The sequence below is a fragment of the Schistocerca serialis genome, chromosome 1 (assembly GCF_023864345.2).
Source record: "Schistocerca serialis cubense isolate TAMUIC-IGC-003099 chromosome 1, iqSchSeri2.2, whole genome shotgun sequence".
In the NCBI taxonomy this organism is placed as follows: domain Eukaryota; kingdom Metazoa; phylum Arthropoda; class Insecta; order Orthoptera; family Acrididae; genus Schistocerca; species Schistocerca serialis.
In genome coordinates this window covers 374,903,368-375,027,048 of record NC_064638.1, presented here as the reverse complement: position 1 = coordinate 375,027,048, position 123,681 = coordinate 374,903,368, and the positions used below count along the sequence as shown (strand labels likewise).

Genomic DNA, 123,681 nt, shown 5'->3' with positions numbered 1-123,681 from the left:
GTTCCTTGCAGTTGCAGCATGTCATATGTTGGTCAGACGGAGCATTAAACATAAGCGGCAAACACGCTGACAAAATCTGGGCAAATACGTCATTGTAGAACACTGTGTTGGCACCAGTCACCCTATGGACATAACAACACGTAGATTCTGGCATGAATTTCCAGCTATTGGAATGGCCTTATTAAGGAACCTCTTCAAGTTAAATTAGAAGGTAACCTTATAAATAGAGGTGGTGGTTTTTGTTTAAATTGTGCAGGGAATCTTGCTCTCTCCTTTGTCATGAAACAGAGGAAAAGATTTTATGTTACGTCACCCATTGATTATTAATTTCGCTATCGACAAATTTTGACGTCGGTCATCTTTGGTTTATGATGGCGCTATTATTTACAGTTTGCGCGCGGGCCTGTGTTTGTTTGTTTGTCTTTGTGTGTGTGCCTTATCTTTCCGGAGTTTCTCCGAAAACCGAAATTTTAAATTTCTTTCCACACCGCTCATTTGCTGCCGTTTTGCCTTGAAAACGGCAGGTGTGCTCCTGTCGAAATATCAGCGGTTGTCGACGACGTCACCCGGCTGCATCCCGTGAGTTATTTGAGCATTAAGCTGATGAGCCAAACCGTTATGACCACAGTGTTTTTGCAGGTTTGTGCAAGTATGTGGTTATAGGTGTCTACGCACATTTCATGTCATTCACGTAAATAACGGGCCACTGATTTGCGCACACGGTGACGCGTCCGATAACGACACATGTGCGTCGCATAGGATTTACATCAAGCGAATATGGTCGCCGGGACAACAACGCGATTTCACTGTAACGCTCTTGAAACCACTGTGGCACAGCCCTGATTCCGAGACACGGTCAATTATACTGCTGAATGATGACATCTCCGTCGGGGAAGAGATCAAGCGCGAAAGGATGTAGATGGTTCGCAGCTGTCAGCATGTCTTCGATTACTGCTGCAGGTTCCATGAAGTGCAAGAGAATGTCTCCCACAGCATAATACCGCTCCCACCAGCCTGCGGCCGCGACGCGCTGCACGTGTCGAGCTGCCGTTCACCTCGATGACCCGGTTTGTAGGCACGACCAGCGACCTATTGTTTCGTAGGTGAATCGCCCGAAGAGTCGACACGTTTCCATTGATCGACGGTCGAATCCCGACTTCCTCGTGCCCACTGAAATCGTAACTTACGATGTCGTTGAGTTAAAATATGAACACATAGGAGTGGTCTGCTACGGAGCTCCATGTTCAACAACGTACGAAGAACGGTGTGCTCCGAAACACTTGTGCGTGCACCATGGTTGTGCTCTTTCGGCATAGATGCCACCGATCACCATCTGTCCTACGTTACCAGGCAGACAGACCTCCGAACCCCACGTTCTGTGAAGAGTCGTGGACATCCATGCAGCGCCTAGTGGTAGTTTCACTGTCCTCCTTCCGCTTTCCGTCGATGCTCACGACAGTAGCACGTGCACATTTGAGTAGCTTCGTGGATTTGGACGTACTCGTTCACAGGCTCTGCGTAATAATAATCAGTCCTTTGTCAAAGTCGCTTATCTCATTTTCCCATTTGCAGCCCACATGTGGTCCGCTTACATACTTTTGTCACCACGTCACGTGCCTGCAGTGGGCAGTGGTCGTAATGTTTTGGCTAAGCATCAGTGTTTATAAGCCCGTTGAAACGCAGGTCTTATATAGTTCACAAAACTACTTTCATTTTCTCGATCTTTTCGCTCTCCACTACCATGACCGATAAATGAACGATTGAATCTTTCCGTCTGAGCTTAAGTATCTATTATTTTATTGCAATGCTTGTTTCTCCCTACGTAACTGGGAGTCAACGAAACAATTTCACATTCGGAGCAGCAAGCTGGTGATTGAAATTTAGGAGGAGGAGGAGGAGATGAGTGTTTAACGTCCCGTCGACAACGAGGTCATTAGAGACGGAGCGCAAGCTCGGGTGAGGGAAGGATGGGGAAGGAAATCGGCCGTGCCCTTTCAAAGGAACCATCCCGGCATTTGCCTGAAGCGATTTAGGGAAATCACGGAAAACCTAAATCAGGATGGCCGGAGACGGGATTGATCCGTCGTCCTCCCGAATGCGAGTCCAGTGTGCTAACCACTGCGCCACCTCGCTCGGTTTGAAATTTAGTGAATAGGCCTCGCGGGATCGAAAAATGCCTTTGTTTTAATAATTGCCACCTCAACTCGCTTATCATATCCATGACTTTCCCCTATTTCGAAATAACAGAAAAAGAGTTGCTCTTTTTTTAACTTTTTAGACGTCCTCAGTCGATCCAATCTGTAAGTATTTCGTACCATGCAGCATTACTCCAGAGGAGGACGGACAGGAAAGTATAGGTAATCTCTTTAGTAGATTTGTTGCACCTTCTAAGTTAACCTCAACATGTTTCTAATATAACGAATATAACTAATATTTAACTACATTACATTTCAGTGGAGACTACGACTCGTATTGTCAAACCCTAAACAATGAAGAGTGGGAGATTCTCCACGTTATTACTAAAAAATTCCGTTAAATTTCAATTACACGACGAAACATACAAATTTATAGGTTGTTGATTCCACTAACTATGTAATGTAATGAAGCCAGTGGCACATTACGAATCCTACGATACCAGTGGATATCAGCATCTCCGTTTACATAAACGAGAACTTATATTTAAAAAACTGTATCCATAAAAAAACTGTTATTTCATGCCTAACTTTTCATATAACATCTATTTAAAATAATGTTGAAATTTTAACACAAAATTTTGTAAATTCAGTTCTATTAACTCTGATGAATATGTACCACCAACTGCCTCTGACAAAGATGTAAACACTTTGCTTTGTGTAGTATCTCCGTTCATCTTCGTTGTGTAGCGACTTGACGGGAAGTGGGTGTAAATGAAAACAGTGGTTTTATGGGGCTGCAGAAGGCACATGTGTTATTTGTTTCATTTGTTAAAATTGTGCCGACATAATGTGTGAAATGTTGCAGAATACGAACGTTTAAAATTTCAGCTACTTTACTTCATTTAGTTTCGGACATTGTCTCGGCTCCAAAGGAGACAATGAAGGCAACATCGAGATTATCAGCTAAGTAAAACTTCGTGTTTTCACTTGTGGATATGACCTTCGATGCAGCTTACTTCAAAACAATGATTAACGTTAGGTTTGAGGGCAAGTTATTTAATACATAGCAGTCAAGACACACATTACACCATTTGTCATCTTCTTCTCTTCTTTAAATGCAGGCGTGAATTAAAGATTCCTACCCACCACCATTTACATATTACATGAACAGGAATTATTCTCTGGAATAAAAGGAGTTGTCAAGGAGAAACGTTTCAGCTTGTTTTAAAATTTTGCTTTTCTGTTTGTAAAACATTTTATATCATTGGGTAAGTGATCAAAAATTTTGGTGGCTCCATTACACATCTCTTTTTCTGCTAAAGAGAGTCTTAATGTGGGGGAAATAACGTAATTTTTTCTTCTGGTGTTCTAATTATGTGTATCATTGTTCCTTTTCAACTGTAGTGGGTTATTTACGGGAATAGTTACAGTGTGAACCAGTACTCAGACTGCCCAACTCTCAAACAGATTTCTACAGGATGTTTGTGGGAGAGCACCACATATTCTTATAGCATAGTTTTGACCAATGAAGACTTTCTTCCTCAAAGATGACGTATCTCAGAACATTTTTCCCCATGTCATTATTTAATGAAAATATGTAAAATACAAGGTATATCGAAAAGATTCATACGATTTAGCACGTCTATGTTTATGAAACTAATAATCATATATAATGAAATTAGTTTTTTGATGCACGGGAAACTCAAAAAGTTTTGTTCATATCTATTCATAGGTGTTCAACATACCCCCTTGAGACGCTCTGTATGTGTCAGTGAGGTATTCAAATTGTTCCGACACTGCAGCAAGCATGTCTTGAGTTACAGCTTCCACAGCTGCTGTTACGCGATGTCTAATTTCATTCATTGTTGTTGGTAATGGAGGCACATAAACAGAGTCTTTTATAAACCCCCATATGAAATAATCACACAGAGTCAGGTCAAGTGACCCTGGAGGCCAGTACATCTACATCTAAATCTACATCTACATTTATACTCCGCAAGCCACCCAACGGTGTGTGGCGGAGGGCACTCTACGTGCCACTGTCATTACCTCCCTTTTCTGTTCCAGTCGCGTATGGTTCGTGGGAAGAACGACTGTCTGAAAGCCTCCGTGCGCGCTCGAATCTCTCTAATTTTACATTCGTGATCTCCTCGGATGGTATAAGTAGGGAAAAGCAATATATTCGATACCTCATCCAGAAACGCACCCTCTCGAAACCTGGCGAGCAAGCTACACCGCGATGCAGAGCGCCTCTCTTGCAGAGTCTGCCACTTGAGTTTGCTAAACATCTCCGTAACGCTATCACGGTTACCAAATAACCCTGTGACGAAACGCGCCGCTCTTCTTTGGATCTTCTCTATATCTTCCGTCAATCCGATCTGGCACGGATCCCACACTGATGAGCAATACTCAACTATAGGTTGAACGAGTGTTTTGTAAGCCACCTCCTTTGTTGATGGACTACATTTTCTAAGGACTCTCCCAATGAATCTCAACCTGGCACCCGCCTTACCAACAATTAATTTTATATGATCATTCCACCTCAAATCGTTCCGCACGCATACTCCCACATATTTTACAGAAGTAACTGCTACCAGTGTTTGTTCCGCTATCATATAATACTACAGTAACGGACCCTTCTTTCTATGTATTCGCAATGCATTACATTTGTCTATGTTAAGGGTCAGTTGCCACTCCCTGCACCAAGTGCCTATCCGCTGCAGATCTTCCTGCATTTCGCTACAATTTTCTAATGCTGCAACTTCTCTGTATACAACAGCATCATCCGCGAAAAGCCGCATGGAACCTCCGACACTATCTACTAGGTCATTTATATATATTGTGAAAAGTAATGGTCCCATAACACTCCCCTGTGGCACGCCAGAGGTTACTTTAACGTCTGTAGACGTCTCTCCATTGATAACAACATGCTGTGTTCTGTTTGCTAAAAATTCTTCAATCCAGCCACACAGCTGGTCTGATATTCCGTTGGCTCTTACTTTGTTTATCAGGCGACAGTGCGGAACTGTATCGAACGCCTTCCGGAAGTCAAGGAAAATAGCATCTACCTGGGAGCCTGTATCTAATATTTTCTGGGTCTCATGAACAAATAAAGCGAGTTGCGTCTCACACGATCGCTGTTTCCGGAATCCATGTTGATTCCTACATAGTAGATTCTGGGTTTCCAAAAACGACATGATACTCGATTAATGTAAGGCTGAAGCATTTGGTCCAGTGTGACCGATCCATCGTTCAGTAATCCTTTGATTGAAACATTCCCGCACTTCCAGATGCCAGTGTGGCGGTGTCCCATCCTGTTGGTAAATGAAGTCGTTTGAATCAGTCTCCAACTGTTGGAAAAGAAAATTCTCGAGAATACCGAGATATGTCCTTCCTGTAACAGTATTCCCGCGAAAGAAAAATGGACCATACACATTTTCCTGTGAAACTCACAAAACACATTAAACTTTGAAGAGTCCGTCTCATACTGTGCAAATTCATGGAGTTGTTCCGTACGCCATATTCTCACATTATGACGGTTCACCTTTCCATTTGAATGGACTGTTGCCTCGTCACTAAACACTAAGCGTGGCATTCTCCATCTTGCCAAGAACGAAACTGCAGGACACCACACGTTGTTGTTTTTGACCTTCACGAAGAGCTTACAGTAGCTGAATTTTGCGTGGTTTCATGTGTAAACGTCGACGAAACACACGCCAGACGGACGTCGGGGGCATGTTGAGCTGTCGAGCTGCACGGCGAACGGATTTCTTCGGACTCCTTGTGAAAGTATGGCGGATGCGTTCGACGTCCGTGTAAGACACTAGGGGACGGCCCCACGTTTTGCCTTTACACAAACAACCTGTTTCTCGGAATTGTTCATGCCATAGTCTAATGCTCTGTACTGTAGCAGGATCCACATCATAGGTAGTACGAAAGTTACGCTGAACAGTTATTACTGACACGCAGTGCGCAAAACGTAGAGCACAAAACAATCTCTATTGTCCCAACCCAATTTTTACTGGAACTGAAATGGGCGCACACTGCTGCTACCTAGCGGGAATCATGTAAAATTCGTGAGTTTGCTCTTTCCAATAGCACGTTGTTCAGGCATATATATCAAATAACACAACAGTTATGAGTTTTTAAAATCGGATGATTATTTTTGATAAAGCCTGTATGTCAACTAAGTGATTTGTCTCTTCTCAAGATTTGCAGTGATCGCAAATGTAAATATGGCTGCACTAAGTTGATGTAATAGTACTGAAATATGCATCCTACAATTTATATTGTCATCAATGTGTAAACCTAAAAACTTTGAAGTTTCCGCCCTATCTATTATTTCCTCTCCATGTTTTATACTTATCATTGGCTTAATACCTCTAAATGTGCGGAACTAAGTTTTTTGTGCCTTTTTAAAAGTGAGAGAGACCTTCACAGAAAACGAGTGAATGACACTCTTAAGAACATTGTTTACCATTTCTTCTGTTGCTATATGGTTGATTGGGTTGAGAACAATTCTAGTGTCATCCGAAAAAAAGGCAATGGCAAACCACCTCCATTAGGACCTCGCCTAATCGGCGTTGCGGGTCTGGAGAGCATCGTCCCCTACGCTCCTCGGAGTATGGGATCTCCTCCTCCTTCTCCTCCTCCTCCTCATCATCATCATCATATGTCCGCCCCGATAGCTGAGTGGTCAGCGTGACGGATTGCCATCCTACGGGACCGGGTTCGATTCCCGATTGGGTCGGGGATTTTCTCCGCTGAGGGACTGGGTGTTGTGTTGTCTTCATCATCATTTCATCCCCATATGGCGCGCAGGTCGCCCAATGTGGCGTCGAATGTAATAAGACCTGCACCAAGGCGGCCGGACATGCCCCGCAAGGGGCCTCCCGGCAAATGACGCCAAACGCTCATTTCCGTTTTCCATGACCAGACGGCCGCCGTAGCCGAGCGGTTCTAGCCGCTTCAGTCCCGAACCGCGCGACTGCTAAGGTCGCAGGTTAGAATCCAGCCTCGGGCATGGATGTGTATGATGTCCTTAGGTTAGTTAGGTTTAAGTAGTTTTAAGTTCTAAGGGACTGATGACCTCGTATGTTAAGTCCCATAGTGCTCAGAGTCATTTTCGATAACCATCATATTACACGAAAGGATGTTTACATATATGAGGAACAATATTGGACCTGAGACTGGGCCTTGTGGATCACTGTAAGTGATATATCCACAGTAAGAAGAAATTCCGCTGCTTACATTGTTTGAATTATTAAGCACAACTTTTTGCGTTCCTTTGATTAGATATGACATTATTCTTTGTTTGACTATCCAATTTATCCCAAAAAAACCTCAGTTTACGTATGAGGATATTGTGGTTCACAAAGTCAAATACGTAGATAGTGCGAGACCTTCCCCTTTTATTGAGCTTCTGCTATCTGATCTGACCGGTTTAATTCCAGTTGCAGATCTCTCCTAAGGGTCCAGTGTTAATTAGTGAAGTTACACAATGCATTTTGGATAATTCGATCTGGTGTAAGATGCCCTGAGCTTTGTGTCCTGTGTGGGGCCTCTTTGAATCTTCTGTAGCCTTTACTATGATATGAGATTTATTTGCCATGAAATAAAAGTTATATAATAAAATACGGAGAATTTATTTCATAAGCAACGTTGAAGTTTGTAAGTATTGTACATTTATCAATCTGAATCCCAGTTTCCATTGACAATCGTCACCGCTGGTTGGCGTGCTCCAGAGATAAGTAAGAAAGTTAGTCAGGATATAACATGATCCTATCATACTTATATAAGCTCAAAGCCGTATGGTAGGTATGAAGTGATTGCATGACAAGAAATTGACGATGAATGAGGATACCCCTCTCCAAATTGATTTCTTTAGCGCCGGTTCCTGCTCAGAATGTGAAACTCAGGATGAATGGCAGTGTACGTTCTTCCTACCACCGTGGAAAAAGAAAACGAGAAAATAGTTTCCTCCCATTTAACGTCGGCTGGGAGAGCCGCCTACTTGGTAGTAACGATACCGACGGTGGGGTTTATTGGTCAGCTTTATAAAGATGTTATCACCATCTACAGCCTGTACACCTGTAACCGAGAACAGCTTTTCCGTGAATTCTGTCACATCACTGGCATGTTTGTCTCGTACAACTGCGGATGCTCTTCACGAGGGCCAGCCCAGCCACGGCATGCCACACTTCACGCGTGCTGTGTGTGGGGGCCACGTGTTGACCAAAGACCTGGCCTATCACTTGGCTTTGCTGCGACCTTCTCGGAAAAACCCAAAACAGCGCACCATTCCCTTTAGCTTTCTGGTGCGGCATATTTCGATCGGCACAACTCTCTTCAGCTCTGCAGAACCATGGTGTCATCACTGTTTACCCCCCGCTATTTGTTCGTGGTATGAAGGACGTTCACAGTTCCAGTGGCTGTTTGAATAGGAAGAGGCAGTCTAGTGATGTACCGTCACACTCCTTTAAAATGAACGGCAATGACAGAAGAGAGGGATCAGATTTCTCAATTCTCACAAGGGACAGGTACTGCATACGTGCTCTGAAATGACACTACAGTACCAGGCAGCAAGAATTTAAAGATTTAATTGACAATGAAAGGCCAAAAAGTTACAATGATCGACAGACGGAGTTCATTATTCTGCACATCAAGAAGCACTTTGCACTCAATTGGTAGGCGTGGAGCATGCGAGGAAATTGGAACGGTGCATGTGACTTCAGAAATTTTACTATTCATACCACCACTGTCATTTGCAACAGTTTTCAGTGGAACGAAACGAAGAGTATGGAGACTTTATATATTACTGAAAAGTATGTTGATTAAGCCAAGTGACGTGCCCGGAACGATTTTTCGATTTAAAACCTGCTTTTGTGGAATTTATGAAGGAAGAAGGGCTGCAGGAACGACAATTAGAGTATCTGGAATGGATTGCGCACTTCTCATTTTAAATAGACTTGACAGCACACTGCCCACATTACGACATTGCAAGGTCACTTCTTTCTGATTTGACGGTGATGCACTGAAAAAGGAAGTCCCGTTGTACAAGGGACACTTCCTGACGAGGACAGTCCACTTCTCTAAGCTCACTGACATTAAAGAGAACGTGAGGTCTGAATAATTCATTGTGGCCATGAAAGAATTAAAAGAATAGTTTTACAAAGGCTTTGAGGACATTTTCAATCTTCCATCTGTTTTCGAGACTGTTTGCCATTCCAGTTGAAAGCGCTCCTGTACATGTGCAAATGTAACTCACTGATCTGTAAGGTAATTCCAGTTTTAATGACAGATCTTTTTATGTTAAAACAGTACAGGATCATTGTTTTCCTCAGGGAGGGTCCATAATGAGATTGTAAAATTGCTACAATATTTCCATCTATATGTATCTGTGAAAGACCTTTTTTCGATTTTAAAACTAAATACACTGTGGAGCCATTGAAACTGGTACACCTGCCTAATATCGTTTAGGGCCCCCGCGAGTGCCGCAACACGACGTGGCATGGACTCGACTAATGTCTGAGGCACTGCTGGAGTGAACTGACACCATGAAACCTGCAGGGCTGTCCATATATCCGTAAGAGTACGAGGGGGTGGAAATCTTTCCTGAGCAGCAAGTTGCAAGGTGTCCCAGATATGCTCAATAATGTTCATGTCTGGGGAGTTTGGTGGCCAGCGGAAGTGTGTAAACTCGGAAGAGTGTTCCTGGAGACATTCTGTAGCAATTCTGGACGTGTGGGGGTGTCGCATTGTCCTATTGGAAGCCCGTCGGAATGCACAATGGACATGAATGGATGCATCAGACAGGTTGCATAAGTACGTGCTACCTGTCACAGTCTAATCTAGACGTATCACGGGTCCCATATCACTGCAACTGCACACGCCCCACACCATTACAGAGCCTCCACCAGCGTGAACAGTCCCCTGCTGACATGCACGGTCCATGGAATCATGAGGTTTTCTTCATACCCGTACACGTCCTTTCACTCGATACAATTTGAGAGGAGACTCGTCTGACAACGCTACAAGTTTCTAGTCATCAACAGTCCAGTGTCAGTGTTGATGGGCCCAGGCGAGGCGTAAAGCTGTGTGTCGTGCAGTCATCAAGGGCACACGAGTGGGCCTTCGGCTCCGAGAGCCCCTAGCCATGGTGTTTCGTTGAATGGTTCGCATGCCGACATTTGTTGATGGCAGAGCACTTAAATCTGCAGCAATTTGCAGAAGGATTACACTTCTGTGACGTTGAACGGTTCTCTTCAATTGTCGTTGGCCCCGTCCTTGAAGTATCTTTTTTCGGCCGCAGCGATGTCAGAGATTTTATGTTTTACCGGATTCCTGATATTCACGGTACACTTTTGAAACGGTCACACGGGAAGATCCCCACTTCATCGCTACGTCGGACATGCTGTGTTCCATAGCCCGTGCGCCAACTATAATACCACGTTCAAACTCACTTAAATCTTGATAATGTGCCATTGTAGCAGCAGTAACCGATCTAACAACTGCGCCAGACACTTGTCTTATATAGGCGTTGCCGACCACAGCACCGTACTCTACCTGTTTACATATCTCTGCATTTGAATACGGATGCCTATACCACTTCCTTTCGCGCTTCAGTATAAGTCACATTTACATGTAAACTTGAGTGCGAAACTCTGTGAAATTTTCTTTGTCCACCCGTGCGCCACCAGTTTGTACCAAATAATAGCTATGTTTTGTCATCAGTGCTTCAAAGATAATTAAATAATACTGAAATTTGTTTTGTTTGTGGACTATGCTGTTGAGAAATGTGAAATGCAAAACAAAGCCGTATGCAGTGCGACTGCGCCGGCATTTAAAAGCGGCACGTTCGCAGTTTTCCCCTGTTCCCCTTCCTCACGCTCACACAGAGCGGCGTGGCGGTGGGGGATAGGTGCCAATCAGGCTGAGCGCTTTGTAACTTCGGCCCCGACATGGCCTGTGAGCCAAAATCTTAGCTGCCCTTTCTCTACACTGTCCGCAGACCAGCCTGACGGAAATAGTGGAGGCGCTGCAATTTTGCCACCGCAAGTGTCCCATCACATTGTCCTTGGCTGGGAGGAACTGAGGTCTGACGCCTAGCCATTTTACTCCAAAAATCCCGGTCTGCTGCTTTTTCCCAGCTGTCAGTTCACAGCATAGCTATGAAAAATGTATCGTTGCTTGAATCCCAAGGGAGCAGCCTCTGTGGTGGGGCTTCTCTGACTCGTTCTTGTATGTCCTGGATGGGCCTGCGTCCGCGTTTTACACATCTAGATATAGAATCCCAATAAAGGAAGAGCAAGCCTCAGCAATCAGTGTCACATCCAAACTCGTGATTCTAAGTGCGTTTGTCAGCATCTATCTGTCATTAGCATATTACTCCGTTCTGTCTCTGATCAAGGTTGAGAAGCGGCTAGCTTGAAAGGATAGCCACCGCTTAATACGTTAGAGAAAATTTAGATGATAATCGTACGCTCAAGTGTAATTTTATATACACGTATGTTGAAAGGCAGAGAAAGCTAGTGACATTGTGGCCTCTCCTATACAATTTAGGACAGTCTATGGGCCTCACATCATCTCTATACCCGAGAACTAGCTTATGTAGTCTCATGCTGGAATCAGTCTGGCGACCAGTGGAATCTAGGAGAGTGCACTTCCTGTTGTAATGCACATGTTATGTGAATTTTTGAAGTTTCATAACTTCTCTTTCTTTTTTTTCAATATTGTGTTATTATTTTATCACGTAAATGTGGCCGTGTGGTCTGCATCTCTGAGAAAGCATCACAGGAGCTGTCGAGTGGCTCACCATCCTACAATGTAATACAGGTGACTAGTCTGATGATCAGAAACTTTTAAATACAATCAACTAACCGTCGGTTATTTCTGGTTTGGAAAAGGCAAGTCCTGTGGCATGGTGATGTTAAACGTGTAACCTGGATTTTTCCGTGCATCTTGTTTTTCCAAGGTGTATCGACTTTTCCATTAAATTTCGGCCATATACCCTTTGCTGTCTTCCGAAAGGGTTGGCAGATTGATGCTGCAGCGCTCTGATCCATTATTTTAAAGACGAGAACTGCATCACCTCGCTTGAGGCTTGTTGACTGGCATATTTTCTAATAAATGAAAAGCACCAGTTTGCTTTTGTTCCACAGTATTACTTTTATTGTGTTAGCCGGACATATTTTCTATCCAACTTCTGATGAATTACATTCAGTGTGAATACTTCATGTGGATTTGATAAAATTGAGGGGCTATTCGTTTGTAACATACCTATATCTACATATACATCCATACTCTGCGAACTACTGCGAAGTGCATGCAGAGGGTACGTCCCGTTCTACCATTTGTTATGGCTTCTTCCCATTCCATCACGTACAAGACGTAGGAGTAATACTTATTTAATGCTTCTGTGCGTATTGTAATCAATCTAATCTTGTTCTTGCAACCATTACTGGAGCGACATGCAGGGGGTTGTAGTATAACGGGCAGTCAGACGAAAATGAGGCAAATGAAAAAAAGTGAGTGAACTGTTTATAATTTTAAAAGTAATCACTATAACCGTTAATACATTTAACCCGCTATGAGAGAGGACGGTTAGTGCCTTCATGGAAAAATATTTGTGGTTGTGTACGGAACGACGATTGTACCCAGGTTTGCATATCTTCGTGCGAAGCAAATCTGTGATCATAAATGTCTTTCTTCAGGTCTCTGAAAATATGGAAATCGTATGAGGAGGAGAGATCGGGACTTAACGAAGAATGTATAGCGGTTTCCCAGCGACTCCTATGCAGCGTACTTGAAATAACCTTGGCAACATGTGAGTGAATACGCCACGAAATTAACTCCTTTCCTAACTCATACTTGAATAGTTTGCGCAGTGAATGGTCCCGTGTGACTGGAAACGGTCAAAGGTCACGCCCGATCGAGTGTACGTAATTATATCGTCAGGATCGTAAAGCACCTACCAAAGCCACCGTCACAGGCTTTACGAGTCCAGTAGCTGCAGCGAAGGTGCAAAGAGAAATTTTTTTGAGCATTATATCAGAGGTCAAGCATGCATGATGATAATTCAGGGTATGTATAATTTAATAGATCATTTTCTTCATTACAGTTTAGGATTTTTAGTTAATAACGTTTATAAATTTGAGTAATTACATATTATAGACTAGAGATTTTTAATGATTAGCGCATTGCATTTTAATAACTCTTATCACAGTTTAGAGCAGAACTTAACATGCACTGGATCACTTTCGGTATTAAAGATCAGAGTATTCACATATTAGGTTACAATTCAAATAAAATTTTAAATAACTTTCGCATATTTGCTATACGTTCGAAGTGTCGACTCACTTGTGCAATTTATTTCAATAGAACACAGCACCTGAAACTTGTTCGTTAAGGGGGTGGGTGTAACACCCCGGATTTTCCCTTTTCCATGCCCTTCCTGTACAGCGCCTCTAGACTTACCATTGGCGTGCCACTCACAGTCAAGTGAACAGCTAGTGATCTGTCCCGTATTTTCTGGAAATGAGACAGTATCCACGGGAGTGCACAGCATCTTAGGTACTTTTGATATCTCTTGTACATGGCTCTAGGCACCCCGTCCCACACATCCGTTCGCAACAGCTTCATGTCGCTTGTCAACAGCAAGGGAGATTTCCAGCGTCTTACGAACAGCAACTAACTCACCCCATTCCCGAGAACAACATTCGCAGTGGAGCTGCATTATGGTTACTGCAATGTTTTCCTGGGTAATAAACAAAGACTTTAAAGCTTCTGACTCTTTTAATGTCAGTTACCTTTAATAACTTCAGCTACAACGCCAAACAAAGCGATTTTATGATTTAGAAAGAGAAAAATTTGCGATAAAATTTACTGATTCTCCGAAGCTAGTCGGAACTTTGTCACTAGAAATTTATTGACATTATGCTCACTGACACTCGTGTAACTCGTAAACAGCAGAATTTAACGACAAACGCAGGCAGTATGCACTGCTATCGAAAGGGGGGAGTTATTGGAGCACAATACAGCTGATGCAATATGTGCGTAACACACAATTGCTCTGGTACATTTGACTTCAAAAGAGGGGTGTTACGTCTGGCTCGTAAACTCTCGATTACTTCGTTAGAACTATTGGTTAGAAAACGTTTGACGTAAGTCCCTTCACTGCAGTTAAGAGGGAATGGCTTTGGAGGAAGATCTTGTGACACGACGAATATAAAGAGATCAGAGCTGGCTGGTTTAGGTCGAGCAAGGCATTTGGTTCATTCAGCAATACACTTCTCAATAAAATGCCAGCAGCCACAAAAAGTTTAACGAACAATAAAGTTCAGGTTGAGAGTAGTCTGAAGGATTTATTGGTGGCCAACTCCTCCTACTTCACTGAAGAATTTCATAGCAGAACCGACTGATGTGTGTATATTTTAATAATATCACATAATGTGAATATTGCGTACAATCTGACTTCTGCACAACGCGGTCATTTCTTTTACTTTTTTGTTTGATGACATGAGGCTACAAAAGCCTAAGAATTATCACATGCACGTAAGTGTATTGAACAGTTAATATTTGGTGACAAGTTTTATAACCTTTTTAGTATAAATACGCCTTTTTTACCATTCACATCCTCAAGACCAATTTCATTTGGGATCTGTGGAAGATATATTAGTCTATTTGTTCTTATTTTGTAAATGTTTATTGTGGTATTCTTGTTTTCTGACATGTTCCACATACCAGAGGATTTCCTCACTATGGATCAAGTGGATCGAAAAGTACGTCTGATCTAACTTAATTTGTACGCCATATCGAGCAGGCCAGTCAACGTGGCACTCACAGGTACGATGTGTCGTTCTCTGCACCAACTGCAGAGTTACCTACATTTACATACGTGCAGTGCAAACCACGGTACTTAAAGCGATCACAGTGCGCCATTTGAAAGAGGAGAGAGCGACGGTTCTACTGGTACAGAGACAGACTATGAAAGTGATGTGTGTAATTAATTATAGAGCCCAGAAGGTTTGTGTGACGGATTTTCGCTAAATATTTAGTAAAAAATTTAATTACGTGCTCACAAAATAGGTCGACCCATCAGATTAAACCGCTAATCGGTAAATATCGATTGAGATACTTACGTGCGTGATTACATGATTAATCTATGAGAGGCAATTTAATCGGACATGTAATTAAAGTCAGCTTCATTAATAAACCAAAACAGATACTTTATGCGCATGGCAGGACGTATTACCAAAGATGTACACGGTTTTGCACACAACACTAAGACTATCAGTTTTAGATGTTTAACTGTCAGATTTAATTAAATAATTAGAATTTTGTTTAGCTTCGCCAGTAGTTTATATATCGTTAAAGATATGCGAATTTCGATTGCAGTAGCGAAAATAGCAGTTCATTTCCTGGAAGATAAATGGGCATCACGTGCATGTATAATAATTATTCCAGGCACAGTGTGCAAAGACTGAAAATTGAAATATGTTATCACTGTAATTCGATTTATGAGCTAACTGCTTAACATATTATTAAGTTTAATATGTCATTTTAATCAGGTTCTTAGCGCGCTTCTGATAATGCATCTATACTGGATTTCCGTATAAAAATATCTAAATAAGACTGTTGGTTTCTCTGAGACTTTAAATGTTGTGAATTCTTCAAATTTACTGAGATAAGGAAATCAATGCTAGGAATTTTATCTGTTACCCCGTGACTTTTTTCACCCGTGGTAGTGTTCATTGACGGCAAAAATTCCGAGTTGCGTCGTCGTTGGGAATCCACGTTAAACTGTGCTCTATAAATGGCCGGCTAATTCAGTTCAGAAGTCGGAGGAAGGCAACGGCGTACCATCTTCAACAGGACCTTGTCTATTAAAGAACCATAGTGTTCGAAACAATCTTCGGATTGATGACCGCTTCGCTTACTTAAGGCGACTGAACTTGTAAAAGACGGCGGCCATTTTGCTTCTGGCGCAGTTCACGCAGTTGAACAGGCAGAACCTGTGCTGCTCTGAGCGATGATTTAGCCACGTGCGTTGAAGAGCTTTCTCGATGCGACGGTCGTGACACATAAATATTGCGTGTGGTGGTTCAGTGGTCAAACACATCGAATAATTCGTCGGAGCTTCGGCGGAATTTGTAATTTTCGTGTGTTGAGCTGATTAGGACTAGAGTAATCTCGTAATAGATTATGCTTATACATTACGGGTATTTTAGAACCGTAACTGTATGTTGAATGTAAATAAGTTATACAGAACTGCAACCAGTCACTTTTTTGAATAATTATGTTTTATTTCATGAATCGGTTTTCGAACCTTTTCAGGCTCATCTTCAGATGGTTTCAGGAAGTCACATCATTACTGGTGGTAGCATAATGCTAGGTGCTGGCCTATACTGTCGCAAGCCAGCAGCCAGCATTATGCTACCACCAGTAATGATGTGACTTCCTGAAACCATCTGAAGATGAGCCTGAAAAGGTTCGAAAACCGATTCATGAAATAAAACATAATTATTCAAAAAAGTGACTGGTTGCAGTTCTGTATAACTTATTTACAATCTCGTAATAATTTGACCCTAATTCAGTCTATTTAGTGGGGACTCTGATTATTTTAGCGGTGGTCGACAATTACAATCGTTTTATCCAGTGCCTGATGTATTTACATTTATAGTGTATATTGTTGATCTGAACATCAAACAATTTTGAACCGTGAATACACGCCGTGTTGTTGGTCATTTTAAATATATAGTGAGTTTACAAACCACTAATTGGTTTATTTATTGTGATTTATACAAGGGGCGATCAGAAAGTTTCGTTTGAGGGCATTGCTGCACCATATATGCAACGTAGCGCGACCCAGATGCCGGTATACAAACACCGACGTGAGGCAAGTGATTAGCCTGGCATTCGCGTCTTCCCGACTTCGGTGCGGAAAATGCGGAAACCTGAACAGTGACGAATTTATCACCAAATGCGTCCAAACAGAACCAACGTCCTAATATTCTTTTGTTGGCTGCCGAAGCACATACACCGGTAGACATCCATCGGAGAATGGAGAACGTGTATATAGAGCAGCGTATCTGTCGAAAACGACCGTTGTGGAATGGTGCTGGTGCTTCATGATAACGCAGGCCCCCATAAGGTAAATACCGTAAAGCAGAAGTTACGCCAACTCGAACGGGAGATACTGGAGCACCCGCTCTACGGCACTGACCTCTCCCCATGCGATTATCATGCTTTCGGTCGCTTAAAAAAGTCTTAAAGCTCGATGAATCCTGCAGGGCGACGATGTACAGCAGGCAGTTACGGACGTCTTCACGCACTAGGATACAGTGTTTTACCAAACGATTAATTTGAACCTACTGCGTCGGCGGATAATTGCGTCAATGCTCACGCTGATTTTGCCTGACTGGCATATTTATTTTGCACTATAAGGTCTTCCAACGGAAACTTTTTGATCGCCTCTTGTACATCATCAATTATTTTTATTTAAGAGAGAGAGAGAGTCAGGTACTGTTACAGCATCCTCTATGTAATCGAGGACAGGGACAATTAGTTCAAAATGTTCAAATGTGTGTGAAATCTTATGGCACTTAACTGCTAAGGTCATCAGTCCCTAAGCTTACACACTACTTAACCTAAATTATCCTAAGGACAAACACACACACCCATGCCCGTGGGGGGACTCGAACCTCCGCCAGGACCAGCCGCACAGTCCACGACTGCAGCGCCAAAGACCACTCGGCTAATCCTGCGCGGCGACAATTAGTTAAATAAAACTGTACAGGCCCAATTTGTAGAACGTATAAATGTGGTTTACAACAGTTGATGTACTAAAAAACATGTTATTCACGCCATTAGTTACCTTTCGAAAACTCTCAAAAATATATCTTTAGTAACATAGGTATGCACTGAAAATAAACAGAATACTATAGTTAAAATTTGTAGAAAGCTCAGATGTAGCTTACAACTACGAATAAAGTACTAACTTTGCACGAAACTCATGAAAGTTCGACAATACGCAATATTATCACGACTCAAACAAATTTTTATCCACATTCCTTGAAAACTAATAGCTACGAATATCACGTTTAGTTTTTATGTACAATATAAAAATCTAGAACTCTGATGGGAATTGGATATTCATAGTCTCACTGGTACACAACGAAAAAACTAAAGCTGGCTTGTATATGTAAATAAACTCACAGAGTGCACAGATTGTATACTTGCTTGTATAAGTGGTAACTGTTACAGTAGCATACCAAATATGAACGCTGTATAGTCACTGATATGAAACTTCCTGGCAGATTAAAACTGTGTGCCCGACCGCGACTCGAACTCGGGACCTTTGTCTTTCGCGGGCAAGTGCTCTACCAACTGAGCTACCGAAGCACGACTCAGGCCCGGTACTCACAGCTTTACTTCTGCCAGTACCTCGTCTCCTACCTTCCAAACTTTACAGAAGCTCTCCTGGGAACCTTGCAGAACATTCTGGAAACATCCCCCAGGCTGTGGCTAAGCCATGTCTCCGCAATATCCTTTCTTTCAGGAGTGCTAGTTCTGCAAGGTTCGCAGGAGAGCTTCTGTAAAGTTTGGAAGGTAGGAGACGAGGTACTGGCAGAAGTAAAGCTGTGAGTACCGGGCGTGAGTCGTGCTTCGGTAGCTCAGTTGGTAGAGCACTTGCCCGCGAAAGGCAAAGGTCCCGAGTTCGAGTCTCGGTCGGGCACACAGTTTTAATCTGCCAGGAAGTTTCATATCAGCGCACGCTCCGCTGCAGAGTGAAAATCTCATTCTGGCTGTATAGTCAGTTTACAACACTTATTACAGAGAAAATCGTGGTTCACTATTAACAAAGTACGTCTTCCGCTTCATACGATATTGCAGTGCCTGTGTTATTCCGAATAAGATGCACAGTTTTTTTTTTTTTTCGTCATTCCATTCTACAGCTGATGTTTACCCATATTCGTAATTGCGAATACATTTAATGTCTTTCGTTTGAGGTGGCCAACAATGCAGAGAATCCGTAGACAGTGCACAACTTGGGCCAATGAGTTGATCGCTTCCTACAAAATATGTCCCTCCACCGGTTTAAACTTCCTGCTCGAGGACACTCTTTCACTAAAACACCGCGTCAAATAGTTTCTTAATTACGCCAGCAGTCTTAGCTTCTCTGTGTTCAAAGGTAATATATGGCATATTTCAATACAATTTGCAGCGCATTAGCACCGCATATGAATTAATGCGGTACGTGGTTCGATTATTGAGTTCCACAGTGGCGTAAGACATACGGTATTATGAAGCACTGAAAGTAAACTATCAAGGGACGAGCAAAAGATTATTGAAACCAATCATGTTTAAAAAAATCAAATGCACTGAGCACATGTTACTGGTTCTGACATTCCAACGCAACCAGTAGTACGGCACGGTGGTGTACTTCGTACTCCCACTTTGAACAAAACACAAGTTTGTTCATAAGTACCTCCAGGGTCCACATATCAGTGGACATAACATCTCTCCAGCTTTAAATTCCTAATATGTGCCTTGAGGTAGTTACACAAGGAGCAGGTTTGTCAGAACATGTAGACAAATCACCCGCTCCATATCGAATGAGTTCACACCTGCAGATAGACAACCCAACGAACAGATTTCCAAAGGAGCCTGCTGTCTCTCCCTCCCCGGCAATTCGTGTCTGCGACTTCAGTGAACTGCACACACTTATTGACGCTTGATGCGTCACAAATGACGCCTAGTAGCACTAGTAGCGCAAGATGAAAACTTCGAGAGGTTCACTACCCACTGATTTGTGTCAATTTTTTGTATGTCAGTGAAAACGAGACAGATGGAAAAAAGTAAGTAAAATGTTCATTATTTCGAAACTAATCGCCATAATTGTTAATACTTTCATCCAACTGTGAGACAAGACGGTCAGTGCCTTCATGGAAAAATGGTAGCGGTTGCATACGGAACCGTAATTGTACCCAGGCGTGGGCCTCTTCGTCCGAAGTAAATTGACGACCACGATGTCTTCCTTCAGGGCTCCAAAAATATGGAAATCACGTGGAGGGAGATCAAGACTTTGTGGAGGACGCGTATGGGCTTCCCGACGAAACTTTTGCAACGTAGTCGAATCAACCTTGGCAACACGCTGGCCTCCTTGAAGAAAAACATTTGTGGTCGTCGATTTGCTTCGAACGAAAAGTTGCACGCCTGGATACAGTAATGGTTCTATAGGCAACCACAAACATTTGACCAGCAAGGCACTGACCATCTTGTCTCACAGTGGGATTAATGTATTACTTTTGAAATAATAAACAGTTTACAGAATTTTCATCCATCTGTCTCGTTTTCATATGACTGTCCCTTGTAGTTTTCGCACAGTCACTCTTCTGAAACGCTGGAGGTACTTATTAATACTATGATGATGAGGTCTGATACACCTTGACTGAGCGTAGGGGACGATGCGGGGGACTCGCACCGCTGTACTAGGCAAGGTCCTAGCGGAGGTGGTTTGCCATTGCCTTCCTCCGACCGTAATGGGGGTGAATAACCCTGCATTATTATAGCAGTTATTGTGAAGCAGCGTCGTCACGTTTAAAAGTTTCCAATACTTGGCGTCGCACATTTATACAAGATTCTTGTCGAAATATGTATAATGTACCTCAGTGCCATTTCATAAAAGTTGAAAGTGCTCTTGCCCTGTAGTAGATGTGCCTTCGCCTTTTGTTTGCATATACTTTTTTCACTCCTTGTTCCAGAAAGAGCTTTACGAAGTGTGTATCATTAATTATGTAACTCTACTTTGTGTTTGATCTACAGATATTTGGCTATTATGAAGCAAACCATATTTCTGTGACAGAGGGTGACTGAAAATTTAATGACACACAGTGTGTCATAATATGCGGTATCATATTTAGACTTAATCGGGAATTCAACAGAGTTTTGTGTTTTATTGATACACATATATATCAATTATTTTACAATTTTAATCTTTAGCGCGAAGAAATACTGTACACAACACACTTATTTACACGCTAGTGGAGAGAAGTTTTAGTGTCCCGGCACGCACAATGGGGAACTTTTCACCGGTGCACACGCCATTGTAATCGTCAAGGGACAGATCGGAGAACGCGATGCCGCCCAGGCTTTTCTTCCTGGCGTAGGACGCCTTGTACTCGGCAGAGTGCTGGTTCTCGTAGCCGACCCAGAGGCCGGAGACTTCTCTGGTAGGCAACCGGAAACCGTAGGAACCCAGGCGGTCCGTCGGATCCGTGACGCGGCGCAGTGTTGTTCTGTAGGCAGCATTGGCGTCGTTTGGCAGCAGCGTGCAGACCGTCTGGTAGGCGAGAAGTCCGGAAATGTTGGCTATGCTACCAGCGACTCCAGGACCGTCGGCGTCGATCGGTGGAACGCCCGTGAGTCTGCTATCTTTCGTCAGTTTCCAAGTGCGGGCGAACGTTGGTATGCCGAGGATGATCTTCCTGGCTGTAAACAGAAGAAAACAGGAATGCGAATTTCCGGTGGGGTGCAGACCGAAATATCCGCTAAAAGCGACCACTCTTTGACCATAGTTAGGAGAAACACTTCAGACAACAGGAACTATTCTCAATATTCGATCTTTTTTGGTCTCCGTTGACTGGGCTATTACGCCACAAGCATAATCGACTATTTCGTTAACATTATTAATCTAAACGTGCCCACGTGGATAATAAAAGAAAAACGAGTTTTGTAAACATTAACCTCAAACTAATATTGCTGGCAGTTCGATCCGAACTTAATCCTTACAAGCGCATAAGTTTCGTAGTCCGAAGGCCATGCGAATACAAAGAAGTAATTGTTTTTTTATGCTGTTCTTTTTAATTTAGTGAGTGACATACCACAGCCAGTCAATTGAATACCAAGAAAGGTCGATATGGGAAATAATTAGTGCAGTCACAAATTTTTGTATGGCGGTAGGAGGGAGTGCCATGAACAATATACTAAAACCCCTGACCAGTGGGGGCTGAGTGTGGGAGTGGGGGTGCATTTGAAGTTCAATTTTGCACTTTTTTCTTGAATAATTCGAATAATTCGAAAATCTATCCCGGTGTACAATTTAACTACATTAAATTTCCTACGAAAAAGGCCCCCCCCCCCATTTTTTTTATCGCATAAAACGACAGCTGCAGTGGCAGCAGAATCAGCCTCTATATATAAAGCAGTGTGTGTGTGCGTGTGTGTGTGTGTGTGTGTGTGTGTGTGTGTGTGTGTGTGTGTGTGTGTGTGTGTATCTGGAATCTTCTCCCAAACACTTGGATCAATATCAAACAAATTTGGCACAGAAACAGCAGGCCTCAAGAATATGAGCACTGTGGTATTCATAACCACCTAGCTACACTAGGAGCAGAGATACAGGCAAAAAGTAGTTCTCCAGTACTGGTGTATAAGATACTCTGCACAACAAGCACGTCGCGTGGGAACAGTAGGGGGCAGCCTACATGTGAGGGGCAAGAAAAGGTTTCCCAGGTCCCAACATGTTGGCTGCCCTGCATGACTGGCCTGTTATATTTGTGCAGTACTGCTGTATCAACCTGCTTTGCATGGTGGCCTGTACGTGAAATGATTTTCAATTGAACTGTATTGCAAGGGCTACGGCATCTGTTGAGCACGGCTGGGAAAGATTGAGATGGATTGATTAGGGGATGGACACAGAGAGGGAAGGAAGAAAGGGACAGAGAGAGGGGAGGAAGGAGAGGTGGATAACGTAAACGGAAGGTGTAGGTGTGTAAGGGGCAGGTGGAAAAGAAAGAGGGGGAGGCAGAAATGGAAAGAGAGGGGGAGGAGGATAAGGTCAGATGGAGGGGGAAGGAAGATATGGTAGGAGAGAGGAGTTCGCGAAAATGGACAAAGAGAGAGACAGGAGGAGATGGAGAGACAGAGAGAGTAGGCAAAAGGAGATAGGTAGAGGTGAGAGGATTAGGTGGACAGATAGATGGAGGAAGTGGTGGACACTGAGAGATGGATTAGGAGGTGTTCGATATATGTGTCGAATCCATAAATGAGCCAAATGGAAGGGAAAGGCTAGTAAAATAAATAAATGTGACTGACATCAGAAACAACTACTTCACACAGTCACGGTACCTAAACTTAGCTAACGTGGGTATAAATAATTCTCTAGGTACTGTGAAGTTTCTCTTCAAATCGAAGTCCCTATGGTTTCTGTGTAGTGCTTAGTTAATTCCCTGCGTACTTCACTGGGAAAGTTTCTGAAGAAAGAATGGACGAAATAAGGATTGAGGTTTAATGTGCAGTCGAGAACAATGTGAAATGGATGAGGGATTTCAATCTCAGTCTTCCCGAATGCGAATTCATTGTGTAGCCTCCCTTGGTGATGTTGCCTCATACATATAATCAGGCGTCTGTAATATTATGTTCTGTACAACACTGTTGGTCATTAAACTTGCAACATCCTGAAGGCAGCATGCAATAAACTTCAAATTGTAGGAAGCGACTACGTGCTTGAATATACGAATGATTACCATTTTAAGGCAACTGCACAGAGCAGGTAGGCGTAACGCCAGATACATATTGTCTGCAAGAAAAGATTACGCAGTAAGTTTCTCATTCAGAAACCGCATTTGAATGTTGGTTTCTCGTGAGAAGATCATGTTATGTCTAGTATTAGAAGGAGAAACGCCTACTAACATATGACGGAATTCGACATTGGCAGGGTCGTGGCCCATCGGAACTGTGGTTTATCACTCAGCGACATTGCTGCTGCTCGTGCTGGTCGCAATCCCACCACTGTTAATACGAATATGGAACCAACGGTTTCAGGAGAGCCACACTGAACGCCATACAGCATATCAACGGCTACATGCGATTAGCGCCCTGGAGGACAGATATCGTTCACTAGGCCGTGCAGGACAACACAGCCACGTCATATACTTTTAGTTAGTCAGGAAATGGCCTTGTTTGCTGCAAGGCATTGGTACGGACGTTGCGGTAACAATTGGAGCACCACGGTCCAGCGGCACGGCGACCTTTGATGCAGCTTCTCTTCATAACGTGGTAGCAGAGAGGCGCACCAATAGTGGTGCTCCCAGGGACGTCATTGGACGCAGGAGCGCTGCCACGTCTTCTCACACGATTGCTAGTTCAGCATACCTCATCGCGTCGGATGTGGACCTCTGTGGAGGCTTCGAGGAGACTGCACGTTGCCGGATTGCATTCGTCATCGTCACGAGTCAACAACTGGCGGGGTATTGAAGCTGACACTGGGTACACGACAAGAACACCTCTGTTTATCAGAGCAGCCGTTACATTTATGACGTTATAAATGCGGTTCTTTGGTTCAAATGGCTCTGAGCACTATGGGACTCAACTGGGACCCTAGAACTTAGAACTAGTTAAACCTAACTAACCTAAGGACATCACAAACATCCATGCCCGAGGCAGGATTCGAATGCGGTTCTTTGTCCTTTTCTTTTTCGAGATCGCTGTGGCGTTATAATCTACAAACTAATGCAAGGCGTGTTGTCTGACGTACCTCGATACATTTGGTATTCGACACTTGCTCTGGGCACTTCAATCTCCAGACCTGTCATCCACTTATAACACATCGTCATGGATGCCAAAATCTACCGTATCACCAGTAGCCACCTTCAGCGTTTGATGAAATCTCTTCAGCATAGAATGATGTACCCTTATCTGTCACCCATTCTCAGTCCGCCTCGATGTCCAGCGGGATTACAGTCGTGTCTGCCAGAGGTGCCAGCTCTGTGTATTACATCTATCCTGCGTCACCAACAAATTTAATCATATGTTCTTCCCACTATACTTCCTAGTGCTGTAATTTTAACTGCCGGCGGTGTAGATATTGCGTAACACAAACGATAAACTTGACAATTTTAGCAACATAATACCATGGAAGTCTGAACAGCCAGTAGTACTAGACCAAGCGGAAGATCAGCTGCTGCCAGTCGGGAACTGTAAACGTTTCAACTCTTGTTACTTTGGCAGCAAGACAGCAATCTCGACACTCTTGTATACAACTGCGAGCGAGTTTAGCAGAAAATGATTAGAAGGGTGGAGACCGAGCTGACTTCGTCACCCTCGTAACGTTATGCTCAAGAGCCAATACTGACCATGTGGGGTGCTACCTCGGACCACATATGCACCGATCTTAATATTAATAGGCAACCCCCATTAACTAATATGTTATGAGCCCCCAATAGACTACCTACAGTAAGGGTGCAATAGGTTTGCAGCTGACCTCGAAGCACTAATCGTTAAAGGCCGGCATCATTCAGAACACTTTGTGTTGCCTGTTCTCTGTTTTAGACAATTACCTCGGTCACCGACCCCAGGATTGTGATACTGTAATTGCCCGACGAAGCATTGTTGTGTTGTCCTTGTGACCTGATGATTAATTGACTAACGACAGTAGCTGTACTTCTCTTCAAATGCGTTATTCAAAATAATATACGATCACAAATGTTTACTAAATGTTTTGAATGCCATTTCTCTCCTACTCATTGCATTGTATTACAAAAGCCTTAATTTTATTTCGTATTCCTTACCACTAAAGATGTACTTGTTTCTATAAGGCGTGTTCCTGAATGCATGTTACATCCGTGTCAAAATTTATACCACAGAAGCTAACCTGTACGAGTCGCGCATGCCTGTGATTTTTCAGTACTAGAAGACAAACAATAAAACATTCGCCCCTCTCACATCCCTTAACGCCGCCATAGCCGCGCTACTTACCTCTCTAAGCAACAAATTTCTTTTAGCTCACTGTCGACTTCGGCAACGCCAGTTAAATTTAAGCACATCTTAAAATATTACTATCTCTGTAAGGACTTTTTTTCTGAGCAAGGAGCTCTTCACGATCGTTGAAATAAACTGAAGTGCCTTCCTCGCTTCTGTCTGTACGTACGGCGTATTCTCAGAAATTGCAGTAGGGATTTTGATCCGCTTTTGGCATTGATTCACGAGAAAGAATCCCATATATAATTTATAATTATTTTGTAGAAACTGGCTGAACTACGACGAATTAAATTCTGCCACCCCTGCAAAAAGAGTTTCTATGCCATCCAGCGGTGCAGCTGCCGCAGCTCCTGACTACAGAGAAGCTTCAACAGAATCCGAGTCAGGACTGCAGGTGCAGCGCGTGCCTGACAACCGAAATGTCGCTGGATCGAATCCTGCCCGGACCACGGACTTCTGTCTCTGTTTTTAATCTAGCAGACACCTCTCAATGATGGTGGAGATCCGCCAGAAACGAAATGTGTTCCAGATTCCGCTTTCAGCTGTAGTTCTCCTTTTTCTGATTGGATAACTGTGAAGGGGGATGCAAATCGCCGAAGTGAGGTCCGGTTGAAGTACTTACACCTGGACGTTGAGTCACAGGATATTATTACTATTATTATTACCGAAAACTATACATATATAAATACATTCTCCCCTTATACATGTTATAAATTAAAGACTCCACCCAGTTTTTCTGTCTGTATATGTATGGCTTGGGCTACTAGTTGCTATATGCATCTCTTGTCTTCTATATATACAGGGATATTCAAATAGAAGGAACAGATTACGAACATTTATTGCTTCCAAACTACAAAACATAGAAACGCAATTCCAATGCTCCTGGAAAGAGAAAAGTTCAAATTTGTATGCATTCAATGTGAGCACCACGTGTTACCACATTTCCTGCACATCAAAAGCAGCTGGCCTCTCGTTATCGAATTCACAGCTTCAACAACGCGATGTCGCAGATCTGGGAGGCCAGCGCCGATAAAGTTCATCTTCTGCTTCACCTCTTCCAATCCAAGGCCCTGGAATGATATCATTCAGGTAACGACGAACGTACTTAGAGATGAGCAGAACATGAACTTCATCGACCCAGGTCTCTATACCTCAAACCTTGTGACTTTTATCTGTGGGGTCACGTAAAAAAGACCTCGTTTTTATTCCCCCTATACCTCACACTCTGCGACAACGCATTATTGAATCTATGAATTAAATAACGAGAGGCCAGCTGCTTTGGGTGTGGCAGGAAATGAGCCATCATTTTGATATTTGTCGTTTAACACATGGTGCTTAAATTGAATGCATAAAAATTTGAACTTTCCTCGTTCAAGGAGCGTTGGAATTGCGTTTCTATCACTTGCAGTTTGGAAGCAATAAATGTTTTATATCTGTTTCTTCTTTTTGAATAGCCCTGCAGATAAAATTAGCTTTCCTTGTCGCTGCTATCGGGGTGTGCGACCTACTCTCAGGAGCGACTGTAGGTATGTTGAGAATCGCGGCGGACTGACGCGACCGCCCCGCCGACAAGTGAGTGGGCGAGTGGCCGCGGAGGTACGGTGCGTTTCAGGCACGGCTCGCATTGTTAGCGGGTTCCGGTCGGGCAGTCGGCTCACGCATTTAAATCTACACTTACGTCTACATACCGCCGTGAGGTGCATGGCAGCAGGTACGTCCCATTGTACCAGTTATTAGTGTTTCTTCCTGTTCCATTCACGTGTAGAGCACGGGAAGAATGATTGAATGGCTCTGTGCATGCAGTAATTAAATCTTATTGTTGTGACTTGGCAAGACAGCCAAGTCACTATGAGAGGAAGCCGAAAGGCACGCGTTTAAGCTCACGCAGGTTGACGTGAGGTCTGGAACAGTTAAAGGAGTTACACTAGCAAGAAAAGTACGTAGCTGCTGGAATACTTAACTTTAATCCATAATTGGTGAACATCGGTCAGATGGTACATGCATCACAAGATAAATAGCAAATGATAATGGCGCCGTGCTAGGTCGCAGCAAATGACGTAGCTGAAGGCTATGCTAACTATCGTCTCGGCAAATGAGAGCGTAATTTGTCAGTGAACCATCGCTAGCAAAGTCGGCTGTACAACTGGGGCGAGTGCTAGGAAGTCTCTCTAGACCTGCCGTGTGGCGGCGCTCGGTCTGCAATCACTGACAGTGGCGACACGCGTGTCCGACGTATACTACCGGACCGCGGCCGATTTAAAGGCTACCACCTAGCAAGTGTGGTGTCTGGCGGTGACACCGCACTTATCCTCACGGTCCCTATGTTAGCTATGCTTACGAGCCGGTTTTTGGAACTTTGTTAATAGAATTCCTGGAGATTGTTTATATCTATCTTCAAGAGTCTTCCAGTACGGCTCCTTGAGTGTCTCTGCAACAAACCCCCGTCGATTAAAGAAACCTGTGGCCAGTCTTGCTGCCCTTCTCTGTGTACGTTCAATATCCCCTGTTAGGCCTATCTGGTACGGGTCCCACACACTGGAGCAATATTCTAGAACTGGGCGCATTAATGTCGTGTGACTAGGGTCTCCCGTCGGGTAGACCGTTCGCCAGGTGCAAGTCTTTCGATTTGACGCCACTTCGGCGGCTTGCGCGTCGATGGGCATGAAATGATGATGATTAGGACAACACAACACCCAGTCCCTGAGCGGAGAAAATCTCCGACACACCCTGGAATCGATCGTGGGACCTTAGGATTGACATTCTGCCGCGCTGACCACACAGCTACCGGGGGCGGACGTCGCATGAATGATTTGTAGGCAATCTCCTTTACAGATTGATGTACTTCCCCGGTATTCTACCAATAAATTGTAGTCTACCACCTGCTTTACCCACGACTGCCTCTTTGTGATCACTCCATTTCATATCCCCTCAAAGTCCTACACCAAGATACTTTCATGAGTTTGCCGATTCCACAGTGAGGCCGAGCGGTTCTAGGCGCTTCAGTCTGGAACCGCGCTGCTGTTACGGTCGCAGGTTCGAATCCTGCCTCGGGCATGGATGTGTGTGATGTCCTTATGTTAGTTAGGTTTAAGTAGTTCTAAGTTCTAGGGGACTGATGACCTCACATGTTAAGTCCCATATTGCTCAGAGCCATTTGAACCACAGTGAGTCATTGATGTTATTGCCATGGGATACCATATTTTTTCGTTTTTTGAAATACAACGTGTTATACACACGTCAAAAACAGTTTTGCATCACCTCGGTTCCGAGAGTTCCGGAACATGTACAGAAAATTGGAATAGAGATCAACATAATCATCATTTCCGCCCTTTTTATTGCTCATGAAAACCACACATTGCATGTTGTACCTCCATACAAGGAGAACTTCAAAGGTGGTAGTCCAGATTGCTGTACACACCGGTACCTCTAATACCCAGTAATACGTCCTGTTGCATTGATGCAGGCCTGTATTCGTCCTGGCATACTGTCCACCAGTTCATCAAGGCACTGTTGGTTCAGATTGTTCCACTTCTCAACGGCGATTCGCTGTAGATCCCTCAGAGTGGTTGGTGGGACACGTCGCCCACAAAAAGCCCTTTTCAGTCTATCCCAGTCATGTTAGATAGGGTTCATGTCTGTAGAACATGGTGACCACTCTAATCCAGCGATGTCGTTACGCTGTAGGAAGTCATTCACGAGATGTGCACGATGGGGGAGCGAAATGTCATCCATGAAGATGAATGCCTCGCCAGTATGCTGCCGATATGGTTGCACTAGCGGTCGGAGGATGGCATTCACGTATCGTACAGTCGTTACGGTGCCTTCCATGACCACCTCGTCACCCCAAAACAGTAGGGAACCTCCACCTTGCTGCACTCGTCGGACAGTGTGTCTAAGGCGTCCAGCCTGACCGGGTTGCCTCCAAACATGTCTCCAACGGTTGTCTGGTTGAAAATATATGCGGCAGTCATTGGTGAAGAGAACGTGATGTCAATCCTGAGCGGTCCGTTCGGCAAGTCGTTGGGCCCCATATGTACCGCGCTGCCTGGTGTCTTGGTTGGAAATATGGACCTCGCCATGGACGTCGGGAGTGAAGTTGCACATCATGCAGCTTGTTGCGCACAGTTTGAGTGGTAACACCGTGAAAAAGTCCGAGTTATTTGACGAGGCCGGCCGAAGTGGCCGTGCGGTTAAAGGCGCTGCAGTCTGGAACCGCAAGACCGCTACGGTCGCAGGTTCGAATCCTGCCTCGGGCATGGATGTTTGTGATGTCCTTAGGTTAATTAGGTTTAACTAGTTCTAAGTTCTAGGGGACTAATGACCTCAGCAGTTGAGTCCCATAGTGCTCAGAGCCATTTTTTTTTTATTTGACGAGAAAAATAATTTTCGATGTTATTTGGCACTTAGCAAGAAAAAAGATATAAAGGATAAAGCAAAAAGACGCTGTTTACTGCGTTATGGATATCGTTTGATGCGTTTGCACTTTGCAAGTATACATTTCCTCCAGCAAATAAATGAATGTCACTGTGTTCTGAAATGTCTGGTTGACAGTTTTCCTATTCTTTCAGTTCTCAGGCGTGTAAAAAATTTATCAGCCTACATTCGACAAGAGCTTCCACTATGAATTCTGAGATGGACATCGATAAACTTTATTATCATTGCTTGTTCAACTATTTTGTTACTATATTTGGATATTTTTGTAGAAAGGATAGTCCCTCATAACTTCACTTTCACCTTTAGGGTGCCAAACTGGGCAGCAGACAGCTCTCACAACACGTGCTATTTTGGCGCTGATGTCTAAACGAAAATGACCATTCAAGACAAAAAAATGGTTCAAATGGCTCTGAGCACTATGGGACTTAACATCTGTGGTCATCAGTCCCCTAGAACTTAGAACTACTTAAACCTAACTAACCTAAGGACAGCACACACATCCATGCCCGAGGCAGGATTCGAACCTGCGACCGTAGCAGTCTCGCGGTTCCGGACTGAGTGCCTAGAACCGCGAGACCACCGCGGCCGGCCATTCAAGACAGACAGGACTCAGAAGGAGAGGTTCCCAGTAATGAGGTTGACTTCTTTTTGAAACCATCTATTCGGTGATCCCAGGTATCACACCCTTGTCGGCCATCGTTTGGGGTAATTAAAATAAAAAGAATTTTGTGTGACGCTCAGTAGCATTTGAAGAAGGATAATTGGATTGACTTGTTGGATGGTGCAAAGGATAGGATAAGGCTTTCACTTGTAGAAAGTTGTGGCTTCGAATCTTGTCAATTATTTTAAATTTTATTCTTAAATTTTTATTGAAATGACTTTGATCATTGTGTTTAGTCAATTAATTGGTTTAAAAATAATTTTTATTTTCTATTCCTTTGTTACATCATTTTAATCATAACTACAATTTCATTTGCTCTCATTTTTCTTCCAATCATTCTTTTTCTGTTTGAAATCTTTGTTCATGTTAATTTAATTAATTGTGTGTATTAATTTTAATTTAATTACTTTCTGTTTATAATTTTATTTTCTCGCCCATGTTACTGTACTCATTATTTCGATTCCGCATTTTGCTTGAATTTGTTTTGTTTATAATCTCTTCTTTCATTTAAATCTTCATCTGCAATATTTCGTCCATAGCTCAATAGGAATTTAGGTTACGTTTTTAAATGTCTGTATGTTTATTATTAAAAAAGTTGCACATCTTCTAACAATACATTTTTGAGACCATTGCACAGTAAATATACATCTATTATTTCATCTTTTGTTTTGTAACCGCTAGCTCAGCCATTTCAAATATTAAATTATTGTAATTAATAAATATAATTAAATTCACATTCACAAAAATTCCTAGTGGAAAAAGAGTGTTATAAAGAAAAAATGAGCACAAATGAAAAAGTTCATACGATGATTAAAATGGTGTGACAAACGAAAAGAAATAAATATTTACATTTAAGCCAATTAACTGAATAGAAATAACGATCAAAGTCGTTTCTGTAAAGGTTTGAAAATAATAAGAATTATAGCACCTGGAAAGATTCGAACCCACAACCCTTTGCACGTGTAGGCCGTTCCCTATCCATTACACTACTTTTTGTCTTCCACAAAACCAGTAACAAAAGTGACTAGCTTACAATGAAATGATATAAACAAAGTGACAGCTAATTGCAGTCATCAAGTACAGCATTCATAGAATGAGGAATTATATTCAGTCCTTAACAGAAGCACATGGAAACAAATTTAACAGCGTCCTCCATTCGAGAGGCATCTTCACTGTCACCTTCAACTGGTGACATTTTAGCAATCAGATTTTCTTCTTCTGCAGCCATTCGGTATTCAAGATGTTCATCACTCCCAAATTGTTAAAAATGTAGCTTGTGTTTTTCCATCAGCTAGATCGCTGCAGTATTTTTGCCTGAGGGTAGTAGCTTTCTTCTGGTCTGTAGGAAATGTTAGTCGGTATATTGTTCGCGGAAGTTCTTGTTAGTTGAGCAGTTTTCTCCCTGATCCACCTAGAGTTGGTAATCCAATCTCCAGACCTGTACCGATGAGGCTCAGTGTCAACAAGATTGCATTTACTGCAGAGGTTTGTGTCACTTAAATCGATGGCAAAGAGAGACTCATTAGTGCTGATGATGTTACTGACTACCTTGAACCACGCTGTTCTCACGTCAGACGGGAGAATGTTACTACTGATGTTTTTCCAGACCGCATTCCCTGCTGTTCCGGCGTATTTAGTTTCCATGTTATTTTTCCTTTCGTCTTTCCTTCTTTCTTCTAAAATCGCCTTTGCTGTAATGTTTTTGGATTTGAAAATCTTTTTGCTGAAGTAGATTCGTTCAAGATAAAATTCAATAATATATTTCAGTTTAAAGCCTATTTTTTTGTATATTGATCGGCGGTTCTACACTTTCCGGTCTGACAAGACCGTATAGTTTTGCTGTGATGGATTCTGGGTTGTTGCACATTATGCTCGATGTTCGTTTGACGTATCTGATATCGGTTAATCCCATTTCTTCACAACTTGGGTCCGAAACAGTTCCCCTACCCGTAAGAAATTTGCTATGGTGGACGTGATCGATTCGCCATCAATGACGGGACGGGGAGTAATCATGCTATGTAGCAGGCCTTGGACAAGATATACGTGTTGGCAAACTGTATTCTGTGGTGGCCGGCCGAAGTGGCCGTGCGGTTAAAGGCGCTGCAGTCTGGAACCGCAAGACCGCTACGGTCGCAGGTTCGAATCCTGCCTCGGGCATGGATGTTTGTGATGTCCTTAGGTTAGTTAGGTTTAACTAGTTCTAAGTTCTAGGGGACTAATGACCTCAGCAGTTGAGTCCCATAGTGCTCAGAGCCATTTGAACCATTTTGTATTCTGTGGAACTGGTCTGTGCTACGTTGACAATCTTCGATCAATGCTCCCTTGATTTTCCTTACTACGTCCCGCCAATTTATTGTTGTCATTTTTAAAAGGGAAGTTGTCAATGTTATTCTAAGAGCCTTGTCTTCACTAACACGGTTCGCCCACTCAATGCGCAAGTTAGAAACATATTCAGAAATTGAATTTTATTTTCATTTAACCTGGCATATGATGCGTAACAATATTTTGCAAGTGTCATCTCTAGTTGTAGCACATCTACGTCGTCTCTGATGAGTCCTCTTAGGCACCTAGCACAGTCTTTGTTCCTTGAACGGTAATGCCTGTCAGTCTATGATGTTGCTATCTCAGGAAAGGTTCCAGCGATATAACGAACAGCAGCATTGGTAAGGGGCATCCTTGGATAACGCTTCTTTTTATTTCAGTTTGTTTTGTCAGTTATCAATTACCGGAAATTTGAGCAGTAACACCCTTCGCCATGGTTTCTGGCGGTAAGTCCATTCGTCACATAGTCTCTATCAGGTATGCGTGATTAATTTGATCAAACGATTTATGGAAGTCTATGAAAAGCAGCGTACATTTTATCTTACTCGTATGTGTTAGCTCAATGACATCTCGGTACAAAGCCGCAGTTGGTAAAGTCGTTCTTCTAAAAGCGCAGGTCTGCTGTTGGCCTATGATGTCAGTGGTGCTTGGTATAAGGCGCTTATTACTCGAGTTACAATTTTATAATAAGAATTTAAAAGCGAGATCGACCGTTGGTTATTTATTTGTTTACTTTGCAACCTCTGTACGTAACCAATCAAAACAATAGTACTTTCTTTTTTAATGGTAGTTAGAGTCACATAGAATTTCTTTTTTTTTTTTTTTTTTCTTCATTTACTCGCAAGCGAGAGCCCACCGGGATGAACGGCTGCAAGGTGAGATAATTGGGGATCCTAACCTATATCAGCGTATAGATGGTTTCAAAAAGTCAGTCCCTCGGCTGGGAACGTCTCCTTGTCAGTACAGGAAAAAAACGCTAAGGGCGCTGCAGCAGACTCCCCTTGTCTCGAGTAGTCAACTGAGACAAGAAAAGCGGTCGTGTAAAAGGGGATTTAAATTCGAGTGTCACGCGAGTCTGACGGCCTACCGTGCCGGTGGGCCAGGATCAGCATTCAGCACTCCATCACGGCTGGATAATACGGGCAGTGATCTGGGAGGGATTGAGTACTCCCCGAAACGGCTTGTGAATCAACACACACGTCGCGGTCACCACCATCTATAAGCTGAACTACCTACAGGGCGTGCCTACCTCGCCAGCGGGCGGATGACTGCCGCGCCAGGGTGTGATCGACTTCCGCTCAGAGCTGATCCAGCGTCCTCGGTTGGATTCAGCGGGTTCCTTTATGGATTGCGTAGACCCCAAGCGTCGTAAAAGAACACGGCAACGACCTGTATCATGAGTAATAAGTGGAGTAGTCTTCAGTACTGTTTTATTGCTCCTAACGATGACACCCATGTCCTCGGTCTGCATCCTGACAAAACAGCAGAGGTTTCCAGCCCGGCTGCGGGCGACCCCTACAGTATTCCAGGCGGTAGATTGTCTGCCAGGACAGTTCATGGTAGTTGCGCTGGACCACCAGAGAATCGAGAGCTTAGAACATCAAGTAAGGAAACTTCATAGAAGTCCTTCCAAGAGGCTTCCTCTAACAGTCTCCCAGGAACACTGAATATCAACACACTCCAGAAAATTGTCAAACTGAAACAAATAAAAATATGTGCAGAAAAGATGGCACATCTTATTGTTGGCATTGCAGAAATTTGACATTCAGAAGTAAAGGCAATGGGATTGGAAGGATATAAAATTTATAAACGGCAACTGGACATAAAAATAAATAAAAAACAACAATGTTCGGAACTACAATTTCGGTCGAACAATATCTGACAGAATTAATTAAAAATTTTATATCTCCGTCCCAACGAATCTCGCAGTTTGATTTACTCACTTTCATCAATACACACGCGTTCATCAAAACTGACAACAATTTTCCTCAAATTAAAGTGATCGTCATCTGTGTAGAGGATAGGAACAGTGCCTCTCTGTTGCTAGCTCCATAACTGGCGAGATCTTGGAAGTCCGGTAATGGGGCTGCAACAAATACTGAGAACACTGAAAAAGAAGAACCCGCTTGCTTTGAGAGGGTCTTGCATGTCGTATGAGCGTCACGTAAATCCTTGTAAATGGGCGGTGACGTGCATCAGCTCGCAGCAAGCAGCTGGCAAAGTCCCAATATGCCCCGCCTCTCGTGAAGTAGCTCACACGCGAATCGTGCAGACGAGGAACATGCAGTGACAAATTGCGACACTTACTGAGACTGGCAAAACATTCTAAAAATGGTTCAAATGGCTCTGAGCACTATGGGACTTAACATCTTAGGTCATCAGTCCCCTAGAACTTAGAACTACTTAAACCTAACTAACCTAAGGACATCACACAACACCCAGCCATCACGAGGCAGAGAAAATCCCTGACCCCGCCGGGAATCGAACCCGGGAACCCGGGCGTGGGAAGCGAGAACGCTACCGCACGACCACGAGATGCGGGCGCAAAACATTCTGTTCTCGCTTACAGTAACTTATAAGAGGGTAGCCCGGTAAGTTGTGACCTATTGCTCATTCCCTCCGTACTGATCCTATGTGAGGTTTCTATCTGAGGTTGAGTGGTTCCCTCGAAATCTCATATCTGTGTTGTGTCAGTCCCAATCCAAACAAGTTGTTATTGTTCTCTGTGACTGTTTACACTGAACTATGTGATACAAAGTTGCGCTGTTTCTGAGGTCAGAGATGTTATTGGATTTTTGAATTCTTAGAAGTTGACCTCTGCAGAAATTTACTGCCAATTAAAGAATTGTAAGAAATATTCAGTCTAGGAAGACTTTCGAAGCGGTAGCAGAGTAGCTGTTTCGATACATGCCCAATGGTCTCGATCGGTTATTATAATATTATAATATTCTATTTAGCTAGTGTGTTCAGAGCGTCTACCGTACTTCTAAGTGAGAAATATTGGAAACGACCAGAAATAAGTGAATATCGGCCCGGAGCCATACCCCGTCTTCCAACTTCTATCGAAACAACCACTCCCGTGTGCCACTGCGCTAAACTCTTCTTAGAGTAAACAATTAATATGGTGGTACTGTATTGACAGAATGAATTCTGGAATTGTGCTCTGAAACACTGAATAATGAACGAACAAACATGCATGACGAAACTTGAAACAGGCGTCTGAACCTCATCACAGGTGATATGAAGACACAAGTACCCACCTCCCTATCCGAGGTCAATAAAGCACATCTGTGTAGATTCCATCGATCCTGAGGTGGCTGATACGAATCATGGTAGTGGGAGAAATTTTCACGACGAGCACTTGGCCGGTAAGGGAATGGCACGGCGCGTTTAAGGAAAGTCGCGAATATTGCTGGTCTTCTACCGACTCATTTTCGCTTTTAAAACGCTCACACCACTTATAAGCAGTCTTCAGAGTTAGAGCTTTATAGCTATACACCAATTTCAACATTTCTTGAATTCCTTTGTCACATTATTGCAACTTGCGCCAGAACTTCATGTTCACTCGTTGTTTGAAAGCCATGATGCACGCCAGATACGGTAAACAAAGCCTCACTGTAGCGTCTCTGGACGCTGACTGACAAAATAAGGACGTGTTCCAGCTTGACGCTGCCTCTCTCAAATGACCAGATTATTAGATAAATTATATCGAATAGTGGTAGCGTCAGCAGTTGCTGCTAAAATAATAATTGGTCGTATTTTTTGATCTATCTTCGTAAAATAGTCGGAACTATTATAAATAACCTTCAACGTGCAGATGATATCGTCCTGATGGTATAAAGCGAAGAAGAGCAAAAGATCCTCTTACTAAACGTGAAAGAAGAAAGTGCAAAAGCTGGTCTAACGTTGAATATCAAGAAAATGAAAATTATGGCAACTACACCTATCACTTCATGGCATATAGGATTAGAACCAATGCAGGTAGCTTCTACACTCCTGGAAATTGAAATAAGAACACCGTGAATTCATTGTCCCAGGAAGGGGAAACTTTATTGACACATTCCTGGGGTCAGATACATCACATGATCACACTGACAGAACCACAGGCACATAGACACAGGCAACAGAGCATGCACAATGTCGGCACTAGTACAGTGTATATCCACCTTTCGCAGCAATTCAGGCTGCTATTCTCCCATGGAGACGATCGTAGAGATGCTGGATGTAGTCCTGTGGAACGGCTTGCCATGCCATTTCCACCTGGCGCCTCAGTTGGACCAGCGTTCGTGCTGGACGTGCAGACCGCGTGAGACGACGCTTCATCCAGTCCCAAACATGCTCAATGGGGGACAGATCCGGAGATCTTGCTGACCAGGGTAGTTGACTTACACCTTCTAGAGCACGTTGGGTGGCACGGGATACATGCGGACGTGCATTGTCCTGTTGGAACAGCAAGTTCCCTTGCCGGTCTAGGAATGGTAGAACGATGGGTTCGATGACGGTTTGGATGTACCGTGCACTATTCAGTGTCCCCTCGACGATCACCAGTGGTGTATGGCCAGTGTAGGAGATCGCTCCCCACACCATGATGCCGGGTGTTGGCCCTGTGTGCCTCGGTCGTATGCAGTCCTGATTGTGGCGCTCATCTGCATGGCGCCAAACACGCATACGACCATCATTGGCACCAAGGCAGAAGCGACTCTCATCGCTGAAGACGACACGTCTCCATTCGTCCCTCCATTCACGCCTGTCGCGACACCACTGGTGGCGGGCTGCACGATGTTGGGGCGTGAGCGGAAGACGGCCTAACGGTGTGCGGGACCGTAGCCCAGCTTCATGGAGACGGTTGCGAATGGTCCTCGCCGATACCCCAGGAGCAACAGTGTCCCTAATTTGCTGGGAAGTGGCGGTGCGGTCCCCTACGGCACTGCGTAGGATCCTACGGTCTTGGCGTGCATCCGTGCGTCGCTGCGGTCCGGTCCCAGGTCGACGGGCACGTGCACCTTCCGCCGACCACTGGCGACAACATCGATGTACTGTGGAGACCTCATGCCCCACGTGTTGAGCAATTCGGCGGTACGTCCACCCGGCCTCCCGCATGCCCACTATACGCCCTCGCTCAAAGTCCGTCAACTGCACATACGGTTCACGTCCACACTGTCGCGGCATGCTACCAGTGTTAAAGACTGCGATGGAGCTCCGTATTCCACGGCAAACTGGCTGACACTGACGGCGGCGGTGCACAAATGCTGCACAGCTAGCGCCATTCGACGGCCAACACCGCGGTTCCTGGTGTGTCCGCTGTGCCGTGCGTGTGATCATTGCTTGTACAGCCCCCTCGCAGTGTCCGGATCAAGTATGGTGGGTCTGACACACCGGTGTCAATGTGTTCTTTTTTCCATTTCCAGGAGTGTATATTCTATTTTCTCGGCGCTCAGATTTCGCTGATACTGACTGCAGCCACAATATCAAGAGACGATTATTACTTGGTAGAAAGGCAATGTCCAGCCTTGCCAATCTTTTAAGGAATAGAGACAGAACTTTATCAACTAAGGTATGTACAGTAAAGGCTATGGCCTCTTCTATTGTGATGAATGGATGTGAGACCTGCACCATAAGAATGGTTAAACGACGTAGAATAGATGCCTGGAACGAAAAGCAAACAAGTAGGTCAGTATTAAAAGGAAAAAAGAAAAGTAATTGATTACAACCTGTAAAGTCCGCATGAGAAATTGGAGGGTAGAAGAAATTGGGATACTTTAGGTCAAGGTGTCATGGAGAATTGGAATTGACTAAATAATTTGAAAGAGAGAGAGAGAGGGAGAGAGAGAGAGAGAGAGAGAGAGAGAGAGAGAGAGAGAGAGAGACAGAGGCAGAGGCAGAGGCAGAGGGCTATATATGCTGGTACACCGGGCTGCACACCGCGCACATCATGCATGTACCCATTACAGTCACTTGCACTGAACGGACACAGTTCATAATTTTAGATACAGTTTATATGGAATTATAATGTTTCCTGTGCCTTGATTGTAAACACTGTCTGCTTCGCTTTCATTTACACTGAGGTGATAAAAGAGATAGGATAGCTCCTAATACCGTGTCGGACCTACTTTTTCCCGGCGCAGCGCAGCAGTTCGGCATGGCATGGACTCGACAAGTCGTTGAAATTCCCCTGCAGACAAACTGAGTATGATGCCCCTGTAGCTATCCATAATTGTGTGCACGAACTGACCTCTCGATTATGTGCCATAAAATTTCGATGGGATTCATGTCGGGAGATGAGGATGACCAGATCATTCACTCAGATTGTCCGGAATGTTCTTCAAACCAACCGCAAACATTTGTGGCCTGGGGACATGAGATCATTGTTTGGAAACATGAAGTCCATGAATGGCGGCAAATGGTTTCCACGTAGCCGAACATAACCATTTACAGTCAACTATTGGTTCAGCTGGACCAGAGGACGCAGTCCATTCCATGTAAACACAGCCCACACCATTATGGAGCCATCAACTACTTGCTCAGTGACTTGTTGACAAGTTGGGTCGTTGGCTTCGTGGGGTCTGCGCCTCACTCGAACCCTACCATCAGCTCATACCAGCTAAAATCGAGACTCATCTGACCAGGCCACGGTTTTCCAGTCGTCAAGAGTCCAATCAATGTGGTCACTAGCAAAGGAGAGGCGCTGCAGGTGATGTCGTGCTATTAGCAAATACACTCGCTTCGGTCGTCTGCTGCCATATCCCATTAACACCAAATTCCGACTGCCCTGACGGATACGTTTGCCGTACGCCCCACATTGATTTCTGAGGTTATTTCACGCAGTTTTGCTTGTCTATTAGCACTGACATTTCTCGGTCTCTCGGTTGTTAAGTGATGGCCGTCGACCACTGCTTTGCCCGTAGTGAGAGGCAATGCCTGAGATTTGCTATTCTCAGCACAAGTTTGACATTGTGGATCTCGGAATATTGAAATCCTTAACGATTTGCGAAATTGATGTCCCATGATCTAGCTTCAGCTACCATTCTGCATTCAAAGGCTTTTAATTCCCGTCGTGAGGGCATAATCACGTCGGGAACCTTTTTACGTGAATCACTTTCTACAAATGACAGCTCTCCAATGCATTGCCATTTTATACCTTGCATACGCGATACTACTACTATCTGTTTACATACATGATTATCACCTCAGTATAATGTTATTGCTGTTAACAATTTCAGTGCCAGCTGCTGTGGTCGAGCGGTTCTAGGCGCTTCAGTCCGGAACCACGAGACTACTACGGTCGCAGGTTCGAATCCTGCCTCGGACATGGATGTGTGTGATGTCCTTTGGTTAGTTAGGCTTACTTAGTTCTAAGTCTAGGGGACTGATGACCTCAGATGTTAAGTCACATACGCCGGCCGAAGTGACCTTGCGGTTCTAGGCGCTGCAGTCTGGAACCGCGAGACCGCTACGGTCGCAGGTTCGAATCCTGCCTCGGGCATGGATGTGTGTGATGTCCTTAAGTTAGTTAGGTTTAAGTAGTTCTAAGATCTAGGGGACTAATGACCTCAGAAGTTGAGTCCCATAGTACTCAGAGCCATTTTTGTTAAGTCACATACTGCTTAGAGCCATTTGAACGATTTTTTTTTAAAAGTTTCAGTCACTAACTCTACCTCGGCCAATGTTTGAACAGCGACGTCGTGGGCTTCGAGGGGATACCAAATGTTGTAAGACACACGCTGAGCAGAAATCTAGCTCTGCATACTGTAAATTTATTTGAATTCATTTTCGTATAACAATTTGCGGATAACTACCTACGTATAAAATTTTAATTGTACTTTTGCAGTTATCAGGCGGGCTAAAAATGTGGTTCGCTTTTAGCTGACAGTGCTGTAATAGCTGACCCTTCCGATAGCGACTCATAGCACCATTCAGAGTTTCATCTGACTACTACATTACTTTTCCAAAAAGAATTGTGGTTTATTTTCAGGCAAGTATTTTATTTTTCAGTGCTTGTTACCTGATCCACAGACTAAACTCTTTAACATTGCTTTTCATATCGCTTCCACAGTGGTGAAATGAAACGGAATAAAATTTTTAAAATGATTTACATATTCTGCTAGTATATCAATAACAACATTTTCAATTTGGATTGTGTTTTGTCTAGGAGAATCATTATTTTGTTTTTAGCAAGTGTTTCACATTGTAGTCAGTACATATTTCGTCATCTCATGTGTTTGTGTTTGTAATTCATTGCACCGTTTTAAAAATACCTGCAAACTACTTTTTCTCGAATTTAGGACGTGACATAATTTCTGAATGGAGGAAAAAATAGACGAACAACCTGGTCTCCAATCCTAAGGCCAACTACAAATGGCAATAGCAATTTTGCATTGCGTCTCTTCTGTTGCCCAGATATATTACTGGAAAGTGTTGAGAAAAATATAATTTTTCGAAGGAAATTTGGGAACTTTCGGGTCAACAAGCGGCAAACGTGAATGAAGAAACCTGCAATACTTCGCGAAAAGCTTTCTAGAATATTACAAACCTGGTATTTATGACAGTATCGAGGAATATACATCAGCCGGCTACTAATTGCCTGGTCGGACTTCGAGGATAAAGTACCTACGTTAATAACAGCCCACACGGTCATTATTTGTACGCCACTGTGTGATCGTAATTCATAATAAGTGCCCAACGCGTTATTTGTTGACTACATACCGGAAAAAGCGGATAGGTTTCCGTTGACCTGATTCCAAGGCTTCCTCCTCGAAATGTTCGGTATGTATTTTGGCGCCAGCTGGTGAAAATGGACTCCCCATGACTACTCCAGCTGGTGATGACAGACTCCCTGTGACTACTCCAGCTGATGATAATGATCTCCCGTGACTACTCCTTCCGGCTGTTCGTACTAGCCATCGTCGGAAAGAAATTATGTCGACGACAGATAGGCCTAAAAAGGTTGGTCGTCTCTATGTCAAATCACTGGCCAGTAAGTCCCCAGGATTCTTATAAAAGCACTCTGGTGAAAAGAGAGACAACGTAAAAGCTCACGAGCATGTCCGGATAATTAAGGTTAAAGTTGTTAAGGCTTCCAACACAATCCATGGTGATGTGAATAATTCCCTACGAAAGGGCTAGTCAAATAATTCAGGTATTTCACGAGTGAGAACGCTGGGGCATCAATGGTGCTAAAATGGTACATAAGAACACCTTATCTTGTGCACCTCGGAAGTCCATAAAGTCTCGGCGAAACTGGTGGACTTCTTAACAGCTTCGTCTGAGTAGCCGGTTTCTTTAATAAGCGGTACAACTTTTGGCTAAAATGGCTCTGAGCACTATGGGACTCAACTGCTGTGGTCATAAGTCCCCTAGAACTTAGAACTACTTAAACCTAACTAAACTAAGGACAGCACACAACACCCAGCCATCACGAGGCAGAGAAAATCCCTGACCCCGCCGGGAATCGAACCCGGGAACCCGGGCGTGGGTACAACTTTTCTTTACTTGCTCTTGGTATGATCAGTGTCAATCTCCCGGTGTGTACTTTCTTCTGGCAGATCCCCGATATTTTCAGTGTAATTCTGATGAGTTGCATTGCCCTTGTCGACTGGTAAGACCACAATATGTGGATCTTTTGTTAGTTCACGTGTGGCTGCCCTTTCCCTGTTAGGGACGTCCACTTTAGTAGGTTTTGTTTGCTTAAGAGCACGACCATTTTCGCGACGTATTTCTTCAGCTGATCAGGTGGAAGTAGTGTAGGCGGCTGTTCCGCTGCGCTGATGGTGTCCGTGATAGGTGCAATTTTAGGAATGAGTGCAAAACTGCGTCATTTCATGAGAACTGAAACCGCTTCCTTATCCAGTTGCATGGCTGTGAGATTGATGATAATTTTGCAGAGAGCATCAGAAGGATTTCCTTCAGATACACGATCAAATTTCCTTTATGAGGAGACAGTTGTGCCCATGACACACCATAAATCCGTTCTCACTCCACAAATTGAACTGGTTGGACAGCTGTAGATGTAATTTGAAAAATTCTTTGTTAGACAAGGCACCAGCGGGTAACGCATACTCCTTCCCGTACCATGGCTAGGCTGGGAAGTTTACTAATTTTTCTGCGTGCCCCGGAGTGGATGTAATGCCTTACTTTGGCGAAGTTCAGCAACGCACATTCTTAACGGTATCTCAAAAGGAATGCAAAGCCACTTAGCAAACGATTTCTCCGGCGGCACAAATCATCAAGTCTTTTCATGCTGTGGCACAACTCCTCCCCATAGTGATGCGAGATGTGATTCTTCAGCTTATCCTGGCATAAATAACGACGAAGTAGTTCATGGTTGTACGGCCGGATGTAATTTTCCAACGGACACAAAATTTCGAAAAATAACCAGTTTATCATTATCAGGTGAACTGATAAACTAATTGTTTAAGAGCCGGTGCGGTGCTTTAATCTCTTTCCCCTCTTCTCTCCCCCTCCCTCTGAACTGTCTGTACGCAGTCTGCGCTCAGTATTTACTCCCACCATCTCGCTATTGGGAAGTTGATTCATCTTCGGTTCGAGGCCCGGGACGCATGCCGGTGACACCTCAGGTGTTTCCCTGCTTTCCCTTGAAGTCAGTTAATTGTGGGATACCGGCTTTCTGTTACTAATCAGATTAAATGCGTGTTCCCGTGCTCTACTAAGGATGTAATCACTGTCACGACTGATCAGCGATTCCTTTACTCGAATGTTGGTGGTCTATTTAATGGCACAGTACCAGAAGTTAGACGTCAGTCTTAGGACCATAGGATGGATGTAATCTATCCTGCGTATTTGCGATCATACACTCCTGGAAATGGAAAAAAGAACACATTGACACCGGTGTGTCAGACCCACCATACTTGCTCCGGACACTGCGAGAGGGCTGTACAAGCAATGATCACACGCACGGCACAGCGAACACACCAGGAACCGCGGTGTTGGCCGTCGAATGGCGCTAGCTGCGCAGCATTTGTGCACCGCCGCCGTCAGTGTCAGCCAGTTTGCCGTGGCATACGGAGCTCCATCGCAGTCTTTAACACTGGTAGCATGCCGCGACAGCATGGGCGTGAACCGTATGTGCAGTTGACGGACTTTGAGCGAGGGCGTATAGTGGGCATGCGGGAGGCCGGGTGGACGTACCGCCGAATTGCTCAACACGTGGGGCGTGAGGTCTCCACAGTACATCGATGTTGTCGCCAGTGGTCGGCGGAAGGTGCACGTGCCCGTCGACCTGGGACCGGACCGCAGCGACGCACGGATGCACGCCAAGACCGTAGGATCCTACGCAGTGCCGTAGGGGACCGCACCACCACTTCCCAGCAAATTAGGGACACTGTTGCTCCTGGGGTATCGGCGAGGACCATTCGCAACCGTCTCCACGAAGCTGGGCTACGGTCCCGCACACCGTTAGGCCGTCTTCCGCTCACGCCCCAACATCGTGCAGCCCGGCTCCAGTGGTGTCGCGACAGGCGTGAATGGAGGGACGAATGGAGACGTGTCGTCTTCAGCGATGAGAGTCGCTTCTGCCTTGGTGCCAGTGATGGTCGTATGCGTGTTTGGCGCCGTGCAGGTGAGCGCCACAATCAGGACTGCATACGACCAAGGCACACAGGGCCAACACCCGGCATCATGGTGTGGGGAGTGATCTCCTACACTGGCCGTACACCACTGGTGATCGTCGAGGGGCACTGAATAGTGCACGGTACATCCAAACCGTCATCGAACCCATCGTTCTACCATTCCTAGACCGGCAAGGGAACTTGCTGTTCCAACAGGACAATGCACGTCCGCATGTATCCCGTGCCACCCAACGTGCTCTAGAAGGTGTACGTCAACTACCCTGGCCAGCAAGATCTCCGGATCTGTCCCCCATTGAGCATGTTTGGGACTGGATGAAGCGTCGTCTCACGCGGTCTGCACGTCCAGCACGAACGCTGGTCCAACTGAGGCGCCAGGTGGAAATGGCATGGCAAGCCGTTCCACAGGACTACATCCAGCATCTCTACGATCGTCTCCATGGGAGAATAGCAGCCTGCATTGCTGCGAAAGGTGGATATACACTGTACTAGTGCCGACATTGTGCATGCTCTGTTGCCTGTGTCTATGTGCCTGTGGTTCTGTCAGTGTGATCATGTGATGTATCTGACCCCAGGAATGTGTCAATAATGTTTCCCCTTCCTGAGACAATGAATTCACGGTGTTCTTATTTCAATTTCCAGGAGTGTACTATGGATCTGACACAGGGGTCTAACAACTGGCACTATGTCATTAACCACTGTATCGTGTTTCGAGTAAGGGACCCGCTCGTCAGTCGTGATAGTGGGTACATCCTTAGCAACGCCTTGGAGCCCATAGTTACTGAAGGAAATATCCCACATCAAACTGACTTCGGGGTAGGCGAATAATAGCAGAGGTGTCACCAGCATGCTTCCCTGGTTGCGAACCAGAGACTCAGCAACGTGTCGGCGGAAGGAGAGAAGGAAGTAACCTGGGCACAGATGGCGTACAAAATGGCAGTTCGTAGGGAAGGGAGGAAATAGAAGCACCGTGCTGACCTCTAAGGTCAGTTAATGAGTTCACCTTGCTGAAATATTGTGCGCGTTGGACACTGACATCCGGCCGTTGATCCATGAACTGTTTCGTCGAATGTAAACATTGTTACCAACTGCTCAATAATGTGCTGATCAACATTTGAAACGCAATGCAGCAGTGTTTCTGCGTAGTATCGATTCGACAAGTCCTAGGTATGTTTCCTGAGGTCAGTGGCACCAATATCTACACACATACCACGCAGTTCCCGAAAATTACAAGCCGATTGTTTGCGGATGCAAAGCTGGTGCTCAATAGCCTCCCAGATGTTCTCCATCGAGTTCAAATCAGACGAATTTGGTGGGGAAACGATGAACGTTAGCTCGTTAACGTACTCTTCAAATCAGTTAACACAATTCGGACCTATTGACGGGTACAGTTATCGACCTGCAACATGCCATTGTCATCGGGGAAGACATCAAAAATGAAAGGAAGAAAGCGGTTCGCAATAATGTTCATGTTCACGTAATTCTCAGCTGTCGCGGTGCCTTCGATTACTACCACAAGTCACTTGGAAGCTCAGGTGAAAGTCCCCCATTGCATAAAATTGCAACGTCACACTTTGAGTGTTTCGAGTAGCGGTTCCCTTGGGCGAGGGCCCATCCAGAAATGATCATCGAGCTGATGTAAAAAGAAACGTAGTCATCCGACAAGTAGACACGATTCCATTGATCCACGGTCCAACCTCCTTGGTCCTGTGCCCACTGCAGTAGTAACTGACGATATCGTTGGTTCAACGTGGGAACAGTTACGCATCGCCTGCTGCGATGCCCCGCGATCGAAATATGCACTGAACAATGTGCTCCAAAACACTTGTGCTTGCACCAGCGTTGTACTACGTCGTCAGATCTGCTGCAGATCGCCACCTACACAATGTGATCAAAAGTATCCGGTCCCCTGGTTGAATGACTTACAAGTTCCATCGGTAATGCTGGAATTCGATATGGTGTTGGCCCACCCTTAGCCTCGATGACAGCTTCCACTCTCGCAGGCATACGTTCAGTCAGGTGCTGGGGAATGGCAGCCCATTCTTCACGGAGTGTTGCACTGAGGAGAGGTATCGGATGTCGGCCGGTGAGGCCTGGCACGAAGTCGGTGTTCCAAAACATCCCAAAGGTCTTCTACAGGATTCAGGTCAGGACTCTGTGCAGGCCAGTCCATTACAGGAACGTTATTGTAGTGTAACCACTCCGCCACAGGCCCTGCATTATGAACAGGTGCTCGATCGTGTAGAAAGATACAATCACCATCCCCGAATTGCTCTTCAACAGTGGGAAGCAAGAAGGTGCTTAAAACATCAATGTAGGCCTGTGCATTGGTAGAGCCACGCAAAACAACAAGGGGTGAAAACCCCCTCCATGAAAAACACGACCACATCATACCACCATTTTACTGTTGGCACTACATACGCTGGTAGATGACATTCGCCGGGCACTCTCCATACCCCCACCCTGCCATCGGCACATTGTGTATCGTGATTCGTCACTCCACTTTTTTGCACTATTCAATCGTCCAGTGTTTACGCTCCTTACACCAAGCGAGGCGTCGTTTGTCATTTAGCGGCGTGATGTGTGGCTTATGAGCAGCCGCTCGACCATGAAATCCAAGTTTTCTCACTTCCTGCCTAACTGTCGTACTATTTGCAGTGGATCCTGATGCAGTTTGAAATTCCCGTATGATGGTCTGGATAGATGTCTGCCTATTACACATTACGACCCTCTTCAACTGTCGGTGGTCTCTATCAGTCAACAGACGTGGTCGGCCTGTACGCCTTTGTGTTGCACGTGTCCCTTCACGTTTCCACTTCACTATCACATCGGAGACAATGGACCTATGGATGTCTAGGAGTGATGAAATCTCGCGTATAGACGTATGACACAAGTGACACCCAATCACCTGACCACGTTCGAAGTTAGTGAGGTCCGCGGAGCGCCCATTCTGCTCTCTCACGATGTCTAATGACTAGTGAGATCGCTGATATGGAGTACCTGGCAGTAGGTGGCAGCACAATGCACCTCATATGAAAAACGTATGTTTCTGGGGGTGTCGGGACACTTTTGATCACATAGTGTATCTTGCTTAAAAGAACGGGCAAGGATTCGTTTTCCACGTTTTGTGATAACGTCTAAATTCTTGTCGTTACTAGTGCTTCCACCACCCTTCAACTACTTGCCGTAGATGCTTACAACAGCCGACCAGCTCCGCCGTTTCCGGGGTGCTAGATCCCGGGCGCCGGGTGACAATAATCTGCTGTTTGTACTAGTCACTTAGGTGAATTGATTTGCGCATTTTTGGCCCGTATCATCACTGGTATGATTACCTATTGGTCTCTGCTCTGTTGTTCTTAACGCGTTATATTTACACAACGCCATCGGGCGGCTTAAGTCCCGCAGTTGGACAGTGGTTATATAACAGGTGCGGCAGTGAAACGGACAATTTTGAAACCTCCACCAGCGATACAAATTTATTCACAGCGACATAAAACACATGAAACATGAATGTACAATGCTTGCAATTTGTATTTCCCATCACGAAGGTGGCCGCCAGTTTCCTTCACACAAATTTCAAGACGTTTACGTCACATCTTGTACGACTGACTCTGGAATTCAATTAACTTCCTTCCTAATTTGATCCTTCATTTCCTAGATAGTGTGTCGTGGATCACACCGGAAGACATGAGGTTTCCAATGACCCCAAAGCAAGAAATCATACGTTGAAAGATCGGTGGATGTTGGCGGCCAGGATACGTCCCCGTTCTTGGAGGTGTACTATAGCGCGTCAATGGAATGCCGCGAAGTATGTATGGTATGTGGTCATGTCTTCTTGGAAGAATGTGTTTGCATACACAGGAAGATCGGCAACATGTTTCAACATGTGAGCATAGTGTTCTATGTTCACGTAACGGCATTGCCACAATCGCCTTCGAGAAAATAAGGACCTATAATTCCAAACAATCATAAACCGTACCACTTCCTGTATGTGATGAGGCGTTTCGTGAAGCATTTCAGGATTTTCACGTGACCAGCATCTGAACTTCTGCTTCTTAACACAGACTGACGCATAAAAATTGGCGTCATAGCTCATGATCGGATTGCGCACAGGCCGGGATTGTTGTTCATAAGTTCCAGCAATTCCCTGAAAAAGGATAGTTTCTTTAAGAGATCATCTGCATTAAGGTTTTGCACTATCATATGGATGATATTGACGTTCCTTGCTCCGTACACTACGATCCAATATTTTAAGTGCCAGTTCATGCTAACTTGCACAGCGCCTGGGACTTCAGATGAAGGCTTCTTCCACTCTTGCGACATTCTCTGATGTGCACATGCGTTTTGCATTTCCACCGTCTTTCGAGCCGTATCACCCGTTTCCTCCAAGCTCTGTATTCATACTTCGATAGCAGGTGCCGACGGGACTGCGGCATGACGTGCAAGATTGTAATAAGCACGAAAAACACGCTGCGCGGCCACGTGGCTGTCGTCGCTATTCATGGCAACACCGCGTTCACTGGTCCTCGACGCCATCTCGACTGAACATCGATATCGGGGTCAACTGAAAGAGGTTGTTGTCCACATGGCTTACTCTCCTTTTCTGATTCATAACATAACGTTCCGTTCCCGGGCTGTCAAATCGCTCGTTTTACTGCCGCACCTGTCGTTAGCTCGTCAGTGTAAGTCTAAGTGCGCGTATACCTATCGAGCCCTTCAGGAAAAGTTGCAGCACGCAAGTGTTTCTTTGAGGTCTGTACTCTACAGTTCAGTGAACAGTACGATGCACAGCTTGATCTTCAAACTGCATTATTTACCATGTCATGTCCACACACACGCACACACACGCACACACACACACACACAGACACACGCACACACACACACACACACATACACGCTTTGATGAACGTACGAGAACTTCTGTTTGTTATTTGGCAGTTGGTAATGAATGTACTTACAGGGGAACCCTTTCTCCAGGAACCACCTCACATTACCGTCGACTGTGAGGTCTGCACAACGTTCCCCAGCTCGATAAAGCGGCGCAGGGTAGTCGGCCTTCTTTGGAGTACGCGTTGGGCTGTGGTAGTCGTAAGCCAGTAGGTGTAGTTGGTCGATTTCTGGCGAGAGAGCCGCGCAGTCGTAGTACAGCTGAAACACATTTCGACCGATCAGTAGTTTTCATTTGACTATCAAACGTCAGTTGTAGAAAAGAATGTGTCACTAAAATTAGAGCCACAGGCTGATATCTCGTTCGGAGAGAGACTCTCCGTGCTTCGCGGGTACACGGCTGCTTCATAAAACAATCTTTCCCACTTCTGGTATCAATAAATATCCGCAGTAAATTTACACCACCTTTGATACGCAATGGAGATGCTGATAACCGCGACTATACTGAACAAACCATGGTAAATAATGTCGTCTTCAGTCTCAAAAACATTTCATTTCCTGCACACATAATTTCATACCCTATGAAAGCATGTTCAAGAGGTGGTTAATCAATTTCCGAAGATGGATAGCTACTGTCTGAAACACATAGTGCGCAGTTGAAAAAAAAAAAATCATTTGGCTACAATATAGCAGGTCAACAACTGGAAGCAGTTAATTCCATAAATTATCTGGGAGTACGCATTAGGAGTGATTTAAAATGGAATGATCACATAAAGCTGATCGTCGGTAAAGCAGATGCCAGACTGAGATTCATTGGAAGAATCCTAAGGAAATGCAATCCGAAAACAAAGGAAGTAGGTTACAGTACGCTTGTTCGCCCACTGCTTGAATACTGCTCAGCAGTGTTGGATCCGTACTAGATATGGTTGATAGAAGAGATACAGAAGATCCAACGGAGAGCAGCGCGCTTCGTTGCAGGATCATTTAGTAATCGCGATAGCGTTACGGAGATGATAGATAAACTCCAGTGGAAGACTCTGCAGGAGAGACGCTCAGTAGTTCGGTACGGGCTTTTGTTGAAGTTTCGAGAACATACCTTCACCGAGGAGTCAAGCAGTATATTGCTCCCTCCTACGTATACCTCGCGAAGAGACCATGAGGATAAAATCAGAGAGATTAGAGCCCTTCTTTCCACGAACAATACGAGACTGGAATAGAAGGGAGAACCGATAGAGGTACTCAAGGTACCCTCCGCCACACACCGTCAGGTGGCTTGCGGAGTATGGATGTAGATGTAGATGTAACTGGTGATGGCGTTAATTATCACTCAGATAATAACAGTGATCTTTAAGATTACCCTGCAGTTCACGCTTAACTGTTTGGCAGAGGTTTCACAGAATCACTTTCAGGCTGTTCCTCCACCGTTCCACTCTCGAACGGCACGTGAGAAAAGTAAACACCTTAATCTTTCCGTGGATGCTCTGATTTCTCGTGTTTTATTACGATGATCAGTTCTCCCTATGTAGATAGGAGTTGACAAAACATTTTGGCGTTCGGAAGATGAAGTTAGTTTTAATGATTGACTCCCAAACTCTCTTGTCATATCAGTGACACTGTCTCCTCTATTTCTCGATAAAATAAAACGAGCTGTCCACCTTTGAATTTTCTCAATGTCCTCCGTAAGTACTACTTGGTAAGGATCGCGTACCACGTAGCAATTGTTCAGATGAGGATGGACATGCATAGTGCAGGCAGTCTCCTTAGTAGAGTTGCCTCATCTTTCAAGCGTTCTGCCAACGAAACACAATCCATTGTACACCTTCTCCACAATATTTGCATCCAATGAAAGTTGCTCGAACCCCTAGGTATTTTTTTGAATCTAGAGCCTTTAAATTCGGAGCATTTATCAGCACATTATTTTGGTTTCACTTGCGGTTTTCGCGCCATACTGGTATCCTGTCTAAATCTTTTTGCATTTCGTTTTTTCCATCTGAGGACTTTGCTACGATTAAATGGCAGCATAATCTGCAAAAAACGTAAGAGTGCTGCTCCGATTATCTTCTAAATCATTCATATATATTAAGAACAGCAGATGGTCCGTAATACTTCCTTGGGGAACCTAAATATAACATCGGTTTCACAACACGATTTCCTATCAGTTACTACTGTTGTTGGTGTTAGGACAGCAACCAGCCACAAATTTACTTTGAGTTCCTTTATTCAAAGGAAACCGTTACCGGTTTCGAATCGTTGCGATTCATCATCAGACGGTTTACACGCTTTCTTTCTGACATTTGGTGTGTTTTTATAGATTAATTGTCGTAGTACCGACGTTTCACGACAATTAATCTATAAAAACACACCAAATGTCAGAAAGAAAGCGTGTAAACCGTCTGATGATGAATCGCAACGATTCGAAACCGGTAACGGTTTCCTTTGAATAAAGGAACTCAAAGTAAATTTGTGGCTGGTTGCTGTCCTAACACCAACAACATTTGTCTTCAAAAACAGCCACGGTCTCCAACATGTCATCATATGACAAAATTGTAAGTTACTACTGTGACTTTTCTCACAGTAAATCGTGAATATAGCCTCACAACTAAGAGAATGCTGCCGGCCGAAGTGGCCGTGCGGTTAAAGGCGCTGCAGTCTGGAACCGCGAGACCGCTACGGTCGCAGGTTCGAATCCTGCCCCGGGCATGGATGTTTGTGATGTCCTTACGTTAGTTGGGTTTAACTAGTTCTAAGTTATAGGGGACTAATGACATCAGCAGTTGAATCCCATATTGCTCAGAGCCATTGGAACCATTAAGAGAATACTCCTTAGATACGTGATTTGATCAGAAACCGTTGTTAGAAACGCATCAAAAACCTTTTGAAAACCGAGAAATGGTGTCAACTTGAGATCCCTTTTCGTTAGATCGCTTTACTTCGTGTGAATAAAGCACTAGCTGGGTTTCACAAGAACGATATTTTATGAATCCGTGAATCCTACATGTGTTTTCTAAGTGAAAAACGAACTTGAAATACTTTCATATGTAAGGGTCTCAACAAGTCGCTGACATCTCTTCAAACATTTTTCGCCGGCCGAAGTGGCCGCGAGGTTCTGGCGCTGCAGTCTGGAACCGCGAGACCGCTACGGTCGCAGGTTCGAATCCTGCCTCGGGCATGGATGTGTCTGATATCCTTAGGTTAGTTAGGTTTAACGAGTTCTAAGTTCTAGGGGACTAATGACCTCAGCAGTTGAGTCCCATAGTGCTCAGAGCCATTTGAACCATTTTTTTAAACATTTTTCACAATATGTTTCCATAGGAGTTTGTGAATAAAACAAGTTTAAATATTGAAATTATGACCGCAGATATCAGCTTCACATCGAAAGTTTTTGGACGGAGACAAACTGTAACTATTTAGGAAACTTTTGCGATAGGTGCTATTAAATAATTCAAGTTAAGAGCACTTTCCATTTTCAGATAGCTGTAACTGAGTTCATATGTACACTAAACTCCTGCTACACTTTTTGTATTAGGCTTTGCTCTCTGCTGAATAACATTTTGGTATCGTGTACCAGGAACTGACCAATTATTTTAAAAAATGCTGCAAATCTAGTTTGTTGTTGTTTTTGTGGTCTTCAGTCCTGAGACTGGTTTGATGCAACTCTCCATGCTACTCTATCCTATGCAAGCTTCTTCATCTCCCAGTATCTACTACAGCCTACATCCTTCTTAATCTGCTTAGTGTATTCATCTCTTGGTCTCCCTCTACGATTTTTACCCTCCGCGCTGCCATCCATACTAAATTGGTGATCCCTTGATGCCTCAGAACATGTCCTACCAACCGATCCCTTCTTCTAGTCAAGTTGTTCCACGAACTCCCCCAATCCTATTCAATACCTCCGCATTATTTATGCGATCTACCCATCTAATCTTCAGCATTCTTCTGTAGTACCACATTTCGAAAGCTTCTATTCTCTTCTTGTCCAAACTATTTATCGTCCATGTTTCACTTCCATACATGGCTACACTCCATACAAATACTTTCAGAAACCACTTCCTGACACTTAAATCAATACTTGATGTTAACAAATTTCTCTTCTTCAGAACGCTTTCATTGCCATTGCCAGTCTACATGTTATATCCCCTCTACTCCACCATCATCAGTTATTTTGCTCCCCAAATAGCAAAACTCCTTTACTACTTTAAGTGTCTCATTTCCTAATCTAATTCCCTCAGCATCACCCGAATTAATTCGACTACATTCCATTACCCTCGTTGTGCTTTTGTTGATGTTCATCTTATACCCTCCTTTCAAGACACTGTCCATTCCGTTCAACTGTTCTTTCAAGTCCTTTGCTCTCTCTGACAGAATCACGATGTCATCGGCGAACCGCAAAGTTTTTATTTTTTCTCCATGGCTTTTAATACCTACTCCGAACTTTTCTTTTGTTTCCTTTACTGCTTGCTCAATATACAGATTGAATAGCATCGGGGAGAGGCTACAACCCTGTCTCACTCCCTTCCCAACCACTGCTACCCATTCATGTCCCTCGACTCTTATAACTGCCATCTGGTTTCTGTACAAATTGTAAATAGCCTTTCACTCCCTGTATTTTACCCCTGCCACCTTCAGAATTTGAAAGAGAGTATTCCAGTCAACATTGTCAAAATCTTTCTCTAAGTCTACAAATGCTAGAAACGTAGGTTTGCCTTTCCTTAATCTTTCTTGTAATATAAGTCATAGGGTCAGTATTGCCTCACCTGTACCAACATTTCTACGGAATCCAAACTGATCCTCCCCGGGGTCGGCTTCTACCAGTTTTTCCATTCGTCTGTGAAGAATTCGCGTTAGTATTTTGCAGCTGTGACTTATTAAACTGATAGTTCGGTAATTTTCACATCTGTCAACACCTGCTTTCTTTGGGGTTGGAATTATTATATTCTTCTTGAAATCTGAGGGTATTTCGCCTGTCTCATACATCTTGCTCACCAGATGGTAGAGTTTTGTCAGGACTGGCTCTCACAAGCCTGTCAGTAGTTCTAATGGAATGTTGCCTACTCCCGAGGCCTTGTTTCGGCTTAGGTCTTTCAGTACTCTGTCAAACTCTTCATGCAGTATCATATCTTCCATTTCATCTTCATCTACCTCCTCTTCCATTTCCATAATATTGTCCTCAAGAACATCGCCCCTGTATAGACCCTCTATATACTCCTTCCACCTTTCTGCTTTCCCTTCTTTGCTTAGAACTGGGTTTACATCAACGCTCTTGATATTCATGCAAGTGGTTCTCTTTTCTCCAAAGGTCTCTTTAATTTTCCTGTAGGCAGTATCTATCTTACCCCTCATGAGATAAGCCTCTACATCCTTACATTTGTCCTCTAGCCATCCCTGCTTAGCCATTTTGCACTTCCTGTCGCTCTCATTTTTGAGACGTTTTTATTTCTTTTTGCCTGCTTCACTTGCTGTATTTTTATATTTTCTCCTTTAATCAATTAAATTCAGTATCTCTTCTGTTACCCAAGGATTTCTACTAGCCCTCGTCTTTTTACTTACTTGATCCTCTGCTGCCTTCACTATTTCATTCCTCAAAGCTACCCATTCTTCTTCTGCTGTATTTCTTTCCCCCATTCCTGTCAATTGTTCCCTTATGCTCTCCCTGAAACTCTGTACAACCTCTGGTTCTTTCAGTTTATCCAGGTCCCATCTCCTTAAATTCCCACCTTTCTGCAGTTTATTCAGTTTTAATCTGCAGTTCATAACCAATAGATTGTGGTCAGAGTCCACATCTGCCCATGGAAATGTCTTAAAATTTAAAATCTGGTTCCTAAACGTCTGTCTTACCATTATATAATCTGTCTGAAACCTTATAGTATCTCCAGGATTCTTCCATGTATACAACCTTCTTTCATGATTCTTGAACCAAGTGTTAGCTATGATTAAGTTATGCTCTGTGCAAAATTCTACCAGACGGCTTCCTCTTTCATTTCTTTCCCCCAATCCATATTCACCTACTAAGTTTCCTTCTCTTCCTTTTCCTACTGTCGACTTCCAGTCACCCATGACTATTAAATTTTCATCTCTCTTCACTACCTGAATAATTTCTTTTATCTCATCATACATTTCATCAATTTCTTCGTCATCTGCAGAGCTAGTTGGCATATAAACTTGTACTACTGTAGTAGGCGTGGGCTTCGTGTCTATCTTGGCCACAATAATGCATTCACTATGCTGTTTGTAGTAGTTTACCTGCACTCCTATTTTTTATTCATTATTAAACCTACTCCTGCAATCTCTATTTGATTTTGTACTTATAACCCTGTATTCACCTGACCAAAATTCTTGTTCCTCCTGCCACCGAACTTCACTAATTCCCACTATATCTAACTTTAACCTATCCATTTCCCTTTATCTAGTTTATACTGCGGAAAACTAAACATTATATAGAAAACTGAAAAAGGTATACTCAGACTGTACTGAGCTATGTGATTTTGTTTGTTTAGTGATAAAAATTTGATATTTGAAGGAATATGCATTCACTATTTTAATGCTGGAATATTGTGTTACATAAGTGAAAATGATAAGATGCTGAAACAAAAAACGAGCTTCAGATATTTTGAAAAAACGTAATTAACTGTGTTCCGAAGTTGAGACATGCAGACTGAAAAGAATTGTGGTTTCTAAAGGTAGGTTTAAATTGTTTTGTTATTTGCTGTCGACCAAATGAAATGAAACATCCAAGATCAGTATGACCTGTCGCGCAGAAGCAGCACTTTGCACCTGGAATAGTGTCAAGCTTGTTTAGAAGGTATTTTACACTTGGAAATTAAGCCACTGTAAATTAATTGCGTATATACTTTCAGACATAATGTTCCTACTGCATGAAAATAATCTTGGTGGGATGGAATAAAGCAGCTTTATTGAAAGAGACATACTGATTTCAAGTTTAATGTTGTGGTTCTTCTATGGTATCCAAGGCAAAGTGAAATTTTGAATAATTCTGAACTGGAATTAATGTCATTATCAGTGTCATGTAAAACGAGTATGTGTTCTGTCCTCATAGCAGTTATGGAAGACATTCTGGAGAATAGGAAGTGACTGTATGGTCTCTCAGGCTGATTTCTGTCGTGATTCTGTGTTTCATTAAAAGTGAAGAGAAAAATTAACAGCATATTTAAAATTTCAGTGAATCTATTCAAAGTCCATACAAAAGCATCTACAGGGAAAAAAATTCTTATTAAAAAAGGCAGTGAATTGGCAGCAATTCCAAGAAAAGTAAGACATTAATGTTTTCTAATTTTTAAATCCCATGAAGTATTCACACAGGAAGAAATAAAAAGGGTTGAATATTTAATAATTTACACAAACTACACAGATCTTCGGATTAAGACACTTGTTATTTGTATGCAGGAGTATAAAGCACATACTTATCAATTGCTAAGACATACTGAGAAACACCAATGTTCAGAAAACAAAGAGGAGTTTTTCATCAAATAATAATTGCTATGACGTTCTTATTTTGTACCAATAGGGAAAATTATAAAGGAATTTCATTTTAAAACAGAAAAAACTTACATCACAATCTCTAGTGTTGTTTAAGCAAGTAAATTTAGTAAACGTAAGAAACTTGTACTGCAAGTGAAACAACTGCATCTGATATCAGGATGGAATAGAAGTATTTTATACTCACACTATGATTGATGTAGGGTATTACACTCAGAGTCAGCAATGCATTTTGAGTTTTTAGAGATGATTTCAGTTCACGAATTAAAGCTGAAAATTGCCTGCGATGTTCATCTGGATTCTCATCTCTATGACTGTGAGCATAGCCTAATACTTTCTTGACACCATGCCAAACATTTCCTGAAGAAGACAATTGAGTCTGGTTTTAGTTGCCAGTGAAAATCAAGAAGTATAATTGAATAGCTTCTACTGCAAGTTAACAACAAGAGAAATATCAATCTGAATTACAAACTGCTCAGTATATATAAGGTTATTAAAACAATAATAAAGTTTGCTTTTGAATTTGACACTTAGCCAACTAATGTGATGAAGCTGATATACTGTGTATTAATGTTACTTTTGAGGAGTGAATACCTGTAAATATATGAGAAATACTGCATCATTTAATAATAAATAAAATGTAGTACATGCATGTGTTTAAGAGCTTGAACTAATTTACATATTTCGTATTCACCAAGTGCACCTCGGTCCTTCTTTTCCTTGCTGAAGGGGAATTCCCAAGCTATATCAATGCCATCAAATCTGTTTTGTTGAAGAAGTTCTTTTACTGAGTCCACGAATGTTCGTCTGTGTTCATCACTTTCAAGCTGTAAAATAAATAAAGGTTTAAATAAGTTTCCTGCACTTCAGTTAGTTTTTTTTTACATCTGAAGAATATTTATCTTGTTTTGTGCATCTGAACACCATAGAATACTACGTCCAGATAATATACACGAAATATATTTTGCGAGACGCACGAGATGGAGGTAGGATGTTACTGACCGTTCATTTACGTAATCTGTCACTGGACTGCCCTCTCGAAACACTCCACCCTCAAGAAACCCTACTTTTATTGTACACAAAGCATTGATGATGCAAATTAATGTGAGTGAGCCCTAGAAAATAAAGAAGGCATTAAGGACAGTATTTATGATGGATAAGTGTAGTACTATAACGACTGATGGTCGGAATATAACAATAGATTTATTGCAAAACAACATAAACTGGATTGATATTAAACACTGGGGTGTAAATAAGCATATATGAAGTCAAATCTATCTCTATTTTCTAACACAGCACAGATTGATTGGCAAATTAGATTCGAGGGGTATGGAAATATTGTTCATGAGACCCAGAAAATATTAGATACGGGCTCCCAGGTAGATGCTATTTTCCTTGACTTCCGGAAGGCGTTCGATACAGTTTCGCCTGTCGCCTGATAAACAAAGTAAGAGCCTACGGAATATCAGACCAGCTGTGTGGCTGGATTGAAGAGTTTTTAGCAAACAGAACACAGCATGTTGTTCTCAATAGAGAGACGTCTACAGACGTTAAAGTAACCTCTGGCGTGCCACAGGGGAGTGTTATGGGACCATTGCTTTTCGCAATATATATAAATGACCTAGTAGATAGTGTCGGAAGTTCCATGCGGCTTTTCGCGGATGATGCTGTAGTATACAGAGAAGTTGCAGTATTAGAAAATTGCAGCGAAATGCAGGAAGGATCCTTTATTGTATGATTATATGATAGCAGAACAGACACTGGTAGCAGATATTTCTGTAAAATATCTGGGAGTTTGCGTATGGAGCGATTTGAAGTGGAATGATCACATAAAATTAATTGTTGGTAAGGCGGGTGCCAGGTTGAGATTCATTGGGAGAGTCCTTAGAAAATGTAGTCCATCAACAAAGGAGGTGGCTTGCAAAACACTGGTTCGACCTATACTTGAGTATTGCTCATCATTGTGGGATCCATATCAGGACGTGTTGACAGAGGAGATAAAGAAGATCCAAAGAAGAGTGGCGCGTTTCGTCACAGGGTTATTTGGTAAGCGTGATAGCGTTACGGAGATGTTTAGCAAACTCAAGTGGCAGACTCTGCAAGAGAAGCGCTCTAGGCGCTCTGCATCGCGGTGTAGCTTGGTGTCCAGGTTTCTAGAGGGTGCGTTTCTGGATGAGGTATTGAATATTGCTTTCCCCTACTTATACCTCCCGTGGAGATCACGAATGTAAAATGAGAGAGATTCGAGTGTGCACGGAGGCTTTCCGGCAGTCATTCTTCCCGCGAACCGTAGGCGACTGGATCAGGAGAGGGAGGTGATGACAGTGGCACGTAAAGTGCCCTCCGCCACACACCGTTGTGTGGCTTGCGGAGTATAAATGTAGATGTAGATGCAGATGTAACTATTCCGTTCAACTGTTGTGAGCAGGACGACAGCTGACCTATTTATTGGCTGTATTGCATTGTCGCGTCACAATCAGTGAGCACCTGGCCAAATTATTCAACCGTTCATGTAACTAGTGACTGCTGTTGCCACAACACGGATACTCTCACTGCTGAGGGTGTCAGTGCAAGTCGATTAAGTCCCTACCGAGTCGGAGCTGCCAATTACACTACCACAGTCAGTTGCTGGCGCCCGTCGTCGACAGCTAGACAATTAAGTGCTGCTCGTTGGCGATGTGCAACTACTGTACCGTCTCTTCAGATGTGGACTCCGACAGAAGAGGCCGCGAGTTTCTCGTCTCAGGAAGTACTATTAAGTTTTCGAGAACGCGGGACATTAACAAGGCTGTCCAAGATACCGAGACAGCAGCACTTGTTCCTCTGGCGGTCCGGAATGGAATCTCTCCAACATTCCACCGCGCAGCGATCCCTGAGAACCTGGGGCATTTGATGGTACCAGCTGACTAGATTTCTGGTCACAAACTCCGGCGGGAAACGTTACACCAATCGACAGGCTTCTCGCCACTTTACATCATCAGCCTTCGGCCTGCGATCATGCTCGCCTATGGCGTGCGCGGGAAAACTGCAGGCGAGCCAACGCCCTCGCACCGTGGGCACCTGTTCGTCACACTCCCTGCTGCGCCAAATGTGCCATCCCTGGAAGAGGCGCACAAACAGAACCCACAGAATAATATACGATCCCCAAAGCTCGCTTCTTCCGCCGTGAAGCGACAGCGGCGGTGGCAGTGCCTTGCGTTGGCCCGTACTCTGAACAGGGTAGTGGACCTGGACGCCAGACGCACATCGGCGACCTCCTCCCCGGCTTTTGTGCCCAGCCCCATCTACTGTGTCGGAGCGGAACATTCGCAGAATCGCGACAGTCCGCTGGCGAGAGCTTTTCCCTCAGCTGTCCCAAGTGGCAGAGAACAGTTCACAGAGAATTGCAGCCAAGTAGTTTCACCTTCGAAATCGCGTAACTGTCTGACGTTCGGCAGTCAATCGCCGATGTATCAGATCAGTAACAGCTTACTCTCGCTGATTACACCGCGAGTGTGTGTAATAAAAGGAACAAATAAATAAATGAAAGAAAGATTGACCGTCGCCTCACCTGGATCCCTCATCTCCGCTCCATCCACTCCAAAGCCTACAACCGCCTCCGACTCCTCAAACTCCTCTCTGGACGGACATGGGGGTTGCGCCCCAGTTCCATCCTCCACACCTACAAATCCTTAATCCGTGCCATCCTCTGTTATGCCAGTCCCGCCTGGATATCCGCCCCCCCCCCCCCAAATTCTATAAGTCCCTCCAGATCCTTGAGTGCCATGCACTCTGCCTCGTCTTCCGTATACGCCTCCCGTCCCCCACCCGGATCGTCTATGACCTCATTCCTTTCCCCCATCTGCTCCTATTCCTCGAACATATCCGCATACGCTATGCCTCCAGCCGCCTCGATTCCCCTCACCCCCTGGTTGCTCCTCTCCAATCCCCGTCCTCTGCCACGACTTTAATGCTGTGTCCCCCCTACACTCCTTCTCTACACCCTTCATCTCCTTTCCCAAGGTGGCTTCCGTCAACTCCCCCTCCCGGATGATGCCCTCTGTCCCTCCATTTATCCCTCCTATCAACTCTGATCCTCACCCCCCCCTCCTTTCCTCTGTCCTTCCCCGGGCTCCCTCTTCCCCCCTCCCTGCCATCCTGTTTTCACCCTACCTAACCTCTCTGTCTCCCCTCTCCCACCACCCTGCTGAGTCCTTTTGTATACCCCTCCTCCGCCTTTCCGCACTACTTGTCGTGTCTGCCCAGCACACCCCCCCCCCCAATTATGGGTCCTTGTCCTCCATCAGCTCCTTTCCCCCCTCCCCCCACTTCGTTTTTTCCTCTCCTCCCCCCTTCTCCCATTTCCTTTCCCATCATCTGTCCAGGTTCCCTCCATCTGCCCTCGGCTCTGGTATATCATATTTATGCCAATTTTTTAGTGCAGTGTTCAAGTGAATGTTCAGTGTTGTTTGTCTTTTCAAAGTGTTGCGAACAGAAACCATGCTGTCGCTGGGTGTAAATTTTATATCGCTTGCGAACAGAAACCAGACTGTCGCCGTGTTTTTTAATTGTCTGTCTATTCTTTTACCTGTCTGCTTCATATGTATTTTATTGGCATCATCAACCATTTGTTCTATGTTGTAAGTTCCACTATTTCCGCCATTTTACCATTTAAGTCACCGATTTTATCGCCGGCTTTTATTATTTATTATCTTCATCTTTTTAAAACAAATTCTGTAGGCTGAAGAGTGGCATACTAAGCTGCTGCCAGTCCGCCCCCTTCAGGGGGAATCGAAACTCTATAAAGGAAAAAAAAGACTGCTTCACACCGCTCTGTTCTCTGCCGAACTTCAGGTCCTCCGAATCACTGAACACATCAGCAAAGGCTTCAACGCTGCCAAGTCGACAGCTGCGGTTTTTCTGGACTTGCAGAACGCCTACGATAAGATCTGGACCGACAACCTCGTGTGCAAGATGCTGACGCAGACACCAATACCAGATATCTATGTGAAGATTGTGGGTGACTTCCTCCGTGGTAGGACTTTCCTCGTGGCTCACCAGGGAATGCGTTCTGGCATTCGCCCATTGACAGTTGGCACTTCTAACAATACCACCACTTGCAAAGTAGGTTAGAAATCAGATTAATAATATTGCTGACGCAGCATATGTTCGCTTTATCGGGCAACAACAAAGTTATTGACTGTGGATGGTATCATCAGAATGGAAATAATGAAGTCACTGTAAAAAAGTCATTAATTTTGGCACTTATCTTGAACGGATTCCCACGTAGATTTCGTCGAAATTGTTATGGCTCTTTTTGTTGATTCTAGGGTGATTCCACTTTGGCTGCTAGAAGATCCAGATCTGTATTTTAGCAATATTTGAAGACCTAACAAATGCGTTTTCCAGGAAATTCTTAATGATCAAACAATCCCAGATCAGAACAATGGTGTGGCAAAAATAATTTTTGACTTGGTGTTCACGATCCACATTTTTATTAAACTTCTTGTAAATTCACATATACTTCTTCTTAATTGGCACATTACCAAGAAAACAGTTTTGTATCAATCTTCATATATTTGATTTCCACTTTAACCAAACACAAGACTTGACTGTTCTTTTACAAAGCGAAATAACAACTTAACTTCTGCAAAATGAAACAAAGACTGCTCTTTGCGCAATCGCGTCAAAACGGTTACAAATAAGTCAAAGATTATGACAGTCTCACATAAATGAATACACACAAGAACCATATCACTGTAATATATCGATACATCGGAGTACCTATACATTAATAAAACCAAATGTGAATATTGTCACAAAAATATGTCTCTTACTTCGCAGAAAAGTAGTATGACATTACTGGTATCGAGAACTGGGGTTGGAGTGCCGTAATGGTCACGTAAATAAAGAACCATTACACACTCCACAGGGATTCGTGCTATCTCCCATTCTTTTTAACATTTACGTGAATGATATGCCGGTCATCCCCGAGTGCCAACTGGCACAATATGCTGATGACACGGCACTCTATACCACTGGACGTATCACTGACGCCGTGCCGCGCGGGATTAGCCGAGCGATCTGGGGCGCTGCAGTCATGGACTGTGCGGCTGGTCCCGGCGGAGGTTCGAGTCCTCCCTCGGGCATGGATGTGTGTGTTTTTCCTTAGGATAATTTAGGTTAAGTAGTGTGTAAGCTCAGGGACTGATGGCCTTAGCTGTTAAGTCCCATAAGATTTCACCCACATTTGAACTGACGCCGTCACCGCCCGCCTTCAACGACAGGTGGACGCCACCATCACATAGTGCCAGACAAACAAAATCGCTCTTCATGCCACCAAAACTACGGCGGTCTACCTCACGAAACGGCGCCCAGTACTCCGCCGCAATATTTCGATTGCGGGCGTGCAGGTGCCCTGATCCCCGACGACCACCTATCTCGGGGTCCAGATGGACCACAAGCTGCTGTTCCACTGTCATGCAGAGTATGTCGCCAACAAGGGGCAAAAGCTGACCAGGACCTTGTGCCCCCTCTTCCGTAGTAGGGAACTTAACCTGCCTACCAAGCTCCGTATCTACCGGGCCGCTATCCTGCCTGCCCTCACGTATGGCTCCACTGCATGGGACACGATTAGTGTCACAGGATGCGGACGTTGCAGCGCCTGCAGAACAAGGTTCTCAGGTGGAGCCTGCACGCCCCGCACTCACGCGGATTGTGACTCTGCATGATGAAGCAGATATCGTCCCCCTCAAGGAGACTATACGCAACAACGCGCCGCGGTTCTATGAGAAAGTGGCTGCCCTACGGGACACTGTCCATGGGCTACGCCACGTTGGGACTACACATCCACGTCGCTGGCATCGCCAACCGGTTCCGCTGACCATCCTCGCGGAATCGGCTTCCGAACAGGACTAGCGCTGGGCCTCCCACGCCCACTACGGCTGCCTCCTTTGCCAGGACTAGCCCTCCATTCCACGTCCACGACTTTCCACTCTTACCTGCCCATGTTGGACTACGTTTTTATGGCGTACTGTCACCGTTGCAGGGTGGTATGGGACTCCAAGTCCCACCGCCGCACCTCCAAAGTGTATTGCAGTGTCACAATGTTTCGTGCTGAGCAGCCAATCAGCAGATTAAAAAGAAAAATAGAGCTTTCTCATTGCATTGTTAACCTGACTTTCTCGTACTGAGTTGTATTAGTATTTTTCCATTTCTTCTTTTTCCGTCATGTTCCTCTTGCTCCACGTATCGTGTTTTGTAGCCCGCTACGATTTATTATGAGTGATGCACGTCTTTTCTTATTCAGCCTCGATGTATTTACCTCTTTGTCTGATACATATACGTCTTTTTTTAAATAAATCTGTGGACTATGTGTCTAAAGTATTTATTAATTTCGTCCTATTCGTAATTTTATAATTTTGTGTTTGCAATTACATTCTTATCCTAAACTTCTTTTGCGGTCTCTGCTTATGACCCCCTATTCCTCTCAGAAATATGTCACTTTTGCATTTTGTAATATTCTTCGTTTTTCAGTAGAGTACAGGCGCAGTGACATTGTGTTGTAATATTTAATTATGCTATGTGTTTTGTTTTATTTAATTTCTGATAGTGCACAACAAATTAAGTACTCTTATTTTCTCTGTACTGTCCACTTGTCCTGCAAATGATGTTTATCGCTAAATGTCGAATAAATTTACCCTTTATATTTGTTTATTATCAGTTACTAGTTACACCTGATAGATTCTAGCCGAAACACTACCTAATGAGTGAAGTTCATAGGCGAACAATTAAACACACCCACACACACAAAAGCACACACACACACACACACACACACACACACTCTGAGACAAAGAGATAATTATGTATTGAGAACTTTCTCCATAGGACATTACCTTTAAAAATTACGTTATTGTCAGTCAGCATATTCATTTCTCTTCTCAGAAGTAAAAGTTGTTTGAGTATTTGAGAGCTTAATTGGCTGCTGTGTTCCAAAGACATTTTTTTCCGCTCCTTGGAGTTGGGCAGGCTGTTGTAGAATAAAGTCTCGTTCTTTTCAATCAAGAGTCCTAGCTGGCTGCAAGTGGTGCAGAATGGATATGTTGTCCATCTCTACAGCCAAACTTACAGGAATTACTGTCGTCTGTGAGATTGTTAAAGACAAATATTGTCATAGCACTGATGCCTATCCTGTAGACGTTGCTTTTTTCTGGACATACCTGGGTAACAGCAACACATTACTCTTTTATGTATCTCTTTTCTCTATTATGTTCATGTTAACTTTCAGTCAATAAGGCTAGCCTAAGTACACACAAGAAACAAAATATTTACAGGTTAAATTGTCCTCTTAGAATCCAAAGAGACCAGTGTCACTTTCGTTTGAAATGCTGTCTGTTTCTACCATTCCCAAAATTACTTTAAGGATAAACTATACCAAAGTACCTGTAAAGCACATGAATCTTTCAGCTCGTTCGTTAGCTTGTGACAAACCCCATTTGGAAAGATCAGACTGAAACATCATACGCTTGTTTCATCGGCGCAGTTTTACCGCGAATACGGTAGAAAATTTCTCTTGGTTTTGATTTTCCATTCACTTTTGTCCGCGTCTTTCCAGCAAATGCGCCGTCCATTCGTACTTTTTTTAGCCACATAACTTTTAATGCCTTTCAGTTGTAACTGACTCTAAACGCTTATCTAAACTCCGTTTCAAGATTTACCTCTGATCATTATTAGCACCTGTCCAATGCGTTTCTCCACAAGTACAAATTTCAGAACTTATTCTTCCGTCCTAGGACATTATCAGAATTAAACTTGTTATTCAACGAAATACTCTTTCGTGTGACCGGTATTACATCTGATTTCTTCCTTGCTTAGCCATCACGTTTTGCTTCACAGGTACCATCATTCTTTCATGTTAGTTGATACTTCGAGCGATTCTTCTTAGCACAACTTCGTATGTAAGGGTGAAAATCTTATAAAGAACGTTTAGTTCCACTAATATTTGTCTATTATTACTCAATTTTTGCTTATTAGGCCATCGTTAGGTGACAATTATGTAGTGTCCTCGAAAATACTAATGCCCAAGAAAGTTTCGACAAATTGTTATTTTCTTCTCTACTTCCTTTTATTTAACGTATTCTGTGTTAGTCTTTCCGTTCTTTTAAGCTTTCTGCTTTGTGCTGGAATGACCAATTTTTTTCAGTTTTCCTTTCACTAAAAGATGTAAAATCATATTTGTTACTCGATTATTTTGCCATCTCCTTCAACATCCCTTCAGTGTTTCACTCGCTTCTTCTAAGTGTTATTCTAATGAAGAACTGGTATGTATGCGATATTCATCGTGCTTGTGCTTATTGTTCTATGAAAAGTTAACAGTTTTTAGCAGCTGATGTTACACGTCGTGTGATCCTTATGTCGGGGACAGAAGATCGAACTCGTATTATTCTAATCCCGCAGTTCATGTCTGACATCAGCTTCTGTGAAGTTATTTTATTAACTAGCGCTGCCATGCTTGAGTTTAATTTTCATTAAATGTCCCATAATACCCCGATATTAACACTGAGTTCTCTTTTTGCTCCACACCCACTTCTTTGTTCTTTTCTAACAGTACTGCACAGCTTTACCTGTCTCTGTCTGCCTCTTTCTCTCTCTTTCAGACACACACACACACACACACACACACACACACACACACACACTCACTCTCTTTGTGCTTTCGAGAGTTTGTTTATGCTGTCATCAGATCAAAACCTCTTACCCTCACTGTATGGTCTAAGTAGTTCTCTTTTATGACAATCTATTATTACGACACTAACCAGCTCAAAGTACTTCTTCCGCTGGTCTGCGTCGGCGCCTCCACCACCGATGGACAGAAGCACCTTCAGCGATGGGAAGCGCTCCTTGAGCGCCACCACACTGGTGTACTTGGAGGTGTCGTCCTGGTATCGCGGCACCGCCTTGTAACTGTCCGTGTCGATGGTGGCGTAGCCGTAGATGAGGTGCGTGCAGTAGGTCAGGCTGGGCTCGATCTCCGACACGAGCATACGCTTCGGATCTGCAACAGTTGTTACGTTCTCAAGCAAGTAGGATGTAAAGATTGAGGAGATAATCTTTCTCAGCACGTGTCGTCTTTTAGAAGTAAACCGTGACTAACGCGAATTAAAAAATTTCCTCGATAACTGAACTTTAAAAGAAGTTTGGGGCTTCCAGCCGCTCTTCCTTTACTACGCCCCAAAATATTTGGACAGGGTGCCTGTCAGTCATCCTCAGGAGAGCCATCAAAGACTGACGAAGTCTTCGCCCATCCTGAAACTTATAACCGCAATGAGTTTGTTTCGCACATGCATCCATATCGTGGTGACAGACTAGCAAAACATCTTGCCAATAGGTAATTTTGAAAGGCATGAATACAGTAAGCAGGTCCAAATGATTGCATGTTGCAGCAGTTATTCACGGATGAAAACACTTGCACATGATAGAGCGAATTGGGGGACTACATCAAAAGCGTCTTCTTGCTATAGACCACATCGGCAACCATGTCCACTTCTTCTTCGAATGAATTTTTTCCTCTGTATGCTCATTATCAGTTACTATTTGGCTTCTAATAGTCAAACCGCTAAGGCTGTTGTCTGTAGCTATTATGTGCAATTCATTGACAAGTCATCGAAATGGTTCCTATACCACCAGTTATATTTTATTATCAAAAATTTACTGCTAAGTGACAAACACAAACACACACGCACACACACACACACACACACACACACACTCGCGCGCACATAGATGGATATTGTAGTCTGAGATAGAGACACAATTACTTATTCAAATTTCTTCTGACGAACAGGGAAAGTTGCAAACATAAAAGATTTCATTTTGTCTTTAAAAAGTTCTTTATTGTCTATAAGTATATTTAATCCACTTCGCAGAGGTAAAAGGTAATTCAACGTTCCATTTTCTTCTATGTCCAAAGAAAAATATATGTGTTTGCCATCTTGATTTGCAAAGATCCCACTGTTAGAGTTCGTTAACAACAAAAATCAGGGGGCAGTACCTATTTCACACACACACACACACACACACACACACACACACACACACACACACACTTTATATACAGGGTGTTTCAAAAATGACCGGTATATTTGAAACGGCAATAAAAACTAAACGAGCAGCGATAGAAATACACCGTTTGTTGCAATATGCTTGGGACAACAGTACATTTTCAGGCAGACAAACTTTCGAAATTACAGTAGTTACAATTTTCAACAACAGATGGCGCTGCGGTCTGGGAAACTCTATAGTACGATATTTTCCACATATCCACCATGCGTAGCAATAATATGGTGTAGTCTCTGAATGAAATTACCCGAAACCTTTGACAACGTGTCTGGCGGAATGGCTTCACATGCAGATGAGATGTACTGCTTCAGCTGTTCAATTGTTCCTGGATTCTGGCGGTACACCTGGTCTTTCAAGTGTCCCCACAGAAAGAAGTCACAGGGGTTCATGTCTGGCGAATAGGGAGGTCAATCCACGCCGCCTCCTGTATGTTTCGGATAGCCCAAAGCAATCACACGATCATCGAAATATTCATTCAGGAAATTAAAGACGTCGGCCGTGCGATGTGGCCGGGCACCATCTTGCATAAACCACGAGGTGTTCGCAGTGTCGTCTAAGGCAGTTTGTACCGCCACAAATTCACGAAGAATGTCCAGATAGCGTGATGCAGTAATCGTTTCGGATCTGAAAAATGGGCCAATGATTCCTTTGGAAGAAATGGCGGCCCAGACCAGTACTTTTTGAGGATGCAGGAACGATGGGACTGCAACATGGGGCTTTTCGGTTCCCAATATGCGCCAGTTCTGTTTATTGACGACGCCGTCCAGGTAAAACTAAGCTTCGTCAGTAAACCAAATGCAGCCCACATGCATATCGCCGTCATCAATCCTGTGCACTATATCGTTAGCGAATGTCTCTCGTGCAGCAATGGTAGTGGCGCTGAGGGGTTGCCGCGTTTGAATTTTGTATGGATAGAGGTGTAAACTCTGGCGCATGAGACGATACGTGGACGTTGGCGTAATTTGGACCGCAGCTGCAACACGGCGAACGGAAACCCGAGGCCGCTGTTGGATCACCTGCTGCACTAGCTGCGCATTGCCCTCTGTGGTTGCCGTACGCGGTCGCCCTACCTTTCCAGCACGTTCATCCATCACGTTCCCAGTCCGTTGAAATTTTTCAAACAGATCCTTTATTGTATCGCTTTTCGGTCCTTTGGTTACATTAAACCTCCGTTGAAAACTTCGTCTTGTTGCAACAACACTGTGTTCTAGGTGGTGGAATTCCAACACCAGAAAAATCCTCTGTTCTAAGGAATAAACCATGTTGTCTACAGCACACTTGCACGTTGTGAACAGCACACACTTACAGCAGAAAGACGACGTACAGAATGGCGCACCCACAGACTGCATTGTCTTCTATATCTTTCACATCACTTGCAGCGCCATCTGTTGTTGAAAATTGTAACTACTGTAATTTCCAAAGTTTGTCCGCCTGAAAATGTACTGTTGTCCCAAGCATATTGCAACAAACGGTGTATTTCTATCGCTGCTCGTTTAGTTTTTATTGTCGTTTCAAATATACCGGTCATTTTTGAAACACCCTGTATATATATATATATATATATATATATATATATATATATATATATATATATAAATGATTAATGGAAAATCTCATATAAGATATGAAACAAATACTAACAAAGAGATAGAGGGGCTGGCCAGTATATATATATATATCGCAACTGATTAGATTATCAGTCGACGAATATGAACATTTTAAACGACAGACGAAGTACTCTTGAAGTTCAGTGACTAATTGTAAGTAGGCTGTTTATGTTTTCTCTATGTAAGTAGGCTGTTTATGTTTTCTTATTGGCAACGTTACGTAGCGCTCAATATGAAAATCACTGGCTGTGCTGTGTGCAGTCTGTGGCTAGTTTGCATTGTTGTCTGCCATTGTAGTGTTGGGCAGCGGCAGCTGGATGTGAGCAGCGCGTAGCGTTGCGCAGTTGGAGGTGAGCTGCCAGCAGTGGTGGATGTGGGGAGAGAGATGGCGGAGTTTTGAAATTTGTCATGAACTGCTATATTTATATATGATGATATCAAGGTAAATACATTGTTCGTTCTCTATTAATATCTTTGATTTGCTAACTATCCCTATCAGTAGTTAGTGCCTTCCATAGTTTGAATCTTTTATTTAGCTGGCAGTAGTGGCGCTCGTATTGCAGTAGCTTGAGCAGCGAAGATTTTTGTGAGGTAAGTGATTTGTGAAAGGTATAGTTTAATGTTAGTCAGGGCCATTCTTTTGTAGGGAATTTTGAAAGTCAGATTGCGTTGCGCTAACAAAATACTGTGTGTCAGTTTAAGGACAGTCTTGTATAATTGTTCAAAGGGGAAGTTTCATAATAATGTTTTGTAATTACAGTGAATAAAACAGAAACAGTAAATTAATAAACTTATAAGACATGATATGATGCTTGCTAAACCGACCATAGCGTGTGTGTGTGTGTGTGTGTGTGTGTGTGTGTGTGTGTGTGTGTGTGTGTGTATTTCTCTGTCTGTCTGTCAGTCATGGGATAGCCGTGTGCACATACACTGAAGAGCCAAAGAAGCTGGTACACCTGCATAATATCGTGCGTTGGGACCCGGCGAGCACGCAGTAGTGCCTAATACAATGTCTGAAGTAGTGCTGGAGGAAACTGACGCCATGAATCCTGCAGGACTGTCCATAAATCCGTAATAGTACGAGGGGTTGGAAATTTATTCTTAATAGCACGTTGCAAGACATACCAGATATGCTCAATAATGTTCTTGTGTGGGGACACTGGTGGCCAGCGAAAGTGTTCAAACTCAGAAGAGTGCTTCTGGGGCCTGGGGTCACTCTGTAGCTATTCTGGACGTGCGGGGTGTCGCATTGTCCTGCTGAAATAGCCCAAGTCCGTCGGAACGCACAATGGACATGAATGGATGCAGGTGATCGACAGGATGCTTACCTACGTGTCACCTGCCGAGAGTCGTATCTAGACGTATAAGGGTTCCGTATCACTCCAGCTGCACGCACCCCACACCATTATAGAGCCTCCACCAGATGGAGCAGTCCCCTGCTGACAGGCAGGGTCCATGGATTCATGAGATTGTCTCCATATCCATACACGTCCATCCGCTCGATACAATTGAAACGAGACTCGTCCGACCAGGCAACATGTTTCCAGTCATCAACAGTCCAATGCCGGTGATGACGGGCCCAGGCGAGGCGTAAAACTTTGTATCGTGCAGTCATGAAGGGTACATGAGCGGGCCTTCGGCACCGAAAGCACATATCCATGATGTTTCGTTGAATTGTTCGCACACTGACACTTGTTGATGGCCCAGCATCGAAACCTGCAAAAATTTGCGGAAGGGTTGCATTTCTGTCACGTTGAACGATTCTCTTCAGTCGTCGTTGGTCCCGTTCTTGCATGATCCTTTTCCGGGGTCAGCGATGTCGGAGATCTGATGTGTTACCGGATTCCTGATGTTCACGGTGCACTTAATCGCTACCTCGCAGATGTTGTGTCCCATCGCTCGTGCGCCGACTATAACACCACGTTCAAACTCACTTAAATCTTGATAATCTGCCATTGTAGCAATAGTAATCGATGAAACAACTGCTCCAGACACTTGTGGTCTTCTAGAGGCGTGGCCGAGCCAACTGTTGCGCCGTATTCTGCCTGTTTTCATGTCTCTGTATTTGAATTAGCATACCTCTACTAGTTTCTTTGGCGCTTCAGTGCGTAACTATGGCGACAGTACCACATACACCAGGCATAAAAGGGCAGTGAATTGGTGGAGCTGTCATTTATGCTCAGATGGTTCACGTGAAAAGGTCTCCCACACAATTCTGGCCGCACGACGAGAATTAACAGACTCTGAACGCGGAATGTTAGATGGAGCTAGACGCATGGGACGTTCCATTTCAGAAATCGTAAGGAAATTCTATATTCCGAGATCCACAGTGAGAACAGTGTGCCCAGAATACTATACTTCAGGCCTTAACTATTCGGAAAGCAAGTTCCGATCGGTCAAGAAATGGAAACCACTGTGAAAATCTAATAAAGCTATGCACATACGTGTTCAACAGTATCTCTAGTATCCCTGTCGGTTGCATCACTTCGCTCTTTTCAGTTCTGAGAGCATGGTGAGCACATACAGTTGCGTAGAAAATAGTGTCTCCCGCAAAGTATGAGGTCCTGGTGAGACATTTCGCCTGATCTTATGCAGCCCAGAACTGTTATACGGTTCCTAGTTCGTGACAATTATCGGTCACAATCTGCAGAGGCAATGAAAATGCTCCTGCAGCATTTTCGATGGGAAGTTTTTGACCACCCGCACTGCAGCCGGTAATTGGTTCACGCTGTGTTTCATCTCTGCTCGCATTAACTACTGACTATGAAGACATTTCCGCACAGACAACGAGCTATAGTTGAGCGTAGAGAATTGGCGGGAAGCATAGGCGGCTGCCTTCTATGACGAGGGTATTGGGAAGTTGGTATAACGGTGCGACAGATGTCCTAGTTGAAGCGGCGACTACGTAGCGAAGTAGCTGGAAGGTGGAGCCAGCTGTCGCAAATAAAACATTTCTGATTTTCAATGTAGTTTCCATTTTACGGCTGTTCGGAACTTACTTTCTGGACAAGCCTTGTATCATCACGGACACGGCAGTGGCCGACGGCCTTCGTTTAACGACCTAGAGTAGCGGCGTTTGCGTAGGGTTGTCAGTGCTAACAGACAAGCAACTCAACTTGAAATAACCACAGACTATGATGAACGTAACCGTTGGAACAGTGCGGTGATATTAGGTGTTAATGGGCTACGGCAGCAGACGATCGACGCGAGTTCCTTTGCTAACAGCATGAGATCACCTGCAGCGCCTATCCTGTGCTCGTGACCATATCGTTGGACCCTAGATGACTGGAAAACCGATGGGTCCCGATAGCAGTTGGTAAGAGCTGATTGTAGGGTTCGAGTGTGGACACAAGTTGTCAACAAGACACTGTGCAAAGTGGTGTTAGCTCCGCAGTGGTGGGTGATGTATTTACTTGGAACTGGACCGGGGGTCCTCTAGTCCAACTGAACTGATCATTGACCATTTGCAGCCCTTCATGGACTTCGTGTTACCAAATAACGATGGAATTTTTAGGAATGGCAATAAGTAATGTTACCGGACTGTAATTCCTCTCGACTAGTGAGAAGAACATTCTGAATATTTCGAAAGAATGATTTGGCCTCCCAGATCACGTGACGTGAATTCCATTGAATGTTTGTGGGACATGATGGAGAGATCATTTACTGCACAATCTCCTGCACCGGCAACACTTTCGCAGTTATGGATGGGTATAGAGGCATCATGGATCAATATTTCTGCAGGGGACTCAGAAGGATCTGTTGAGTCCGTGACACGTCGAGTTGCTCCACAACACCGGGCGAAATTAGCTCCGATACGATATTAGGAGGTATCCCATGACTTTTGTCGCAACAATGTATGTCCAGGATGAATTCTAAGCATCATTCTACGTAGTCTCCTATGTTTCCCGCTTACTAGGAGGGTGCGTTAATCACTAAGCCATGTCGGCACAGCAGTTCACGCAACTGCACTGATTATGCTGGTATGTCTCCCTCCTCGATCCACATTCTCAATGTTCTTACTTTAAATTCCCCATTACTCGATGCATGGCCTTGATACAAATTTTCACTGGCCGCTTCAGTCTAAATACGTAAAATCATACCTGTATGAGACCAGTAAAGTCACTGAAAATGCGTAATTTCATTTGTATAAGGATGGATTCCGTTGGAGATTCAGAGACTAGAAATGGAGCCAACTACGAGGGAGTACTGTCAATTAATGCCTCCGAATTTTTTGTTCTGTTCTCAGTATCGGCTGAGGTATTACATGTCATACACGTTACTCGAGCGACTTTCCCGCTTCGCTGACGCAAGTTAGAGCCCTCTGCTATCAGAATGGCACGGAATTGTAGCGCGTAACATAGAAGTGTGCAACATAACTATGTCGGTACGTGAGAAACGGCCTGCTGTAATCGAGTTTCTAACCCCAAGGAGCACGCTCTCGTTCAGCATGACTATCCAAGACTATTCAAGAGCGCAGTGACATCTGCAACAGTGCGGGTTCACAGTCTCGGTCATTCTCCGTACAGCCCCTACTTCACCCCATCCGATATTCATCTGTTTCCGCCGGCCGAAGTGGCCGTGCGGTTAAAGGCGCTGCAGTCTGGAACCGCAAGACCGCTACGGTCGCAGGTTCGAATCCTGCCTCGGGCATGGATGTTTGTGATGTCCTTAGGTTAGTTAGGTTTAACTAGTTCTAAGTTCTAGGGGACTAATGACCTCAGCAGTTGAGTCCCATAGTGCTCAGAGCCATTTTTTTCATCTGTTTCCAAAACATAAATAAAACCTTCGAGGACTTCACTTTGATAATGATGAAGCGGTGCAAGCAGAGGTGAGGTTGTGGCTGCGTCAACCAAGTCAAACATTCTACAGAGCCGGCCACTGTGGACGAGCGGTTCTAGGCGCTTCTGTCCGGAACCGCACGACTGCTACGGTCGCAGGTTCTAATCCTGCCTCGGGCATGGATGTGTGTGATGTCCTTAGGTTGGTTAGGTTTAAGTAGTTATAAGTTCTAGGGGACTGGTGACCTCAGATGTTAAGTCCCATAGTGCTCAGAGCCATTTTGAACCATTCTACAGAGACGGTATCAACAAACTGGTCTCTCGTTGGGAGAAATGTGTTCATCGCCAGGGTGACTGTGTTGAGAAATAAATATATAGACACGAAAAATAAAGATGCAGAGCGTTAATTAAGTTCGTTTCAATTAGAAAAAAAATGTTCAAATGTGTGTGGAATCTTATGGGACTTAACTGCTAAGGTCATCAGTCCCTAAGCTTACGCACTACTTAACCTAAATTATCCTAAAGACAAACACACACACCCATGCCCGAGGGCCGGCCGAAGTGGCCGTGCGGTTGTAGGCGCTGCAGTCTGGAACCGCAAGACCGCTACGGTCGCAGGTTCGAATCCTGCCTCGGGCATGGATGTGCGTGATGTCCTTAGGTTAGTTAGGTTTAACTAGTTCTAAGTTCTAGGGGACTAATGACCTCAGTAGTTGAGTCCCATAGTGCTTAGAGCCATTTGAACCACCATGGCCGAGGGAGGACTCGAACCTCCGCCGGGACCAGCCGCACAGTCCATGACCGCAGCGCGTTAGACCGCTCTGCTAATTCCGCGCGGCCTTCAATTAGACAGCTTTAAGAGTTTTGAGATAAAAAGTCAGAGGCATAAATTCACAGCATGCTCTCCTGCAATCATAAATCATGAATAATAATTACTAAATCAACCATTTTGAGGTAATCGCCTCGAGCGAAAACACAGATACTTCTCGTGGTAATTGGATCCAGAAACGTTTTGATATCAGTTGTTTTTGTGAGATATGTTTAAACGAAATTACTTAGATGTGAGTTCTTACGTTAAACTGGCACACATTGTTATTTTGACCATTGTTTTTACTAGGGCTGTAAATGTCTTACATACGGATTTAAGAAAGCCGACGACCTGTGAATTAAACATGATTCATTACTTAGGGGCTCCTTCAGCAGCCACCCTGTGGGAACCCAAGTGGCGCAACGCTTCCGCTGCTGAGGATCGCTACGAGACAGAGCAGCCGTGGGACTGGACTGCCGCAAGTGGGCCAGTGGATCCCCGCCACGTCACTGCCCTGACCTCAAGACTGTTGTTCAAGGCCTTACACTGAGTTCTCTGCCAGGTACCCAAGCGTAGCAACCTTGTACTGCGCAAGAGAGGTAGCTCGTTCCAATTCAGCGCAGCTACACGAACAAAACAACTTTCTCTGGGAAATGTGAGGTGACGTGACAGTGTTTTACTGTGCTGGAAGGCCCTTGCCGATTCCAGAATTGTCCAGTGAACGCAGCAAGATCAAACCCAGTTACAGGCAAGAACAACACACAGCGGAAGGCTGAAGATGTCGACAACGCTTAGAAATTGGAATGGAAGCGTTAGTTGAGTGTTTGCAGTTGTGCTATTTAGTCTGTAGATTGGTTTGATGCAGCTCTCCAAGCTAGTCTGTCCTGTCCGGTCTCTTCATCTCTGCAAAGCTACTGCAACCTACATCCTTTTGAATCTACAATTTTTGGTCACCACATTTCCTTCCATTTTGGAACTCATGATCCATTCGCCATATGTCCTAGCTTTCGATCTCTTCTGTAGTCAAGTTGTGCAATAAATTTCTTTCTTCCACAATGCGCTTCAGTACCTTTCCATTAGTTATTCAATTAGCCCACCTAATCTTCAGCATTCACCCTTAGCATCACATTTCGACAGTTTCAATTCGCTTTTTGCCGTTAGTGTTTACTGTCCACATTTCACTTCCATACAAGGCTACGACACAGGCAAATATCTTCTGAAATGACGTCCTAACATTAAAATTCAGATTAGATGTCAACAAATTCCTATTTTTGCGTATGCTGTTCTTGTTACCACCAGTCTCCATTTTAATATCCTCGCTGCTTCGGCCATCATCAGTTATTTTGCTACCGTAATAGCAAAACTTGTCTACTACTTTTACTGTCTCTTCTCCTAATTCAATTCCATCAGCATCGCCCGATTTTATTCCACTACATTTTATTATTATTGTTTTACTTTTGTTGATGTTCATCACATAATCTCTTTTCAAGACACAACCCATTCCGTTCAGCTGCTCATCTGAGTCCTTTGCCATATCTGACTGAGTTACAGTATCATCAGCAAATCTCAAAATATTTATGTTTTGTAGTATTTTGCATAAAAATGTTATTTTCATGCTGCACATTAATTTTTTGTTTTACTTATGCACCCACAGTCATTTCGCCTAAAAAAAAGCATTTTCAGTGGGTGTCTTGGAATATTACATGATTTTCCCGTTGTCACACATAAGTTATAGTGTTAAAACAGATCATGGAAATATTTTGTATAATGAAATGGAGAAGTACTTACAGGTCAGTGTTTAATTGTTTAGTTATAAATCAAGCAGCATTCCTCAAATGAAAACTCGTTGAAAGCTTCCACTTTTTCTAGTACCCATTGTGTTTTCGTAAGATAACACTTTAACTTTCTTTTTTCTCTGTGTAGAGTCTCATTCGTTTTCGTAAGTGTTGCCAACTTTCGTGGTCTTTACTTCCAGCTGTTTTCGTTTGACTGTATATGTGGCAATGTAAGTTTTGTGTCTTAGCATCTCTCTCTCTCTCTCTCTCTCTCTCTCTCTCTCTCTGAGTGTGTGTGTGTGTGTGTGTGTGTGTGTGTGTGTGTGTGTGTTTGTGTCTATACAGTTGTTTTCAATTATGTTCTTTGGACAGGAATGTCATTTGTGATCATCTATTGGAATGTTTGTCTGTTATATGATCAGTTAGTGTAAACAATGAATGTCATATTCACTTGGTCATTTAGTAGTAGCTTCTTTCTGCCTTTATTTTGTATATATGATCATTTTCTTGTAACGTTAGCAGGTGTGTTCCATTATTTATTCTATTTTCATACCTTTATCTCTTGTAGTGTGCTTGTGACTCATTTCCTTGAACGTTATGCAACAATTAAGTAGATGTTCTCATATTTCCATTCTCTGATGTTCTTTGTATGGGATGTCGAGTGCTCTGCTGGTATTTCTTACTTACCTTGAATGATATTTGTTGCATAGTAGTTGGTATATTGCTGCCTTCTGGCAGATGTCTTTGTCATTTGCTACGTTAGATGTTTGCTGTTTGTCTGAATGCTGTAGTTATGGCTTGTTTTTTTAATGTTTGTTATTGTATGTGTGAGTTTCCGATTGTATGCAATTGTGAATGACCTAGAATCTTCTGTCGTGTTTTCTTGTAGTCTTTGTGTTGTTGTTCTGTCACTGTGTGTGCTTGTTTGTGTGGGCTTTGTTATGTTGTTGTTTGTGGCTCTGTGAGTGTATTGCGTTTACGTGCATTTGTTGTGACTAGACTGCATTTGTAACCTTTGTTTTTTGCTATTTATTTGACGATTTTGTTTCTGGAAATTTTCTCTGCTGAGTGGTACTGTGTTGACCCAGCAAACTATGTATATAAGAATTGCTTGATTCTGTGAGTGTGGGTAATTTGAAGTTTGATGTATGAGTGTGCCAGATGTTTTAGGATTACACTAAATTTCAAAGCCGTGGTGTTTGTTTTGTTTTTTAATTGTTATATCTAAGAAGTTCATTTTGTTGTCATACTTCCTTTCCACAGTGTATCTTATATTTGTGTATTGTGTTTATATCTGCATGTAAATTACCCATTTGTTTCTGGTTCATTAATTAAACAAGGGATCATCTGTCTATCTGACTCAGTGTAGTATGTTGTACCTCTTTGTGATAAAGATTTTCTTCGTTGTTTATGAAAATGTTTGCTAGGGAACCTGACACTGGTGATCCTACTGGTAGCTTAGCTTCTTGTAAATAGTATTCATTATTAAACTGAAAGTAGTTTTGTTCCATTATCAGTTACAGAGACTTGTTTATTTCTTTGGTATATTCATAAGGAATTTGGTTGTTATCTTTCAGGTTTTATTCTGTGACGTGCATTTTTTATTACTCGTATGCATGAAAACGTATTTTCTGTGTAAGAGAGAGGAGGGTAGTTGTGACTAGGACTTTTATAATTTTTATAAGTCATATTAACTGCGAAGTGTTCCTTATAGTTCTATCATCTTCTATTTTTACTTTTAAAAAGTAATTTCAGCAAGAGTCCAAGGAATATAAATGCAACTGAAATCACTCAACAGGAAAGTCCACTGGACCTGACGGGATACCAATTCGATTCTACACAGAGTACGCGAAAGAACTGGCCCCCTTCCAACAGCCGTGTACCGCAAGTCTCTAGAGGAACGGAAGGTTCCAAGTGATTGGAAAAGAGCACAGGTAGTCCCAGTCTTCAAGAAGGGTCGTGGAGCAGATGCGCAAAACTATAGACCTATATCTCTGCGTCGATCTGTTGTAGAATTTTAGAACATGTTTTTTGCTCGCGTATCATGTCGTTTCTGGAAACCCAGAATGTACTCTGTATGAATCAACATGGATTCCGGAAACAGCGATCGTGAGAGACCCAACTCGCTTTATTTGTTCATGAGATCCATAAAATATTAGATACAAGCTCCCAGGTAGATGCCATTTTCCTTGACTTCCGGAAGGCGTTCGATACAGTTCCGCACTGTCGCTTGATAAACAAAGTAAGAGCCTACGGAATATCAGACCAGCTGTGTGGCTGGGATGAAGAGTTTTTAGCAAACAGAACACACCATGTTGTTATCAATGGAGAGACGTCTACAGACGTTAAAGTAACCTCTGGCGTGCCACAGGGGAGTGTTATGGGACCGTTGCTTTTCACAATATATATAAATGACCTAGTAGATAGTGTCGGAAGTTCCATGCGGCTTTTCGCGGATGATACTGTAGTATACAGAGAAGTTGCAGCATTAGAAAATTGCAGCGAAATGCAGGAAGATCTGCAGCGGATAAGCACTTGGTGCAGGGAGTGGCAACTGACAAATGTAATGTATTGCGAATACATAGAAAGAAGGATCCTTTATTGTATGATTATATGATAGCGGAACAAACACTGGTAGCAGTTACTTTTGTAAAATATCTGGGAGTATACGTACGGAACGATTTGAAGTGGAATGATCATATAAAATTAATTGTTGGTAAGGCGGGTGCCAGGTGGAGATTCATTGGGAGAGTCCTTAGAAAATGTAGTCGATCAACAAAGGAGGTGGCTTACAAAACACTCGTTCGGCCTATACTTGAGTATTGCTCATCAGTGTGGGATCCGTACCAGATCGGGTTGACGGAGGAGATAGAGAAGATCCAAAGAAAAGCGGCGCGTTTCTTCACAGGGTTATTTGGTAAGCGTGATAGCGTTACGGAGATGTTTAGCAAACTCAAGTGGCAGACTCTGCAAGAGAGGCGCTCTAGGCGCTCTGCATCGTGGTGTAGCTTGCTCGCCAGGTTTCGAGAGGGTGCGTTTCTGGATGAGGCATCGAATGTATTACTTCCCTCTACTTATACCTCCCGAGGAGATCACGAATGTAAAATTAGAGAGATTCGAGCGCGCACGGAGGCTTTTAGACAGTCGTTCTTCCCGCGAACCATACGCGACTGGAACAGGAAAGGGAGGTAACGACAGTGGCACGTAAAGTGCCCTCCGCCACACTCTGTTGGGTGGCTTGCGGAGTATAAATGTAGATATCTTACTGTAAGAACGGTTAATCCAAGAAAAAGGTGCAGTTTTTAATGTTGCAGTGTAAATAATAACCATAATTATAATGAAACATCATCTAGCAATTCATTCAATGCTTGATGGAAAATTAGGAGTGTTTCCTGACATTTAGCTTGCGGCATTCATAAAATAATAAGATCTGCAAGTTGATCGTCGATGGATCTACGCTAGTTTATCTTCTAGTGACTTTACTCTTCTGCTCTAAAGCATTGTGGGTGTTTACTTAGTCGTTTGATTTGAATGTGGCCTCATCAGCCCACAGACAAAAGTCGGTAAATCTAGACTTTAAATTAGGAAGCGGGTGTTAAAGGTGATTCTGGCATGGAAATCATCTTGTCTAAAGTCTGATGAACAAGACTGTGAAACATCATCATACAGAATTCTCCAGACGGTATTTGTTTCCACTCGGGAAATCTGTGCTAGTCTTCGTGTGGAAAGAAATGGGTCACAATTTATTGTAACGAGAATCTTTGAACTTCTGCCGTCGGAACACATCTGCCGTTTTTGTTATGACCGTGAGTCATTTCTACTGTTCATGGCCATGACTGTGATTCCGAGTCTCCAATAGGCGAGAAACATACTCGTATCTTTACCGGCGTGAACGGTCTTGATATTTCTCTGCATAACGTGTTCACCTTGTCGTTAATTCTGGGAACATTTCCGAATACCATAAACATGTCAAATCCCTCTCCTTCAGAATGCGTCCTTACCCAACAAATAACGTAAGCACAATAAAAGTCACAACAGAGAAGCGAAGAACAGGTTACGCTACCTACTGTCAACAGTACGCAGTCACTTAAGCTGCGCTGAGAAGTTATGCCACAGGTCGCTGTCAAAATGCTATCGAATTGGCCCAAAATACAGAAAGACTTTTTAGACAAAAGATATTTAGTTTTCAGTGCTCTATTAAATGGTACGAATATTGTGCCATATTGCCATTTAAAATTATGAAGCTTTGTGGGAATTTAAGTTGCACCCTACAATTCACCCTGTTGGTTTGCCAAAGTGCACGATTCGTATGAACTTGAGCAGTCGTCCGATATAGGCCATCTCTATAGAAAACAAATGCAGTTTACCAGGATCCTAGCAGCGATCGAGTCCTGTCATTTCCCTTGCCTACCGTTGAATGTACAAAGGACAGGCAAATGAAAATGAGGCACATTGAAGAAAAGTAAATAAACTGTTTATTATTTCAAAAGTAATCGGCATAATTGTTAACACATTTATCCAACTGTAATACAAGACGGTCAGTGTCTTTATGGAAAACCGAGCGAGGTGGCGCAGTGGTTAGCACACTGGACTCGCATTCGGTTCAAATGGTTCAAATGGCTCTGAGCACTATGGGACTCAACTGCTGAGGTCATTAGTCCCCTAGAACTTAGAACTAGTTAAACCTAACTAACCTAAGGACATCACAGACATCCATGCCCGAGGCAGGATTCGAACCTGCGACCGTAGCGGTCTTGCGGTTCCAGACTGCAGCGCCTTTAACCGCACGGCCACTTCGGCCGGCTCGCATTCGGAAGGACGACGGTTCAATCCCGCGTCCTGCCATCCTGATTTAGGTTTTCCGTGATTTCCCTAAATCGCTCCAGGCAAATGTCAGGATTGTCCCTTTGAAAGGGCACGGCCGACTTCCTTCCTCATCCTTCCCTAATCCTATGAGACCGATAACCTCACTGTTTGGTCTCTTCCCCCAAACAACCAACCAACAAATGTTTATGGAAAATTGTTTGCAGTAGTCTTCGGAATTATGATTGTACCAAGGCTTGAGCTTCTTCGTTTGAAGCATATCTACGACCACGAACGTCTTCCTTCACGTTCAATAAATGTTGCATCGGGAGAGATCGGGACTGTATGGGTGACGCGTAAAGGCTTCGCAGCGAAACGTCTGCAGCGTATTCGAAACAACTTTGGGAACATGTGGGCTCACCCTTTCTTCGACGAAGTCATCGACCATCTTGTCTCACAGTGGGATAAACGTATTAACAAATCTGGTAATTAATTTTGAAATAATTAACATACGTCTTTCCCAGCTGTCTCGTTTCCATTTGACTGCCTCTTATACAGGGTGTTTATAATTAAACTTTCAAAACGGTGTATAAATAACACCACTGGTCAGAATGACGTCAAATTGCAACGGAATATTATCGAAGAAGGGGGAAATCATAAGGTAGAAGAAAAAATAGTGTGAAAATTGATCAATAGATGGCACTGTACGTGTCAGAACACGTAAATAAAAATACACGACCCACTGAAGTTGGTATAAACGCGCCGGGTACACGGTTTTTCCTCCTTTCGAGTCTGCGACGTTCGCCGTGGCTGTCTCAATGCAAGGTCGCGCTCTGCTTGAAAAGCTGTATTACAAGAATGATGACCGTGCACACGTCGCTCTGCAGAAGTTCCGGACACTGAACGGTTTGAAAAAAGACATTGGTGCGATGACTGCTGTGGGTCTGGAGAAACTGATTCGGAAATTCGAAAAGACGAGTTCTTTTGGTGTGCAACCTGGTAGAGGGAGGAAACGAATTGCTTTGACGTCAGTGGAAGCAGTGGCCACAGCAATGCAGGAGGAGACGAGTGGTGGTGTGCAACCGTGTAGTGCACGGAGAATTGCCCGAACATTGAACATACCCGTGAGCACGGTGCGTAAAATCCTACGAAACATGCTTCTTTGCTATCCATTCAAAATTACCCATGTGCAGGAGTTGCTTCCTGTTGACCTGCCAGCAAGAGAGACCTTTGTTTTAGAATTTCTTGCTCGCTTGGAAGTGGACAATGATTGGCCGTAGAGATTTTGTGGATAGACGAAGCCCATTTCCATCATATAGAATTGTCGAATATGGGCAATGGAAAATCCACACGCAAATCAACCAGTACGACTTCATCCTGAAAAGGCCACTGTGTGGTTGCGGCTTTACGACATCATTTGTCATAGGGCCATATTTTTTCGAAGAGACAAGCGCTTCCCGTCCTGATACCTGTAACGTCACTGGTAAACGCTATGACTGTCTTTTGTACAACCACATCATTCCAGCTCTCCAACAGCGCGGATGTACGGATGGGATCATTTTTATGCAAGATGGCGCACCTCCGCACATTTCAAATCCAGTTAAGCAGCTGCTGAAGCGCCATTTCGGAAATGCTAGAATTATCAGGCGCCATTTCTCTACAGCCTGGCCGTCCCTATCACCTGATCTTAATCTGTGTGACTTCTGGCTTTGGGACTGTCTGAAAGACGTTGTGTTCAGTGTTCCGATTGCAAACTTAGCTGCATTGAAGGCACGCATTGTGCAACACATTCTGAACGTGACCCCAGAAACACTTCGATCAGGTGTGGAACACGCTGTTTTTCGATTTCAACTTGTTGCAGAAAACGGTGGACAACATATTGAACATGTTTTGCGCCAGACGCACGGAAATTAATAACGCGATTTGATTTCCATTGATGCCTTTTATGCTATTTTTGGCGTCAGGGCAATTAAAAAGCTATATGACTGATGCTTTTTATGAGGTTTTTGCCCTCAGGACAGTTAAAAATCGATGTGATTGATGCTTTTTTTGCGGTGTTGGTCTCAGGACAGTTAAAAATCGGTGTGAGTTATGCTTTTTACGCGGTTTTTGGCCTCAGGTCGATTAAAAACAGATTTTTCCCGTCCGATGTAATATGATGTTGCCATGGTGGATGGGCTTACGTAACTAACAGTATCACACCTGTATACCCATGCACACTGAGTAGTACATTTTCTTTAATGACTGACATACAACTAAGCATTGTTGTATGATTCATTTGTCATTTGTAGTCGACCACCATTACATTATGATGCTTACAGCGCCATCTATTGCTACATTTTTTAACTATTTATTTTTCTTCTCCAATACGTTTTCCCCATTTGTATGGCATGAGAGATTCTAAATCTGACTCATTAACATTGTAGTTCCTTGAAACACTGAACTACAGTTTTCTTGGCACTTACAAGGGAACCTCCCCATCTCACCCCCCTCAGATTTATTTATAAGTTGGCACAGTGGATAGGCATTGAAAAACTGAACACAGATACATCGACAAAACAGGAAGAAGTTGTGCGGAACTATGAAAAAATTAGCAAAATATACAAAGTGAGTAGTCCATGTGCGACATATGCAACATCAAGGAAAACGTGAGCTCAGCAGCTCCGTGGTCCCGCGGTCAGCGTGAGCAGCTGCGAAATGAGAGGTCCTTGGTTCAGATCTTCCCTTGAGTGAAAAATTTATTTTCTTTATTTTCGCAAAGTTATGATATGTCCATTCGTTCATTGACGTCTCTGTTCACTGTAATACGTTTAGTGTCTGTGTTTTGCGACCGCACCGCAAAACGGTGCGATTAGTAGACGAAAGGACGTGCCTCTCCAATGGGAACCGAAAACATTTGATCGCAAGGTCATGGGTCAACCGATTCCTCCACAGGAAAACACGTCTGATATGTTCTATACGACACTGGTGACAGATAATAATTGTCTGAAAATAAAAAATTAAACTCTTCACTGAAGGGAAGACTTGAACCCAGGACCTCTCGTTCCACAGCTGCTCACGCTAACCACGGGACCACGGTGCTCCTTAACTCTCATTGTCCTTGATGTTCCCTACCTTGGACATGGACTACTCAGTTTGTATATTTTGCTTATTTTTTTCATAGTTCCACACAATTTCTTCCTGTTTTCTCGATTGATCTGTGTTCAGTTTTTCAAGGCCTATCCACTGTGCCAACTTATAACTAAATCTGAGGGGGGTGCGATGGGGAGGTTCCCTCGTTAGAGGTAACTGTATTTGCAAAAGATTAATATACTGTCGAGATATGAATTGTGAATTGTGGGCAGTCAGAGTGAGCCTACTATCGAGAAGATTGAGGGATTTTTCAAAATTTTTATTTCAGTATATTTTATTTTTGTGACCCTTATACTGCGTGTAAGGATGGAAAAGCTGTAGCGCCTGGGCTGGCGAGGCACCAGATGTTTCTAGATACGCACCTACCCAGTCTCAGTTCACTTGTGCAGCGTTCCGACATCTGCTGAGCAGTGGACGCTATTTAAAAAGCATTACTGACAAAGGGATGCGTTGAGTTGCCCCTCTGCCAGCCAGACGAAGGGCTGGAAACGGTCAAGCAGGGCAACGACAAAGGTAAACAAAGCAAACATTCCGTTACATTTACAACAACAGTTCCCGATGTTGACATTTCGTCAGAACGGAACTCAAGTATGATGAGGTTGTTTTCTGTTCTTGTGATTCAGATAACCATTTTGTATTTGGCATTTCACATATGGAGATGATTTACCCCATATGGGATTCAATCGTGCCATATTACTAAACAGCTGCCAGGGCACAATTATTATGGTATGTAGCCACATTTAACGTGCAATTATCGTTACCCGTAACTTGTGCAAGTTGTGAATTCGAATGTTACCATCTTCAGTCCATCCAGTAGGTTGTGCGGCAGCCCAGAAACACATCATTTGGCAAATCAAGTATATTTTAATGGTTAGTAAGGACCATCAAGGGGCAACGGCCTTGCCGCAGTGGATACACCGGTTGCCATGAGATCACCGAAGTTAAGCGCTGTTGGGCGTGGGTGGCACTTGGATGGGTGACCATCCAGCCGCCATGCGCCGTTGCCATTTTTCAGGGTGCACTCAGCCTCGTGATGCCAATTGATTAGTCAAGAATACCATCATAACTACCGGGAGAGTGGTGTGCTGACCCCGCGCCCCTCCTATCCGCATCCTCCTCAGAGAACGACACGGCGGTCGGATGGTCCCGGTAGGCCACTCGTGGCCTGAAGACGAAGTAAAGACCATCAAATGCATTCAGGTATGCCATTTGATGGCTTTCAATCCTGCATCCACACCCTTACCATTTAGGATTTGGGCGAGTGACTGTGACTTCGCACTATTTCTAGAGAAAACTAAAACGCCTTCTTCCCTTCGTTCTGTTGTTGCGACACATGAATCCTGGTTCGTCCTTTTCAGAAACAGTATACCATACTCTGTACCACAACCCTTTATGGTGGTTCAGCTTTGCTACAATCATGCATTTGTCTCTCAGACCTATTGGATAGCTTTGGATGACAATGGAGTTCTTTTTAACAGTTTCTCTCTGATGTAGTGACACCCACTGTCAAACTGTCTGCCCGTCTAACACACGCACACAGTGATTGTATCAAATCTACGCTAACTGCCTGAAGCTCCGTGGTGTTGCATTAGCCTGACAACCTGCCTGTATTGCCAAATAACACCAAGGTTCGTCTCTTGAAGTACGTCGATTTGTTACCTTGGAAACAAGGGCAGATTACTCTTGATCGTGCGACTGCTCACATTGTTGTCTGGAACACTAAGGATTATCTAACTCTGTGATATTCCTAATGCTACATCGCTTACTCTAACTGTGATCATTATCTGTTTTGTTACATGGATTCTATATACGCAAGGTCACTGTAGACATTGTAGATCACAACTGCCAGCACTACCTGATTGGCAGCCACCAGGCAAATATCGTGATTGAAGCACTGTGGAGCCGGCCGCGGTGGTCGTGCGGTTCTAGGCGCTGCAGTCCGGAACCGAGGGACTGCTACGGTCGCAGGTTCGAATCCTGCCTCGGGCATGGATGTGTGTGATGTCCTTAGGTTAGTTCGGTTTAAGTAGTTCTAAGTTCTAGGGGACTGATGACCTCAGCAGTTAAGTCCCATAGTGCTCAGTGCCATTTGAACCATTTGAAGCACTGTGGAACATTTTACACTCAAGCATGACCCTCCATCCTAGATTAAGACTTAGGAATTGTGTGTTCACGACAATTAGTTGTTTTCCTTAAGCGAAGCGTTTACATTTTGATGTATCTCATACTATATAAATAATTTAACTAAATGCAGTAGGAATGCAGTAACATGGGATTACTGTTGTCCATTTGATCAGCCCCCAAAATTGGATGTGGGATTCTGAAGATAACTTCTTGAAGATATATACCATTGAAATATATAGGAAATAATACAGGTTTTTACGCTTATAAATGTTTGTCATTGATTGTCTTACTTGTTATGTGTAAACATACTACTGCTGTGAACAGTTTGTACCACTTTAACCCGTAACATCCCCTACCCCTCATATTGACACCTAAATATGAGCCTCCATTACTGTGTCCCCGTAAGTGTGTGTTGCAGTCTCATGTAAGCCGCAAGGCCTGATCACTGTGACTGCTGACCTTCCTTTGACAGTGTCAACACTGTCGGTTTTGAGCACAATCCTTCATCGCTTAGCTCAGACATTGTCAGTGTGCCAGCTCAGCTGCTGCCCAGCTGACACTTCCACGCCGCCGCCCTCATCAGCTCCATCCACCATCATCACCCGCAGTTCGTCTCCAGGCTGACCACATCACATCAGCGATCTAAACCAAAAGAACCATTTCCTCCATATTTTTTTCATTCTCGCACAGCTAAAATGACTTACTGTACAAAAACTAAGTAATAGTTATTGCTTCGAAACTATTGACACTGTAACCATTGCTCTTTTGCCACTTTAAAACTTTTTTCCAATTTGGGAACCACCCACCAATAGAATAAGTCCCCTACTAAATGTCGGCACAAGATATCGTAGGAATCCATAAATTCTTGCTATCTATTGCGACTGTTACCTCATTTTCAAACCCACACATAACTCCTGTGGAAGAGGGACGGTTGTGTGCGATGAGCAGTCATGCAGAGTGGATTATCAAGAAGATTGAGGGATTTTTCTAATTTTTTTCAGTTGATTTTATTCTTGGGTCTATGATGGAACAGGGACTGCAACTGGGATGGTATGGCACTGAATGTTGATAGATACTCATCTACCCAGGCTCAGTTCACGAGGGCGGCATTGCCACATGGAGTACTGCTGAGCACGGGACGCTGTTGAAGAAGTATTGGTGACAGAGGGACGCACTGAGGTCCCCTCTGCCAGCCAGTTGGTGGGTTGGCAATGGTCATGTGGGGAATGAAGAGTAGGCTTACAAGCCTGTGCCGTAGGGTCGCTCTCTAGCCTTCCAGTTCCCCTCCCTACGAGACACCTTTCCTGGTTCCTCTCCTTGGATAAGATGTCCTCTGTCTACCAGGGCAACCTCTTGTCGCTGCAGGTCGCATCTCCTCTGTATCTACTATCAGTACGATTTGGAGCCAATAAACTAAAGTAGTAACAGCAAGATGAAAAACGTTGCAAATTTATGTGCTGTTTTTCATATTTTTATTAATTTAAAACTATGCTTTTAAGTGCCTTACAGAGTATTGAATCGACAGGTTACGCAGATTTGTTATGGCTTAGTCGAGGCTGAGCGACAAGGCAGATCTCGCAGGGGGCAGTCACCAGTGGCATGCTCTCGGCCGTCAGATAAATATCTTTACAATGCAGAGGCGACTCCGCCCGCTGGGACACACACTATTGTTTCGCAAGGGGCCATAGCATATGTGCAGCTGCATGTAGAAAGTCAATTTTGCCTCCGAAGTATACAATAGGCCTCAGGCCCTGAAAAAACTCAGAAAAAGCTTTCTAGTTGCAATTTTAATGCACTACAGGGTGGAAAGAGTGTTCCACAACCCACAATCGACAGACGGCTCTCTTGGAACTTAGACAGTCTTAGAATTTCAGCCAAAGGACAGCGGAATACGTTCCACAACCACTGCTGTTTTTAGAGAAACTGTAAACTGTGCGTGAGAAAACTGTAACTTTAGCAATGTGTAGAGAGAGAAATGTTGACTGGATTAAGCATGACGTCAGAGGGGCGTTGGGAGGCGCTTTCCTGACAAACAAAAAAATGTAGCAACATGACACAACAGACAAAAAATTTTCTCGTTTGAAATAGAGATGCTCTGCTCTGTCCTTTGATAGGCAAAGGCATGCAAGAAATGATAGTAGGAGGGGTGTGTGAAGTTTTGCAATTCCAGTGTGAGAATCTGGCGTCATTCTGTATCCCAATTTTCTGCGTTCAAGCTCACTGATTTACAAGATTAAAAGTCGTCTCTATGTCTGGCTGTCCTAGCAATGGACAGGAGATATTTCTCTTTGGCAGTCAGCAAGTGCTGACCAGCTACCTGCCTTAGCACACAGCCAAGTATACAGTTTTTTGTTTAATCCTCAGTTGTGACAGATTAAAATCTATTCATAACTACAAGATGTGATAGGCTTCTGGTTATGAACATGGAAACTGGAAAGCACTTTGTTCTAAATTCCGCACAAATTTAGAGATAGGTTTTGGCTCTTGCTTTGGACGCATTCTGTTATCCTCTTTGGCGTAAATTTTGTAAGGATCTTTCGAAAAATTAATTCAGCATAGGGTAGGTTTAGACGTGCTTCAACCACTGCCAGACGAATCTGTAAACACAGGCCCGGTATGCAGAGGACATCCGACCACCACCAGTCATCACAGCCATGATGCCACAATCATTCAACTATGATAAAGTACTGATCTGCTCTAGCATGGTACAGAAGTCATGTGGCAAGATTCAGCATAATTTCTTTCTGTTCGACAGTTATTTTTCTTTTCTGTTTAATGCATGCACAATTTTTGGTAACATCTGTCATGCACATTCATTCGGGAAGGACAATTTGTCTTGTGAAGGAGAAGTAGGAAGTCCGTTGGTTTCTATTTACCTTTATCCCGTATCCTAAGACACGTCACCTAATTCAGTTAAACTCATTCTTGTTTTTCTAATTGACCTTATGGGTCATGTTTAAGGTGATCAGTAGCTGTTGAAATCATGTTCAATGTCGATTTTTATATGGTGAAAATAAATGCTATTCATCTTTGCTTCAAGTAGTAGCACTAGTCATCTTAAAAAATTTTGTATGCTATGCATACAGATTGAAACAAGCACTAAATTTAAATTCATGTAAGTCAGATGTTTATTACAAACAGTTAGAATCAGCAGTAATTTGTGCTAAATGTCAGACCTTGAACTAAATATCACAGGGCTAAATTCATTCCTTTAGATGCGGTTTTTCAGAATCTTGGGCGGGTTTATTAAACATTGAACTTGAGTGGAGTAATGCGGCATTTCACATGCACACACATGAGTCAAAGGACAGTTAATAAAATAATAACTTCAACCAGTACTTCGCAAAGTCTTATGGTCACGGATTTTTCCTGAGAACTTTCCTACCAAGTCCGGACGCCCATATCCCGTCTCCGTCCTAACTCGACTGTACCTGCACAGAAAGATTATTAATAAACTTCCCTTTTCTTGAAACTTCCTCACAGATAACTATGTATTCTGCTATTGCAACTAATACTATTTGCTAATATACTCTATCCAATTAGTAAAAAATAATATAGCAGTGACCGCATCACACATGCAACTGATACTTCCGAGGTTATTTCTGCGTCCTTACATGAGAATTTGTGTAGTACAACGAGCCACTGTCTGTCTCTGAAGACGTCCTGTGACTAGTACAATACTGAAAGCGTCCTACTCCTTTTTAAACTTATTCTGAATACAAACTGGTATGACTGCAGTATCAGTTCCCTGAAAACATTCCCCTTGTGTACATGATTTTCACCCATGAATGAATATTTCAGCGATCTGGCTTCTTTTTATGAGATATTGGGAGATACGAAAGACTTTGATACGGCAACGATAAAGATAGGGGATGCTGAACACTAGCACCAACACACTCAAAGCTGGTAACACAACTTGAAATATACTGCATCCACCGTTACAAGGAGGCCGCTTGTATAACGTCACGCCTACTTGTAAAACGCCATTACTCACAACAGTTGCTCTCAAGGTACTAAGGATTAGCACGTGGCTCGTTCTTAGCTCAGACATACCTTATACTCGCTGTGACTTGCATGCGAAAAAATAATTACATAATGCGTTGGTAACAGCTTTTCTAAATAACGATTTCACTGAAGTCAGAACGTATTCAGTTAAGCGTGTTCACGTCATTTACTGACTATAGACAAAAATTAAATGAGCACGTGGAAGCTGACTAGGAAAGCATGACAAATTATAAATGGTTTCTGGATGAGAAACTCTTGAAGATAAATGGGAGTCATTATTGATTATTATTGAAGAAAACCAACACGATAGAACAGCAATGAAATTCCAGATGTTCTCCGTGGGATAACGTGGAACACAATAATCACAAATCATCAAAGTAAGAACAAAAGGAACACTACATAATTTCTGATAGGGGAATACGAATAACTAATGAAGAGTTGATCATTATGCACCCCGTGTATAGTTCCACTGCACACAATGGAGAAACGGCATGGCGACGCTATGGTCAGTAGTACCCGCAGTAACAGCAACTACATCTCAATAATTTTGCATTCGTTCATAGGCGCCCGCGAATAACTGGATCCTTTCTTTCTTGTCCCTAGGTTTTGGTGACTGTATTTCCACCGTTCTGAAAAGATTTCACTGAAACTAAAATAATTGTGGTAAGAAAGCCGACTAAATCTTAATTAAATGATTACTCCGTAACGACCTATTGAATATCAGTCCCTTGAATCAAAATACTCAGAAAAACATCTCTGAACAACCTCCGAAATTTCGTTGGAAGGGGTTCTGGTAGACCCTGTGTATCCACTTCATGATCCGTAGGATTTTTATCCATGCTAGGAAAGCATCTCGCTACATGGTAGCACCAGACATCCAAAACTGCATATTACTTTAGAGGGACATAAGTACCTATGAACCACGTAAGGGTTAAGAGGATAATTAATAGTTTTTTGTGATGTGATTCGCACTATATTTTTGAGCCCTTTGCTGGAAACTATAAAGCCTAAGCATGAACTTTTACTAGAATTATTTCCATTCATTCGTGGCATATACACTTTGTCATGACTACCGGTTTTGGGGCTAGCCATCTTCAGTCTGCTAAAGTAAATATATAAGAAAAACCACAGGTAACAACTGAATTACACCAAAGATAATGACCCACAGTTCACATTAATATTACAAGTAACATAGGTATGACGTGCAAACATACCATTTTTTGCTACTGCAAAGTACAAAATGTATCTTCTTGTAAATGTGCTCTGCATGTACATGTCATTATTCTGAAAGTGCTGCAAATGCATAGTTTTATCATATTTATACAATCATATACAGGTAAAATATAAGGTGTGCTTCATTATGTCTGTTATTCTGAATAGCATACTTTTAACGTAAGCAGTTATAAAGAAAACACATGAGTGTACATTAAAAAATGAACTGACAATTCATTAAGGTTTTACAACTCGTCACATTTTTCTACACAATACTATTCATTTTTGCTATCATTTCATAATTAACTTTATTTAGGGCGCACTTGGTACTTGTGTTATGAGAAAAACTTCGTATTTTCTCATTAGAGAGGCATTTTCCTTGTGTGGTCTCTGGGACGCTCTTTGTCGGCAGGAGGCGATCAGTGAATATCGTTAGGAAGACGGAAAGTCCCTTGGGTGTTGGGCTGTTTTTGCGGAAGTAATCATGCGGCCTACTTTGCGCCTTTGTCCGCCGAGCCAGTGGCTCTTCTAGCCTTGAGCGAAGGGCACCGTGCCGTCACTGCCATCCCCTGAGAATGATTGAGCATGGCATTTTTGCCTGTTCTTTTCGGACATGAGAGGACGAGAAGCCGAGACGCCACCCTACAAGTGTGGGAAGGGCCATTGTTTTCACTCCAAAATTTGATGCACCCAGTCAAATTGATTCGCCCTGCCAATGTGCTTGGTGAGAAGAAGCCGACCGATCGATTTGATCCTGCTTCATCCCACTACAAACCCCTTACTTGTTAGCATGTGTTTTGTATGCCAAAAGCGGGATGTTTCAGCAGCGCCTTCCGCTTTTTCATGAAACTGACAATGGTACTGGGTCGTCCTGCCCACACAAGGTTTGTTTTGTTATGGTCCTCATCTCGCAGCCGACCTTTGGCGCTGATGCGCACAAGGTTTGCTGAGTTCGAGGAAATGTAAGTGTTGCAGTTCTGGTAGTTCGATCCATATTCTGAGCAGCTCGCAACTTGCTTACATTACATGCAGCTTGCGTTGCTTAGTTTGATTATAATTTGTGGCATATTGTTCTATCGTTAACATTGATTTCGCGAGCTGCTCAGATTAGCATATCCTGTTACTTGCTCTCCATACACTTTTCCACACTTTTTGGTACCTTCTCATGGTGTTAGTGTCATTTTGTAATTGATCTCAGTTTTAGAGAATTTCATTCTCTCTAAATTTTTATTGCGATTTCTGTCAGTCATTGGAGCAAATAAATATTTGTTAATCTCAGTCTTGACTTAGTTAATAACATCCTTTACACTGTACTGCAACTTTTCCATGGTTAAGTGACCCTCTAATAATAGAGATAAGCTGGTGCATACCTAAGTACGTTGTTCGCGCTGTGACGGCATTATCGATGAGTACGGTGGCCAAACTCAACGATCAGTTAGATCAAGAATTCAGAGAAAAGAGCGAGCATTCGCCCCCGCTCGTCTTGTATGATCAAATATTTGTTTTTAACTAGCTTTGCGCTTGACACCCCGGCTTCCATACAAAACAGGATCCCAACGTTCAAACTATGAACATAATAAAACTAAAAGGAAATTGAATATGTATCCTAACTTGTTCTCATTAAAATAAGACACATACTAGATGAAACGAGCTATACGGTCCACATTTGATTCAGGCATATATAATTGATATTTTTTGGAGTCATTAACCTTCTGATTAGTTCGATGTGCCCCGCCATCTGTTCCCCTCTTGAATCAATCTCTTTATCTCAGAGTAACACTTGCACCCTACGTCCTTCATTACTTGTTGGACGTTTTCTAGTCTGTGTCCCCCTACAGTTTTTTACCCTCTACAGTTCCCTCTAGTATCACGGAATTTATTTACTGATGTCGAAACACGCGTACTATTGTCCTCTCCCTTCTTCTTGTCAGTGTTTTCCATATGTTGATTTCTTCGCAGGTTCTGCGAATGGCCTCTTCATTCCTTACGTTAACAGTCCACCTAATTTTCCACATCCTTTTACAACACCACTCTACTCAATGCATAGTGTGCACTCATTATACTGTTCATTCAATTCAACAGATGCTACAATTATTCTCCTCTTTGGCTGAGGATAGAAATGTCATTAGCGCATCTTATCACTGGTATCCTTTCATTATGAATTATGACTAATAACCTTTCTCATATTTCCGTGATTGCTTCTTCGATGTACAGATTCAACTGTAGGGGTGAGAGACCACCCTTTCGAGTCCCAACTCTTCATTCTTGATCTTCCGTTCTTATTTTTCTTTCTTAATTCTTGTACGTATTGATTATTACCCGTTTTTCACTGTAGCTTACATTTATTTGTCTCAAAATTTCGAACTGCTTGCACCATTTTACGTTGTCAACGCTTTTCCTAGGTCGATAAATCCTATGGACGTGTCTTGAATTTCCTAAATTATTACTCCCATTATTAAGCGCAATGTAAGAACTGCGTCTCTGGTGCCGCCATTTTTTCTAAAGTGAAACTGGTACTCATTTAACACATCCTCAGCTTTATCTTCTGCTACTTTCGTTAAGCCTGGAGACTACGAGTACGATGTGAATCTGCCACCGACAAAACGGTAGAAGCATAAAGCGATCAAAAAGGGCGTGGGCCGAAGGGCCTGAAGGGGCGGAAGAGTGCCAAATCCGTGAACAGGATGATGACGTCGAAACGTAGCAACTTAAGGAAACAATGAAACAACCTACGAACTACAGAGAGGTTTGCGGAAAGACAATGAGTCACCCGGTGCTACATTCAGAAGCTGATGTAAATGCTTATAGAAACACATACAGTGCATAGCATCAAATATAACCTCGCCTATTACGGTGATATACGTCAATCGTTGAACGAGACTTCTAATCGAGAAACCACTTGAAGCCGGCCGGAGTGGCCGAGCGGTTCTAGTCGCTGCAGTCTGGAACCGCGCGACCGCTACGGTCGCAGGTTCGAATCCTGCCTCGGGTATGGATGTCTGTAATGTCCTTAGGTTAGTTCTGGTGACCTCAGATGTTAAGTCCCATAGTGCTCAGAGCCATTTGAACCATTTTTGAAATCACTTGACAGGTGGGTGGGACCTCTATGACAGCGTGATGGAACTCAAAGCAATTCAGCGTCATGAGTACACGAGACACATAACACCAGCATGTTAGGATGTCCTGGCAGTGATTTATTCTATCGGCACATTTCCATTTTGTAGTTCATCGAGAAAGTTTTACATGTAGCTGTTTTCTTTCTTTTTTTCTTTTTTTCAAACAAAGCATACCTATTTAGCTCTATGAGTATAGACCTAGTTAACTTTCATTTTAATTTGCTTTCCACAAAATACGAGGGCATGCTGAGAAGTAATGCCTCCGGTATTCTTATGTCAAAACTCTTAAAGCTTTTTTAAATAAAAGAAACTTTATCAACATTCTACAGTTCGGTCTTCATGACTACATATATATTTCTCAACATAGTCACCCCTGCTACGAACACATATCTCCCAATGAGAGACCAGTTTGTTGATACCGTCACTAAAGACTTGTTAACGAAACCACAGTGTCGCCTCTGTTAGCACTACTTCATCACTATCAATGCGAAGTCCTCGAAGATGTTCTTCCAGTTTTGGACACAGATGAAAATGTAGTATGAAGTATGGAGGATGATCGATGACACGGTGAACACAACCCGTCGGATTGTTGCAGACGTGGCAGCGCTCTTGTGTATTCTGGCATTGTCATGTTGAAGAGAGGGTGGTCCGTGTGCGGAAGCTCTTCGAATCCGTACTTTCTGTTTTCTCACGCACCAATATAGTTAAGTTACACACTGCCATGTTACACGCTATAATTCGGTGCCCTCTAGCGGCAGAGAGTTGCAACTTCGGTCAGCGAAGCGGGAAATTCGACCGTATAACATGTATAGCACGTAATATCTCAACCGATATTGAGAACAGAATTAAAAATTCTGGGCCATTACTTTTCAGCACACTCTTGTATATTCTCCTGAACACTATGTTCGATTCGCATTTGCAAACTTACATTCCTTAGCACACAGGCACTTAAAAAGTATCCCATTTTCTTACAGGAGATGATTTTAGAGAAGACTAGAAAAAGTTCTGTGAACAGATGGCCGGAAACCAAAACCTTTTCGAAATATTTTACATTCTGTCTCACGACAACCATATCTCTGTTTTCACTACAAGAGTTACCGACTTGTTTTTCACTCATTTTTCCTCGTTCTTCGAATTTGACAAACACAGCGGACATGGAATGGACAACAAACTCTAATAAGGAGAGAGTACTAAATACCGAACATTCTCGATACAAACAATCAAGACTGATGAGCAAAAACAGTGTGTCCACTTGTTGAAACATTGCCTATATACTTCTGTCTGACGTTTTAAGGCTGACATTTGTTTGACGATTTTTCTGACGTTTCGCCAGCACTAGAGGCTGGCACTGTCAAAACTTCACCTTCCATTCTCACCAGCAATGGAGGGTGAAGTTTTGACAATGCCGATCATTTTTGCTAACGAAACTTCACAAAATTCGTCAAACCGACGTCGGCCAAAGGACACGAGACAGGAGGGCAATAATTCAACAAGTGTCACGAAAGGTTCAAAATGGTTCAAATGGCTCTGAGCACTATGGGACTTAACATCTTAGGTCACCAGTCCCCTAGAACTTAGAACTACTTAAACCTAACTAACCTAAGGACATCACACACACACCCATGCCCGAGGCAGGATTCGAACCTGCGACCGTAGCGATCGCGCGGTTCCAGACTGAAGCTCCTAGAACCGCTCGGCCACACCGGCCGGCTGTCACGAAAGCGTCAACAGTTTTGTGTTATCACCACTGTCCACCGCGAGATTGAATGGTGCCTGGTTGTGTTGTGGTCACGTGACGTGGCGAGGAAAAGAATTTAAGCGGAGCAGAGACCAACGAGGCATCCTTCTAGTGACGATATGAGCGGCAGATAGCGCAATTCACTCACATAACAACTCTGACAAAGACAGAATCTTACGTCCTGGTGCCAGGGAACGGTCATCTCGTACGCAACGGAGATGGATGGCTGCTCGCATGCTGATGTACTGTTCGTGAAGAACTGTGAAACCAAGAGGAGGCAAAATTTGGTGGACGTCCGTGTCTCGCCAAAGATCACAGAGGTTTGAGGCGTGCCCACTCTCTAATGCAGAATAAGCGGCGATCTGTGGCACATCTGACGACTGAGTACAGTGCTGGTGCGGGAACACGGGTTTCGGAGCACACAGTTCAGCGCGCATTATTGAACGTTATCGTCAGTTATAATAGTAGTGCGCACCGGATCATAGAGATTCAACCATGGGTGAATAGGAACATGTCGTCTGGTCCCGTGTTTCGATATGTCATCATCAAGGCGAATGGCTGCTCAAAACATGCACCACATCACGGATGCAGACCGGTGGGGGCAGTATTGTGCTGTGGGGGACATTAATCTGGCCTTCCTGGGCCCTGTCGTAGTAGATATCATGACAACTGTGGACTATGTGAAAATAATTGTAGACCACTTGCATCCCTTCATGCTTGATATGTTTCCCGACGGCGATGGCATCTTTCAGCAAACCAACTCTTCATGTCACAAGGCCAGAATCATACTAAGGAACATGATAGCGAACTCACGTTGGTGCCTTGACCACCAAATTTACCTGATCTGAACCTGAGGGAAGACATCTGGAACGCTATTTCACGTCACCCCCATGCTCACAAACCACTCTCCCTTAGCTTATGGGAACTGTGTAACTTGTACATAGACGTTCGGTGCCACATATCTCAGCAATCTACCAAAGACAAGTCGAACCCATGCCAAGCAGAACAGCTGCTGTACTGAGTGCAGAGGTGATCGAACACGTTATTAAGCAATGGTCATAATTTTTTGGGTCATCACTGTGTATCTCACAAGGTATTTGATTTTCGGTTCCCTCCATGAATCAAGGACCTTGCCAAGAGAAGGTGGCTCGTTTTCCGTAGTTGCAGGGGCAAAATTTTGGACGAATGACTGATTAGCCTTGTAAGATTAGTCAACATGACCTTGTTATATTGGTACTGTGAATGGCTGAATGCAAGAGCATGCAGCTCTACTACAGGACTTAATGGTGATGACATCCTCTTGGGTAAAATATACCAGAGATGAAATAGTCCCCATTTGGATGTCTGGGAACTACTCTGGAGGATGTCGTCACCACAAAACTCAACACGAGCATTTTTTTGGTCAGAGCGTGGGATATAAGACCCATTAATTCGGTAGGAAGATTAAAGAATTTAAAGAGGGGAATGAATATGTTGAAGTTAGATATAGTGGGAATCAGTGTTTTATAAAACAATTTAGACGTGAAAATATCTGATTTAAAGGATTACTGTTTCTTACACCAAGTGTGGTGCAGAGATGATCGCATGTTACACCCTTTATGAAATGGCGCAAATTTCAGATCGTTTAGATACATTTGAGTATGGCACCGTAATGGCGACTATCAGAAGTGACCGAGTTCCGTCTTCATTGAATTTTTTTTTAAATTTTAAATTTTTTTATTTCCGACCATCACACTAGTTTCGTTCCGCCGTTTTGCATTTTTAAATTTACTATCACCACCATGTTGCATATTTAAGCTTCTCATGAGCTCTACCTTTGATTTCGCCATCTTGGTTCGTGACTTTAGAAGGGGCTTGGCTCCTCTCGGCACTAACCATATGGGAAGTGCACCAGGTTAGTCGTAGCTATAGTACTATTGTGATTCTCTTAAAGGCGGCACACGACTTGGAAGAGCAGTTGACCGGTATGAATAGCGTCTTGTAAAAGATACTATAAGATCAAAATCAACAATATTAAGGCAAGGGTAATGCATTATCAAATTAGATCAGGTGTTGCTGAGGGAACTAGATTAGGACATGAGACAACGTGAGTATTCGATGAGTGGTGTTATTTGGACAGCAAAAGAACTGACGATAGCCGAAGCAGAGAGGATATAAAATGCAGACTTGCAATATCTAGAAAATCATTTCTGAAAAAGAGGAATTTGTTAATGCCTAATATAAATTTTAAGTGCTAGGAAGTGTTTTCTGAAGATATTTCTCTGGCGCGAACTTGGGAGATAAACAGTATAGACAAGAAGAGAATAGAATATCTTGAAATGAGGTGCTGCAGAAGAATGCTGAAAATTAAATGAGTAGATATAATTCAAAAAGTGGACATATTGAACCGATTTGTGGAAAGAAAAATTATTTAATAACTTGATTAAAGAAGAAATCGATAGACAGGACACATCATCGTCAGTTTGGTAGTGGAGGGAAGTCTGAGTTGGGGGTGGGGGTTGGGGTAGAAGTTGTAGAGGGAGGCTTAGGGTTGAATATAGTAAGCAGATTGAAATGGATGTAGGCTGCGGTAGCTGAGCAGAGGCGAAGATGCTTGGTGAACATAGACCAGCATGGAGAGCTGCATCAAACCAATCTTCGAAATGTACAGCACAACAACAGTAATAACATTCGAATTCTGGACATACTTCTGTAGCTCTTTTTCCAGCGCCCATCAACACTGACTTCTGTGAGAACATAAAACACTTCTTCAAACATCCCGCGTATTGACTAGCATCTACGTGTAGTATCTCTTCGCAAAACCATTATTTTGCAGATAATAAAATACAGTAAATGAGGTTTGTTATGTCTTTGTTATATCTGTTGTACCCAAGCAGTATTACAACAATTCCACACTGGGATGCTATTGAGCCTGACACGTGTGTGTTTGTTTTCTAAACATCTCATTTTTGCCCGATGTATCACGAGTTCCTCAGACTCATTACGTATGTTATGAATTTCTTCTGGCTGATAATGCTCTACTGCGTATAAAGTTTTCAGTACTAGACTAATTTCATAATGCGCTTCTGAAGATCATGTGTTATCGCTTACGTGACCGGTTGCTGACCTCTACGAACGCACAGTTCCGTGAATGTTCTGGGAGATCAGCGTAGCGTAACACGCGATAAAGAACGCGACTGATCAATTTCCAAAAGTCTTTTGCACTAGCTTTCCTGAGTACAAAAATGTTATTCCTCATGTCGTAAACATCACCTGTACAAGGTGTTTTTAAATTGTGGGCTACTAACATTGCTAAGACGAGGTACTAATAGTCTGTGAAGAATTGAGCCGGTGAACTACATCATTGTTTTGACTTAAAGTAAGAGTCGAGAGCCTTCTACACTTTTGGCTGTTATGGGACACTTGTTCCGTTCCTACATATACACTACGCCCAACGTTCTCCACACGCCATGCTATTACTCCCATTTTTGTATGCCTGTTAATTTCTCCTCTCTGCAGCTCTATCCAGTGCTAAGATAATTACTCCAAAATGTCTCTCAGCAGTTTCTCGTGGTAAAGCCTTTCATAACCCTGTTTCCTTATTAAAGGAAAAAAAATATCGTGGCAGATAAGCTACAGCAGTTTATACTGGGTGGAGACCAATCCTTCTTGTAATAAAGTAGTTACAGTTAATATTATACATGAACGGCCATTAATAATTTAGCGAGTGGTACCTTTGCAATATTTGACTATTTCTAGAACAAAGTAAATTCTGTCCGACAAAAATGTTAGTAATATCCAGTAAGATCTCAACAAAGTATCAAACTGACGTGAAGTCCATCAGTTAGTCCTTAATACAGAGGAATTCATACTTGAGCTCTTCATGAAACGTGGCATACTTCGAGTACGGGATTAATGAGTACGGTTCTAGGCGCTCAGTCCGGAACCGCGGGACAGCTACGGTCGCAGGTTCGAATCCTGCCTCGGGCATGGATGTGTGTGATGTCCTTAGGTTAGTTAGGTTTAATTAGTTCTAAGTTCTAGGCGACTGATGACCTCAGAAGTTAAGTCGCATAGTGCTCAGAGCCATTTGAACCATTTTTTGATTAATGAATAACAAGTAGTCACTCATGCCATACAGACAGTTGGGAACAACAGTGTGTAGAGATATGAAGGAGAGCCATCATAAGATAAAGAAAATGGCAGGCTACGACTCATTGGCGTGATACAAGTAAGCGCCTCGTAGGAGGTCAAGTTCACAACGAAAATCCCCAGAAACCTCACAGTTTCACACTGTAGATCTAAACACTGTGGGACTTATCATCTGAGATCATCAGTCCCCTAGACTTAGATCTACTTAAACCTAACTAACCTAAGGGCATCACATACATCAATGCCCGAGGCAGGATTCGAACCTGCGACCGTAGCAGCAGCGCGGTTCCGGACTGAAACGCCCAGAACCACTCGACCACAGCAGCCGGCCCTCACAATTTTCGGCCTTATTTCAGCTTTTTGCTTTTATTTCGGAAACTATGCGTTCTTCGAAGAAATTGATTGGTTCTCATTACTGCACTGAAACCCGCGGCTCCTGGCTTCTGTGCCAAGGTCGGTGTGGGTGTAGGCCGGCAGGACTGTTCTGCATGAAACTTTGCCAGCAATGTGCAGGGCCGTGCTCCAACGTTGACGACAGTTTTCATATAGGAGACGAAGACGAGCTGGACGAGTCTTGTGCAGTGCAACTGTCTAAGCAGCTGAGGCGGCAGAAGGTAGTGTAATACCTCGCAGAATTATGCATCTTTACTGATTAATTTTTCTATATGATATTAATCATTCAATAACAGTTTTTTCGGTTGAAAAACAGCAATTACTCGCGGTTCAGCCTTGACGTTCTACTGCCCCTTATACTTTTCTTGGACCTTTTATTGTCCGAGAGCCTTCTAAATGACTTCGGTATAGGCATTTTTCTCCATACATCGACAGTTCACATCACAACTTATCTGTCTTTTGTATCCATATTCTATCACTAAATACCTTCTTTCTTTTCACTTGAAGTGATGATCCAATCCTGGGCTCGACATTCACTCATTTCAAGCCACATGTATTACCTATAGATTCCGTATTCATTGTTCTATTCATTGCGATGTACCTAATTTTTGTGGATATAGCTTGTTAATGTTTTCATCAAACATGCTTACGTATTTACATTATTCCCAAAAAAAAACCAACATACTGTACGCACGGACATGTTTAAGTATTACTACAAACTAATGTGCTTAAGTGATAAAAGAATGTTTCGCTGTGTTTCCTTTAGAATTGCTGCCTAATAATTGCACTGCATCGCACCTAAATTAATTCCTTAAGCGGAAGTGGATGAGTTAAACATTTGAACTGAAACCGTCGTACATTTCTGGACATAGGTTCCTATTCAAAATATTATGTACTCACTCCCCTCTACAGGTTCTAGAAGTATATAACGGGAATTTCCGAATACACTGTATACAAAGAAGGACGGTACGAATAATCGCAGACGTTTGATTGGTGAGAGGAAAAATGTAGAGACATATTAACTGGCAGATACTGAAAGCCAACGTACATTTTGCAAGAATCTACTTAGAAATCGTCCTCTTTCGTAAGTGCTGCCATGCGGAGGACCGGGATTCGGTTCCCGATATTGCCATGGATTTTTCCTTGGTGAGAGGACTGGTACGGGGTATATTCGGCCTCGTAAATCCAATTGAGAAACAAATCTGATGGAGAAGTAGCGGCTTCACGGTCTAAATGTCGACAATGGTCGGAAGTGTGGTGGCCTGACCCCATGCTCCTCCTTATGGCATCCACATGACGCCGCATGGTGGTAAATGACATGGCTGCCGATGAACAAGGCGTGGTCTTCAGGGTCTGTTCGCGTGGTTTGTTTTCTATTTTTCCAACTTAGAAATCTACAAGGACCTTCTTTCGGGACAGAAATTACAAATATTCTTTAGCCCCTTAACAATCTATCTGGTAGAGGCAGTACACATGAAATTAAGCTAACAACATCTCACAAAGATGCATACAATCAGTCACTGATCCTGCATCCATCCATAAACAAAACGACAAAATAGCCTGATGAGTCAAAACATTATGACCACTACCCAAAGGAGGCGTCGCGGTCACGTGACGCGGTAAGGAAAGTATAGCGGAGCAGAGACGAAAGGGAAATTATTCTAGCAACAAGTGCTGGACACAGGGAAAAGGGTAGACTGCTATCGGCGCCAGGGAGAGTGCATCACGGAAGCGGCAAAGCTGGTCAGCTGTGCTTGTGCCATTGTCACGATCACATATGGAAGGTGGTTGAAGGGCGATGAAGCCACGAGTAGGCGACAAGATGTTTGACGTGTACGTCCCATCATGAAAACTGCTTGCCCGCTCCGTAAAATAGGATAGACGGCGATCCGTTTAAGATCTGACGACAGAGCAGAGTGTTGGTGCAGGCGCAAGTGTTTTGGAGCGCATCGTTAAACGCAGGGCTCCACAGCAGTCAGTCCCTACGTATATGTAAATTGACACCATCAGTTACAAATGGCAGGGCATCGTCGAATTTGGTCCATGGACATACAGAAATGCGTCGTCTGGTTGGATGAATCACGTTTTTTAATACACCAGGTCGATGGTAGTGTCCGGATACACCGCACCAGGGACGTATGGCGGTTGGGTCAAAATTATAGTATGTGGGCCATTCATACGCTCTTACATGAGACATGTGGCAGTAATCGAAAGCACAATGACAGGTTTGGACTACGTGAACGCTGCTTTTACGGAGCACCTGCATCCTCTCATGCGTGACGCCTTCAAGACGCCGATGGCACTTTCCAACAGGATAACTGTGTCACATAGTCACAATCGTGATACCGTGGTTTGAGGAGTCTAGCAGTGAACTCATGTTGATATCTTGGTGACGAAATTCGTCTGATTCCAATCCAATTGAACGCATATCGCACGCGCTATTGGCGCCAGCTTCGCGCCCACAAAACACCGGCCCGTAACCCGTAATCAGATGTACTTCCAAGGCAGTATCTAGTTCCATGAGGCCGCATCGTAATTCAGGCCCATGAGTGCAAATGAATTCTCTTTCTCAAAGTAATCTCCTGTGACGACTGTACGTGGCAAACCTGAGTCCCACATCGGAATTCGAAGCCAGATACCTGCCTTGCACAGGCAGGCCCTGCCATGTACATCATCCGAGATTTCTTCACAGACTGGCTCAAAGCTTCAGCTTAGACCCATAAGAAAACTTGAGAGCAAGTCTATATTATTAACTATCGGCAAACAGTGTGCTTAATATGCAACAAAATCAACGTTTCTGTTACTGTTGCCGCAATCGTTAATCAGTATATCTACGAGGCCGAGTCAAATGAAAACCTTAAATTTGTAACAAGAAATCGAAATTTCGCGCCGTTATCTTGGAAGTTGGTGAGCGTGCTACAAACAGCGTGCAGAATGGCCTGTAGGTGGCAGCATAGTGCAGATGCACACATACCGTCGCAGTATCAGTGTAAAGACGGCCGCCCCACTTGCGACTTGCACCAGGGAAGAACTGCGTTCGGTTATTCGGTTTTTCCGTAGTGAAGGTGTGAAACCAATTGAAATTCATCGACGATTGAAGGTTCAGTACGGTGATGCATGTTTGTGACAGCAGCAAGTCTACGAATGGAGTAAGAAGTTAGCAAATGGTGTGACTTCAGTGGAAGATGCTCCTCGTCCAGGTCAGGTGCAACGAGTTATAACTCCACAGGACATTGCATCAGTTGAAGCCATAGTGAAGGAAAACCGCCGAGTGAAACTGAATGACATTGCAGCATGTTTACAGATTAGTCATGGGGCAGCACACCACATTGTGTATGATGTGCTCCAGTTTCACAAAGTGTCTACAAGATGGGTGCCACGGCAGCTGACTCCTGAAATGAGACAACGACATGTTGATGCTTGTGAAGAACTTCTTCGGCGCTTTGAACGAGAAGGTGATGGCTTCCTTGCAAGAATCGTTACTGGGGACGAAAACTGGGTTCACTTCCACCAACCGGAAACGAAGAGAGCGAGCAAAGAATGGCGCCATTCCTCATCACCAATTGATTTCCATATGTTTGGACCACTCAAAGACGAAATGGGAGGAAAGAAGTTCCGTTCTGATGAAGAGGTACGCCACGCAGTGCATGAGTGGTTGCGCGAACTAACAAAAGAATTTTTTTCTAAAGGAATTTATGCACTTTGTAAGCGCTGAAGAACTTGCATTGAGCTTGGAGGAGATTATGTTGAAAAGTGATACAGCTTCGTACCACTTCTGCCCAATAAATAACATTTAAAAAAATATTTAAGGTTTTCATTTGACTTACCCTCGTACTTGCGATGTGCTACAATAGCTCTTTACGTCCTATTCGGTCCGCAACCCTATAGTTATCACAGTCAGCGGCTTCCTGACAGCGCATGTGATGAGAAGATAACGGTCATATACGAAAGCGATTGCAACTTCGCCGCCGGTCAGTCAGAAACCACTGCACCGAGAAGGTGCGATGCAGGTTTAATGACACTGGGTTCAGCCTACGAGAGGTCGATTAAACTTCTTTTTTTCTTTAATGAACACGAATTCTAGAGTGTGGTACTGCAAAGCGACAATTTTTGACGTTTTATTAATTTTTGTTTTTTATTCGTAACTTTCGGACATGACCTACTCAGCCAGCCTCCAATACGTGACACGCTGTCCAGTCACATTAAGGTGCCCACCTGTCAGAAGCCAGGATAACCACCTTCAGGAGCGCGGACTGGCAGGAAGCGAGTCAGTGAGGTTCGGGAAGATACCGGCGGGGATGTGGAGCCATGCCGACTCCAGTGGCGTGGCCAGCTCCGATAGGTTCCTCGGTTTAGGATCCATGGTGCGAACAGCCCCATCGAAGTAGTCCCACAGATTCTCAATTAGGTTTAAATCCGGGGAGTTTGGTGACCAGGGAAGTACGATAAACTCATCCTGGTGCTCTTCGAACCAAGCATGTACATTGCGAGCCCTGTGACACATTGCATTGTCCTGCTGGTAGATGTCGTCGTGCCGAGGATATACAAACTGCATATACATAGGAGTGTACACGGTCCCGAAGGATGGATGCATACTTGTGTCGATTCATTGTGTCTTCCATAATGACGAGATCACCCAGGGAGTGCCACGGAAATGTTCTCCACACCATAACGCTCCCTCTGTCGGTCTGACCCTTTCTTAAGATTATTGCAGTGTGTTTGGAGCATAAAACGTAGTTCACCTGAAAAGGCCACCTATCTTCACTTATTGGAGGTACATTTTGGATATAGATGTGCAAATTCCAGCCTTCGTCACCGACGAACAGCGGTCAGCGTGAGTGTATGAATCAGGACCTGCTGCGGAGGCCCATCTGCAGCAACGTTCGCAGAACAGTCGTTGAGGATACACTGTTGTTGGCCCCTTGGTTCATCTGGGCGGTCAGTTGCTCAACAGCTGTACCTCTATTCCCTCGTACACATCTCCGCAGCTGCCGTTCGCCTCTGTGGTTTATGGCTCGTGGTGAACCACAGTTGCCTCGGCGGTGGTTTCACATAGCGTCGTTTTGCCATACACGGTATTCTTTAACCACGGTGGCACGCGAACAGTTTTCAAACTTAGTCTTTTTAGAAATGCTTCCACCGTTGGTCCGAAAGCCAATGATCGTGCCCCTTTGGTCGTCAGATAAATCGCCCAGTTTCCACATTGACAAAGGTTGCATTGTTTTTCCGTGTTCCCACCCCCCACCCCCACCCCTTCCCTCCCTCCCCTCCCCTCCCCCGGTCGCGCTTTATATACCCTCTAAGGCTACTGCCACCACCTGCCGTCTGTGAGTGCTTACTGCACGTCGACGTCTAATATAAGCGGTGGTCACATTAATGTGACTGGACGGAATATGTTCAAATTAAAAGGCATATTCAATGACACACATCATACCACACACAATAATTACGTTTGTTGTACTCATAAAAATTAAATAGTGCTGCGTTTATCCGCCGAAAAGTTATGTATATTTAATTAAGTAGGCCGGATATTACTGAACCAATTGACGTCACATAAACAATAGTCACGACGTACAAAAAGTAGTCACGTTGACAAATGCTATGTTTCATATTAGACGAAACATCGGCTTTTATTATTGATTGGAATATTCTCGCAGTGTGGCAAATGCCACATCGCTGTCCGAATTAACATTTCAGCTAACATTTCTGCTTTTTATGTAATAGACTATTTCATGTATACCACCAAAAAGACTGTTCAAAAATGGCTCTGAGCACTATGGGACTTAACTTCTGAGGTCATCAGTCCCCTAGAACTTAGTACTTAAACCTAACTAACCTAAGGACATCACACACATCCATGCCCGAGGCAGTATTCAAACCTGCGACCGTAACGGCCGCGCGGTTCCAGACTGTAGCGCCTAGAACCGCACGGCCACTCCGGCCGGCAAAAAGACTGTCATAAAACTTTATTCTCCTGGAACTAGTTCCGTCCATTTACGTCATCATCCGGTAGGCTTTAATGCCTGAAATGATATGTACAGTATAGCAGGTGTCCATTATTTCAAGATATATACAGTGTGTTTTTTTCAACCTGAGACGACTAAATTTCTTGACGCATCGTATGACAAAAATGTTGTACGTGATAAATTAATATTGGTAAAGAGGACACCTGTCTGTGCGATAGTCACTTTCTAACCGCCCCTTCTGCGTGGGCGGTATCAACGTTGTATTTTCAAATGAGTTCCTCTCCCCCCGTATTTTTATTGCCTATTCGGATTCTACGCACAAAAAATACATACGGTTTATTCAGACCGTTGTTTCCTATTCGTGGACAATGGCGCAGTGATCGATAAATATCATGTGTCCTTGTTTTTGCAAGTAAGAACCGACGTATTCGAGTCTACATTTCACTTACGATGTATGCAAACCTTTGCTTCCTTATGGTTCATATTTATGTCCAAAATTTACTTTAGTGTTGTAAATTTGATTGTACAGCATACTATTATTACGTTTCAATGTCTGGTTAGAAACTACGTTAAGCGTCGTTGAGAAACACTAACGCAATAACGTGGATGTAATAATTTTCTATTCCCATCGGGGTGCTTGTTTTTTGGTGATTCCCCGTGCCTCTCGCCGTTGGGTTGCTTGATTAGTCCTCTTGGCTCTCACCTGAGGAGTACTTGATTTCGGAGAGTACCCTTGGCAAGTGCGCCTCTCACTATCAGTTTTGGTCATTTAACCTTATTGCAATGGTTGCGGGTCACATTCCTCCGGTAGCCGCACAGCGGCCAGTGCGTGAGTTAACGGCGGTTGGATCGAAACACACACCGAAATCAGTCACACCGATGGCGGAGTTCGAGGACAGCCACCGACGGATTGGAGTCTCATCACAATCAAACTCGTAGGGAACAGAAAACTACGTTACCATACAAGTAGCTTTTTTTTTTTACCAGAAATGTCGATCTCTAGCACTATTATCTGTACTGTACAATCACATTTGCAACACTCAAGTAACGTTTGAACATCAGTATTCACCGCTAGAGCACAAACGTTTACATTTACCTCGTAAATGAAATGTGGAATCAAATGCGTCTCTTCTTAATTGCAAAGACAGGCGCACACAATATTTGTCGGTTATAGCGGTTTCTACCACAAATCGAAAACAATGATTTGAGTAAACCATACGTATTTTTGGCGTAGAATCCAAACATGCAATACAATGGAAGGTTCCCATTTGAAAATACAACGTTAATCCCGCCCAAGCAGGAGCGGTAGTTCGGAAGTGGCCAATTATAAGCACAGATATCCCCGTATTTAAAATATACTTTTCACCTAGAACGTTTTTTCATATGACACTTCGGTTCCGAGATGTTTAGTTGTCTCAAGGCAAAACAAACACCCTGCATATGTTAATGCTATGTAACATATCTTGCAATAATGGACATTTGATATACGGCATTATAAGTTTAAAGCTTGATGACGTAAATTGCGGAAACAAGTTGCAGCGCATTAAAGCTTTATACCGGCTTTTTGGTGTAAGATATTAAAACTTCTGTTATTAGACTTGTGTAATACAACCTAAAAACTTGAAATCCATGCTATTTTTACATTTTGTGTGCTACGACACGTTTATATTTCTCTGAATATGCATCCATTTCTCTGAGGCGCGTCAACTGTGCCCATCTACAGTTTCTCTGACTCACCTACCTCTATCTGTTCATTACGAAACGTCTGACGTCATCATACTCTAGTATGACATCACATCCGTCACAGTCGTCCTTCGCTCCACGCTCCCTTCCCTAGACAACATGGACGTCACAAAACATAAAACACTCTGGAGGTTACCTGGTCGTCTGAGGGCAGCACCATCGAAGTAACAGACGATGCGGCGGTTGGAGGCGACGACGGCGTGGGCGGCGGACCAGAACGTGGCCACAGCCACCAGAAGCAGCAGGGTCTTCGCCATGGCGGGGAATACCACACTGTGCGATGTGATGCGGTGCAGACACCAGCTGTTTACCAGCGATGGCGGGGGGCACGGGTCGGGAGGGGAGTTGTGACGTCACTTCAAGGTGGCTCCGTCGCATCCGCCAGCGCACTTCTTCCTCCTACCGATCGTGAAAGCAATTTCAATGTTGTGCGGAACTGGAGCTCTACAAAAGTTTACCCTTCAGGGTGAAAACTAGGGGTCAGTCAGATCGTAATATCCTGTTGAAATCGATGTCCTTAGAGATTACACTGGACTAAAACGAATACGAAATCTATGGAGACCATATTCCAGCATACATTCCATTTAATTTTCAGAAGACGGTTCTGACTTTACCCTGTAAGATCATAGACAAATTGGATAGCGCCTCCTTCAGAAGGCGGAAGAAAAGTGAGAAATTCTTGTCGACATTGTGATTTTCCGACGCGACGAGAACTTGGCGATAAAACTGAATATTTTTGACCTTGCTGATAGAACTGTCCTAAATTTCAGATGAAACAATCTGACGTAAACTGCGGAAGTCCAAAATGTGCATCATCAGATGAAAATTTCAGTCCCAGTCAGTCCAGGCAGCGAGAACACATAACAACACAACTTCCAATGCTACTCGTACATACAACCTATGTCAGTGTAATGATTATCAATGTTGTGTTTGCAATGGAATTGTCACGCCTAACGGTGAATTAAATTAGCCCTGCTATTGCCAACCTGCAACCGGGAATAACATGGGAATAAATCCCCAAATTAGGACTATACTCTTATTTAATCAGGATCGCTATTTGGACTCTAATCCCAGAAAAAGTAGAACAGTTGGCGACAGTGGAGTTTTTATTACAAAAAACAACACCAAAAAATGCAAAGTGAACAGGTATTGGCATAGAACATTAGCTCCTACTCATTAATCTAATTCTGAGATCGGTGAAGCATTTATGACTTCACACGAAATCGCGCCCCCGTTTATTCAACTGGAAAACTAAGTGGTTGGTACCAATTAGCATCGAAGTTAAGAAAGCATCAAAAATGTTCAGATGTGTTTGAAATACTAAGGGACCAAACTGCTGATGTCGCCGGTCGTTAGACTTACACACTACTTAAACTAATTTGCGCTAAGAACAACACACACAGACCCATGCCCAAGTGAGGACTCGAAGCTCCGGAGGGAGGGGCCGCGCAATCAGTGATATGGCGTCTCAAACCGCGCCGCCACTCCTCACCTAAGAAAGCCTCTATCCTGACTAACACTGACAGTAAAGAGCTCAGAGATCAAGCAAATGGAACTTAACACGTCTGCTACTAAAGATGCCCTGTCTGCCGATGCATGGTGCTTGTCACCAAATTCAGTGCTGCTAGCAGTCGCGCATTCAAGGTGCGTTGCGTAGCTGTAAATTCTGACAATAGAGTGGATCTGAACTAGCATTTGCAAACTCCTAGGGTCGAAAACTACACTCATGCTCATAAATTAAGGATAATTGCAGACTGTGGTGCCACACAGCGTGGCACTACACAAAACTGGCACTAATAGCATAGGCAAACAGGGAACACACCCGAAACAGATCTGTAAGTCCACGGTATTGGTGACAAGTTGACAAAACCGTCCCGAAACACATGTGCTACAAAACGACACTGTTTTCTGCGCATGTACCTCGACATCAATATGGGATATGATCACCATGGACGCGTACACAGGCCGCACAACGGGTTGGCATACTCTGGATCAGGTGATCGAGCAGCTGCTGGGGTATAGCCTCCCATTCTTGGACCAGTGCTTGTCGGAACTCCTGAAGTGTCGTAAAGGTTTGAATACGTGCAGCGATACGTCGACCGAGAGCACCCCAGACGTGATCGATGGGGTTTAGGTCTGGAGAACAGGCAGGCCACTCCATTAACCTGATATCTTCTGTTTCAAGGTACTCCTCCACGATGGCAGCTCGGTGGGGCCTTGCGTTATCATCTATCAGGAGGAATGTGGGACCCACTGCATCCCTGGAAAGGCGGACATACTGATGCAAAATGACGTCCCGATACACTTGACCTCTTACAGTTCCTCTGTCAAAGAGATGCAGAGGTGTACGTGCACCAATCATAATCCCACCCCACACCATCAAACCACGACCTCCTTACAGGTCCCTTTGAGGACATTAAGGGGTTGGTACCTGGTTCCTGGTTGACGCCGGATGAAAACCCGGCGAGAATCACTGTTCAGATTGTAACTGGACTCGTCCGTGAACATAACCTGGGACCACTGTTCCAATGACCATGTACTGTGTTCTTGACACCAGGCTTTACGGGCTCTCCTGTGACCAGGAGCAGTGGAATGCACCTTGCAGGTCTCCGGGCGAATAAAGCATGCCTGTTCAGCCGTCTGTAGACTGTGTGTCTGGAGACAACTGTTCCAGTGGCTGCGGTAAGGTCCCGAGCAAGACTACCTGCAGTACTCCGTTGCCGTCTGCAGGCACTGATGGTGAGATATCGGTCTTCTTGTGATGTTGTACACTGTGGACGTCCCGTACTGTAGCGCCTGGACACGTTTCATGTCTGCTGGAATCGTTGCCAGAATCTTGAGATCACACTTTAAGGCACACGGAGGGCCCGTGCTACGACCTGCTTTGTTTGACCAGCCTCCAGTCACCCTAGTATTCTACCCCTCATAACTTCATCAATATGTGTTCTTTGAGCCATTTTCAACACAAATTCACCATTACCACGTCTGGAAACCTCTGCACACTTACTCGCTGCATCGTACTCTGACGTGCACCAGCACACACCTGGGTATGTGGACTGCTGCCAGCGCCACCGAGCGACGACTGCAGGTCAAATGCACCGCATGGTCATACCCCGAGATGATTTAAACCCGCAAACTGCCCACCAGAGCGTTGTTTCACCATGTATCATATTATCCATAATTTATGAGCATGAGTGTACTTCAGTGCAATGCTAGGCACGAATCAAGGCTTCTGCGTGCTCATAAGTCAGGAGTGTGTGGTCGTAAACAAGGGCTTTGTAGTGCTTCTGTCTCCGCAAAGAAGCATAGACTCGTTTCACTGCTCACATGAAATGAGTGAGTCCACTCCTAGCGACGAAATCAGCACTTTATGAAAACTCATACTGAGACTGTTGACTGGCTCCTTAACAGAAATATCTCAAAATACTCTCCAGTGATGTGTGTCTTGTCGGCACGCCCTAGGCCTAGAGAATCCCGACACGCGGAACTCCAGTTTACAGCACACCTCACGTCATTGGCATGCACACGCCATGTGGCCAATCTTCGCGCCCATTACAGACGGAATGCCTCCCATGCTACGAGTCATGAAGCTGTCAGCCAACTCATACGCAGTTCGCTAAAGCTTTCTAGAGCATTCCGTCTACTCCTATGGCTAAAAGTTCAGCCACATTCGTTTCTCTTCCTTGTGGCTGGAATACGTCATGGTGTCTTGTGTGAGAATTCCCACGGCTATTAGCTCGCATCTGCATTAGGCGCCTCTCGCACATTCCTTCATGTGCGGTGTTATCTCTACGATCTTAAACTTTCAGCTATCGCCTCGCCCTAAACCCGTTTTAGCACTGACATGCACCTGTTCTCCTATTCTCTTCAGAGGCATAAAAACTGTCCTACCTCCAGCGCCATTTCCCTCGGCCTGTGTCTCTCTTTGATGGCGAAGGCCCTCGATTTCTCGCTGCTGTCAGAACCAGTGCAAATTTACTTTCCAAGGGTGCAACTCTACAGAAATGTCAGTATGAGGCTACCCAGTATCAAGCAATAAATAGTTAATAATTCGATTACACCACCTAAAATGCGATCCCATACTAAGTAAATATGAAATATACATCCTCAAAATTGTCGCCTTACAAAGTCCCTGCACCTGAAGAAGACAACTGTGTCGGTCGTCGAAATGTTAAACATAAAATAGAAACAACAAAAAAATGGTTCAAATGGCTCTGAGCACTATGGGACTCAACTGCTGAGGTCATTAGTCCCCTAGAACTTAGAACTAGTTAAACCTAACTAACCTAAGGACATCACAAACATCCATGCCCGAGGCAGGATTCGAACCTGCGACCGTAGCAGTCTTGCGGTTCCAGACTGCAGCGCCTTTAACCGCACGGCCACTTCGGCCGGCCTAGAAACAACAACTCGGCTGAACAACAGTAAGTACATCATTACACAATGAGTCTGAAAAAACCGGAGAGATGGTTCCGTTGCAGTTTACTGGGATGGGTGGGGTATGGTAGTTGGGCCTGCTTGTTGGGGGATATCTATGGCTGTTGGTTCGAACATCGATCCTCAGGTTCATATCATGTGTTCCTTCATTTCAACATGACTAAGGCAGTCCATATCTTCGATAATCTGCTTTGAATACCTACACCTACACATGCTGTCCCTGTGATTCATTTCTTCAACATACCTTCAAATTCAGTTTTCAGCAGTGACTCATTTGATATGTGCCCAAACATTCCGGAATGCTGACCGTTGAAACTGTAGCAAACATCAATTTGGGGTGGTGTGTAGAACAACTTGAATATGCAAATGACTGCCATTTCAGTGCAACTGTACAAAGGTGGCTGGAACTTTAGCGGTCTGCCTTCAGTGGCTCGTTGGCTTAGTATTGATGTACAGCACTACAAATCCAAAGGTCTCAAGTTCGATCCCCAATCAGTCCTGTGGCTTTTGTCTGTCAATTATCACTTCTTTCGCCTCTGGTAATGTTTGTTGATATGTTAAATTACAGAGCTGCACCATGGCTCAGACTCCAAGTTAAACTGCAGCTCCTTCTATCACTGGCTGGGTAAGTCAGTCCAGAGACTGGAGGAAGGCAGTGGCATAGTACTCCTAACAGGATCATGCCTATTAAAGCATTATGATGTCTAGACCAACAATCGGATTGATGACAGCCTTACTTTACACTCTGTAAGTAGCGCTTTGCCATTCAGATACCGCCTTGGAATAGTGCTTGTTTGTGGGGTAGGCTGACTTACCTTTCGTGTAACAAGGAGAAACGTCCACCAGTGGTTGACACTGTCGTTTGTTGTTCCGCTGTGTTACTGACCCCGCTAGAGTGTGTCCCACTACTGCCATACGAACATAAAATCTCTGGGTGCAGGAGGGCCAAACTCAACGCACTGGAGGATCTCAGCAGACAGTACAACTAGCGCTCAAGAGGGCAGACGTGCTTAAATGGTTTGCTCTGCCATGCAGGATAACGTGACCATGTCAGGGTACTTCGAATCAGAAATGGGTTAGTTAGCAGCAATACAAGTGTCAACACAGGCAGTGCAACGACGCCTGGAGCATCACGAGATATCAGTACAACAACCACTGATGTAGATTCCGTTGATACGGCAGCAGAGAGCGAGGTGATGTGCTTAATGGCAGCACTGGAAACAGGAATGCCACCGCATCGCCTTTTCAGACTTGTTTCTGCATAAGGCATTACCGATTCCCATATCTGCGTATCGAAGCTCTGCGGATAAAGAACGCTGATGGACTGAACTCGTAATCCTCATATAGGCCCAGCACGGAGTGTGGTGAAGCTATTTGCAGACTATGCGTTTGTTTATAGGAAGGTATCAACATAAGAAAAACTGCAGTAAGATTTGCAGAGGATTGATGGATCGTGCAGTGACTGGAAGCTGGCCCTGAGCGTAAATAAATGTAACATATTGCGCGTACATATGAAAAGTAATCCACTACTGTGTGGTTACACTACTTTGGAAACAGTAACTACCATAAAATACCTAGAAGTAACCAGCTGGAGCCACCTAAATTGGAGTGATCACATAAAACAAACTGTAGGAGTAGGAGAGGCAAAGCTGAGATTCATAGGAAGAATCTTAAGGAAATGTAATTCATCCACGGAAGAGTTTGACAAAGTGCCCCACCATAGACTGTTGACGAAAGACCGGGCTTACGGATTAGATTCCCAGAGACTCGAAAACTTCTTAAGAGTCGTGAAGTAAGTTGTCCTCAACGAAGAGTCTTCAGCAGAAACAACGGTATCGTCAGGAGTACGCCTGGGAACTGTAATCGGGCAACTCTTGTTCTCTATACACATAGATGATCTGATGGACAGGATGAGCAGCAATTTATGGCGGTTTGTTGATGACACTAAGGTGTATGGAAAGGTGTCATCGTTGTGTGACTGTAGGAATATAAAGGATGAGTTAGACAGAATTTCTACTTGGTATGATGAATGGCAGCTCGTTCTAAATGTAGAAAAATGTAAGTTAATGCGGATAATTAGGAAAAATAACCAGCATTATTAGTGTGCGGTACGACACAGTCACATAGATAAATATCTAGCCGTAACGTTGCGAAGGGATATGAGATGGAACGAGAAAGTCACATTGGTAGAAGGGAAGGATAATGGTCGGCTTCGTTTTGTTGTGGAAACTTTGGGAAAGTGTAGCTCATCTGTAAAGAATACGGCGTATAGAACACTAATGCGACCCATGCTGGGTACTACTCGAATGTTTAGGATCCCCACCATGTCGGATTCAGCGAAGACGTCGAAGCAATTCAGAGAGGTGCTGCTAGATTTGAACGATAGGTTCGATTAGTAGCTAAGTATTACAGAGATTCTTCGTGAACACGTATAGGAATCCCTGGCGGCAAGACGACGTTCTTTTCGCGACGAACAACCGAGGAAATTTAGGGAACCGCGTTTGACACTGTCTGTGGAACGATTCTACTGCCGCCAACGAATATTTCGCGAGGGACGACAAACATAAGATGAGTGAAATTAGGTGTGATGCGAGAAAAAAAAAAAAGATTAGTTGTGGTACTTGGTACTCTCTGCCATGGACCCTACATGGGCTTGCCGAGTATGTACACTGACGAAAAAATCTCAACACCAAAAAACAAATAATGGAGAGTAATGAAATTTGGGGAATACATTTGTCTACGTAACACATTTAAGTGATTAACATTGAAAGATCACAGGTTAATGCAAGTGCGAGATAAGATATTGTAAACGTGAAATGTTTGTACATTAACAAGTGGTGTAAACGTCAGAATGTTCAATTGAAGCATGCAGAAGTACATACATTGTGTTATACAGATGCCGAATGTTAGTTTGTGGAATGAAGTTCCATATCTGTTGCCCTTAATCGATCAATAGAGGGACGGTTAATGCTATTTGTGAATGATGCTGGAGTTATCATCCAGTGATGTCCTATATGTCCTCAGTTGGGGACAGGTCTGGTGATCGAGCAGGTCAAGGCAACGTGTCGACACTCTTTAGAACATGTTGGGTTACAATTGTGGTATGTGGGCGTTGTCCTGTTGGAATACTGTTCATGAACGGCAGCACAACATGTCGAGTCATCAGATGGATGCACGAATTTGCTCCCATAATGCATGGGATAACCGCGAGAGTGCTCCTGCTGTCATACAAAAAATCACTGCAGACCATAACTCCAGGTGTAGGTCCTGTGTGTCTAGCACGCAGACAGGTTGGTTGCTGGCCCTCAACTGGCCTCCTTCTAATCAATATGAGGCCAACCCTGGTACCTAGACGGAACTAGCTTTCATCAGAAAACACAAGACTTCCATCCCACTCTCCACTGAGCTCTCGCTGGACACCACTAAAATCGCAAATGGCGGTGCTTTGAAGTCAGTGGAATGGAGTCTGGCTCGGAGCTGTCCTTCATGTAATCTATTTGTAAAATTTCTTCGTGTCACTATGGTGCCAACTGCTGCTGAAATAGCTGGTGCAGGTACAGTAGGATGCGCCAGAGCCGTACACTGAACATGATTCCTGTGACTGTACATTCTCTTGACCACCGTTGCTAGCTGTTATGCACAGTGACTACAGGCCTGCCAAGTCTTTCTGCGATATCGCAGAAGGAACATCCAGCTTCTCCGTATCTCTATCACAGTCTGCAGCCAGTCTCGCGAAATATGGCGCCCGCGCAACAGAAGGCGTATTGTGTTACTGAATTTAGTCGTACTCAATCAGTGATCGCAGTTCAGCGGGCATTTCATATTCGATACGTTAAACAGTGTGTTTATATTCCTCCCTTACCTCGTGACATTGAGGAACTAAAAACCAGAATATCAGCTGCTGTAGCTTCAGTGACAGAAGACACCATATGCTCAGTTTGGGATGAAGTCGGCTATCGGCTAGATGTCGTCCGTGCAGCCAGTTGAGGACATATTGAACATTTATGATGGATTTTTATAATGCTCTGTCTTTTCTGGGTAATTTACTATGCAACTTGATGGTGTTAAGCCCTTCTTCCTAGTAAATAATTCTGTTTAAATTCGGATCATTCTTTTTGGGACACTCTGTACATACATCTTCCAGATTTTGAAATACGGCTGCCAACTTTCGTTTACGCCACACAACTCCTTCTTGGTGTCGCGATTTTTTCCGTCAGTATACGTAGATCCGGAAGTACCTATAAGGCACCTGTTCGGCCGATTAGTGAGTAGTGCTCATCAGTCTGGGACCTTTAGTACTTTGGATTAATAGAAGACATACACAAGGTCCAACGAAGAGCGGCACGTTTTGTCGCGGGTTCATTTAGTCGGTGCTAGAGCGTTATCGAGATGCTCAACGAACTACAGTGGCAGACGTTACAAGAGAGTCTGTGTGCATCACTGAGACGTTTACTATTGAAATTCCGTGAGAACACGTTCCGTGAAGAGTCGGGCAGCTTACTTGTTCCTTCCATACACCACTCGAGAAACGGTCACAACGAGAAACTGGAGAAATCAGGGCTAATGCGAATGTCCACGATATCATTCTTCCCCCGAACCGTTCGCGAATACAACATACAAGGGAGGATCAGGTAGTGGCGCCAGAAGTACCCTCCACCATACACCGTCAGGTGGGGTGGAGAGTATAGAAGCCGCCCGCGGTGGCCGAGCGGTTCTAGGCGCTTCAGTCCGGAACCGCGCTGGTGCTACGGTCGCAGGTCCGAATCCTGCCTCGGGCATGGATGCGTGTGATTTCCTTAGGTTATTTAGGTTTAAGTAGGTCGAAGTCTAGGGGACTGATGATCTCAAATGTTAAGTCCCATAGTGCTCAGAGCCATTTGAACCATTTGGGTATAAATATAAATATATATGTACACTACGTCAGGTGCCACTCGGTCACATCTTCTTAGCAGAGCTGGTAATTTGGGCAGTAGCCATTACGTTTCAGATGTCATGATAAGGCTGATGGGTGTGCCATATTTTCGATGTCTTTCAGCAAGATAACGCACGATAGCGCGGTGCCAGTACTGTCCTGACCTACCTCGTTACGGATCGTGTTTGATTACTTCCCTGATCAGCACGTTCTCCAGATCTCTCTCGTCTGTTCATAGGTTGCGAGAGACTGGCGCACCACTATTTCCTCACTAATACGTTGCGGGATGGCTTCATTACTTACTCATTCAATCCATTTGATAATCAACAGTTTTCGGTAACACTGTATTTCGAAGACTTCTCATCGTTCCATTCCTGTTTTCGAAACTGTCTGTATTCTGTACCCATACGCAGCTGTGTTCCAGACATAGTTTTTCATTAATCTTTTTTTGGTGTCAAGATACATATTTTTGAATGTTTCCAGCTTCTTCTTCTAATATACTGCCCTTCACTTTGCGAAAAAAAAAGTTCAAAGGGCTCTGAGCACTATGGGACTTAACACCTGAGGTCATCAGTCTCCTAGAACTTAGAACTACTTAAACGTAACTAACCTAAGGACATCACACAGATCCATGCCCGAGGCAGGATTCGAACCTGCGACCGTAGCGGTCGTGCGGTTCCAGACTGTAGCGCCTAGAACCACTTGACCTCACCGGCCGGCTCACCTTGTGGAAACCTTGGTATTATGTCTTTCTTCCAGCTTGCTTGAGTATCGACCCTACTTCGGACATAGCAAAGTTCTACCGTCCTTTCAATGATCATTCCTTCAAATTTAACCTTTAGTCATCCAGCACGCCCGCTTCCTGCGCACATCATTAACCTTTTTTTTTCTTTCCGTTTATGCCCGTAAGGTAAGCCTCACATCATTAAACACCCGGTGGTAAGCCTCACACCATTAAACACTCGATCGTAAGCCTCAGCCATTAAGCACCAGACTGAGTACCCTTTCTCCTTCGGCGATTATCGTGTGCGAACTGCGTTGTACTGATTCGCGGTCTGTGACAAGCAGTTCCCATATTGAGGTAATCTTTTTGTCTCTTCAACATTCAAATGAAATGTTAATGGCTACAATGAGCAAGTCTGTCTTACATACATTCAAAAAAGAACAGTGAATAATGCTTCATTGATGACTGGCTTCTGTAGGAAGCACCATTCTCAAGTCAACGTAAAAATGGAATATAATAAAAACGGCCTGGTTGGATGGGTAACGCGTAGAACAGTTGTCTTGGGCGAGAAAATTTACGTCAAAAATTCCTTTACTGCTAACATATGTTCTCCAGGTGTCGAGATTAACAGCAGCACTCTCATCGTGTCTGGTACTGGAGTTTTATAAGCATCTTCATGACGTTGCTGCGCTTATTAAACGTTAAACGAGCCGGGGGGGAAACTGGTTGCTCTTCGTCTGTTCTATTAATCCTACTCCTTAAGAGCTTAGGGCCACCGAATAATTAGAATCGGTCGGAAAAGGATTTTGTAATTTTTTTTTTTTTTTTGTGAATCACATTTTCTTAGAATTTTGCCAGTGAATTTCAGTTAAGCAACTGCTTTCCCTTCAGTGAGCCACTTATGGTTGTTCCACTTTAGTAAATCCGGTTATACACTCATAGATATTTTACAGCCTTTTACCGTGATTAGTAATTCATAACCAATAATATAATCAAAGAGTAATGAGTTTTTCTGCACGATTTTGCGAAAAAGGTTACATTTATATTGAGTCTCAGTTGGCTCCCGCAAAGAGCCTCACTTAGTTTCTGATGCTGTTCGCTACATCATTTATTTGTACTACATAAACAGTAACGCCTCTCTGACACTTCCTTTGGGAATGCAGAAGTTACTTTTGTAGCTGAAGATTTCACACCGTTAAGAATGACGTCTTGAGTTCCATCTGCAAGGAAGGAAACCAGCCAGAAACGTGGTAGGAGTTTCCGTAAGCTTTTATTTTGTTCACTGACGCCGTTACCGACTAGACGTTAAACTCTGACCTCCCTTCCTTCACTATTGTTTTCTGTCTGTCTTCTTACGTTTCTGTCCCGGTGGGATTTCAGACTGTCATAAGGATTATCTCGATATAACTGATTACGTCAGACTAAAACATCTCCGTATTTTGTGTTGGATCGGAAGAGAGTATTTCACTTTCGAATCACTGAGCGCTTGTTACATTTCTCTCCCTACATTCATTTTGGCTTCTTTCAGCTTTTGGTTCGTCGACAACGCTTCGAATTCTTCTACGTCTGTTGCGAAGATCTCGTTGCTGCCATGTGTCGGCAGCTCGTGTTCGTGCGGTAGCGTTCTCGCTTCCCGCGCCCGGGTTCCCGGGTTCGATTCCCGGCGGAGTCAGGGATTTTCTCTGCCTCGTGATGACTGGGTGTTGTGTGATGTCCGTAGGTTAGTTAGGTTTAAGTAGTTCTAAGTTCTAGGGGACTGATGACCATAGATGTTAAGTCCCATAGTGCTCAGAGCCATTCGTTGCTGCCGTAGGAAATAACATTCCGAGTGAACAACTACAGTCTTTCTCAATTTTCACAACCTTGCCTAAAGAACACTTGGACACTTGCAACACTTCTTTCTTCATATTCATGTGTTATTCAAAGGAGGAAGCCTCCGTCTTTTGTGTCACCACTCGTGCCCTCAAACATTTTATGCCGCTATTATTCCATGCTTCTAAGCACGTCACACGGCAGAGACTTCCTCTTTTGCAACAGTGGGTTTCTGGGAAGACGCTAAGAGCAGTAGGGCGAAGTACTACTCTCTCATCAAATACTTGATGAGTTCTTGGAAGTCGGTGTTCATTTGAAGAGCGCATTATTTGACGAAGTTACACGACGTTACAATCTCCACCGCTTTCAGGACACAAAAAAATATAATTCAGTAATATGAGGTTTGTATTCATTCTTTTCATCCATTTGCCCGGTATCAGTGAAGGACTAAGACGTTGATCTAAACGTCAGTCTCTCACTGCCGTTGGAGTGTATCAGTAAGTTTCCCGTGAACATGGGTCAATAGGAACAAAACAACGTTTGCAAGGCTAGCGGGTCTTAAGTTTATCACTTGCTCCGGATCACTGGAAATGTGGTGACGTACACCCAACTGAGCTTCTATCGAAACTCGTTAGAGGAGGAGGACGAAAAAGTGTAAGGAATGGGACAAGATGAAAAAATATCGTTGAGAAGGTTGAATAAATAAATAAACAACAACAGAAAACCAAAATGTGAACGGCCGGACGGCGATTAGAACACTGCTCCTCGCAAGCTCTGCCACAGTCTCAACCATTGCGCCGTGTTGCTGGTCGCTAGAGCCTAGTTTCTGCTCACGATGAACAAATAAATGTATTCTTTTCACTGCAATATGACCATTTTATTGTTGTAAACGACGCCCGCTGAAGAAATCCTAAGAAACGAAAAACTGAAAAACGCAGATAAATTGTATAAGAACAAATGGATTCCTTTGTGTACTATCAAAACAGTCTTTTCGCACACGTTTTTGTTGTTTTCGAATTTATCATGTTGCAACATAAAAAACCTTTGCAATATGAAAGTTAAACCAAGCACTTGATGCCTTTAGAAGTGTTCCAACTCTGAAATCTGGTCTGTCCACTGACCTGGAATGTTTTCATTACGACGTCCTAGACAAGGCGGTGAATGCAGTGCGCTGTAGCCCTCCTTCACCGTGAGCTAACGTACTTCTTGTGATAATAGGGTAATGGCACATGACGGCGTGGTCATTGGCACTCTTGCGCGTTTCAATGGTACACCATTCTAGGTGAATTAAATACGAATTTTACTACTGCAAGTCGTTTTAGGAAGTACTGTAAAGACCTACAGTGATAAGCCAAAACATTATGACCACGTGCTTAATAGCGTGTTGATACACCTTTGAGCTCCAATACAGCAATGATCTTGCGAGCATGGTTTCGGCTAGTCCTTGGAAGGTTTACAGAAGTATGTGGCACCTAGAAGCACAGGTCACGCAACTCCTTAAATTACGTGCCTGTGGTTTGCGCACCTAACGGCTATAAACGTCCCACATGTCTTCCATTGGGTTCATATCAGACAAATTTGGCCGCCAAGACCTCAACTGACTTTAGTATAATGCTCGTCAACCACTGCAACACGATTCTGGCCTTGCGAGTCGGACAGTTATCCCTTATGGAAGTAGCCACGGCTGTTGGGATTAAGTTTGCATGTTGTCCACGTAGTCCACAGCTGTTACGGTGCCTCCAGTTACTACACCAAATACCGTGGAAGCCCAAGTGAATGTCAGTGATTGTTTCGAGTACCTGTTCGTCTGGATGACGGCGTACCCATCCAAGCGACACGTTTCCATTGATCCATGGTTCACTCTCAATCGAACCCATGAATATTGAAATCATAATTGAGGATGTCGTTGAGTCAATATGAGAACACTTAGGGGTCGTCAGCTGCTAAGTTCCATGTTCAGCAGTGTGCGCTCAGCAGAGAGCCCCAAAACATGTGCCTGCACAAGCATTGTACTAAATTAGAATTATATATTAGTACCTTCATCTGCTGACGGTCATTGATATATATCAAAGGGGACAGTTGAAAATGTG

The 123,681-nt window shown here is 43.7% G+C and overlaps 1 protein-coding gene and 1 pseudogene across 2 annotated transcripts; one reads left to right on the top strand and one right to left on the bottom strand.

The window, feature by feature from the left end:
- Nucleotides 1–21,064: 21,064 nt before the first annotated feature.
- Nucleotides 21,065–110,001, bottom strand: LOC126470849 (chitinase-like protein Idgf4). 2 transcript variants are annotated; one of them, XM_050098868.1, is made up of 6 exons: nt 109,843–110,001; nt 67,073–67,311; nt 57,970–58,102; nt 57,463–57,635; nt 49,853–50,042; nt 21,065–21,626 (listed from the first exon to the last, which is right to left on the bottom strand). In XM_050098868.1, exons 1-6 carry the CDS (start codon nt 109,961–109,963, stop codon nt 21,169–21,171), a joined length of 1,314 nt encoding a protein of 437 aa, XP_049954825.1. In that variant the 5' UTR covers nt 109,964–110,001; the 3' UTR covers nt 21,065–21,168. The 2 variants fall into 2 exon arrangements, with proteins under 2 accessions (XP_049954825.1, XP_049954831.1); XM_050098874.1 differs by having other exon boundaries at nt 57,979–58,102.
- On the top strand, nt 86,169–86,285 carry LOC126424928 (5S ribosomal RNA; annotated as a pseudogene).
- Nucleotides 110,002–123,681: the final 13,680 nt, after the last annotated feature.

Bases quoted from the DNA above. Each gene is read 5' to 3' on its own strand.
- LOC126470849 (XM_050098868.1), bottom strand. From the start codon at position 109,963: ATGGCGAAGACCCTGCTGCTTCTGGTGGCTGTGGCCACGTTCTGGTCC. The intron at 67,312-109,842 runs GTAACCTCCAGA...CAACTGTTGCAG, and splicing joins TGCTGCCCTCAGACGACCAG to ATCCGAAGCGTATGCTCGTG. The intron at 57,636-57,969 runs GTGAATACGAAA...TGTCTTCTTCAG, and splicing joins GAAGGACCGAGGTGCACTTG to GAAATGTTTGGCATGGTGTC.